This window comes from Delphinapterus leucas, chromosome 1, assembly GCF_059928025.1.
Source record: "Delphinapterus leucas isolate spDelLeu-1000000601 "Yukka" chromosome 1, BTC_Dleu_Yukka2, whole genome shotgun sequence".
Taxonomy (NCBI): Eukaryota; Metazoa; Chordata; class Mammalia; order Artiodactyla; family Monodontidae; genus Delphinapterus; species Delphinapterus leucas.
This window is the reverse complement of record NC_143129.1, coordinates 30,461,293-30,584,095: the sequence shown is the minus strand read 5'-3', so window position 1 is coordinate 30,584,095 and position 122,803 is coordinate 30,461,293. Positions and strand designations below refer to the sequence as shown.

Sequence of the window (122,803 nt, the reverse complement as noted above, 5' to 3'; positions counted from 1 at the left end):
TTTATTTTTCTATGTCTCCTCACCTAAATTAGAGGTTTCTTTAGGTCTGGGAACCTGGCTTGTTTCACCTTTGTAATCTGCTCTCTGCCTTCCCAGTGGATATTTGTTAATAATCTTTTTTTTTTCCTTTTGCAGTTGAGTTGTAGTAGTTCTTGTGTGTTTTGTATATAAGACTTTTTTCAGATATAGGATTGCAAATATTCCCTCCCATTCTGTATGTTGCCTTTTCATTCTGTTGATTGTTGAAAAGACTATTCTTTCCCACGGTGTCATCTTAGAACCTCGGCGATTATCATTTGACCATGTATGTGTCAGTTTATTTGGGGGCTCTTTATTCTGGTCCATAGGTCTATCTGCCTATTTCTATGCCAGTGCCATACTGTTTTGATTGCTGTGACTTTGTAATGTTTTGATGTCAGGAAGTGTGAAACCTCTATCTTCGTTCTTTGTTGTCCAGATTGTTTTGGCTCTTTGGGGCCTTTTGTGGTTCCCTATGTATTTGAAGAATGTCCTTCCATTTCTATTAAAATGACATTGGAATTCTGATAGATGTTGCAAATGAATCTGTGCATCACTTTGGGTAGTATGGAAATGTCAACAATATTGTCTTCCAGTGTATGAACAAGGAATGTCATTCCAATTAATGTGTTGCCTTTAATTCTTTGAGAAATCTTTGGTAGTTTTCAGTGTACAAGTCATTTACCTCCTTAGGGCCTTTTGCCCCTGCTATCCCTGGATCTTCCAGAGTCAGGGGTGAGAAGGATGGGCTCATGAGGAGAGTGAAATTTACCTCCCTCCCATTTGTACCTGCTCTCTGAATATGTCTAGTAGAGGAACGCTGGACCATGCTCTTCACCTCTGCTTACAAGTGGGCACCCTGCTGGGAATTCCTCTAAGACTTAGGTGTTGACATTACTGTTTGAGTGTCCCCAAGGCCTCACATAATGCCTAGCACATCTGCATGAGCACAGGAAATACCTACAAATGAATGAACAGATCAGGCCAGCAAACGACTCTGCAGCAAGGAACAGCCAGGGGAGAGGCAGTAACATCTTCCTCCTCTTTGGATCTCTAGAGGTGCACTGTACAGTGTGGCAACCACTAGCCAGATGTGCCTGTTTATAATTAATTTAATTCAATCTATAATTAACTCAAGCTATTATGATAAAATAAAGCATCCAAATTGCTCAGTCGCACTAGCCACATTTCAAATTTGTCAATACAGTTGGAATTTCAGGTTTGTAAACTTAGAGGTGAGAGCTATAATGGGCCCAAAGAAGTGAGAAGTTGAAAGGTGATTCCTTCAGGATCTTTCTCACATTTGAAGGTTTGAAACTGTGATCAATGTCTTGTTAGAGGGCTCTGACTCCACAGAGCACAGGGAAGGTCTGAGAACTTGCAGGAAAAATCAGGGTGATGCTGTGTGACCTACCACAACCTCTTAACCCGCTGCCTTTTCTTGCCCCTTCCCCCTTCCCTCTCTCCACTAGTAGCCACTAATTTGTTTGTTCTCAATACCTGTGAATCTTTTTTGTTATATTCATTCATTTGTTTTATTTTTTAGATTCTACATATGAGCAATAACATACAGTGTCTTTCTCTGTCTGACTTATTTCACTAAACACAATACCCTCCAGATCCATCCAAGTTGTTGCAAATGGCAAAATTTCATTCTTTTTCATGGCTGAGTAGTATTCCATTGCATGTATATACCACATCTTCTTTATCCATTCATCTGTTGATGAATACTTAGGTGGCTTCCATATCTTGACTACTGTGAAAAATGCTGTTATGAACGTTGGGGTGCATGTATCTTTTCAAATTAGTGTTTTCATTTTCTATGGATATATTCCCAGGAGTGGAATTTCTGGATCACATGATAGTTGTATTTTTAGGTGTTTTAGGAACCTCCATACTGTTTCCACAGTGGCTATACCAATTTACATTCCCACCAACAGAGTACAAGGGTTCCTTTTTCTCCACATCCTTGCCGACATTGGTTATTTGTGGTCTTTTTGATGATAGACATTCTGACCGGTGTGAGGTGATATCTCATTGTGGTTTTGATTTGCATTTCCCTGATTATTAGCAATGTTGAACATTTATCATGTGCCCGATGGCCATCTGTATGTCTTCTTTGGAAAAATGTCTATTCAGGTCTCCTGCCCATTTTTCAATCTTCTATGAGCTGTTCACATGTTTTGGATATTAACCTCTTATCAGTCATATCATTTGCAAATATTTTATCCCTTTCAGTAGGCTGTCTTTTTGTTTTGCTGATGGTTTCCTTTGCCATGCAAAACTTTTAAGTTTAATTAGGTCTTTTTTGTTTATTTTTGTTTTTGCTTCTTTTGCCTTATGAGACATATTCAAAAATATATTGTTATGATTTATGTCAAAGAGTGTTCTGCCTGTATTTTCTTCTAGGAGTTTTATGGTTTCTGGTCTTACATTTAGATCTTTAATTAGTTTTGAGTTTATTTTTGTGTATGGTGTTAGGGAATGTTCTAATTTCATTCTTTTACATGTAGCTGTCCACTTTCACCAGCACCACTTACTGAGGAGACTGTCTTTTCTCCATTGCCTATTCTTGTCTCCTTTGTCGTAAATTAATTGACTATAAGTGCATGAGTTTATTTCTGGGCTCTATTCTATTCCAGGATATATGCGTCAATCCTTAGAATCTACCTATATGATGAAAAAACAAAAACATAAACATACAATACTTTCTAAAGCAATTTGAGGGTTTTAAAACTTAAATTTAAAATTATTCTTAGTAACTAATATTACTCTTCTATTTCTGCACCAACAATACACTTAAGACATTCAGTTGTAACTCTGCCTGCTCATCTGTATTTCTCCCTAGACTGTAAGATATGGGAGGAGAGAGATAATGTTTGCTAGTTTGTTGTAACATTCCCAAGGTTAAATAACTATTTTTCACATTGTCTTGTTTAGAAAATACCTATAAAGATCTGAATCAATATACAACAATCTTTATTATATTTTCCATGTCACGTTACATCAGAACCCTGAGGCGGACAGCTGTGAGTCTATGTTGAGATCTCTTCTTTACCTTTTCCTTTTATTTCAATGAAATTATTTCCTGCTCTTCTGTGCAATCCCTATAACCACACATTACAGGGGCTGCAAGTTATTCTCCCTTAACTCCACAAATATTCAGGGAAGTCTCAGTAATCAGTGAGGATTTCCAATCATTTTATAAATGTTTCCTAAGAGCAAATTTCTGATTATTTAAGTCACAACTAAAAAACCCAGAAAGGAATCTAGAGACTTTCACTCATCCAAAAATTCTAATGGTTTTGTAAGTATCAATTCTCTATATTAGTTTTTTTTTTTGCTTAAAGTACTTAAAGAAGTTTTTGGCTTCTTTACAAGACTTGAATAAAATAGAATAGAGAACCAAAAGTGTTTCCAAGAACTTGACCATCAAAAATGGCAGCTGGGAATTGTTTCATCTCTGCAGGTTGTTTTGGAAGGTCCTAAGTGGAAAATATATACTGGCTTTCCATAGTATGAAATTGCAAATAACTCTTTAAATTATCATGTGTGCCTGAATAATGTGCCCTTTGAAGGCAAGGCTTAGTTAGGGAGATGAACTGGCTGTTACAAAAGAAACAGTATGAAGGATTAGTCACTACAAGACTTAATGATGGACTGGTTGATTTTGTCAATATGCAGTAGCCTGTGAGTGGGAAATTACTAGTTTGGGACTTTAAATTTTCAGCCCAAATGTGATTTAAAAAGGCTTTAATGCGTTTTTCAGATCACTCTTAAGTGTTTTTTAAATTTTTTTATAGTAGCAGAAGATAGCGGTCTCTAAAAACCAGACCCATCTAATACTTTTGGTTCCAGAATTAAGAGGTGAGTGAATTTAGAGCATAGCTAAGTCTTACATGAAATTTAGAGCATTAATTAGGAAAAAGTATCACCTTTAAATTTCAGCTGAATATATATGGAAGCATTTAGATTGATCTGAGCATTGAGACTGCATACTGGATAGTTTGGGCTTCATGGCTCTGAAATCAGCAGGCAATGCTGTGGGTTATTACCCTGGTTGGAGTGATTGATCCTGCTACGTAATGGTTATAAAGGGATGTGTATCTGGAATCCAGAAGATTTCCAAGGGATACTTCATTGTACTTCCTTGTCTAATTAATGAAGACCCCTGAATCTAATGTAGTTGGAGCTACCAAGAAATTTCCACCAAGTAAATAATCATAAATAACTAAAATGATTTGAAGACAAGAAAGAGATGGACTAGGTAGTGGAAAAATGAAATTAAAAGCACCAACATCTCATGACTAGTTTTAGGCATTTAGAAATAGTTAGGCACACTCTTCCCTTTCATTTTAAGTGGCATATAGTAGCCACTATTTCCTTTCTTCCTAAATATTACATGTAAGATGTGTTGGTGGACCTTTACCTTATAATTTTATCTCTGATGATCATAGAACAGTATATTTTCATTAGAAAAAAAAAAAACATAACCATCACCCAGAGATGGATATAGTGATTGATTCAACTGTGGATCTCTACCTTGAAAAGAGAGTTTCAGGACATCTTCATGTAAATGAGGAATGGGTTGTGTTATTATAGATCAGCACATGCTATTGTTGATTTTGCCATTGTTCAAAAGTTAAAATATAAGTCATTGGGTTGAACTGTGGGAAATAATGGAATTTTGGCAATGACATCAGTTCCAAAATCCTTCTGTGCTCTCCCTTCTGGTGGAAGGACTGTAAGCCTGGGAATTACATATCTCAATTCCCTTGCCTCCAGATTTCTGGATGGGATTTTAAGTTCTACCAATGAGATAAACTTGCATGACGTTCAGAAGGTAGAAAGGAAGTGGATGTCCTGTTAATCTTCCTGTACTAGTGGTGAGCAGAAGTGCATGTTTTTGTTTGTTTGTTTTACAGTCCAGGTCTTTTATTTTCTTTACACCAGCCATGCCATGAATTCACAGGGAATGGATTCCAACAGCTCAGGCTCCTTTCTGTTGGTTCTCACGAAGTGTGCCTCTCTGGGTGGAGCCCACTGGTGCTTCAGTAGAACCCCAAAATCTTCCTCTTTTGCTTCCTTCTTTTTCTGATCACTTTCTTTCACATGTTTCAGGAAGGTATCTCGGCGCTCAGAGTGCTTAATATGCTTTATCACACATTAATTCTCTTGGCAAGAATCTTGCCCTTAACTTGTTTGTTTTTCAACAATGGTAACAGCATTCCAGGTCAGGTAACATCGTAGACTCTTCCAGATTTGCTATGGTGACATCTGTGGGACATTGCTTTTTGAACAGTGCCTATTCCCTTGATGTCTACAATATCACCTTTCTTGTAGATTCTCAAGTATGTGGCCAAAGGAACAAATCCATGTTTTCTAAAGGCCTAGAGAACATATAACAGGTGCCTCTCCTCTTTCCCTTTGTTTTGGTCATTCTGGTGAATTACTGGAAGATGGCAGTTCCCGCCAAAAGACCAGAAGTATATGCTTTTCTAAAAGTGAGGTTCTGGGGTTTTTTCCCCAGCGACTTTAGGTCATTTTTCATTGCCTTGACTCTGCAAGCCAGGAATAGTAATGGTGACAGTGTCGTGAAGAAGCAGGGAGATGAGAAGCAGCATCTTACCGATTCTCTGGCTAAAAACTCATGAGTAAAACTGAAAGTTACAAATTCTCCCTTTGGCTTTTATTTCTTTAGTACCTAAACAATTTTATAAATGTCTGATTCCCTGTATTTGATACCTGTTGCTGAAAAACTGTTAATATGTCTTTTTTCTACAGTAAATACTGATTGATTCAGGTAGCCAATCTATCAGTAACTCAGCCAGTGTCTCCTTCACTACAGATTGATACAGTTTTGAAAGTAGGAATATTGGATGGTATTTCTAAAATCTATACCACTCTCATGAATATATTACTGAATTACATAGGAAAATACAACATATCTCTATCTGAATATTTAATGTTACCAATTATTTTTGTTCCATGGGAAAAAATTTAGTTTCTAGAAAATGTACATTAACATAATCTTTAAAATATCAAATGAGGATTTATTCTAGCTTACAATCTTTCTGTGAGCATTGATCTCAATGGAACAGTCAGCTTTGCATCTGCCAAGTTAAGTTTTTTAATTGGCCAATTCCTGATTAATTTGCATCAGACAAACAAAATAAATAAGAGGTTTCATTAGACATAGCAATATAAAATGAATAATCAAGTAAAACAATTGAATTAAAAATTTAAAAAATAGGTTTACAGGTAGGTAAGTAAATGCATAGCTACATGGATATATAGATCTTTGTATAGATTTATATACTAAATACCTTCTGAACATCTCCACGTGGCTCTCTGAGAAACTTCTCAAACTTAACATGCCTAAAACTGAACTTCTGATCTCTTTCTCTCACTTCAACCTAAAATCAGCTATGACTTTCCCCATACCTATCTTTTTAGTTGCTCAGGACAAAAAACTTGGTTTCGTCCTGAGGTAGGAGGTAGATGGGTCGCTGGGTTGAAAAGCTGGAGTTTGTCAAGTGGAGTGAATTGGAGCTTTGTTTGCCCTGACACAAAGGAGCTTTGTCCTTTTCAAGGACAAAGTTAGTGGCAGAAGCTGAGCTCTGCTGGAGTAAAGAGATAAGGTGACCACATCTATCACTCCTGAGGTCAAGGAGACCTCCCTCACTGCACATGCACAGAAAGACTCCTCAGTGGTCAAAAAGGGAGAGGGTGTTATGCCATAGTAGGTGCTATCAATCTCCCATAGGCCCTCGAGCTGGAATCCATCTTAGCTAAAAGATGTGCACCCGTGTCGGGCAGGGCACTGGGACAGGTCTTATGTGGGAAAAGAAGCGATGTAATTGGCCAGAGGAGAACAAAGACTGGGAAGAACCACCCTATATAAGTGATTTAAATCACCTCTCTGGCACTCTCCTCATTAGGTAGGATGCCCATACTCTTCTCTGGGTGTGTATTTCTGCTTTGCTTCTGCTCTAAATTAACTGCATCTTTGTTCTATTTGCACTCACTGCACTGCCAATAAACTCTGTGCCTGCTATACAGTGTTTCTTTGTGGAATTCTTTCTTCAAAGAGGACAAGGACCAAGGTCCTCTCACCTGCCAACGTTTATCCTTGATGATTTATTCAAATACACACCTCAATCCTCCAATAAATCCTCTCAGCTACCATCACTGATTGCCTGGAATATGCAAAAGCTTCCTTACAGATTTCACCTGATTTTGTCCTTGTCCTTATAAATCTGCCCTTTAAAAATTCCAGGGTGATCTGGTTAAATAGAATCAAATTATATCAGCTCCCTCCTCAAAAAGTCAGCTTCCCCCTGGCTCACAGTGAATGCAATAGCTGGTAATATAGCTTTATGGGGAATCTAACACCTATGCCTCCCTAACAATATCTTCCCAGTAGCCTCTGCGTATTGGGAATCCTTCAGACTGCCTTATTGTTCCTCAAACACTAGAGCATTTGCACTGGCTGCTTCCTCTGTTTAGACACTTTTCCCTGAACTATTTGTATGGTTAGTAACCTCATCTACTTTACATCTATTTGTTTTTTTTTGTGTGTCTGAGTTGGGTCTTCGTTGTTGCGCATGGGCTTTCTGTAGTTGTGGCGAGTGGGGGCTACTCCTCGTTGCAGTGCACAGGCTTCTCATTGTGGTGGCTTCTCTTGTTGCGGAGCACGGGCTCTAGGCACGCGGGCTTCAGTAGTTGTGACATGCAGGCTCAGTAGTTGTGGCTCATGGGCTCTAGACCACAGGCTCAGTAGTTGTGGTGCATGGGCTTAGTTGCTCCACGGCATGTGGAATCTTCCCGGACCAGGGCTTGAACCAGTGTCCCCTGCATTGGCAGGTGGATTCTTAAGCACTGCACCACCAGTGAAGCCCTACATTTTTTTTTTTAACATCTTTATTGGAGTGTAATTGCTTTACAATTGTGTGTTAGTTTCTGCTTTACAACAAAATGAATCAGTTATATATATATACATATGTTCCCATATCTCTTCCCTCTTGCGTCTCCCTCCCTCCCACCCTCCCTATTCCACCCCTCCAGGCGATCACAAAGAACAGAGCTGATCTCCTTGTGCTATGCAGCTGCTTCCCACTAGCTATCTACCTTACGTTTGGTAGTGTATACATGTCCATGCCTCTCTCTCGCTTTGTCACAGCTTACCCTTCCCCCTCCCCATATCCTCAAGTCCATTCTCTAGTAGGTCTGTGTCTTTATTCCTGTCTTACCCCAAGGTTCTTCAAGACAATTTTTTTTTCTTAAATTCCATATATATGTGTTAGCATACGGTATTTGTCTCTCTCTTTCTGACTTACTTCACTTTGTATGACAGACGCTAGGTCTATCCACCTCATTACAAATAGCTCAGTTTCGTTTCTTTTTATGGCTGAGTAATATTCCATTGTATATATGTGCCATATCTTTATCCGTTCATCCGATGATGGACACTTAGGTTGCTTCCATCTCCGGGCTATTGTAAATAGAGCTTCAATGAACACTGTGGTACATGACTCTTTTTGAATTACGGTATTCTCAGGATATATGCCCAGTAGTGGGATTGCTGGGTCGTATGGTAGTTCTATTTGTATTTTTTTAAGGAAGCTCCATACTGTTCTCCACAGTGGCTGTATCAATTTATTCCCACCAACAGTGCAAGAGGGTTCTCTTTTCTCCACACCCTCTCCAGCATTTATTGTTTCTAGATTTTTTGATGATGGCCATTCTGACTGGTGTGAGATGATATCTCATTGTACTTTTGATTTGCATTTCTCTAATGATTAGTGATGTTGAGCATTCTTTCATGTGTTTGTTGGCAGTCTGTATATCTTCTTTGGAGAAATGTCTATTTAGATCTTCTGCCCATTTTTGGATTGGGTTGTTTGTTTTTTTGTTACTAAGCTGCATGGGCTGCTTATAAATTTTGGAGACTAATCCTTTGTCAGTTGCTTCATTCGCAAATATTTTCTCCCATTCTGAGGGTTGTCTTTTGGTCTTGTTTATGGTTTCCTTTGCTGTGCAAAAGCTTTTAAGTTTCATTCTGTCCCATTTGTTTATTTTTGTTTTTATTTCCATTTCTTTAGGAGGTGGGTCAAAAAGGATCTTGCTGTGATTTATGTCATAGAGTGTCCTGCCTATATTTTCCTCTAAGAGTTTGATAGTTTCTGGCCTTACATTTAGGTCTTTAATCCATTTTGAGCTTATTTTTCTGTATGGTGTTAGGGAGTGATCTAATCTCATACTTTTACATGTACCTGTCCAGTTTTCCCAGCACCACTTATTGAAGAGGCTGTCATTTCTCCACTGTACATTCCTGCCTCCTTTATCAAAGATAAGGTGACCATATGTGCATCAGTTTATCTCTGGGATTTCTATCCTGTTCCATTGATCTATCTTTCTGTTTTTGTGCCAGTACCATACTGTCTTGATTACTGTAGCTTTGTAGTATAGTCTGAAGTCAGAGAGCCTGATTCCTCCAGCTCTGTTTTTCAGTATCAAGATTGCTTTGGCTATTCGGGATCTTTTGTGTTTCCACACAAATTATGAAATTTTTTGTTCCTCTTCTGTGAAAAATGCCAGTGGTAGTTTGATAGGGATTGCAATGACTCTGTAGATTGCTTTAGGTAGTAGAGTCATTTTCACAATGTTGATTCTTCCAATCCAAGAACATGGTATATCTCTCCATCTCTTTGTATCATCTTTAATTTCTTTCATCAGTGTCTTATAATTTTCTGCATAAAGGTCTTTTGTCTCCTTAGGTAGGTTTATTCCTAGATATTTTATTCTTTTTGTTGCAATGGTAAATGGGAGTGTTTTATTGATTTCAGTTTTTTCATCATTAGTGTATAGGAATGCCAGAGATTTCTGTGCATTAATTTTGTATCCTGTTACTTTACCAAATTCATTGATTAGCTCTAGTAGTTTTCTGGTAGCATCCTTAGGATTCTCTATGTATAGTATCATGTCATCTGCAAACAGTGACAGCTTTACTTCTTCTTTTCTGATTTGGATTCCTTTTATTTCCTTTTCTTCTCTGATTGCTGTGGCTAAAACTTCCAAAACTATGTTGAATAAGAGTGGTGAGAGTGGGCAACATTGCCTTGTTCCTGATCTTAGTGGAAATGCTTTCAGTTTTTCACCATTGAGGACAATGTTGGCTGTGGGTTTGTCATATATGGCCTTTATTATGTTGAGGAAAGTTCCCTACTTTCCACAGGGTTTTTATCATAAATCAGTGTTGAATTTTGTCGAAAGCTTTCTCTGCATCTAATGAGATGATCATATGGTTTTTCTCCTTCAATTTGTTAATATTGTGTATCACGTTGATTGATTTGTGTATATTGAAGAATCCTTGCATTCCTGGAATAAACCCCACTTGATCATGGTGTATGATCCATTTAATGTGCTGTTGGATTCTGTTTGCTAGTATTTTGTTGAGGATTTTTGCATCTATGTTCATCAGTGATATTGGCCTGTAGTTTTCTTTCTTTGTGACATCCTTGTCTGGTTTTGGTATCAGGGTGATGGTGGCCTCGTAGAATGAGTTTGGGAGTGTTTCTCCCTCTGCTATATTTTGGAAGAGCTTGAGAAGGATGGGTGTTAGCTGTTTTGTAAATCTTTGATAGAATTCACCTGTGAAGCCATCTGTCCTGGACTTTTGTTTTTTGGAAGATTTTTAATCACAGTTTCAATTTCATTACTTGTGATTGGTCTGTTCATATTTTCTATTTCTTCTGGGTTCAGTCTTGGAAGTTTACACCTTTCTAAGAATCTGTCCATTTCTTCCAAGTTGTCCATTTTTTGGGCATAGAGCTGCTTGTAGTAGTCTCTTAGGCTGCTTTGTATTTCTGCAGTGTCAGTTGTAACTTCTCCTTTTTCATTTCTAATTTTATTGATCTGAGTCCTCTCGCTCTTTTTCTTGGTGAGTCTGGCTAATGGTTTATCAACTTTGTTTATCTTCTCAAAAAACCAGCTTTTTGTTTTATTGATCTTTGATATTGTTTTCTTTGTTTCTGTTTCATTTATTTCTGCTCTGATCTTTATTATTTCTTTCCTTCTGCTAACTTTAGGTTTTGTTTGTTCTTCTTTCTCTAGTTCCTTTAGGTGTAAGGTTAGATTGTTTACTTGAGATTTTTCTTGTTACTTGAAGTAGGCTTGTATAGCTATAAACTTCTCTCTTAGAACTGCTTTTGCTGCATCCCATAGGTTTTCGATCATCGTGTTTTCATTGTCATTTGTCTCTAGGTTTTTTTTGACTTCCTCTTTGATTTCTTCAGTGATCTCTTGGTTATTTAGTAACGTATTGTTTAGCCTCCACTTGTTTGTGTTTTTCTCCCTGTAATTAATTTGTAATCTCATAGCGTTGTGGTCAGAAAAGATGCTTGATATGATTTCAATTTTCTCGAATTTACTGAGGCTTGATTTGTGACCCAGGATATGATCTATCCTGGAGAATGTTCTGTGCACACTTGAGAAGAAAGTGTAATCTGCTGTTTTTGGATGGAATGTCCTATAAATATCAATTGAGTCCTTCTGGTCTAATGTGTCATTTACAGCTTCTGTTTCCTTATTTATTTTCATTTTGAATGATCTGTCCATTGGTGTAAGTGAGGTGTTAAAACCCCCACTATTATTGTGTTACTGTCAATTTCCTATTTTACAACTGTTAGCAGTTGCTTTATGTGTTGAGGTGCTCCTATGTTGGTTGCATAAATATTTACAATTGTTATATCTCTTCTTGGATTGATCCCTTGATCATTATGTAGTGTCCTTCCTTGTCTCTTGTAACATTCTTTAAAGTCCATTTTATCTGATATGAGTATTGCTACTCCAGCTCTCTTTTGATTTTCATTTGCATGGAATATCTTTTTCCATCCCCTCTCTTTCAGGCTGTATGTGTCCCTAGGTCTGAAGTGGGTCTCTTGTAGACAGCATATATATGGGTCTTGTTTTTGTATCCATTCAGTAAGCCTGTGTCTTTTGGTTGCAGCATTTAACCCATTTATATTTAAGGTAATTATTGATATGTATGTTCCTATGACCATTTTCTTAATTGTTTTGGGTTTGTGTTTTTAGGTCCTTTTCTTCTCTTGTGTTTCCCACTTAGAGAAGTTCCTTTAGCATTTGTTGTAGACCTGGTTTGGTCGTGCTGAATTCTCTTAGCTTTTGCTTGTCTGTAAAGCTTTTGATTTCTCCATTGAATCTGAATGAGATCCTTTCCGGGTACAGTAATCTTGGTTGTAGGTTCTTCCCTTCCATCACTTTAAATATGTCATATCACTCCCTTCTGGCTTGTAGAGTTTCTGCTGAGAAATCAACTGTTAACCTTATGGGAGTTCCCTTGTATGTTGTCATTTTTCCCTTGCTGCTTTCAATAGTTTTTCTGTCTTTAATTTTTGCCAATTTGATTACTATGTGTCTCAGTGTGTTTCTGCTTAGGTTTATCCTGTATGGGACTTGTTGTGCTTCCTGGACTTGGGTGGCTATTTCCTTTCCCATCTTAGGGAAATTTTTGACTATAAACTCTTCAAATATTTTCTTGGGTCCTTACTCTCTCTCTTCTCCTTCCGGGATCCCTATAATGCGAATGTAGTTGCGTTTAATATTGTCGCAGAGGTCTCTTTTGCTTTCTTCATTTCTTTTCATTCTTTTTTCTTTATTCTCTTCCGCAGCAGTGAATTCCACCATTCTGTCTTCCAGGTCTCTTATCCGTTCTGCTGCCTCAATTATTCTGCTATTGATTCCTTCTAGTGTAGTTTTCATCTAAGTTATTGTCTTGTTCATGTCTGTTTGTTTGTTCTTTAATTCTTCTAGATCTTTGATAAACATTTCTTGCATCTTCTTAATCTTTGCCTCCATTCTTTTTCTGAGGTCCTGGATCATCTTCACTCTCAGTATTCTGAATTCTTTTTCTGGAAGGTTGCCTATCTCCACGTCCTTTAGTTGTTTTTCTGGGGTTTTTTTTGTTCCTTCATCTGGTATATAGCCCTGTGCCTTTTCATCTTGTCTATCTTTCTGTGAATGTGGTTTTTGTTCCACAGGCTGCAGGATTGTATTTCTTCTTGCTTCTGCTGTCTGCCCTCTGGTGGATGAGGCTATCTAAGAGGCTTGTGCAAGTTTCCTCTGCACTTCCTGGACTTGATTGACTCTTTCCTTTCCCGTGTTAGGGAAGTTTTCAACTCTGATCTCTTCAAATTTTTTCTCAGACCCTTCCTTTTTCTCTTCTTCTTCTGGGAACCCTATAATTTGAATGTTAGTGCATTTAATATTGTCCCAGAGGTCTCTGAGACTGTCCTCAGTTCTTTTCATTCTTTTTCCTTTATTCTGCTCTGAAGTAGTTACTGCCACTATTTTATCTTCCAGGTCACTTTTCCATTCTTCTGCCTCAGTTATTCTGCTATTGATTCCTATAGAGAATTTTTAATTTCATTTATTGTGTTGTTCATCATTGTTTTCTCTTTAGTTCTTCTAGGTTCTTGTTAAATGTTTCTTGTATTTTCTTCATTCTATTTCCACAATTTTGTATCATCTTTACTGTCATTACTCTGAATTCTTTTTCAGGTAGACTGCCTATTTACTCTTCATTCATTTGGTTAGGTGGGTTTTTACCTTGCTCCTTCATCTGCTGCATATTACTCTGTCTTCTCATTTTGTTTAACTTACTGTGTTTGAGGTCTCCTGTTCACAGGCTGCAGGTTCATATTTCCCGTTGTTTTTGGTGTCTGTCTCCAGTGGGTGAGGTTGGTTCAGTGGCTTCTGTAGGCTTCCTGGTGGAGGGGACTGATGCCTGTTTTCTGGTTGGTGAGGCTGGATCCTGTGTTTCTGGTGGGCAGGACACATTTGGTGGTGTATTTTGGGGGTGTCTGTGACCTTATTATTATTTTCAGCAGTCTCTCTGCTAATGGATGGGGTTGTTTTACTGTCTTGCTAGTTGTTTGTCATGGGGCTTCCAGCACTGGAACCTGCTGGCTGTTGGGTGGAGCTGGGTCTTAGCGTTGAGATGGAGGTCTCTGGGAGAGCTCTCGTCAATGGATATTACATGGAGCTGGGAGGTCTCTAGTGGTCCAGTGTCCTGAAGTCAGCTCTACCACCTCAGAAGGTCAGGCCTGACATCAGACTGGAGCACCCAGATGCTGTCAGCCACACGGCCATGTAAGTGGGGATTATCTTGCCTTTTGGGAAGTCTGAGTCTTCTGCCAGCATTCAGTTGCTGTTTTGTAGGAGCTGTTTTACATGTAGATGTATTTTTGATGTATTTGTGGGGAGGAAGGTGATTTCCACATCTTACTGTTTCACCATCTTGAAGGTCTGCTCGGAGTTGTTTTTTTTTTTTTCAATGACTGGGAATTATTTAGAGTGACACTGAATGGGACACATATAAAAACTGTAAAACCAATTTTAATAAAAAACATTTTGATTGCAAACAAAATATGTTTCTGTGTTAGTGGATCAATTGAGAGGATAAAGTGTGGAATGCAGAATTATGGAGAAAAGAGAGAGAGAAAATGTGGGAATGCAAGAAGGGGCAGATTTCTCTGCAAAGGAACAGAGAGAAAAAATTATTTGTCCAAAGAAGGAAAATACCATGCCATAGAATTTGGTGGAAAGAGCATTTTCCCCATTATAAAAATCTGCAACTTAATCCCACGTATAACAAATCTATAAGTTTATGTTCAGTTTCCAACTCTGTTTTTTCTTTAAAGGATAAAGATGAAAACTTAACTGCATATTTGATGTCAATAAACTTTTATTGGCTTGCAAACTTCTTTGTGACTTGTCACCTTGTTACCCAAGCTGAAATAGACAATGTATTTTCAAAGAAGAATACGAAATACACATACATATTATTAGAACTGAAAAAATTGTGAATAATTTTTGGACTGTATTTAGTAGATAATTCTAAGTTATACTCTCCATTATTGACTAAAACTACAATTAAACCTGAATTGGTCATGATTTTGAGTGAATCAAAATGACTAGCTATTAGTGTGAGGTCACAATGGGTTGTGTTTTGGGAAGGATATACATGTGTGAGTATAAAGAAGCAATCTCTGGGAATGGGTTATAATAATTAACCTGGAAACCTTGTTTGAAGGGTTCTGTTGGCTTGGTCTGTGGCCTAATGCCTTTCTGCTAAAGGTGTCCCTTGACAGAGTTAAAAATCATATCTGTGTTGATGTCTGTTTTTCTCATTAACGTTTGGCATCCTCTTGGGCACTTTTCAGTGGGCATCATGTGTGAGCAGCCTGCTTTGCCTGGTACTTGCTCTCATCAACTGCACAAATGCCTCGTGTTTTTTTCCTCTTGTGGTGTGTTCTACTTCATTCTACCCTGTGAACACCACAATCCTAAACATTTTCAATGTTGACATGCTTGTCCTCATGATGCAGCCTTACCTTCTGTCCTGAAGGAATAAGTTCAGGGAGGAAGGGGAGCACTTGTCCCACAGAGTTTTCTCCTGCTGTGGCCTGGCTCCTTGTAAACACTGTAACACATATCACAAAGAGCATTTGTTGTAGTATCATGAATCTTGCCAAGTAATGGGAAATATTCAATTGAAAGATAAATAAAAAAGATAAAGCATTTCTCAGTGATAAAAATTAATAAACTTTTTTATAATTACTATCAAAGTCATTTTGAAATATGCAATATAAAAAAAGATTGTTGTAAGTAATAATTCTCATAACTTTACATTTTTTCAAATTTCATCTTTATATGGCTCCATTTAACAAATATTTAAGGATGTGAATAATCAATCCTTAATAATCAAGCTTTCCTGCACAATGATTTTCAGTATCTAAGAATTGTCCAAATGTGGTAGGAGTGCTCCCATCATATCACACTACTGCTCAAAAGTTACCTATTGTGCCTTATTTATATTTGATTCAAATCTAAACGCAGCAGAAGATTGGTTCAAGATGGTGGAGTAGGACGTGCTCTCACTCCCTCTTGAGAGAGCACTGGACTCACAACTAACTGCTTGACAGGAAGACACTGGAATTGGCCAAAAAAAAACCTCACAGCCAAAGACAAAGGAGAAGCCACAATGAGATGGTAGGAGGGGCACAGTCACAATAAAATCAAATCCCATAACTGCTGGGTGGGCGACTCACAGACTGGAGAACACTTATACCACAGAAGTCCACCAACTGCAGTGAAGGTTCCGAGCCCCACGTCACACTTCCCAACCTGGGAGTCTGGCAAAGGGACAAAGAATTCCTAGAGAATCAGACTTTGAAGGCTAGCAGAATTTGATTGCAGGACTTCAACAGGACTGGGGGAAAGAGAGACTCCACTCTTGGAGGGTACACACAAAGTATTGTGCACATCAGGACCCAGGGGAAGGAGCAGTGACCCCATAGGAGACTGAACCAGACTTACCTGCTAGTGTTGGAGGGTCTCCTGGAGATGTGGGGGGTGACTGTGTCCCATCATGAGGACAAGGACACTAGCAGCAGAAGCTCTGGGAGGTACTCCTTGGTGTGAGCCGTCCCAGAGTCCACCATTAGCCCCACCAAAGAGTCTGGGTAGGCTCCACTGTTGGGTCACCACAGGCCAAACAACCAATAGGGAGGGAACCTAGCCACACCCATCAGCAGACAAGAGGATTAAAGTTCTACTGAGTTCTGCCCAACAGAGCAACAGCCAACTCTACCCACCACCAGTCCCTCCCATCAGGAAATTTGCACAAGCCTCTTAGAGAGCCTCGTCCGCCGGAGGGAAGAGGGCAGAAGCAAGAAGAGCTACAATCCTGCAGCCTGTGGAATAAAAACCACATTCACAGAAAAATAGAAAAAATGAAAAGGCAGAGGACTTTGTACCAGATGAAGGAACAAGATAAAACGCCAGAAAAACAACGAAATGAAGTGTAGATTGGTAACCTTCCTGAAAATGAATTCAGAAAAATGATAGTGAAGAGGATCCAGGACCTCAGAAAAAGAATGGAGGCAAAGATTGAGAAGATGCAAGAAATGTTTAAAAAATATCTAGAAGAATTAAAGAACAAACAAACAGAGATGAACAATACAATAACTGAAATGAAAACTACACTAGAACGAATCAATAGCAGAATAACAGAGGCAGAAGAACGGATAAGTGACCGGGAAGACAGAATGGTGGAACTCACTGCCACAGAATAGAATAAAGAAAAAAGAATGAAAAGAAATAAAGACAGCCAAAGAGACCTCTGGGACAACATTAAATGCAACAACATTCGCATTATAGGGGTCCCAGAAGGAGAATAGAGAGAGTTAAGGACCCGAGAAAATATCTGAAGAGATTAGAGTCAAAAACTTCCCTAACATGGGAAAGGAAATAGCCACCCAAGTCCAGGAAGCACAACAAGTCCCATACAGGATAAACCTAAGGAGAAACACGCCAAGACACAGAGTAATCAAATTGGCAAAAATTAACTACAAAGAAAAATTATTGAAAGCAGCAAGGGAAAAACGACAAATAACATACAAGGGAACTTCCATAAGGTTAACAGCTGAGATCTCAGCAGAAACCCTACAAGCCAGAAGGGAGTGGTATGACGTATTTAAAGTGATGAAAGGGAAGAACCTATAACCAGATTACTACACCTGGCAAGGATCTCATTCAGACTTGATGGAGAAATTAAAACCTTTACAGACCAGCAAAAGCTAAGAGAATTCAGCACCACCAAGCGAGCTCTATAACAAATGCTAAAGGAACTTATGTAAGTGGGAAACACAAGAGGAGAAAAGGACCTACAAAAACAAACCCAAAATTAAGAAAATGGTCATAGGAACATACATATTGATAATTACCTTAAATGTGAATGGATTAAATGTGCCAACCAAAAGACACAGGCTTGCTGAATGGATACAAAAACAAGACCCATATATGTGTTGTCTACAAGAGACCCACTTCAGACCTAAGGACACATACAGACTGAAAGAGAGGGGATGGAAAAAGATATTCCATGCAAATGGAAATCAAAAGAAAGCTGGAGTAACAATACTCATGTCAGATAAAATAGACTTTAAAATAAAGAATGTTACAAGAGACAAGGAAGGACACTACATAATGATCAAGGGATCAATCCAAGAAGAAGATATAACAATTATAAATATATATATGCACCCAACATAGGAGCACCTCAATACATAAGGCAACTGCTAACAGCTGTAAAATAGGAACTTGACAGTAACACAATAATAGTTGGGGACTTTAAGACCTCACTTACACCAATGGACAAATCATCCAAAATGAAAATAAATAAGGAAACAGAAGCTTTAAATGACACAATAGACCAAATAAATTTCATTGATATTTATAGGACATTCCATCCAAAAACAGCAGACTACACTTTCTTCTCAAGTGCACACAGAACATTCTCAAGGATAGATCACATCATGGGTCACAAATCAAGCCTCAGTAAATTAGAGAAAATTGAAATCATATGAAGTATCTTTTGTGACCACAATACTATGAGATTAGTAATCAATTACAGGGAAAAAAACATGAAAAACACAGACACATGGAGGCTAAACAATATGTTACTAAGTAACCAAGAGATCACTGAAGAAATCAAAGAAGAAATCAAAAAATTCCTAAAGACAAATGACAATGAAAACACATCGATCCAAAACTTATGGGATGCAGCAAAAGCAGTTCTAAGAGGGAGGTTTATAGCTATACAAGCCTACCTCAAGTAACAAGAAAAATCTCAAATAAACCATCTAACCTTACACGTAAAGGAACTAGAGAAAGAAGAACAAACAAAACCTAAAATTAGTTGAAGGAAACAAATCATAAAGATCACAGCAGAAATAAATGAAATAGAAATGAAGAAAACAATAGCAAATATCAATAAAACTAAAAGCTAGTGTTTTGAGAACATAAACAGAATTGATAAAACTTTAGCCAGCCTCATCAAGATAAATAGGGAGAGGACTCAAATCAATAATATTAGAAATGAAAAAGGAGAAGTTACAACAGACACCATAGAAATAAAAAGCATCCTAAGAGAGCACTACAAGCAACTCTATACCAATAAAATGGACAACCTGGAAGAAATGAAAAAAATCTTAGAAAGGTGTAACCTTCCAAGACTGAACCAGGAACAAATAGAAAACATGATCAGACCAATCACAAGTAATGAATTGAAACTGTGATTCAAAATTTTCCAACAAACAGAAGTCCAGCACCAGATAGCTACACAGGTGAATTCTGTCAAGCATTTAGAGAAGAGCTAACACCCATTCTTCTCAAACTCTTCCAAAAAATTGCAGAGGAAGAAACACTCCCAAAGTCATTCTATGAAGCCACAATCACCCTGATACTAAAACCAGACAAGCATACTACAAAAAAAGAAAATGACACACGAATATCACTGATGAATATACATGCAAAAATCCTCAACAAAATACTAGCAAACAGAATCCAACAACGCATTAAAAGGTTCACACACCATGATCAAGTGGGATTTAACCCAGGGATGCAAGCATTCTTCAATATACGCAAATCAATGAATGGGATACACCATATTAACAAATTGAAGAAGAAAAACCATATGATCATCTTAACAGATGCAGAAAAAGCTTTTGACAAAATTCAACACCCATTTATGATAAAAACTCTCCAGAGAGTGGGCATAGAGAGAACCTACCTCAACATCATAAAGGCCATAATAAAAACCCACATCAAACATCATTCTCAATGGTGAAAAACTGAAAGCATTTCCTCTAAGATCAGGAACAAGACAAGGATGTCCACTCTCACCACTATTATTCAACATAGTTTTGGAAGTCCTAGCCATAGCAATCAGAGAAGAAAAAGAAATTAAAGGAATACAAATTGGAAATGAAGAAGTAAAACCGTCACTGTTTGCAGCTGACATGATACTATACATAGAGAATCCTAAAGATGCCACCAGAAAACTACAAGAGCTAATCAATGAATTTGGTAAAGTTGCAGGATACAAAATTAATGCACAGAAATCTCTTGCATTCCTATACACTGATGAAAAATCTGAAATAGAAATTAAGGAAACACTCCCATTTACCACTGCAACAAAAAGAATAAAATACCTAGGAATATACCTACCTAGGGAGGCAAAAGACCTGTATGCAGAAAACTGTATGACACTGATGAAAGAAATTAAAGATGATACAACAGATGGAGAGATATACCATGTTGTTGGGTTGAAAGAATCAGTATTGTGAAAACGACTATACAACCCGAAGCAATCTACAGATTCAATGCAATCCCTATTAAATTACCAATGGCATTTTTTACAGAACTAGAACAAAAAATCTGAAAATTTGTATGGAGACACAAAAGACCGTGAATAGCAAAAGCAGTCTTGAGGGAAAAAAATGGAGCTGGAGGAATCAGACTCCCTGACTTCAGATTATACTACAAAGCTACAGTCATCAAGACAATATATGGTACTGGCACAAAAACGGAAATATTGATCAGTGGAACAAGATAGAAAGCCCAGAGATAAACCCATGCACCTATGGTCAACTAATCTATGACAAGGAGGCAAGGATATTCAATGGAGAAAAGAGAGTCTCTTCAATAAGTGGTGCTGGGAAAACTGGACAGCTACATGTAAAAGAATGAAATTAGCACACTCCCTAACAGCATACACTTTTTCTTTCAAGAGGTGGCATTTACTTCCTCTTCCTTTGTGTGTGGGCTGGATTTAGTGACTCACTTCATTTTTTTTTTAACATCTTTATTGGAGTAAAATTGCTTTACAATGGTGTGTTAGTTTCTGCTTTATAAGAAAGTGAATCAGTTATACATATACATGTGTTCCCATATCTCTTCCCTCTTGCGTCTCCCTCCCGTCCACCCTCCTTTTCCAACCCCTCTAGGTGGTCACAAAGCACCGAGCTGATCTCCCTGTGCTATGATGCTGCTTCCCACTCACTAGCTATCTATCTTACATTTGGTAGTATATATAAGTCCATGCCACTCTCTCACTTCATCCCAGCTTACCCTTCCCCCTCCCTATGTCCTCAAGTGCATTCTCTACGTCTGCGTCTGTATTTCTGTCCTGCCCCTAGGTTCTTCAGAACCATTTTTTTTTTAGATTCTATACATATGTGTTAGCATACGGTATTTGCTTTTTCCTTTCTAACTTACTTCACTCTGTATGACAGTACACCTCACTACAAATAAAGCAATTTCATTTGTTTTTATGGCTGAGTAATATTCCATTGTATATATGTGCCACATCTTCTTTATCCATTCATCTGTTGATGGACACTTAGGTTGCTTCCATGTCCTGGCTATTGTAAATAGAGCTGCATTGAATCCTGTGGTACATGACTCTTTTGAATTATGGTTTTCTCAGGTTTTTTTATGGTTTTTTTTTTGATTCCATATATATGTCTCAGCATACGGTATTTGTTTTGCTCTTTCTGACTTACTTCATTCCATATAGGCCCAGTAATGGGATTGCTGGGTCGTATGGTAGTTCTACTTTTAGTTTTTTAAGGAACCTCCATACTGTTCTCCATAGTGACTGTATCAATTTACATTCCCACCAACAGTGCCAGAAGGTTCCCTCTTCTCCACACCCTCTCCAGCGTTTATTCTTTGTAGACCTTTTGATGATGACCATTCGGACCAGTGTGAGGTGATACCTCATTGTAGTTTTTTGGGGTTTTTTTCTATTTATATATATATTTTTAACGTTTTTATTGGAGTATAATTGCTTTACAATGGTGTGTTAATTTCTGCTTTATAACAAAGTGAATCAGTTATACATATACATATATCCCCATATCTCTTCCCTCTTGCATCTCCCTCCCTCCCACCCTCCCTATCCCACCCTTCTACCTGGTCACAAAGCACCGAGCTGATCTCCCTGTGCTATGCGACTGCTTCCCACTAGCTAGCTATTTTACATTTGGTAGTGTATATATGTCCATTTATACACTACCACTCTCTCACTTTGTCCCAGCTTACGCTTCCCCCTCCCTGTGTCCTCAAGTCCATTCTCTAGTAGGTCTGCGTCTTTATTTCCATCTTGCCCCTAGGTTCTTCATGACCAATTTTTTTTTTTTTTTTAGATTCCATATATGTCTCAGCATACTGTATTTGTTTTGCTATTTCTGACTTACTTCACTCAGTATGACAGACTCTAGGTCCATCCACCTCACTACAATTAACTCAATTTCATTTCTTTTTATGGCTGAGTAATATTCCATTGTATATATGTGCCACATCTTCTTTAGCCATTCATCTGTCGATGGACACTTAGGTTGCTTCTGTGTCCTGGCTACTGTAAATAGAGCTGCAATGAACATTGTGGTACATGACTCTTTTTGAATTATGGTTTTCTCAGGGTATATGCCCAGTAGTGGGATTGCTGGGTCGTATGGTAGTTCTATTTTTAGTTTTTTAAGGAACCTCCATACTGTTCTCCATAGTGGCTGTATCAATTTACATTCCTACCAACAGTGTATGAGAGTTCACTTTTCTCCACACCGTCTCTAGCATTTATTTTTTGTAGATTTTTTGATGATGGCCATTCTGACCAGTGTAAGATGATATTGCACTGTAGTTTTGATTTGCATTTCTCTAATGATTAGTGACCTTGAGCATCCTTTCATGTGTTTGTTGGCAATCTGTATATCTTCTTTGGAGAAATGTCTATTTAGTTCTTCCACCCATTTTTGGATTGGTTTGTTTGTTTTTTTGATATTGAGCTGCATGAGCTGCTTTTATATTTTGGAGATTAATCCTATGTCAGTTGCTTTCTTTGCAAATATTTTCTCCCATTCTGAGGGTTGTCTTTTCGTATTGTTTATGGTTTCCTTTGCTCTGCAAAAGCTTCTAAGTTTCATTAGGTCCCATTTGTTTATTTTTGTTTTTATTTCCATTTCTCTATGGAAGAAGGAGGTGGGTCAAAAGGATCTTGCTGTGATTTATGTCATAGAGTGTTCTGCCTATGTTTTCCTCTAAGAGTTTTATAGTGTCTGGCCTTACATTTAGGTCTTTAATCCATTTTGAGTTTATTTTTGTGTATGGTGTTAGGGAGTGTTCCAATTTCATTCTTTTACATGTAACTGTCCAGTATTCCCAGCACCACTTATTGAAGAGGTTGTCTTTTCTCCATTGTATATTCTTCCCTCCTTTATCAAAGATAAGGTGACCATATGTGAGTGGGTTTATTTCTGGGTTTTCTATCCTGTTCCATTGATCTATATTTCGGTCTTTGTGCCAGTACCATACTGTCTTGATGACTGTTGCTTTGTAGTATAGTCTGAAGTCCCAGAGTCTGATTATTCCATCTCAGTTTTCCTTTCTCAAGATTGCTTTGGCTATTCAGGGTCTTTTGTGTTTCCATACAAATTGTGAAACTTTTTGTTCTAGTTCTGTGAAAAATGCCACTGGTAATTTGATAGGGATTGCATTGAATCTGTAGATTGCTTTGAGGAGTAGAGTCATTTTCACAATGTTGATTCTTCCAATCCAAGAACATGGTATATCTCTCCATCTATTTGTATCATTTTTAATTTCTTTCATTTGTGTCTTATAATTTTCTGCATACAGGTCTTTTGTCTCCTTAGGTAGGTTTATTCCTAGGTGTTTTATTCCTCTTGTTGCAATGGTAAATGGGAATGTTTCCTTAATTTCTATTTCAGATTTTTCATCATTAGTGTTTAGGAATGCAAGAGATTTCTGTGCATTAATTTTGTATCCTGCTACTTTACCAAATTCATTGATTAGCTCTAGTAGTTTTCTGGTAGCATCTTTAGGATTCTCTATGTATAGTATCATGTCATCTGCAAACAGTGACGGTTTTACTTCCTCTTTTCCCATTTGGATTCCTTTAATTTCTTTTTCTTCTCTGATTGCTGTGGCTAAAACTTCCAAAACTATGTTGAATAAGAGTGGTGAGAGTGGGCAACCTTGTCTTGTTCCTGATCTCAGTGGAAATGGTTTCAGTTTTTCACCATTGAGAAAGATGTTGGCTGTGGGTTTGTCATATACAGCCTTTATTATGTTGAGGTAAGTTCCCTCTATGCCTACTTTCTGGAGGGTTTTTGTCATAAATGGGTGTTAAATTTTGTCAAAAGTTTTCCTGCATCTATTGAGATGATCATATGGTTTTTCTCCTTCAATTTGTTAATGTGGTTTATCACATTGATTTGCATACATTGAAGAATCCTTGCATTCCTGGGATAAACCCCACTTGATCATGGTGTATGATGATTTTAATGTGCTGTTGGATTTTGTTTGCTAGTATTTTGCTGAGGATTTTTGCATCTATATTCATCAGTGATATTGCCCTGTAGTTTTCTTTTTTTGTGACATCTCTGTCTGGTTTTGGTATCGGGATGATGGTGGCCTCGTAGAATGAGTTTGGGAGTGTTTCTCCCTCTGCTATATTTTGAAAGAGTTTGAGAAGGATAGGGGTTAGCTCTTCTCTAAATGTTTGATAGAATTCACCTGTGAATCCATCTGGTCTTGGGCTTTTGTTTGTTGGAAGAATTTTAATCACAGTTTCAATTTCAGTGCTTGTGATTGGTCTGTTTATATTTTCTATTCCTTCCTGGTTCAGTCTCGAAAGGTTGTGCTTTTCTAAGAATGTGTCCATTTCTCCCAGGTTGTCCATTTTATTGGCATATTGTTGTTTGTAGTAATCTCTCATGATCCTTTCTATTCTGCAGTGTCAGTTGTTACTTCTTTTTTCATTTCTAATTCTATTGATTTGAGTCTGCTCCCTTTTTTTCTTGATGAGTCTGGCTAATGGTTTAACTATTTTGTTTATCTTCTCAAAGAACCAGCTTTTTCTTTTACTGATCTTTGTTATTGTTTCCTTCATTTCCTTTTTATTTCTAATCTGATCTTTATGATTTCTTCTGCTAACTTTGGGGTTTTTAAATTTTATTATTTATTTATTATTATTATTTTTGTGGTATGCGGGCCTCTCACTGTTGTGGCCTCTCCCATTGCAAAGCACAGGCTCTGGACGCGCAGGCTCAACAGCCATGGCTTATGGGCCCAGCCGCTCCGCAGCATGTGGGATCTTCCCCGACCGGTGCATGAACCTGTGTCCCCTGCATCGGCAGGTGACCTCTCAACCACTGCGCTACCAGGGAAGCCCTGGGGGGTTTTTTGTTCTTTTTTCTCTAATTGCTTTAGGCGTAAGGTTCAGTTGTTTATTTGAGATTTTTCTTGTTTTTTGAACTAGGATTGTATTGCTATAATCTTCCCTCTTAGAACTGCTTTTGCTGCATGCCATAGGTTTTTGGTCATTGTGTTTTCATTGTCATTTGTTTCTAGGTGTTTTTTGATTTCTTCGGTGATCTCTTGGTTATTTAGTAGTGTATTGTTTAGCTTCCATGTGTTTGTATTTTTTACAGATTTTTTTCCTGTAATTGATATCTAGTCTCATAGCATCGTGGTCGGAAAAGATACTTGATACGATTTCAATTTTCTTAAATTTATGAAGGCTTGATTTGTGACCCAAGATATGATCTATCCTGGAGAATGTTCCATGAGCAGTTGAGAAGAATGTGTATTCTGTTGTTTTTGGATGGAATGTCCTGTAAATATCAATTAAGTCCATCTTGTTTAATGTATCATTTAAAGCTTGTGTTTCCTTATTTATTTCCATTTTGGATGATCTGTCCATTGGTGAAAGTGGGTTGTTAAAGTCCCCTACTATTATTGTGTTACTGTCAATTTCCCCTTTTATGGCTGTTAGCATTTGCCTTATGTATTGAGGTGCTCCTATGTTGGGTGCATATTTACAATTGTTATATCTTCTTCTTGGATTGATCCCTTGTTCGCTATGTAGTGTCCTTCTTTGTCTCTTGTAATAGTATTTATTTTAAGTCTATTTTGTCTGATATGCCAATTGCTACTCCAGCTTTCTTTGATTCCCATTGCATGGAATACCTTTTTCCATCCCCTTCCTTTCAGTCTGTATGTGTCCCTAGGTCTGAAGTGGGTCTCTTGTATACAGCACATATGCAGGTCTGGTTTTTGTATCCATTCAGCCAGTCTGTCTTTTGGTTGGAGCATTTAATCCACATACATTTAGGGTAGTTATCGATATCTATGTTCCTATTACCATTTTCTTAATTGTTTTGGGTTTGTTATTATAGGTCTTTTCCTTCTCCTGTGTTTCCCACCTAGAGAAGTTCCTTTAGCATTTGTTGTAAAGTTGGTTTGGTGGTGCTGAATACTCTTAGCTTTTGCTTGTCTGTAAAGTTTTTAATTTCTCTGTCAAATCTGAATGAGATCCTTTCTGAGTAGAGTAATCTTCGTTGTAGGTTTCCCCCTTTCATCACTTTAACTATGTGTTGCCACTCTCTTTTGGCTTGCAGAGTTTCTGCTGAAAGATCAGCTGTTAACCTTATGGGGATTCCCTTATATGTTATTTGTTGCTCCTCCCTTGCTGCTTTTAGTATTTTTTCTTTGTATTTAATTTTTGATAGTTTGATTAATATGTGTCTTGGAGTGTTTCTTCTTGGATTTATCCTGTATGGGACTCTCTGTGCTTCCTGGACTTGATTGACTATTTCCTTTCCCATATTAGGGAAGTTTTCAACTATAATCTCTTCAAATATTTTCTCAGTCCCCCCTTTTTTTCTCTTCTTCTTCAGGGACCCCTAGAATTCAACTGTTTGTGTGTTTAATGTTGTCTCAGGTCTCTGAGACTGTCCTCAATTCTTTTTATCCTTTTTTCTTTATTCTGCTCTGCAGTAGTAATTTCCACCATTTTATCTTCCAGGTCACTTATCCATTCTTCTGCAATAGTTATTCTACTATTGATTCCTTCTAGAGAATTTTAAATTTCATTTATTGTGTTATTCATCATTGTTTTTTTGTTCTTTAGTTCTTCTAATTCCTTGTTAAACATTTCTTGTATTTTCTCCATTCTATTTCCAAGATTTTTGATCACCTTTCTATCATTACTCTGAATTCTTTTTCAGGTAGACTCACTATTTCCTCTTCATTTGTTTGGTCTGGTGGGTTTTTACCTTGCTCCTTCATCTGCTGCATATTTCTGTGTCTTCTCATTTTGCTTAACTTACTGCATTTGGGGTCTCCTTTTCACAGGCTGCAGGTTCATAGTTCCCATTGTTTTTGGTGTCTGCCCCCAGTGGGTAAGGTTGGTTCAGTGGGTTGTGTACGTTTCCTTGTGGAAGGGACTGGTGCCTATGTTCTGTTGGATGAGGCTGGATCTTGCCTTTCTGGTGGGCAGGACCATGTCTGGTAGTGTGTTTTGGGGTGTTTGTGAACTTAGGATGATTTTAGGTACCCTCTCTGCTAATGGGTGGGGTTGTGTTCCTGTCTTGCTAGTTGTTTGGCATAGGGTGTCTAGCACTGTACCTTGCTGGTCATTGAGTGGAGCTGGTTCTTAGTGTTGAGATGGAGATCTCTGGGAGAGCTTTTGCTGTTTGATATTACGTGGGGTTGGGAGGTCTTTGGTGCACACATGTCCTGAACTTGTCTCTCCCACCTCAGAGGCTCAGGCCTGACACCTGGCCGTAGCACCAAGATCCTGTCAGCCACACAGCTCAGAAGAAAAGGGGGGGGAGAAAAAGAAAGAAAGAAAGAAAGAAAACTAATAAAATAAAGTTATCAAAATAAAAAAATTATTAAAAATAAAAGAGTAATTAAAAAAGAAAGAATGAAGAGAGCAAGGAAACCAAAAAACAAATCCACCAATGATAACAAGTGCTAAAAACTATATTTAAAAAACACAACAAACAAACAAAAAAATGGACAGACAGAACCCTAGGACAAATGGTAAAAGCAAAGCTATACAGACAAAATCACACAAAGAAGCATACAGATACACACTCACAAAAAGAGAAAAAGGAAAAAAAATATTTTTTTAAAAAACGGAAGAGAGCAACCAAATCAATAAACAAATATACCAATGATAATAAACTCTAAATACTAAACTAAGAGAAACATAAAACCAGAAACAAGTTAGATGCAGAAAGCAAACCCCAAGTCTACAGTTGCTCCCAAAGTCCACCGCCTCAATTTTGGGATGATTCATTGTCTATTCAGGTATTCCACTGATGCAGGGTACATCAGGTTGATTGTGGAGATTTAATCCACTGCTCCTGAGGCTGCACAGAGAAGTTCCCCTTTCTCTTCTTTGTTCACACAGCTCCTGGGGTTCAGCTTTGGATTTGGCCCCGCCTCTGTGTGTAGGTAGCCTGAGCGCATCTGTTCCCACCCAGACAGGACAGGGTTAAAGGAGCAGCTGATTAGGGGGTTCTGGGTCACTCAGGCCGGGGGGAGGGAGGGGTATGGAATGCAGGGTGATCCTGCGGCGACAGAGGCCAGCATGACATTGCAACAGCCTGAGGCGCGCCGTGTGTTCTCCCGGGGAGGTTGTCCCTGGATCATGGAACCCTGGCAGTGGCGGGCTGCACAGGCTCCCAGGAGGGGAGGTGTGGATAGTGACCTGTGCTTGCACACAGGCTTCTTGGTGGCTGCAGCAGCAGCAGCCTTAGCATTTCATGCCCATCTCTGGTGTCTGTGCTGATAGCTGTGCCGCCACAGCTCACGACCATCTCTGGAGTTCATTTAGGTGGTGCTCTGAGTCCCCTCTCCTCGTGCACCCCAAAGCAATGCTCTCTTGCCTCTTAGGCAGTTCCAGACTTTTTCCTGGGCTCCCTCCCAGCTAGCTGTGTTGCACTAGCCCCCTGAAGGCTGTGTTCACGCAGCCAACCCCAGTCCTCTCCCTGGGATCTGAACTCCGAAGCCCGAGCCTCAGCTCCCATCCTCTACCCATCCCAGTGGGTGAGCAGACAAGCCTCTTGGGCTGGTGAGTGCTGGTCGGGAGCAATCCTCTGTGTGGGAATCTCTCTGCCTTGCCCTCTGCACCCCTTTTACTGTGCTCTCCTCTGTGGCTCTGAAGCTTCCCCCCTCCCACCCCCCATCTCCACCAGTGAAGGGGCTTCCTAGTGTGTGGAAACCTTTCCTCCTTCACAGCTCCCTCCCACTGGTGCAGGTCCCATCCCTATTCTTTTGTCTCTGTTTTTTCTTTTTTCTTTTGCCCTACCCAGGTACGTGGGGAGTTCTTGCCTTTTGGGAAGCCTGAGGTCTGCTGCCAGCATTCAGTAGGTGTTCTGTAGGAGTTGTTCCACGTGTAGATGTATTTCTGATGTGTTTGTGTGTGGGGAGGAAGGTGATCTCCACGTATTACTCTTCCGCCATCTTGAAGGTCTCTCTTCCCCCTTCATATCTAGCCATAACTGCCACACCGTGTCCTCAGGTGGGTCATGCCCACGTCTGCTTTCTGCCTGCTGGGCCCCAAAGTGCTGCAGCACAACCTGCACAGTGCAAGCTGGTTTTCTTCTTTTTTCAGCTTCATATGGATGCTTAGAACTACCTAGATGTTTCTTTGTCTCTTTCTGGTTTACTTCATCAAAGATGAACAAAGCCAGATATGAATTAATGTATAAGGACGGAGTTTAATCAGTAATATATTATCGCAATAGTGAAAAGGGTCCAGTGTGAACTGAACTCAGTAGAGTTGTCTGGATATTTTAAAGGGAGCGGGAGGGAATAGGGAGGGAGCTGAGCAGGGGCTCAGTAGAGTCAGGGAAGTGAAAAATTACAAAATGTGGTAAGCAGCTGGTCCATCTGTAACCAATCTGGGCTTGCTAATTGGTGCTTTCTGAATTTAGGCTCCTACCCTCCCACAGAGGCTGGTAGACAGAGGCCCTATCCTCAGGTGTTGGCTGGAACAAATGGTAAATTACTTTGGCAGCCTTGATTTTTCTCCTGCAGGCACTGTAAGGGAGTGTAGTGTCATCCTAGGGCTGCATCCTTGAGCTGTTATAAACTATGTTAGTGTTTGTTCAAGTCTTTATAGGCCAAGGTTGAGGCCTAGCTGTGAAGAGGGCTCAGAGGAGCTTGGCTAGTGTTTGCTCAAGGAGAAAATCTTTGTTACCTAGCAACCACTCACAGCTGATGCTCCAGGAATTCTCCCTTCTCAATCCCCTCCCCCCACTTCCTACCCTTCACCTCTGAGCCTCAGAGGGCTGGGTCTGTGACTTTGTGAAGGTGGTGGCTAGCAGCCTTGTCCACAAGTCAACCTATCTTCTCTAGTAGAAGAGGTGTCTTCCCTTCTTCTTTGTACTAACCTTTGGGCTGAAATGAACCTCTATGCTGGTCCCTGGAAAGAAGGAATTCCTTGGAAATCCTTCAGATGGAGGATTACTATAAGAAGAGCCTGAACCCTTCTACACTGTTGGTGGAATATAAATTGGTGCAGCCACTATGGAGAACAGCAGGGAGGTTCCTTAAAAAACTAAAAATAGAGTTGCCATATGATCCAACAATCCCACTCCTGGGCATATATCTGGACAGAACTATAATTTGAAAAGATACATGCACCACTATGTTCATAGCAGCATTATTTACAATAGCCAAGACATGGAAACAACCTAAACATCCATTGACAGATGAACGGACATGGTATATAGATACAATGGAATATTACTCAGCCATAAAAAAGAATGAAATAATGCCATTTGCAGCAACATGGATGGACCTAGAGATTATCATACTAAGTGAGGTAAGCCAGAAAGAGAAAGACAAATACCATGATATCACTTATATGAGGGATCTCAAATAGGACACAAATGAACTTATTTACGAACAGACTTCTGGTTGCCAAGGGGGAGGGCGGGTGAGGGAGGGATGGATAAGGAGTTTGGGATTAGTAGATGCAAACTGTTATATATAGAATGGATAAACAACAAGGTCCTACTACATAGCACAGGGAAATATATTCAGTATCCTGTAATAAACCATAATGGAAAGGAATATGAAAAAGAATATTTATATATGTATAACTGAATTACCTTGCTGTATACCAGAAACTGACACAACACTGTAAATCAACTATAGTTCAATAAAGTAAATTAAAAAAAAAAAAAGAGCCTGACGTTCTGGGACTGCTCAACACAAGAGCAAATCCTTCCAAGACTCCTGTCACCATAGATTGGTTTTGCCTGGTTTGGAAATTCACATAAATGGAATCATACAGATGTGCTCTTTCTTTGCCTGGCTTTCTTTGCTCAAGTTAATGTTTGTGAGATTCATTCGTATTATTGTGTGTTACAGTGGACCAAAAAACCTGCCCTGGTGGCAACAGGAACCTGCCCTGGTGGCAACAGGAACCTGGCCTCAGTGGCAGGACTGCAAATGATCAGGGGTGATCCCCACAGCTGCTCCTCAACCCCTTCTGCAAAGCCAGCTCCTGCTCCTTTTTTTTTTTTTAAACAACTGATGCCTGGTGTGGCATACTTTTTTTAAAAATTAATTAATTAATTAATTTTTGGCTGCGTTGGGTCCTCGTTGCTGTGTGTGGGCTTTCTCTAGTTGTGGCGAGCGGGGGCTACTCTTTGTTGTGGTGTGCGAGTTTGTCACTGAAGTTGCGAAGCACGGGTTCTAGGTGCATGGGCTTCAGTAGTTGTGGTACATAGGCTCAGTAGTTGTGGCTCACGGGCCCTAGAGTGCAGGCTCAGTAGTTGTGGTGCCCGGGCTTAGTTGCTCCGCGGCATGTGGGATCTTCCCGGACCAGGGCTCGAACCCGTGTCCTCTGCATTGGCAGGCGGCTTCTTAACCACTGCGCCACCAGGGAAGTCCCTCCTGCTCCTTTTTAAAAAGTATGATCATAAAAGTAATGTATACTTGCTGTTAAAAAACAAAAGTTTATACAGTATAAAAAGGTTAAAAAAGTGGAACGTATAAGTCCCTTTCCTGTTCTGTAATTCATACAAACCTACTTCTCAGTAATTATCACTATTACTATTAACAATAGCTAACAATCATTGACTAATATGTGTAAGGTATGTTTTTAAGCATTTTACAGTTCTTTTTTTTTTTAACGTAAGGTTTTCTTTTATCATTCACAAAATACCATATCCATAGATTTACTTTCTGTCATATAGCTGAATGTGTTGTGTTTGGAATTCCATCCTTACATTTATAAGTCAACTGGATTGCCCAGAAGTTTAGATGAATTTGTTTTGTTCTTAATATTTTCCACATTGAAGATGTAAGTAGGTCATCTGAAAGCATCAGGTTTGGTCTACGGCCATACCACCCTGAACGCGCCCGATCTCGTCTGAAAGCATCAGGTTTGATTACAACCACATAATGCATGTCTTTCTTAAGGTAGGTATTGGTGTTACACAAATGGTTCTTATTCAGAAGCAAAGATGACAGGTGGAAGGAAGGAAAGGAGGGAGAGTTCTGTAAATTGCTGAGACCTGGTGACAAAGAGGAAATAAGAGAAGCCGAGGATGGCAGCTAGCGAGGAGCTATCTTCTAAGCACACTGCGTAGGCCAGCCTGCCCCCAGCCCTCCAGTCATGCTGGTGAGGGTCTGTCTTTTCTGGGGCTCTAGCTGACCCCGAACTGCTCCCAAGGGGATGAAGTGTGACTCGGGTGCTAAAGAATTTGTTCACACATAGGTGTTCAAGCTCCAAAGCTACTGCCTAGCTGCCTAGCCTGGGTGAGTGCTGAACTCACTCAGCACTCATGTGGGAGTGAACGTCCTAAAGCTGGGACCTAGTGACCTCAAGCCACCTACCAGTTATCTGACAGCTCTGCATAGTCAAATTCTCACTTCATCAAGTGAAAGAGAGTGAAGTGCCAGATTCTAGGCCCATTTTTTCATTCTAAAATTAAGGGATGGTGGGAAGCACAGTATCTCATTATCACTTGTATCAGGGAACAGATAAACACAGGGAGTGATGCAGAACACACGGACAACAGGGGTTTGAGAGGAAGCAGGGGCCGCACTAGGAAGTGAGCCCAGCACTGCGCTACCACCTGCAGTGCCCAAAGCACCTCTGCATCCAGAGGAAAGGAAACTAGATAGCAGTTTGCTACATCCAGCCACAGAGGGGCCTCTAAAATGGCCGGTGAAAGAAGGGAACCGGTTTGGACACAGTGTTGAAAGAGCAATAGTAAAGCATGTGAACACAGCAGTGTATTCAATTTATCTCCTATGTGCACACCCCACCAACAGTTCACATTATTCTTTTAGGTTTTGTTACAGCTCTTTTTTAAAATTAAGATTTGTCATATATTCTTCCAACATTTTGTATGCATACTGCCAACTAAAAATTGTCACTCACCATCTGGTTCTACAAGAATGAGGTCACTAGCCTCAGTAGTCACTGATCTTCAACACACTCTGAAAGAATTTCAGGGCAGAGATCAGGAATGAGACACTCTGTGCTCTGGGAAAACCTGGCAGAACAGGCCTTCAGATAGTCAGATATTTTTAGAAGAAGATTTTATGAGCCCAATTTCTTGTATCTTCTCATACCTAGAAAAGCACTAAAATCATTAACAGAGACATCTGTTCCTAGTGACTAACAGCAACCTTCTGGTGACAAGCAGCAACCTTCTGCCAAAATGTGTGCTTGATTTGATCCCCCTTCACTAAAATCACACAGATACTGACCTCCCTCCTTCCTCTTGGGATCAGTTCCTCAGAGCCATCTGAGAGGCTGTGTCCCGGACTACAGTCCTTATTAGGCCCCAAACAAAATTTAACTCACAACTCTCAAGTTGTGCGTTTTTTTTTCAGTCAACAATATACACATGTTATTTTCATCTTTTTAAAAAAATTTATTTAATTGATTTAGTTTGTGGCTGTGTTAGGTCTTCGTTGCGGTGTGCAGGCTCCTCATTGCCGTGGCTTCTCTTGTTGCGGAGCCCAGGCTCTAAGCCCACCTGTGGGCTTCAGTAGTTGTGGCTCGCGGGCTCTAGAGCACAGGCTCAGTAGTCGTGGCGCACGGGCTTAGTTGCTCCGTGGCAATGTGGGATCTTACTGGACCAGGGCTCGAACCCGTGTCCCCTGCATTGGCAGGCGGATTCTTAACAACTGTGCCACCAGGGAAGCCCCATTTTCATCTTTAACAAAGGATTTATGCTCTCAGATTGTTAGGAAACTTGTTCTTTTCACTTACAATATATCTTGAACAATTTTCCATGCCACTATACATGGACCTACCTCATTCATTTTACATGCATAGTTTCTATTAAGTGGATAGGATATTGTGCTTTATTTAACACATCCTCTAATGAAGGACACTGCAGTTGTTTCAGTTTCTTCTTATTACAAACAATGATGCAATGAGCATGCCTGGACAAATATTTTTGCAAACGTGCATATGTGTAAGATTATTTTTTATTGACAGTCTACTGCACTAGAATGTAAATTTCATGAAGGTTTGTTTATTGCAGTATCCTCAGTATTTTATTCCTAGTGTCTCGCATGTAACAGGTGTTCAATAAATTCTTGAACACGTACCATTTTATAATCACCAGAGGGACAAAAATTCAAAGTCTGACAATTCCCAGTTTTGGCATAGATTAAACAACAGAGAATTCTCATATCCTGCTGAGAGTGTAAATCAGTACATTTGCTCTGGAGAGCAGTTTGATTACATCTCAAATGTGCATATTCTAGGACTATTTTGATTCCTAGATATGTATTAAAATATTCCCTTGCACATGTGCTCAAGGAGACATGTGCAAGAATGAAAAAACCAAACTGGGGCAAGTGGCCACCTAGGGGGTAGGGAAGGAAATGTGTTCAGGGATGGGTACCCAGAAGCCTCACTCCATGGAATAGTTTTCTTGAGTTGTGTGGTGTGTACATATTTGTTATTGGCTTTACCATTTTTGTATGATTAATATATTTCATGATTTAAAAAGCATCCATCTATTCATATTTTAATGAGCGTTATTAATATAACTTTACTTCAAAATCTGGCCCTGGCTTCTGGATCTGGTACATATGACACACACACACTGAATGTTTATTGGATGAATAAACTAACACCTGTCCTCTCAATCCTTCTATGTCTAAGCTCTACTAATTGAAATCAAAGTCAAGTTCCCTTGGAAGACTCCTTCTTCAGTGAACTGTACCTATGACTGCACACGCAGGGGTCCCTGGCATAGCTGGGCATCATCAACAGCATGTAACCTAGCACACGCTTCTCTTGTTTCTTCTGCCCTAGAGATAGTTCCTTCCTTCATTTGCCACGTGTACTGCAATTAAACTATCCCCCCAATTAGGGAATCACTGTATTCCCAGGATCTATTTCAGAGTTTGACAAACATAAGCTCTCTGGAAATGCTTGATGAATAGCATTAAATGAGATGACATATTTATACGTATCTGATACAAATGCACAAAATTCTTTTTAAGTTATATGTTGGGGCTTCCCTGGTGGCACAGTGGTTAAGAATCTGCCTGCCAATGCAGGGGACACAGGTTCGAGCCCTGGTTCGGGAAGATCCCACATGCTGTGGAGCAACTAAGCCCGTGTGCCCCAACTACTGAGCCTGCTCTCTAGAGCCAGTGAGCCACAACTACTGAAGCCCCTGCACCTAGAGCTCATGCAACAAAGAGAAGCCACTGCAATGAGAAGCCCGCGCACCTCAACGAAGTAGCCCCCCCTCACTTCAACTAGAGAAAGCATGCATGCAGCAATGAAGACCCAACGCTGCCATAGATAAATAAATAAATAAAATAAACTGTCTTAAAACCACTCCTATTATTAAAAAAAATTATGTTGAATTTTACAATTGTTTTAGATTTACAGAAAAGTTAAAGACAGTACAGAGCATTCTCTACACCCCTCACCAGTCTTCCCTACTGTTAACATTTAACTCTACTTTGGTACCTTTGTCAGAACTAAGAAACCAATATTGGTGCATTGTGGTTAGCTAAACACACTTTATTTGGATTTTACTAGGATTTCTTTCATGTCCTTTTTCTGTTCCAGGGTCCCATCGAGGATACCACATTACATTTAGTCATCATGTCCCTTTAGGCTCCTTTAGTTACTGACAGTTTCTCCTACCACCCTTGTTTTTTCATGACTTTGACATTTTGGGGAGTATTGGGGAGGTATCTTCTAGAATATTCAACATGGTTAGAATGAGGTTATGGGTTTGGGGGAGGAACCCGACAGAGATGAAGTATCTATCATCCTTATCACATCATATTAGGGATGTGTGCTATCAACATGATGTATTGATGATGTTAACCATGATCATTTGGCCAGGGTAATTTTTACCTGGTTTCTCTTTCCCACCCCTCCTCCCCCTTTCCACATTCTTCTCTTTAAAGTATGTCACTAAGCAAAGCCTATATTCAAAGGGGAGGGAGTTAAACTCTTCTCCTGGAGAAGGTCGTAATGACAAATTATTTGGAATGCCTCTGTACTGGGAGATGTGTCTCTTCTCCCCCATTTATTTATGTATTCACTTATTCATTTATTTATATTAAAACGTTTTTGACTATATAAATAACGACTGCTCAAGAAACTTTTGATTTCTTCTGTATTTCGAGGACGTCCTGAACCACCATTCACCTTTACCTCACAGCTCAATAGGCACGACAATTCTGGGAGTTTCTTTCTGGCGGAGGTTCACCATTAACTGTGTGTCGCATCACCAAGGGGGTCCCGGAGGTGACGGACACCGAGGCGGTGGAGGCGGGGCCCACGACAGAAGGCGGACCCCAGACTCCCTCCGTGTCCACCCTCCACCTGGCTCCGCAGACACCCCCTTGGACAACGTGCTTCGAAAATAAAAAGAAAAAGGGGGGTTTCGGCGCGGGAAGTGCTCTCAGCCGTCAGAAGGTTTTCGTGAGCTCTCTCTTTGCGTAGCTCCCTACAACCTTCGGGAGAGCGAAAAGATACGACGCCTGGGGCAGTCAGAGCTATGCAGGACCAACAACGGGGCGGAGGATGGGCCGTCGCCTGCTGCTGCCAGCCCCGCAAGCACACAGGCTTCGTGCGCCAGGGGAGCCAGCAGCAGCAGCGCGGGGCCCACCCCCGAGGAGAAGGGGGAGGCGTGCTGGCGCCGCCGGCAAAAGGCGGTGTGGGCGGGGCCTTGGCGCAGCGGCGCGCGCGGGCTTTCGGGAACGCGGCGCTCAGGCAGCGAAGACTGCAGCGGCCGTGGAGGAGACGGTTGCTGCGCCGGGTCCTGGGGTCGCTGCTTGAGGCGCAGGCGCCGTGGACTCAGCCCATCCTTGTCCTTGCATCGCCGTGGGCTCGTAATGGCGACCCAGCAGAGGCTTTTCCACCTGGTGGTGTTCGGCGCCTCTGGCTTTACCGGCCAGTTCGTGACCGAGGAGGTGGCCCGGGAGCAGATGTCCCCGGAGCGGAGCTCCCGCCTTCCCTGGGCTGTGGCGGGCCGTTCTCGGGAGAAGCTGCAGCGAGTCCTGGAGAGGGCTGCCATGAAACTGGGTAAAGGGGGCGACTGGGACGGGGCCCCGGGACCCCGGTCTCGGCCCCACTGCCGCGGCTCTCATCCCCAAGCCCCCTTCTCCCGGCTGAGGGGTTTCAGTCGCCTGAAATGAGAGGTTCTCTCCCTGGGTGCCCCTCGAGCTCCCCAACCCTGTTAGCGCCCAGGAGGAGGAGCACGGGGCTCCTGATAACGTCAGAGCTTCGTTCCGTTCCATAAACAAACAAGAGAGAGAGAGACACATCCCCGACCCCCCTTGAATTTCTCCCATAGTTAGGGAATCCCCACTGGCGAAATAGGAACTTTAGTTTTTCCTTTCTCTGCTCCGTCCCCTTCTAGAGCGGGGGGTAACCTGGTGGGCCTGGAAGTCTCTTGATGTTTGTTCGGGTACAAAAGTAGAGCACTGGTTTCTTCAGGATGGTTTGTGCTCTCCCTTTGCCTTGTGTTCTCCCTTTGCCTTGTGTTTTGGAGATGGGAGAGGAAGCTTAGGAGTTTTACGGAGAACGTTGCTGTGGCTTTACTTTTTAATTTAATTTTTACTTGTAAGCATTCTCCAGCAGTCGCACTCTTCATCCAGAAAGTTTTTTTGGTGTTTTTGTTTCGGCAGTTTACTTACTCTTTCGGCATTCATTCAGCCTGTTTTTATTGAGTGGTCTTTTTAATGTCAGGTGCTAGTGTAAATGCTGGAGATACAGATGTGGCGGAGAGAGACACACACGCACACGCAGAGACCCTACCCATGTTCCCCGTGGTGAGAACATCTAAGTTAGGAGTCAGTCGCCTTTAACTTTGGCTGTCAGTTTTCCACCCTACTGCCCTGTCATACAGACAGATAGCACCTATTAGAGTTTCGGGCATACTTTGTTCTTCACTTCACCTTCATCTCACATAATTCCACACAGAGCCCTGTTTTTGGAACCTGTTTTGTTTGTGGTTGGTACAGAAGATACCATGTAGGCTGGACTCTCCTACAGCTCTCCTGCTGCCACTCCCAAGTACAGAATCTTGACCAAAAAGCTTTTTGGTCTTTCTTTACTTTTCCAAGAAAAATACTTTCACGACTAAAATATATGCTTCCTTTTCTTCTTTTCTGTTCAACGAGACTGTACAGGTATAGCCTAGTTGCCTACCATTTGTAGTGCCCAGATCAGGTTATTGCAGGAAACACACCTTGAGCCATGAAACCTGCGTTACTCTATTGATTCAGTTTATTCCAGTTATTTCCTTATTATGAACTTGAGTGTTCTTTTACCTCAGTCCTCTTTTGTTTCATTATGTTGATGTTAACTCCCCTCCTCATAATTTTATCATATGTAGTTGTTTAATCGTTGATGAGAAACTGCTTTTATAGTATAATAGTATAATTCTTCCTGGAGAGGAGGTCAGGAAAATCGTCTTCTATCTGAAAACTTGTAAAATTGGCATTGTGCATAGAGTTGTCATTTACACATTCCTTATCTTAGGTTTTCTTTTAAAGGTTAGTAATGTGTTTTATTAACTCTTAGTTTTAACTCCATTTTCCTCATAGTCTTTTCCGTATTTTTAATTACCTGGTTAAAAACAGTTTTATCTTTTGTTTGAGAGGGAGAATTAGCTTTTAGTATATTTAGTAAATTTGCCATCAGTGGTTATTATGAAAAGAAGGGCTGGGTGATCTAATACTGTATCGGGATTTGCTTAAAACAATTTATTTCTTATTTTAGGAAGGCCGACACTGTCATCTGAAGTTGGAATAATAATTTGTGATATCACTAATCCAGCCTCACTTGATGAAATGGCTAAACAGGCAACAGTTGTCCTCAACTGTGTAGGACCAGTAAGTAATCTGCCCTTCTCTGAATCAGAACAAACAATCTATTCATTTCTAGCAGAATCTGGTATTTTATATTCCAGAGAAACATAAGGGCAGGGGACAGAAGAATTGATTCAGGGCCTTAACCCCATATGGGGAGTTTTTACTTCTCATGAGAAGCAAATGGATATGACCAAAGTCTCCTGAGAGAGAGAGTGACACTAGACTCCAGGAATGTGTGCTGGTTTATTTAGTGGTTACAGCTATAATTGCCAAACTTTTTTTTGTGCTGCATGTCCCTTAACTAAAAAAGGTTGAGCATGTACCCATAATTTACTTTTTATTTGTTTTTAAATTACATTCTGTATTACTGTACCAGTACATATGTTAGTGCATGTACAAAGAAAGATATTAAAAAAAGATTCATTCATTTATTCAATAAATGTTTATTGAGTGTTTATTATATGTACACTGAACTAGTCTACGGACATAATGGTGAATAAAACAGAAAACCCCTCATGGAGCTTACAGTCCAGTGGGGAGACAGAAAAATAATGTTATAATAGTAAGTGACAGGTGCTTTGAAGAAAAATAAAACAGGGAAGGGAGATAAAAAGATTGGCACACCAGTCTCTATTAGATGGATGGTCAGGGAAGGTCTCTGTGAGGAACTGAAATTTGCATAGGGACCTGAATGCAGTGAGGGAGTAAATCCTGTGAGTATTTGAGGAGAGGGTGTTCCAGGAAAGAGCAAATCCAAAGGTCCTGAGATGAGCATGTGCTTGGCCTGACTGAGGGATGTGAGAGAGGCCAGCGTGGTTGAGCGTGAGCAGGGCAGAGAGGTGGGGAGTTAGGTTGGAGAGGTACCTAGGAACTAGGGGGTTAGGTCTGCAAGGTCAAGATCAGGGTTTGGGTTTCCTTCTAAATATGAAAGAGCCATTGAATGGTTAAAAACAAGGGCATGATTTGATTTACGTATTTGAAGTTCTTTGGCTTCTGAGAGGAAAAATAGATGGTAGGGAACCAACAGTGGAATGGGCCAAGCAAGCCAATCACAGGGTAGGAGTGTTAGAGGTGGTGAGAAGTGGTTGAAAGCGGATATTTTGAAAGGAGAACCTCTAGCTGCTGCTATTGGACTGGATGTGAAAGAGACACTTGTGGTCTGTGTAACAGGGTGAATGTTGGTGACATTTATGGATCTGAGGAAGCTTTCTCAATTGTCAAAACATTTGAAAACTAAGCATCTAGAAAATTGTTGATAATTTCATCAAATGAAACCAGAAAGGTTTTTGATTGTCACCAAATGAAATGTATTTCTATTGTTTATTTCAATTTATTTCATTAACTAGTTTAGAATGTGGTCTGTGGTTCGTTGCTTGAATCACTGTCTTATATACATCCTCAGCCAGCTTGTCCCTCCCTCCGAAGTACTCTGGAGAAACCCCAGCCCTGGTTATTCCAGCTCGCTGCTTACTCTACCTGAACATGTATAACCCAGTCTGGCTGGAGAAAAATGCATCCCGATGCTGACTAGTCCCACTTTAAATATGTGGTTACAAACCTCACATGCAGCCTCAGTACCTCCAGCAATTCTAATCTATTTTCCTAGGCTGTTTTCTCTCCTACTCACTGAAGCAGCAGTTTTATAACTTCTTTTTTCTCATACTTTTAGCATCCCACCCCTTTCTTCCTTTTTCCTCACTCTTACCTCGTGATTTTCTTCCTTCCTTCCTTCCTTCTTTCCCTTCTCCCTCCCTTCCTTTCTTTCTTTCCTTTTTTCTTTTTTTTTTTTTACACTGTGAACATACAGGCTGTCAGAAGAGAATTTATACCACCAGATCTTCCTATCTGCATTGTATCCTGACTCTGCCTTATCTCCTTTTACAGGGAAAAACTACCCCTGCTTCTCATGGACACGGTATTCAAAGACTTTATATTTACAGGTTTACAGTTACACATATTCTTATTCTCATCAAATTTTGCCTCTTGATTGGATTATTTCTCTCAACATACAAGTATGGGATTATATCTCCCATTTAAACAAAAACTTCTCTAAATTCTGCATGCTCCTCTAACTACTCCCATTTTTCTGTGCCCCTTTTTAGCAAAACTTGAAAGAGTTTGCCTTGCTTACTGTCTCCACTCCCTCACCTCCTCCTGTATCTCGTCTTGTCAGGCTTTTATCCATACTCCTTAAATGAAACTACTCTGCCAGCATCCCCGTCCTGTCAAATCCAATCATCAGTTCTCTGTCCTCATCTTAATCAGACCTCTCAGCGTTTGTGACAGTCGATCACTTTTTCCTTTCTTCACTTGGGATCTGAATTCTTGCCCTCTCCTAGTTTTCTTTTTCTGTACCAGCTTTGTCTCAGTCTCCTTTGCTGGATCTTTTTATCCTCCTGTGAATGCCAGAGGTCTCAGAGCTTAAGCCTTAGAAACTCTTTTCTGTTTATATTCCCTGGACCATTTTTTAATATTATTATTATTGTGGTAAAATATACATAACATAAAATTTAGCATTTTAACCATTTTTAAGTATACACTTCAATGACATTAAGTACATTCACAATCTTATATAACTGTCACCTCTTTATTTCCAGAACGTTTTCACCATCCCAAACAGAAACTGTAACTGGGCCAGTACTTTTTAAACTTTGTGAAATCAGTTCAGTAGGTTAAGACTAGGCATTGAAAAGAAAAATCAGATAGACTGAAATAGAAAATAGGGTGAATTACACGTAATACAGGTACGTACTGGTTCATGAAGCTTTTGTGTCAGATATATTTGTGTGTGGAGCTACTATGTGAAATGAATTTCTTAGGGTGGGTTGTAGTCAGAAAGAATTGAAAGCCATGGCTTTCAATACCATCTGTTTCCTGATGATGCCTACATTAATTTATTTCCACTGAGGAACTACCCCTTAAACTCCAGACTGGTGGATCGAATTACCTTCTCAGTGTTTCCAGTTGGATGGTTTATAGGCATCTCTAGCTTTTTGACCCCAAAACATGTTCCTTCCTAAGCTCTACTTGGAAGGTTGTTTTCACTTTGTAATATGGTTTATACTCCCAGGGGTAGACTCCAGTTTACCAGTTTTGGTGTCATAATTTGTTTCTTTGAAGGTATTTTTTTTACCCATTTCTCTGTTTTGTGAGGGTCTCTTTAATGAGAGCTAAATGATAGCTGTAAAACTAGTCAGGCATATGTAAACAAGTATTATGTCAAAATATTCAGAAAATGACTGAATCAGTACTTTTAAGCATTATTCTTTATTGTCTTCTGTGCTGGGAAGTGGAGGGGGAAAAAACTGCTGTTGAGAGAAAGATGATGAATCTGATTTTGGATGTGTTGAAACTGAGGTGTCTGCTAGATATATTTTTGAATTAAGACAGGAAATGCGTACTATATAGTGGAATTGTTTTCTTAAGCAAGTGAGGAAGTCAGGGTGAAGAGGAAATAGAGGAGAGGAAGAGAAGCCAAAGTGAAATTCATTTTGCCCCATGTCCTGAGCTCTTGCGGGTCCTGAAGTTTATAACAGAAGCCACAGATGAGGCAGCCTCATCAGTGAGCAGCTCTGGAGATAGGAGTTGGACGTCATCAGTATACATGTCGTAGTACAAATCCAGAAAGTTGGTGAGATTTTCCAGGGAGCATGTCTAGGGAGGTGATTCTCCACCTCTAACGTACGTAAGAGTCACCAGTGAGGCTCATTTAAAATGCAGGTTACTGCAGTCTACCCCGGAAAACTTATTACTGGAGGGAGTTGGGGTGGGACTGAGTAACCAGCATGTTTAATGAGCGACCCAGCTGATTCTGACCCAGGTGAAGTACGGGACAACTTGAGGTATTCGGGGGTAAAATAACCAGGAGGCCAAGGAAATTGCTAAGTGAGTTTCAAATGGATATGTGTAAAAATTACCCAAGATGATCCATTGGGTACAGAAAGAAAATAGAGCTTTGACTTGTACTCATTTTAATTTCAACTCTATGTCCATTTTATGTATGTTTAAAGTGTATATTTTATTAGTATAGTAGTCCATATATGTCATTTGTAAATAAATTCATACAATTTAGTAGATGATGGATTTAGAATGTGAACTTGGGTCCTGCTGCCTTGGAAGCCCTTGTTTGTTCTGTTGTACTACGTTGCCTCAGAAGTTAAGTGCTTTCAGTAATTTTGCATGGTTGATGAATAGCAGAGGATGAACTAGAACTTAAACACACTTTTCTAGTCCTGTAATTCCAGTGTCATTTGCTGTTTTTAAGAAGGGGGAGGAGGATGTGGAGATGAGGCTGTGGAGTCAGGTAGAGAGGAGCGTAAGTGACCCACTTGAAAAGGGCAATCCCTGTAGTGCCCTGTCTTTTCTTTTAAGTGTCCGTTTACCTGTTTCTTGAAGGCTAGAAGAAGCAGACCATCTCCTTTCTCCATCTTTTGCTGTGAGGAATGAGAGGAGCAGAGGAGTTTATGCTTCCGCTTACCCTTCCCTCACAAAGGGAAAATTCGTCATGCTTCCTTTGAAATGGGACTGACTCTGATGTATTAACTGTTATATAAAAATTTTAAAATTTTAATTCCTTGAGTTTGAGCAACAAATAGTTTGGGAGATCCAAAATCATACAGGCTCAGAATAGCTACTTTGTACAATATTAAACTTATCCCCTCCAACCCTCTTTGTCCTTTCTTTATTTTGCTAATACTGCCATTAGTTGTTGGTCCCCATGTCCAGCTAATCAGGAAGTGCAGTCATTTCTGTCTTTTAAGTATATCTCACTCTTAGTATATCCTTCCGCTTCCTTAGTTTTGTCCTTCATTTCTTACCTGCCGTGAGTTTTGTTTTCCAATACCACAGGCAGAGTGATATGTCTGTGTTATAAACGTTCCACCGCTGTCCTGTTTAAAATACTCTAGGAGGGCTCAGCAATGCAGAAAAGGTAAAGTTCAGTCTTGATAACATGGCACTCAGGGTCGTTCCTGATCTGGCCCAAGTGTTTCTTTCCAGACTCAGCTCTTACCACTTCCCTCTCCACTACTCTGTGCTTCAGGTATCCTGAGCATCACCCTTTTTTACACTTTTACGTATCATTTTTCCATTATTTGGATTTTCTTTTTCCTGGCAAATCCTTACTGTTCTTCAGAATTCAACTCAGATGAGTCACTTCTTTTATAAAACTTTGGACTTTGTCTTCAGTTAGAGGTAATTCCATCATGCTTTTATTTACACTGTGAGAGTCAGTAAATTGCAGTTACATTATTTTCTCATTTTCTCATTAGGCTACTTTATTAATATTTGATTTCTTAATAGTGAAGACTGTACTTCCAACACTCAGTGGTATTCCTTCATTTAAGCTTGCTAAGTAAGAGTAAACTGTTGGTTTTCTTTATTCTCCCAGTACCGATTTTATGGAGAACCTGTAGTGAAAGCATGTGTTGAAAATGGAACTAGCTGTATTGACATCTGTGGAGAACCTCAGGTATGTAAAATGGAAAAGAAGGAGCAAAATTAACAATACAACTTTCTGTTAAAGTGAAAAATATTTAGTGTAATTTTGCAGACAGATTTTAGAAGGTGATGACTCTGTAGCATTTAGAGATGGTATTTCATTGAAAGCTTGAAGGAGAGCATGATGGTAAGGTCTTAGCTTCAGTTTTCTTGAATTTTTCTTCCCTACATCCTGATTTCTTCCATGGCCTTTGTGTATAGGATGTGTTGATTTTTATTGCTACTGCATGCTGTAAACAGAATTAATTAAAATAAAACTTGCTCAGAGTCATGCAACCATTAAGTAGAAAAACTAGGACTTGCATTGAGGTTTGCCTGAATTAACACTGCAGGAAGTGGAGTGTTAATAAGCACTGAGCCACACTAGCTCCTTTATAACTGTAACCTCATATGTCCCTATAGTCTCTGCTGAGTACCATCATCAGTGTGCTGGTATATACATACTTAGAGCTTATCAGTTGGTGATGTATATTGGAAAGTGTTAAGAAAGTGTAAATTACCAAGACTGATAAAAGAAGAGGTAGGAAATATGAATGTAAAAGAAACTATTCCTATCTTATTTAAAATATTCTAGAGCAGAGAAAATGGTGGAAAGCTGCTAAGTTATCTTATAAAGTACCATGAACGTGGCATCAAAACCTAGTAATGAGCCAGAATATATATAAGTCAAAAATACAAATTTAAATAACCCAATTTAAAGTGGGCAAAGGGAAGAAAAGAGGCAAATCACCTGTGCAGAATTCCACATAATTCACATAACTACTGTGCCCTTGAGGAGGGGGAGCTTCACTCCTCCCTCTTTATGTGTGGGCTGCACAGTCACTGCCTTCCAGCGAGTACAGCATGGAAGCGGCGGGGGGAGGGGGAGGGGGAGAAGAACTTTACAGTGGAGACACCAGACAGATGCCGCCTCAGCCAGGTGTTGAGGGTCAACATCACCAGTGAGAAATTATGTTGATAGTATGTACTCTTCTTTTTTTAAATGATTTACAATATTGTGTTAGTTTCAGATGTACAGCAAAGTGTTTCAGCTATATATATATATTTTTTCAGATCTTTTTCCATTATAGGGTATTACAAGATACTGAATATAGTTCCCTGTGCTATACAGTAAATCCTTGTTGTTTATCTATTTTATACATAGTGGTGTGTATCTTTTAATCCCATACTCCTAATTTATCCATCTCTCCCTCCCTCCCACTTTGGTAACCATAAGTTTATTTTCTGTGTCTGTGAGATAGTATGTACTCTTGATATGACATCAGGAAATGGCACTTTACCCCGTCTTCCTCCCCAAAACCTGTAACTCTAGTGTAGTCATGAGAAAATCATGCGACAGTTTCCAGTAGAGGGGCATTCTGCAAAGTACCTGACCACTACTGTAAAGGTCATCAAAACCCAGGAAAGTCTGAGAAACCATCACAGCCAGCGGAGCCTAAGGAGACATGACAACTAAATGTAGTATGGTATCCTGAATGGGATCCTGGACAGAAGAAGGACCTTAGATAAAAACTGAGGAAACCTGAACAAAATAGGGACTTTAGTTAGTAATAATGTATCAGTATTGGTTCATTAATTATAATAAATGTTAATGTAAAAGATGTAATGATAAGGTTAACTGAGTGTGGAGTACCTAGGAACTCTCTAGTACTCAATTTTTTTCTGTAAATCTAGAACTGTTTTTTAAAAAAAACAGGCAAAGAATTTGAACAGACATTATTCCGTTCTTGCGTTCCCTCCTTTCCTACCACTCTTTCTACTTACATATGTGCACAGATAAATGTCTGTAATGATGTTCATCTGGAAGATGTGATTCGGGGTAACTTTTTTTTGTTCTCTTTGTATTTTTCTATATTAACTTTTCATAATAGGTATTGCTTTTGCATTTAAAAGTCATTCTAAAAAATGAATTAAGTCAGATCTGCATATCTCTCACACCACCTGGAGCATAGTAGGTATGTTTGCTGAGTAAGTGCCAACTATTTGGCAGTTAATATTTTGCTGCAGAGCCATCTTGGTTAGTATTTTCACAGTTTAATTGCTTTGTTTTTAAAGGTAAATCATTTAATTTTGGTCTAGATGTTTCTCCGTAGCTCTGATTCAGATCTTTTGTCTTGAATCTTTAGTTTCTGGAACTAATGTATTGGAAGTATCATGAGAAAGCTGCAGAAAAAGGGGCTTATATCATTGGAAGCAGTGGCTTTGACTCCATTCCAGCAGATCTGGGAGTAATATATACCAGAAATAAAATGAATGGTAATTATTGATCAAGAAGCAATAATGGAATTTAAAATAGAGGTGTTTCATGTTTGTAATTGTGGTGAACTAAAATCTTCTTGAGAAAAGAAACAACTATTAATGGGTAGTATTAAAACACATACTTTGTTTTTAATATAGCTGTACTTGTTAGAAAATGATATTGACACTATTGTTTTTTGAGGTATGGATAGTACTATAAGTGTTCTAAAGGAAGGAATTCTCCATTAGAATTTAGTTGTGGTTATAGCTATAAAATTTCTGGAAAAAATTTTTGGCAGGCATTATAAATTCAAACTTGCTTTGTTTAGGAATTAATACATCTTAAAGTATAATTTATACACATACTATAATTGGAAAGTTTTAATTTTTTTTAACGACCAAAGCTAGAAAGTATTGAACAAGCTTTTTGACATCTTTTTTAGCTCATTTATAAAATGGAGACAATAAGAATGGAAAAAAATCACTGTTATAGTAAAACAGTGGAATGTTATACATACATAAAAAATGCCCTTTATAAAAATGACCTGAAGCAAATAAGTCCAGTTCTATATAAACCATTCTAGAGCTTAAAATTATGGAAAGTGTTCCAGTTTATATTAGAACGGTAACTCTGAAACCAAAGCTCAACAAAGGTAATACGCATGCCTGCCATTTATTGATTTTAGATTTTTAGAAATTGAGGAATAGAATACTTTCTTAACACAGTGAATGTCAGAAAGCAGTAGGCAACGTCATACTTAATGATGAAACGCTGGAACCATTCCCAATAAAGAGAAGGGCATGAATTGAACATCTTTAAAATATTTATTTAGTCTTCAACCCATATTTCCATTTATTAAAAAACTTACTAAAAATATCTCCATTTACTGAAAAAGTTTAGAGTATTTTTCATGGTGGTCCTACATGTTTCTTATTGAGGTTATTCTTAAATATTTAGTAGTTGTTATTTTGAATAGGTCCTTTTTTATTTTTAAGGAAGAAATATTACTTTAAGATTTATTTTAGAACTTTTTTTCAGACACTGAAACCTAGGAGTCAGCATTTAACAAATACCCCAGCTAATTGTTGATTCAGGTGGCTCACATTTCATTACATACTGCCTTAGGCGATACATGTTCTTTCTGTGCACAGGGTTAGATCAAAGAGCCATGTATCCAGGCCACTTTCTCTTAACAACTCTCAGAATCCTCTCCAGTGAGTTAGAGTTTAATGATCTATTCTTGGTTTTTGACAGTGTTAGATAAGTGATATTTATGTGGCTTTAGTTCTTTTCTGCTGTAACATCATTGTAGATGGTGTGGTTATTTGTTACCTTGCTCATTGTCAACTTTCTAAGGCCCCATGCTTTAATTTTCTCTTGGAATTAAAACTAGGAATACTGTCTCTTAACAAATTGGTATATTTTATCAGATTTTGAGAATTAGCTAGCCCGTCATGTTTTTCTTTTGTCTTACTGCTCTCGATAAGCTCAAAGATTAATTAAATACTTAACCACTATACGTATGTATTAGTCCTCATGGTTAATATAATTGATTTCTCCCCTTTTTTTCTGGCCTTGGTTTTCTACTTCGTTTTTACTCATTATATTTTTATTTCATTTAAATAGCCTTACTTTAAGTATTTAATAAGCCATCACAAAGGCCCATTTTGGTAGGGTTTCTGTATATTCATTGTAAGTCACTACTAATGAGTCTTCTTGAAAGCTTTCATATTGGAAAATAGAATAATTCCCATAGATGTAGTTTTTTTTTTTTGCTGTACGCAGGCCTCTTACTGTTGCGGCCTCTCCCGTTGTGGAGCACAGGCTCCGGACACGCAGGCTCAGCGGCCATCGCTCACGGGCCCAGCCGCTCCGCGGCACGTGGGATCTTTCCAGACCGGGGCACGAACCCGTGTCCCCTGCATCGGCAGGCGGACTCTCAACCACTGCGCCACCAGGGAAGCCCATAGATGTAGTTTTGAGAACTGATGGCCTTCCAGAATCAGTGAGCTAAATTGTTGCCTTATTGGAAGAGATTTTTTGCAATGTCAGTTTGAATACTAGAAAAGATTTTGTGAGTACCAGCAGTTAATTTATACTAAACTACTATTTTCCTGATAATTTATCTGGCTTTAGCTGCTCCTTAAATCTGTTTACAGTAACCTAATAATACTGTTATAGCACAGATTTTCCTGATTATATCAGCTGTAGGCCTAATAAAAATGTTCCCTAAATGAATAGGAATAGCTTATTATTACTTATCCTGGGTTAATAGATTTTTATTTGATTTTACTTTTACCATTTTCCTTCTCTTTTAGGTACATTGACTGCTGTGGAAAGTTTCCTGACTATACATTCAGGACCTGAGGTTAGTTTTTGTTTGTCACGTGTTTTCTTTGTTAATATTAAAAACATTTTGGAAATGATACTTGCCTGTTAAAAAGGTTTCAATTAATTAAATTGTATATACAGTTGTAATTTTTAGTGTATGAAAGTCACTGTTTAATTTTAAAAAGTAAAGATTGCTGTGAGTTATTTTGACTTAAAATAGAATTTGTTTAAAACTGCACAGTTCATTATTAGAATGAGTTACCATCATCCTAACACTAAAGATCTATCATTGTTGTGTGATGAATGTTGTCAGCCTAGAGAATTATCACCTTAGTGCAAATCAGTGCATTTTTATTATGTGCCTAACTTGGAGTTAGGTGCTCTTGTGGCCATACAAGAAATGTATAATGTAAATGTAATCTTACTGAATTTATGGTCTATTTGGGAGCATAAGATAGTTGCATTTCTGGGAAAGAACCATGTTTTGTGGTAGTAGTTTTACTGCCAGTAGTGTCTAACACAATTCTCTGTCTATACTTGAGGCTTCATAAGTATTTATTCTCTTTAAAAAATATTCAGTATTTCACATATTGTGTAATACAAGTATATATAGTAGTGCAAGATAGTGTGACACATAAATGAACAACATGCAAACCCTTAAAGGGAATAATTTAGACGAGCAGGAGACAAAAATTGTTATTAAAGAGGTCAGATGAAATACTATAGGATTCTGAGAATGGGGAGTTACATCTAGCCGGGAGGCCAGAGATCAAGGACTTTTTGGAGAAGTTGGGATATGGAATTTTAAAGGTTGGTGCTGAGGAGATGTGGATAAGGGAGAGAGGAAATAGTTTAATAAAGATGTAACTGTGGGATGGAGTGGAGCATGTTTAAGTAATGGTTTTATTTGTCTGGATTGTAGGTTCAGATGAATAAACATGAAGAACTATATAAAACTTGCTAAAATTTGTGGTTACAGATAATATCCACTAGAGTATCAGAATAAAGGGAAGTGACAGTGGGCCTGAGTAATTTGGGGATGCCTCATAGAAGCCTTATTAAGTTGAACCTTGAAAAGTGCATAGCATTTGGAAGGTGAGAGGCAGCAACCTAAACAAAGGCTCAGAAATGAGAAAGAAGGACATGCTTGGAGCTCTGGGGAACATGAGTTAGAAAGCCAACTCAACCTGGTTTAAACCAACAAAACAGAAAGGAATTTATTGATTCATGTAACCAAACATCTGCAGGTAAACAGTATGGCTGGATCTGGATGTTCAAATGGTATTATCGGAACTCATTTTTTTCTCTTCCTCTTCCTGTCTCTGCATTACTTCTGTGCTCCTCAGTGTAGGCTCTCACAGTCGGGGGGTGGGGGGGAAGGTACTGGCAGCCCCAGGTATGCATTGTCCATAAGGTTCATGATTTCCCAGGAACAGCTAGCAGAGTTTGAATATTCAAAGATGGGGAAGATTAGTCAAGTATTGGGTCATTTGGTCATTCTTGAGCCAAACAGTGTGACCTGGGGTAACGGAGTAATAAGGTTGCCCAGGCCTGGGTCATGGGCCTCTGGAGAGGGAATCATAGGGCCAAGCCCTTCTCAACAACACGTAACAAACTTCCAATAGGAAAGAGAGTGTTGTAAGCAGAACATAGGGTAGGGGAATTAAGAATTCCCTGCAGGAAATTAGTGTAGGACTGACAAAAAACAGATGTCCACTACAGGGAGATAGTGAGAAAACAGAGCTAGAAAAGATGCTTCTTTTGAAAGAGGAGCAGGAGATGATCTATAACAGGAGATGAGAGTTGTGTCTCCTTCATATGGTTGCTATGAGGATTAAATTAGTCAATGAATATAAATCAGAACAGTGGTTGGCACTTTACAATCACTCAATAAATGTTATTAAGTCCTATTATTATAAGGACTCAAAGTTGGGCCTTAATCAGGACGAGACATTTGAAAACATCGAAATCAATGCAGCTCCTTCTCATTCCCCTTAAAGCAAAATACAGAGCCTTAATTTCACAAGGATGGACAGAGGTAACTGCCTTGATTCTATGCATCCCTTGGCACAGGATTGTTCTCCTCCTACTCCTTGTCCTACTTTTCCCCTTAAGCTTTGTTACTTGACATAAAAAATTGAATCTTAGACTATGTATTAGACCATAAAGCAAGACTCAAAAGAATTTCAGAGAGTTGGAATCATATACTCAAGGACAGTGCTGTCCAGTAAATCTTCCCTCAGTGATGAAGGTGTTCCATATATGCTATATAATGGCTTCCATACCAGATAGTGCAGCTCCAGAGCAGGGTCAGCCCATGGCCTACTTTTATATGGCTGCAAGCTAAGAATAATTTTAACATATTTAAAGAGCTATAATAAAAAAACAATACGCAGCAGAGACCAGATGTGGCCTGCACAGCCTAAAATATTTAGTTTGACCTTTTACAGAAATAGTTTGCCAACCCCCGTTCTAGAGTATGTTTTAGACTATAATGAAATTATACTAGAAATCAGTGAAGAGATGATAAGAATTCAATGTCTTCACTTCTTATAGGTTGTTAGGATTTTCTGTATACTCTTAAGTCCGTTTTGGTAGTTTGTGTCTGCATTAGTTTCTTAGGACTCCTGTAATAAAGCACCACAAACTGGGTTGCTTAAACAAGGGAAACATTGTTCTCACAGTTCTGGAGGCTAGAAGTCCATGATTAAGATGTTGGCAGGGTTTCTTCTGAGGGCTGTGAGGGAGAATCTGTTCCACGTTTCTCTCCTAGCTTCTGGTGGTTTGCTTGCAATCTTTGGTGTTCCTTTGTTGTAGATGCATCACTCAGACCTCTCTTCCATCTTCATATGTGTGTGTGTCCAAATTTCTCCTTTTTATAAGGACACCAGTGGTTTGGGGTTGGGGGCCCACTTCCTCCAATATGTATGACCTCAACTTAACTAGTTACACCTACAACAACCCTGCTTACAAATAAGGTTACATTCTGAGGTACCGGGGGTTAGGCCTTCTACATATAAATTTGGGGTGGGTACAAAATTTAATCCGTAACAGTGTCTTTCTAGGAATTTGTCCATTTCATCTAGGTTGTTTACTTTGTTGGCATCCAGTTGTTCATAGTATTCCCTTATACTCTTTTTTATTTCTGAAAGGTTGGTAATGCCCCTTCTTTCATTCCTGATTTTAGTAATTTGAGTTCTCTCTCTCACTTTCTTTTTCTTTCTCTCTCTGTCAATCTAGCTAAAGGTTTTTCATTTTGGTTGATTTCTTCAAAGAACCACCTTTTGGTTTCGTTGATTTTCTCTATTGTTTTTCTATTCTCTGTTTCATTTATTTCCACTCTAGTCTTTATTGTTGCTGGATACAACAGTAATATAAAAATCAGTTGCATTTCTGTATACCAGTCACAGTTAGAAAATGAATTTTTTAAAATGAGACCATTTATAGTAGCATTAAAAAATCAAGTACTTAAGAATAAGGGATATAAAATGTACAAGATTTCTGTGAAGAAAACTATAAAATGTTATTGAGTGACCTTAAAGAAGACAAATAAATGGAAGAATCCACCATATTCATGGATTGGAAGGCTCAATTTTGTTAAAATGTCAGTTTTCCTTAAATTAATTTATAATCCCATATAATTCCAATCAAAATCGCAAACAGGTTTTTTTTTTGCTTGCTTGTTTTGTTTTAGTATGCAATTTGACAAACTAATTCTAAAATGTATATGGAAATGCAGAGGGCCAAGAATAACCAACACTTTCTTAAAGGAGGATAAGGTAGAAGGATGTTCTTGAATATCAAGACATTATCAAGTCAGAGTGTTACGCTGGCAGGGAGATATCGATAGGCCAGCAGATTAGGATAAAGAACTCCGAGTAGTTTGTGCATATATGAGCACTTGATTTATGGTAAAGGGTCTTTTTCGGGAGATGATGGGTGTGGGGAAACAATGAAATTGGACTCATACTTTGCACTGTGTACAAAAATCAAGTTTAGGGGGGTTATAGACCTAAATGAATAAGGCTAAACAGTAAGCTTTTAGAAGATGAATATTTCATGGCCTCAAGGTCAGGAATGGTTTCTTTTTTTCCAGAAATATATTTTATTTTGTTAATTTATTTTTATTGAGGTATAATTGACATATAACATTGTACTATTTAGGTGTACAACATAATAATTCAATATTTGTTTATATTACAAATGATCACCACTAGTTAGCATCCATTACCATACTTAAGTTTTTTTTCTTGTGATGAGAACTTGTATTTATTTTTTTTGAAGTAACTTTTCTTTATTTGGAATCTGATTATCAGCAGCTCTTTATATGTTTATTTTTTAAGCATATAAACAATTTTTTTAAATTTATTTATTTATTTATTTATCTTTGGCTGTGTTGGGTCTTTGTTGCTGCATGCGGGCTTTCTCTAGCTGTGTTGAGCAGGGGCTACTCTTCGTTGCAGTGCGTGGGCTTCTCATTGCGGTGGCTTCTTTTGTTGAGGAGCATGGGCTTCAGTAGTGTGGCACACAGGCTCAGTAGTTGTGGCTCACGGGCTCTAGGGCACAGGCTCAGTAGTTTTGGTGCACAGACTTAGTTGCTCCGCGGCATGTGGAATCTTCCCAGACCAGGGATTGAATCCGTGTCCCCTGCATTGGCAGGCAGATTCTTAACCACTGCACTACCAGGGAAGTCCTAAGAACTTTTAAAATCATCTTTCCTGGCAAATTTCTAATTTTCTATATAATATAAACTATAGTCACCATGTTGTACAGGGAACAAATGACTGCTTGCAAAAGACACGGAAGGCATTAAATATAAAAAAAAAAGTGGAATACATTTAAAATTTTAAATTGAGTATGTCTTTTTATATCACAAGACACCATTAAGAAAATGGAAGGTCAACAGCAGAGTAGGAGGTCCTTCTAACACATGATGAATCCTAACATCACAATTTTGAGCAAAAGAAGCCAAACTCAAGGAATATACATTATATGGTTCCATTTCTGTAAAATTTAGAAACGGGCAAAACTCACTGCACTGTTTAGAAATGAATGCTTAGGTGGTAAAACTCTTAAAGAAGCAAGGAGTTTTCTTGATTACCACAAAGGCAGGACAGAAGGAGGGCCTTCTGGGTTTACATAGATGTTAGCTTCATAATTACATTAAATTATACTTTTATGTCTTGTGCACTTTTCTTTCTATTTTTCAACAAAATAAAAGGTTTTTAAAATGGAATGTAATTTTTGCCTTTTTGATGGCTTATTTGTATGAGAAGATACTCTTAACGTTTTTAAAAAAACTATTTTCTCCTGATTTTTGGAAATCTTTGCAAGTAGGTCAGATTGGCTAGGTGCAGACTGAGGATAGTTTCACAAATCAAACTCTTAAGACTTTTAGCTCTGATTTAATTTTAACAAACAGAAGAAATTAATATGTACCAAAATAGAAATTAGGTTGGTGTCTCTTTACCTTTCAGTTTCATCAAAGCTGTTATATGAAAACCTGAATCTTCTGATGGTTTTAGTGTTTCTTTTTTTCTGCTTAAAGCAATCAGTGATAAATAGTTGAGTGAAAATGATGACATGAAACTTATTAAAAAGAGCATAAATAATGGTAGGAGGAAAGAAGAAAGGGCATATGTTTGTAAATATATAATATATAAATAGGGTATAAATAGTGAATGTGATCAAACTGATGAGTTTTACTGCTGCCTAGCCAGTCATAAAAATTTATCTCAAGATTATTAAATAAGGGATTATGCCTTGCTCAAATAGAGGTGAAATGTTCTTTGTATCAATTATAAATTACTTGGTTTTACATTTTAGCAATTATCCCTTAAGACATGTTTCTTCTAATATTTTAATTTTATTGGAGTATAGTTAATTTACAATATTGTGTCAGTTCTAAGACAAGTTGCTTTAACTCTTGAATTATTTTGTTAGGGGTTGTGCACTCATGATGGTACCTGGAAGTCAGCGGTTTATGGTTTTGGAGATCAGAGTAATTTGAAAAAACTACGAAATGAGTCCAATTTGAAGCCTGTCCCAATTGTTGGTCCAAAATTGAAAAGAAGGTATATTATCTCAAAATCTATTCTTCTGTTTATCTAACCATATTGTTGTTTATCTGACTGTTAATAACATATGCTACTAAGAAAAGCCTGGAGACTTTTATAGTGAGTTCAGGATTGTTTTCAAAGATAAATAAAATATAATTAATACGTTACCCTAAGTTTAAGTACTTCATATATAATAATACATTTGGATTCTGGGAAAATTCTGGAAAAAATCAGTTTTATGACTCTTCACTATCAATATCAAAATTAAACATCAATTAAATTTCATGCTGTAAAAATATGATCTTATGTGTATTAATCAACTTATTAATTAGTATTTATATGTGAGAACTCTAAACTCAGAGTTTGGCTGTTGAAATGAGTGTTCTTCTTATCATTATCTAGGGAAATTGATGGGGTATAAAACATGGTTAAACTATATGTGTTAAGTGCCCATGGTGTGAAGAATACTACATTGTTCCAACTTGTCACTTTTTTGGGTGCAGGTGTAGAGAACAAAGGACAAATACTGAAGTAAATTTTAATTAAGAGCAGATCTGCCATCTTTACTGTTATTATTAATTGCCTCAAGAAGAGTTAAGGTTTTTATTCAGAAATTTACCAGTTATAGTTGTGGTCACTGTAAATGGAGAAGATACAACATGCTTCTGTCTTGCAGGTGGCCAATTTCTTACTGCAGAGAACTCAACAGTTATTCCATTCCTTTCTTGGGAGCAGATGTGTCTGTTGTGAAGCGGACTCAGCGTTACTTGCACGAAAATTTAGAGCAATCACCTGTAAGCGTATATGATTTATTTTTTACTAAAGAGTATTCTGTGTTTGTTTCAGTTCCCCTATCATTTTAATGTAGGATTTTTATGTTTATAAAGCAAAAAAAGAAAGAGCTAAAATAGTGCATGTTTCAGTTTCTGGAAGCATAAAGAATTAGTAGTGTAGAACGTTTTGCATTTTATGGGGGTGGTAATAGCCTTCTCCCATAATTCAACTCTGACCTTCTGAATACCTTTTTAATGTAACACAATAGCAGCAAGTTCAATATAGGAAATCCTGGTATCGTAAATACCCAACAGTCCTGTTGCGAGCTTCAGCTGCTAGAATACTCTTTCTGTTGCTTATGGAGGTGTCTAGGTTCTTCTCTCTTATCTCCTTGCTACCTCTAGAGAACCATCCTACTCCATTTGGTGAGGGAAGTAATTATTCCCACTGCTGAGACTTGAAGAGGAAACTATGTCTAGTTTAAAAAAAAAAACAAAAAACGAGAGTATTTTCTTATAGAAGAGATTGTAAGTGGAGTCTACACTCTATAATGTATAATTGTTAAACTCAGGTATATTGTTATGGACTTTTTATATATAGATTATGTGGACTTTTGTGTTCAAGTAGGGGGAGCTAATTACCTTTTGCAACAATTTTTTTTTAACATCTTTATTGGAGTATAATTGCTTTACAATGGTGTGTTAGCTTCTACTGTATAACAAAGTGAATCAGCTATACATATACATATATCCCCATATCTCTTCCCTCTTGCTTTTCCCTCCCACCCTCCCTATCCCACCCTTCTAGGTGGACACAAAGCACCGAGCTGATCTCCCTGTGCTATGCGGCTTCTTCCTACTAGCTATCTGTTTTACATTTGGTAGTGTGTATAGCTCCATGCCACTCTCTCACTTTGTCCCAGTTTACCCTTCCCCCTCCTCGTGTCCTCATGTCCATTCTCTACGTCTGCGTCTTTATTCCTGTCCTGCCCCTAGGTTCTTCAGAACCCTTTTTTTTTGGATTCCATATATATGTGTTAGCATACAGTATTTGTTTTTCTCTTTCTGACTTACTTCATTCTGTTTGACAGACTCTAGGTCCATCCACCTCACTACAAATAAGTCAATTTCGTTTCTTTTTATGGTTGAGTAATATTCCATTGTATATATATGTGCCACATCTTCTTTATCCATTCGTCTGTTGATGGGCATTTAGGTTGATTCCATGTCCTGGCTATTGTAAATAGTGCTGCAATGAACATTGTGGTACATGACTACTTTTGAATTATGGTTTTCTCAGGGTATATGCCCAGTAGTGGGATTGTTGGGTCATATGGTAGTTCTATTTTTAGTTTTTTAAGGGACCTCCATACTATTCTCCATAGTGGCTGTATCAATTTACATTCCCACCAACAGTGCAAGAGGATTCCCTTTTCTCCACACCCTCTCCAGCATATATTGTTTGTAGTTTTTTTGTTTTGTTTTGTTTTGTTTTTTTGCAGTACGCGGGCCTCTCACTGTTGTGGCCTCTCCCGTTGCGGAGCACATGCTCCAGACTCCAGACGTGCAGGCTCAGCGGCCATGGCTCACGGGCCTAGCCGCTCTGTGGCATGCGGGATGTTCCCGGACCGGGGCACGAACCCATGTCCCCTGCATCGGCAGGCGGACTCTCAACCACTGCGCCACCAGGGAAGCCCATGTTTGTAGATTTTTTGGTGATGGCCATTCTGACCGGTGTGAGGTGATACCTCATTGTAGTTTTGATTTGCATTTCTCTAATGATTAGTGATGTTGAGCATCCTTTCATGTGTTTGCTGGCAATCTGTATATCTTCTTTGGAAAATGTCTATTTAGGCCTTCTGCCCATTTTAATAATTTCTTTTTAAAAATGTCCTCCCTGGGGGCTTCCCTGGTGGCACAGTGGTTGAGAGTCCGCCTGCTGATGCAGGGGACACGGGTTCGTGCCCCAGTCCGGGAAGATCCCACATGCCGCGGAGCGGCTGGGCCCGTGAGCCATGGCCGCTAAGCCTGCGCGTCCAGAGCCTGTGCTCCGCAACGAGAGAGGCCACAACAGTGAGAGGCCCGCGTACCTCGGAAAAAAAAAAAAAAAAAGTCTTCCCAGTGTCTGATTTCTGGACAAGCTTTTGGAACATAACACATTCATAAAATGGAAACTGCTTTTGTTCGATATTTATGACTATAGAGTAAGTTATTAGTAGCTAACATTCTTGTATTACTTGGTCTAAGAAAGTAGGGAGTAACATCCTGACTTTATATTCTTCATCTAGGTTCAGTATGCTGCTTATGTAACTGTGGGAGGTGTCACCTCTGTTATTAAGCTGATGTTTGCTGGACTTTTCTTTTTATTCTTTGTGAAGTTTGGCATTGGAAGGCAACTCCTCATAAAAGTAAGTAATATTTCTATGAAATTAGACCTTAGAAGTATTTTCCATGAATTTTTGAAAATATCACTAAAGGTTTTTTTTTTCCTTTAGTTCCCATGGCTCTTCTCCTTTGGTTATTTTTCAAAACAAGGTCCAACACAAAAACAGGTAACCCTTTCCTTTGTATCCAGGTCTCTAAAATAATATTTTTCTTTGTTTCATTTTTACTTTTCCTCAGTGTAGTGAAAATAACAGCTAAGACCTGATGAAGCACTTACTGTGTTTCAGATACTCTTTTATATTCTTTACATAAATTAGATTACTCAGTCTTTTTGAACACTCCTTGAGGTGTTATCTCCATTTTACAAATGAGGAAAATGAGTCACAGAGAGGCTAAGAAACTTGCCAAAGTCCTATAGTGAGTAAATGGCCAAGTTAGGATGAGAACCCAGCTATCTGGCTCCAGAAATTATATTCTCTTTACTTCATAGAGATTTCAAATATTTTTACTCTTCAATTTTTCTCCTTCATTATCTCCTCCTTTTTTACGTCCTCTCTCCCCCTCCTCCAAGCTTCCCTTCCCTTTCCTCTTTCACACACCCTGGATCCCCATGGTAGATAAGTTGAATTACCATCTGTCCGGTATCCTCAATATAACTGCTTCAGGCACTTCAGATTTCATGTGTAAAATCTAAATTTATTTCCACTGAACCCTCTTCTTCCTTCTGTATTTCCCATCTCAGTCGGTGGCACTGTCATCTGCCCAGTCCTGAACGTAGGCATCATTCTAGATTTTTCTCCAAATCCATCATAACTACCTTAGTTCAGGCTCTTATCCCTCTTCTCTTCTCTCTCTCTCTCTCTTCCTTCTAATTGTTGTAAAATACACATGACAAAATTCCCCATCTTAACCATTTTTAAGTGTTCAGTGGTATCAAGTACTTTCATATTATTATACAGCCATCACCACCATCCATTTCCAGAATTGTTTTCATCTTGCAAAACTGAAACTCTATACCCATTAAAAAATAACTCTCCTTTCCCCTTTTTCCCCAGTTCCTAGCAAACACAATTCTACTTTGTGTCTATGAGTTTGACCACACTAGAACATCATGAGTGGAATCATGCAGAATTTGTCCTTCTGTGATCAGCTTATTTTACATAGGATAATGTCCTCAGAGTTCATCCGTGTGGTAGCATGTGTCAGAATTTCCTTTCTTTTGAGGCCAAATAATATTCCATTGTATACAGGGTTGTTTCTCAGTATCTTCAGAGGATTGGTTCCAGGATGCCCCACAGGTACCAAAATCCATGATGCTCAAGTCCCTTATATAAAATAGCATAGTATTTGCATATAACTTATAGACATTGTCCTGTATACTTTAAATCATCTATAGATTACTTTATAATACCTATGTAAATACTACGTAGATAATTGTAAATGGTATGTTAATAGTTGGTGGCATGAGGCAAATTCAAGTTTTGCTCTTTGGAAATTTCTGGAAGTTTTTTCCCAAATAATTTGGATTTGACATTGGATGAGTGTGGACACAGAAATCATGAATATGGAGGGCTGATTGTATATACCATATTTTGCTTATCCATTCATCTGTCCATAGACACTTGGGTTACTTCTATTTTTGTCTATTTTGAATAATGCCTTTATGAAATTGGGTGTGCAGATATCTCTTCAAGACCCTTCTTTCAGTTCTTTTGGGTATATTCCCAGAAATTCAATTGTTGGATCCTGTGGTAATTCTAGTTTTAAATTTTTTAGGAACCAACAAACTATTTTCCACTGTGGCTGCACCATTTTACATTCCCACCAACTGTGCACAAAGGTTCTAATTTCTCCACATCCTTACCAACACTTGCTATTTCCTTTTTTTTTTTTTATAGTAGCCATCCTAATAGTTGTGAGGTGATCTCTCATTATGGTTTTGATTTGCAGTTCCCTAAATGATTAGTGATGTTGAACTTCTTTCCATGTGCTGCTTATTGGCTTATTTGTATATCTTCTTTAGAGAAATGTCTATTCTTGTCGTTTGCCCATTTTTGTACTGTATTGTTGAGTTCGAGGAGCTCTGTGTATATTCTGTATATTAATCCCTTATCAGATATGTGATTTGCAAATATTTTCTCCCAGTCTGTGGGGTTGTCTTTTCACTGTTAATAGTGCAGGCCCTTATCTTTCAGCTGAACTGTTCATAGCCTTCCTATGATTTCTTTCTAATTCATCTTCCCACTGCTGTATAAGAAATCTATGATGCAAATCTGACTCTGTTCCCAAGGATGGTTCGACATATGCAAATCAATCAGTGTGATACACCACATTAACAAAAGAGAAGACAGAAATCATAGGATCATCTCAATAGACGCAGAAAAAGCATTTGATAAAATTCAACATCCATTCATGATACAAACTCTCACCGAAGTGGGTATAGAGGAAACATATCTCAACATAATAAAAGCCATTTACCCCAAATGCATAGCCAACATAAAACTGAACAGTGAAAAGCTGAAAGCCTTCCCACCAAATTCAGGAACAAGACAGATGATGCCCACTCTCATCACTTCTGTTCAACATTGTATTGGAAGTCCTAGCCACTGCAGTCAGACAAGAAAAAGAAATAAAAGATATCCAAATTGGAAGGGAAGAGGTAAAATTGCAGATGACATGATACCCTATATAGGGAACCCTAAAGACTCCACACAAAAACTATTGGAACTAATAAATGAATTCAGCAAGGTAACAGGATACAAGATTAATATACAGAAATCTGTTGCAGTCCTTTACACTAACAATGAAATATCAGAAAGAAAAAGTAAAATAAAATCCCATTTAAAATCTCATCAAAAAAAAAAACTAGGAATAAACTTAACCAAAGTGGTGAAAGACCTATATGATAAAAACTGTAAAACATTGATAAAGGAAATTGAAGATGATTCAAAGAAATGGAAAGATAGCCCATGCTCTTGGACTAGAAGAATTAATATTGTTAAAATGGCCATACTATCCAAAGAAATCTACAGATTTAATGTCATCCCTATCAAATTACCCATGACATTTTTAACAGAACTGGAACAAATAATCCTAAAATTAATATGGAACCACAGAACTGCCAAAGCAATCCTGAGGAAAAAGAACAAAGCTGGAGGCATAACCCTTCTAGACTTCAGACAATACTACAAAGCTATCATAATCAAAACAGCATGGTATTGGCACAAAAACAGACAGGTCAATGGAACAGAATAGAGAGCCCAGAAATAAAACCACACACCTATAGGCAATTAATCTTTGACAAAAGAGGCAAGAATATACAATGGAGAAAAGACAGTCTCTTCAGCAGGTGGTGTTGGGAAAGCTGGACAACTTCATGTGTCAATGAAATTAGAACACTCCCTCACACCATATACAAAAATAAATTCAAAATGGTTTAAAGACCTAAATATAAGACACGATACCATAAAACTTCTACAGGAGAACCTGGGCAAAGCATTCTTGGACATAAATCTTGGCAATATTTTCTTAGATCTGTATTCCAAGGCAAAAGAAATAAAAGCAAAAGTAAACAAATGGGACCTAATTAAATTTAAAACCTTTTGCACTGCAAAACAAACCATCAGCAAAATGAAAAGACAACCTACGGACTGGGAGAAAACATTTGCAAACAATGCAGCCAAACAGGGGTTAATGCCCAAAATATACAAACAGTTCATACAACTCAATATTAAAAAAAAATCCAATTAAAAAATGGTCAGAGGGCTTCCCTGGTGGCGCAGTGGTTGAGGGTCCACCTGCCGATGCAGGGGATGCAGGTTCGTGCCCCGGTCCAGGAGGATCCCACATGCCATGGAGCGGCTGCACCCGTGAGCCATGGCCGCTGAGCCTGCGCGTCCGGAGCCTGTGCTCCGCAGCGAGAGAGGCCACAACAGTGAGAGGCCCGTGTACCGCAAAAAAAAAAAAAAAAAAAAAAAAATGGTCAGAAGATCTAAATAGACATTTCTCCAATGAAGACATACATGTGGCCAAGAAGCACATGAAAAGATGCTCAACATCACTAATTATTAGAGAAATGACAAAACCACAATGAGCTATCACCTCACACCAGTCAGAATGGCTATCATCATAAAGTCTACAAATAATAAATGCTGGAGAGGGTGTGGAGGAAAGAGAAGCCTTCTACACTGTTGGTGGGAATGTAAATTGGTACAGCCACTATGGAAAACAGTATGGAGATTCCTTAAAAAACTAAAAATAGAGCTACCATATGATCCAGCAATCCCACTCCTGGGCATATATCCAGAAAAGAGGAAAACTCTAATTCAGAAAGGTAAATCCACCCCAATGTACACAGCAGCACTGTTTACAATAGCCAAGACATGGAAACAACCCAAGTGCCCGTCAACAGACAATTGGTTTGAGGAGATGTGGTGTATATTACTCAGACATAAAAAAAGAATGAAATATTGCCGTTTGCATCAATGTGGATGGACCTAGAGAATACCGTACTAAGTGAAGTAAGAGAAAGACAAATATTATATGATATCACTTATATGTGGAGTCTAAAAATTGATACAAATGAATCTATATACAAAACAGAAACATTCTCAGAGATAGAAAACAAATTTATGGTTACCAAAGGGGAAAGGGTGAATAAATTAGGAGAAGGAGATTAACAGCTACAAACTACTATACATAAAATAGATAAGCAACATGGATTTACTATATAACACAAGGAACTATGTTCAATATCTTGTAATAACCTATAATGGAAAATAATGTGAAAAAATGTATATACACACGTATAACTAAATCACTTTGCTGTACACCTGAAACTAACAATACTGTAAATCAACTATACTTCAATAAACAATAAAATCTGACCCTGTTATCACCTTCTTTAAAATACTTCCCTGGCTTATTGCTTTGGCAATGACTCTTACAGCTGGGACTTTATATATCAGAATCACCCAGGGAGATTTTTTTCAAATACATGTTTTGACCCTGGCATCTGGACATTCTGATTCAGTAGGTGTGGAGTGGGGCCTCGAAGGATAGGTCAGTGGTTCTCAGCTTTGGGAGAGAGCCCAAAACAGATGACCAGAAATGCGGGTTTGATTGGTGTGGAATGTGGCCTGGGCACTGGGCTTTTTGAAAACTCCCCAGTAATGTTAATGCACTGCCAAGGTTGTGAATCACTGATGTGGAGGTAGGAAGGTTCTGGGTGATGTTTGGGTTATTTTGGTTCACACTCCTAGAGCACCAGTGACTGAAGTCCATCTCTGCAGATGTGAGGCCCTTCATGAGCTAGCCCTGGATAGCAGATAGGCTTTTTTTTTTTTTTTTAATGCCAACTCTGATTAATTGGTAGTAGCATCCTAGAGACTGTTGAAAATTGTCTCATACTGAATGTGTCATGCCTGAGAGGGTTACAATCAGATAGCATGTGTGCCTCAGGCAGGGCAGGAGACAAGTACAGCCTGTGTGTCTGACTTTGTTCACACCCTGTTCCTCTTCAGTTGTATGTTCTAGCCATGTTAGACTGCGATCCACCATGCTACCGCATCCCTTCTCGACTTTTTCCCCCGAAAGGGGTTCTTGAGTTAAAAATTAGAAACCACTGGTGTAGGAGCAGTGTAAGTGTGAAAAGAAGGAAGAGCTTACAATGGTCCTGATTCCAGTGCTGAAACTTATTAATCATTATATGGGTTCTTAACACTGTTTAGATTTATCACGGCCAGAAGAATTGGTTACTCACTGTAACTAATTCACAAGAGCCTGAGGTATATAAACCAGAATGCAATTAATTAACTTAACCAGAAATATATCTATTAGGTAGGTAAGATAATTTCAGAACAAGGCATTGTCCTGCTTACTTATTCTCTCCATTTAAGCAAATTACAGAAGACAATTCACTTTTTTTTTTTTGGTGGAATCAATCTTCACAAGAGATGGACTACAGTGCAGGTAGCCTGGAAGAGTTATCCTCTCCCTTAGACATGTTTGGACAGAAAAAAAATCAATAACTTCTCTCCCTATTTGTTTCCTCTTTTCCTTTCTTCTCTACTTGCCAACACTAATTCTGGGAGATTTAGTGTATAGTGAACAATCAATCAGGCCTTGAAAGGCCTGGATGCCATCCTATTATTTTACTTTTTTCATCCTATTATTTTAAGATAATCTCTGCTCAGATCTCATGAACTCACTTACAATTTATAATGTAATGCTCAGGCATTTATAAGGCTACATGTTGTAGAATGAAGTGAGGGAAATGGGAAGGAAAAGTGGTCATGCCTGAGAAAGCTGCCAAATATCTTTGCACCAAGGAAGTCCACTTGGTTTCTTTTGTGAAACGTATCCAACTTGGCTTCCTCCTGTTTTTATTTGGAATTCATCTTCTTTGGTATTATTGGCCTTTGACAGCATATGACCTTGGGCATACATTAGTAGATGAATCTATTGCTACTTTTAAATAATAGTTACCTAATTTTGATAAATGTACTGAAAAGCTCCTATCTTTTTCTTTATTTTTTATTCAATTTATTTAATCTAAAAAAGATATCCAGTTCATTGATTTCTTCCACCCCTACCCCCTGCCTCTGACAACCACCAATCTGTTCTCTGTATATATGACCTTAATATATATATGCGCGTGCGCGCACACACACATACATATATACACACTGCATTTTCTTTATCCATTAGTGGACATTTAGGTTGTTTCCACGTCTTGGCTATTGTAAATAATGCCGTAGTGAACATGGGGATGCATATATGTTTTTCAAATTAGTGTTTTTGTTTTCTTCAAATAAATATCTGGGAGTGGACTTGCTGGATCATATGCTAGTTCTGTTTTTAATTTTTTGAGGAACCTCCATACTCTCTTCTATAGTGGCATTCAATTTACATACCCACCAACAATTCACAAGGGTTCCTTTTTCTCCATATCAACACTTATTTGTCTTTTTTGATAATAGCTGTTCTGACAGGTGTGAGGTGATATTATGGTTTTGATTTGCATTTCCCTGATGATTAGTGATATTGAGCATATTTTCATGTGTCTGTTGGCCATCTGTATATATTTTTTTGGAAAAATGTCTATTCCGTTCCACTGCCCATTTTTAATCAGGTTGTTTGGGGTTTTGTTGATGTTGAGATGTATACATTCTTTGTATATTTTAGTTATTAACCCCTTATTAGATATATTGTTTGCAAATATCTTCTTCCATTCAGTAGGCAGTCTTTTTGTTTTGTTGATAGTTTCCTTCACGGTGCAAAATTCAATTTAATGTAGTCCCACTTGTTTATTTTTGCTTTTGTTTCCCTTGACTGAGGAGACATATCCAGTAAAATATTGCTAAGACCAATGTCAAAGAGCATACTACTTATATTTTCTTCTAGATATTTTTGTGGTTTCAGGTTTTACACTTACGTTTTTAATCTACTTTGAGTTTATTTTTCTATATGGTGTGAGACAGTAGTCCAGTTTGATTTTTTGCATATAGCTGTCCAGTTTTCCCAACACAATTTATTAAAGAGGTTGTCTTTCCTGTTGTATATTCTTGCCTCCTTTGTCGTAGATTAAACATGTAAGTGTGGGATTATCTCTGAGCTCTCTATTCTGTTCCACTGATCTATGTGTCTGTTTTTTTCTGCCAGTACCATACTGGGTTTTTTGCGTTGTTTTTTGTTTTTTTGGCCATGCCATGTGGCTTGCGGGATCTTAGTTCCATGACCAGGAATCAAACCTGTGCCCCCTGCAGTGGAAGCATGGAGTCCTAGCTGCTGGACCACCAGGGAATTCCCAGTACCATACTGTTTTGATTACTGTACCTTTGTAGTATAGTTTGAAATTAGGGAAGATGACACTTCCAGCTTTGTTGTTCTTTCTCAGGATTATTTTGACTATTTGAGGTCTTTTGACTTCACAATTAAGAATTATTTGGTCTCGGTCTGTGAAAAATGCCATTGGTATTTTGATAGGTATTGCATTCATTCTCTAGATTCCCTTGGGTAGTATTGTCATTTTAACAATATTAATTCTTACAATCCACAAGCATGGTGTATCTTTCTATGTGTCGTCTTCAGTTTCTTTCATCAGCGTCTTATAATTTTTCAGGTATTTTACCTCATTGGTTAGATTTTTACTGGGTATTATTCCTTTTGATGCGATTGTAAATGAGATTGTTTTCTTAATCTCTTAATAATTGTTTGTTGTTAGTGTATAGAAATACAACAGATTTCTGTATATTAACTTTGTATCATATCCTGCAACTTTACTAAATTCATTTATTAGTTTTAATAGTTTTTTGGTGGCATCTTTAGGATCTGTGGTATGTAGTATTGTGACCTCTGCAAACAGCGACAGTTTTACTTCTTTCTTTCCAATTTAGATTCCTTGTATTTCTTTTTTCTTGTCTGATTGTTGTGGCTAGGACTTCCAATACTATGTTGAATAAAAGTGGCAAGAGTGGGCACTCTTGTCTTCTTCCTGATGTTAGAGGAAATGCCTTCAGATTTTCACCATTGAGGATGATGTTAGCTGTGGGCTTGTCATATATGGCCTTTATTATGTTGAAGTATGTTCCCTGTATACCCAGTATGTTCCCTGTATACCCTGTATCACAATGATTGATTTACAGTTATTGAATTAACCTTACATCCCAGGATAAATCCCACTTGATCATGGTATATGATTCTTTTAATGTATTGTTGAATTCAGTTTGCTAACATTTTGTTGAGGATTTTTGCATCTATGTTCATCAATATATTGGCTTGTAATTTTCTTTTTTTGTGATATCTTTGTCTGGTTTTGGTATCGGTGATGCATGTTCATAGAATGACTTTGGAAGCATTTCTTCCTCTGCATTTTTTTGGGATAGTTTGAGAAGGTTAGGCATTAACTCTTCTTTAAATGTTTGGTAGAATTCACCTGTGAAGCCTTCTGGTACTGGACTTTTGTTTATTGGGAGTTGAGGGTTTTTTAAATTACTGATTCAGTTTCATTCCTGGTAACCAGTCTGTTTATATTTTCTATTTTTTCTTGATTCCACCTTGGGAGATTGTACATTTCTAGGAATTCGTCCATTTTATTCACATGCAGTTGTTTCAGAAATCTTTTATGATCCCTTGTGTTTCTGTGATATCAATTGTAACTTCTCCTTTTTCAGTTCTGATTTTATTTATTTGAGCTCTCTTTCTTTCTTGATGAGTCTGGCTAAAAGTTTATCAATTTTGTTTATCTATCCAAAGAATCAGCTTTTAGTTTCATTGATCATTTCTGTTGTTGTTGTAGCCTCTATTTCATTTATTTCTGCCCTGATCTTTATGATTCCTTTCCTTCTACTAACTTTGAGTCTTGTTTGTTCTTATTTTTCTAGTTCCTTTAGGTGTAAAGTTAGGTTATTTACTTGAATTTTGTTTGTTTGTTTCCTGAGGTTGGCTTGTAATGCTGTAAGCTTCCCCCTTAGAACTGCTTTTCCTGTGTCCTGTAGATTTTGGATTGTTGTGTTTCCATTTTCATGCGTCTCCAGGTATTTTTTTGATATCCTCTTTCTTCATTAAGCCATTTGTTGTTTAGTAGCATGTTGTTTATCCTTCACATGTTTGATTTTTGCAGTTTTTCCTTATAGTTGATTTCTGGTTTCATAGTGTTGTGGTTGGAAAAGATGCTTGATATGATTTCAGTTTTCTTAAATTTACCAAGCCTTATTCTGTGGCCTAGCATGTGGTCTATACTGGAGAATGTCCGTGTGTACTTGGAAAGAATGTGTATTCTGCTGCTTTTGGATGGATTGCTTTGTATATATCTATTAAGTTCATCTAGTGTAATATGTCATTTAAGGCCAGAGTTTCCTTATTGATTTTCTGTTTGTGTGATCTGTTCATTGATGTTAGTGAGGTGTTAAAGTCTCCTACTATGATTATGTTACTGTCAGTTTCTCCTTGTATGTTTGTTAAGATTTGCTTTATGTATTTAGGTACTCCTATGTTGGATTGTTGTTATAGCCTCCTGTTGGATTGGTCCCTTTCTACTTAGTAATATCCATCTTTATCTCTTGTTATAGTCTTGGTTTTAAAGTCTATTTTCTCTGATATAAGTATTGCTACTCTGGCTTTCTTTTCATTTTTTTTCACATGGAATACCGTTTTCCATTCCCTCACTTTCAGTCTATGTGTGTCTTTATATCTGAAGTGAGTCTCTTGTAAGTAGCATATATATGGGTCTTGTTTATGTATCCATTCAGTCACTCTATGTCTTTTGAGTAGAGCATTTAGTCCATTTACATTTACTGTAATTATTGATAGGTATGTACTTACTACCATTTTGTTAATTGTTTTCTGGTTGTTTTTGTAGTTTTTTGATTTTTTCTTCTTTCTCTCTCTTCCCATGTAATTTGATGACTATCTTTAGTGTTATGTTTGGATCTCTTTCTTTTTTGTGTGTGTGTATCTATTATAGATTTTTGGTTTGGGGTTACCATGAGGTTTATATATAGCAACCTGTATATATTTGTGATTATTATAAGTTACTGATCTCTTTAAGTTCGAACACATTTCTAACAACCCTGCATTTTTACTCCCCCCTACCCCATGTTAATGTTTTTTGGTTTTTCGTTTGTTTGTTTGTTTTTTGCGGTACACGGGCCTCTCACTGCTGTGGTCTCTCCCGTTGCGGAGCACAGGCTCCGGACGCACAGGTTCAGCGGCCATGGCTCACGGGCCCAGCCGCTCTGCGGCATGTGGGATCTTCCCGGACCGGGGCACGAACCCGTGTCCCCTGCATCGGCAGGCGGACTCTCAACCACTGCGCCACCAGGGAAGCCCCATGTTAATGTTTTTGAAATCATATTTTACATCTTTTTATTTTGTGTATCCCTTAACTACTTACTGTAAAAATAGGTGATTTTACTACTTTTGTCCTTTAGCTTTTCTGCTAGCTTTACAAGTAGTTGGTCTACTACCTTTACTATATATTTGCCTTTACCGATGAGATTTTTCCTTTCATAATTTTTATATTTCTAGTTGTAGTCTTTGCTTTTCCACTTAGAAAGGTCCCTTTAATGTTTCTTGTAAAGCCTGTTTAGTGGTGCTGAACTCTTTTAGCTTTTTGCTTGTCTGTAAAACTTCCCTTTAAATCTGAATGATAGCCTTGCTGGGTAGAGTATTCTTGGTTGTAGGGTTTTTCCTTTCATTACTTTAAAATATGTCATGCCACTCCCTTCTTCCTGGCAAAGTTTATGCTGAAAAGTCAGCTGATAGCCTTACGGGAGTTACCTTGTACATAACTGCTTGCTTTTCTCTTTCTGCTTTTAAGAGTCTCTCTTCATCTTTAATTTTTACCATCTTAATCACAGTATGTCTTGGTGTAGATATCTTTGGGTTCATATTGTTTGGAACCCTCTGTGTTTTCTGGGCTTGGATGTCTGTTTCCTAAGTTAGAGAGGTTTTCAGCTATTTTTTCTTCAGATAAGTTCCCCCCTTTCTCTCTCTTCTCCTTCTGGTACCCTGTAATGCAAATATTAGTAAATTAGTACATTAGTACCTAGAGGTATCTTTAACTGTTCTCATTTTTAAACATTGTCTTTTCTGTTCAGCTTGGATGATTTCCACTACTCTCAGTTTACTGATCTGTATCTTTAATCTACTGTTGATTTCTTCTCATGTATTTTTTATTTCAGTTATTACATTCTTCAGCTATGTTTGGTTCTTCTTTATATTTTCAAACTCTTTGTTATACTCCTCACTGTGTTCATCCGTTCTTCACCCAAGCATCTTTGAGTACCTTTATGATCATTATCTTGAACTCTTTATCAAGTAGATTGCTTATCTCCACTTATCTTAGTTCTTCTGGTGTTTTATTTTGTTCTTTTTTGGAACACATTCCTCTGTTGGCTCCTTTTGCCTATGTCTCTGTTTTTTATTTCTGTGTATAATATTAGGTAAGTCAGTTACATTTTGCAATCCTGGAGAATGGCCTCCTGTAGGAGACTTTGAGTGGGGCCTAGCAGCATACTCCCCACTGGTCACCGGAGCTATATGCTCTAGCAGTGCCCCCTATGTGGGCTGTATGGGCCTTTCTGACTACTGTGGGCACACTAGTAGGCAGAGCTGGCCCCCAGATGGCTGCCAGGCCCTGCCTCATGCCGAGGCTACTGCCCTTCTGGTGGGCATGGCCTGGACCTGGAGAGGCTGTCTGCAGGGCCCTGGGGGTCCTGGGCTGGTACCAGCCTGATAGTAGGTGTGGCCAAGTCATGGCATGCTGTGCCAGGTATCCAGGGGGCTCAGGCTGGTGCCACCACCCTGGGGTGAGCAGTACTGGGGTCCCAACATAGCTGGCTGCAGGACCCAGGGAGTCCCAGGGCTGGTATTGGTCTCCTACTGGGCAGGGAAGCACCTGATGCTAATGAGATAGAGGGAGGACCCCAAAATGGTGCTTGCCAGCACCAGTGTCCTCATGGCAGAACAGGTGCCCCCAAATGGCTCCCATTAGCATCTCTGTCCCCAGAGGGAGTCCCAGTTCCCTTCTGCCTCCCTGGAAGGCTCTCCAAGATCAGCAAGTGGGTTGACCTGGGCTCCTTTCATATTACTACCTCTGCATTGGATTTCAGAGCATGTGAGATTTTGTGAGAGTCCTTTAAGAGTGTAATCTCTGTTTCCTATGGCCCTCCAGCTCTCTGTATGCAAGCCCTGCTAGCCTTCAAAGCCAGATGTTCTGGGGGCTTGTTTTCCTGGTACAGGACCCCCGGGCTGGGGAGAGCCCAGTGTGAGGCTCAGACCCCTCGCTCCCTGGGGAGGATGCCTGTAATTGTGATTATCCTTCCATTTGGGAGTTGCCTACCTGGGAGTTTGGGTCTTGCCTACACTGCATCTCTGCTTCTCCTACCCATCTTGTTGTGGTTTCTTCTTTATATCTTTAGTTGTTGAAAATATTTTCTGCTAGTCTTCAGGTTGTTCTCATTGATAGTTGTTCTGTATATAGTTATAATTTTGGTGTGTTCAGGGACTTCCTAAACTCCACCATCTTGGTCATTCCTCTGTTTCTAGTTTTTTGATGGTAGCCATTCTGACAGGTGTGAGGTGATATCTCATTGTGGTTTGATGTGCATTTCCCTCATGATTAGTGATGTAGAGCATCTTTTCATGCACCTATTGGCCATCTGTATGTCTTCTTTGGAAAAATGTCTTCCGATCTTCTGCGCATTTTTCAGTTCAAGTGTTTGGTTTTTGCTAGTGAGTTGTATTAGTTCTTTATATTTTGGGGGTAATAGCCACTTATCAGATATGTGATTTGTAATATTTTCTCCCATTTAGTAGGTTGCCTTTTCATTTTGTTCATGGTTGCCTTTGCTGCACAGAAGCATTTTACTTTGATATAATCTTACTTGTTTATTTTTGCTTTTGTTTCTGTTTCTGGTGTCAAGTTCAGAAAAAGCATCTTTAATACCTGTGTCAAGGAACTTACTGCCTATGTTTTCTTCTAAGAGATGTATGGTTTCAGGTCTTATATTCGTCTCTAATCCATTTTGAGTTAATTTTTGTGTATGGTGTAAGAAGCAGTCCAGTTACATTTTTTTCAACGCCATCTGTTGAAGAGACTGTCCTTTCCCCATTGAATATTTTTGGCTCCTTTGTCATAAATTAATTGACCACATATGTGTGGGTTTATGTCTGGGTTCTCTGTGCTGTTCTGTTGATCTATGTGCCTGTTTTTATGCCAATACCATACTGTTTTAATTACTATAGCATTGTAATATTGTTTGAAATCAGGGAGCATGGTACCTCCAGCTTCATTCTTCTTGCAAAGATTTCTTTGGCTATTTGGAGTCTTTTCTGGTTTTATATAGACTTTAGGATTTATTGTTCTAGTTCTGTGAAATATGCCATTTGTATTTTGATAGGGATTGCATTGAATCTGTAGATTGCTTTGTGTAGTGTGCACATTATAATGATATTCTCTCAATCCATGATTATGGACTGTCTCCATTTATTTGGGTCTTCAATTTCTTTTGTTAATGTCTTGTAGTTTTCAGCATGTAGGTCTTTCACCTCCTTGGTTATATTTATTCCTGGATGTTTTATTCTTTTTGATGCATTTGTAAACGGGATTGCTTTCTTAATATTTCTTTCTGATAGTTCATTAATGTATAGAAATGAAACAGATTTTGGGGTGTTGATTTTGTATCCCATGACTTTACTGAATTCATTTTAGTTCTGATTTTTTGATGGAATCTTTAGGGTTTTCTATACATAACATCATGTCATCTGCAAATAGTGACGGTATTACTTCTTCCTTTCCAATTTGGATACCTTTTTTTTTTTGCGGTACATGGCCCTCTCACTGCTGTGGCCTCTCCCATGGCGGAGCACAGGCTCCGGATGCACAGGCCCAGTGGCCACGGCTCACGGGCCCAGCTGCTCCGCGGCATGTGGGATCTTCCCGGACCAGGGTACGAACCCGTATCCCCTGCATTGACAGGCAGACTCTCAACCACTGCGCCACCAGGGAAGCCCTGGATACCTTTTATTTCATTTTCTTGCCAAACTGCTCTGGACAGAACTTCCAATACCATGCTGAATACTATCGACAAGAGTGGGCACTCGTGTCTTGTTCCTGACCATAGAAGAAAAGCTTTCAGCTTTCCACCATTGAGTATGATGTTAGCAATTGGTTGTCATACATGGCCTTTATTATGTTGAAGTATATCCCCTCTATATACCCACTTTGCTGAGACTTTTTATCATAAATGGATGTTGAATTTTGTCAAATGCTTTTTCTGCATTTGAGATGATCATATGATTTTTATCCTTTATTTTGTTAACGTGGTATATCACATTGACTGATTCATGGATGTTGAACCATCCTTGCATCCCTAAACTAAATCCCACTTGATCATGGTATATGGTCCTTTTAATATATTGTTGAATTCAGTTTGCTAATATTTTGTTGAGGATTTTTGCACTTATGTTCATCAGTGACATTGGCTGTCATTTTCTTTTCTTGTGGCATCCTTGTCTGATTTTGCCTTTAAATAATGGTTTCTCCTTTCTGGTACTCACCTTACTTTTCTATGTAATAAACTTCGCTATTAAAATGTGTGTGTGTATGTGTGCGCGTGCGTGTGCGCACGCGCGCGTGCACTCACCTCTTCCTTAGTAAACTTAATAATGCTCTCTGCTAAATTAGTCCTGCACTTCTGATTCATGTCTCATATTGTTATTAGATCTCTTATGTGTATGTGTGTGTATATATATGTATATATTTCCACACACACTAAACTGTAAGCTCCAGGAATGCTTTTTCTTTTTCTTTTCTTTTCTTTTAATTTTATTAATACTTTATTTATGTCTCAGGACCTAACATAGTGTCTGACCCTTGGTTGATACTTAATAAAAATTTGTTAACCATGGCTTTGTTATTTTATTTCTAAATTTAGTGATTGTGCAGATGCTTGGATAGATCTTCTATAATTTAATTTTTGAATCAAATTTTTACACTTCAAAGTGGAGCAATTTTATATCTATACCCTAGGCCCATACTGCCGTTACTTGTTGACTCTTTTTGTCTTGTCACCTCAAACAGATAGCTAAAGCCCGAGTACCATATTCTATCCTAAAATAAAAACTACCTCCAGCTTTTCCTCTGAAACTGCCTATTCTGGTGGTGCTGTTCTTCTTTCAGCCACAACCTAAGACTCATCTTTGTACCAGCTTTATTCCTCACTACCTCACTCCTCTCAACATCACTCCAGTCAGCAGAACTTGTCAAAGAATTATATTTTGCTCCATGCTTAAGTAAAGGATGACGGGATATTCTGGCAGATAGAATATTGATTTTTTTATTTATTGAAAATGTCTTATATGAAGTATATTAGTAGGTTTTATTGTGTTCAAGGAGGAAATGACATATTTATTTAATAAACCCTTTGCTTTCTTTTCCTCAGATTGATGCCTCATCGTTTACGTTGACATTTTTTGGTCAAGGGTACAGCCAAGGCTTTGGTCCTGATAAGAACAAACCAAATATCAGAATTTGTACTCAGGTGAAAGGACCAGGTATTTCACATGTGACTTAAGAGTGCTTGGGAGTTTTACATTGTCTTAAGCTATAAAGTGGTATGCTATTACAGCAGTTTCTTTTCAAAGTTTATTTGTTTTAGAGATAAATTTGCACAAACTATTTAAGTAATAATGATAAATAATTCTGTCAAAAGAAGGATTGGAATTATTGGTATCATTCAATTTTATTGTTGTGTCCCTCTCTCTGTTTTTTTTTTTCTTTCAGTATGATTCAGTAATTCTGAGTGGAATTTTTAATATTAAGAAGACAAGGGGCTGATTGATATTTATCTGTTCTATTCTTATAGTCAAGGGTCACTTTAAAGCAGTGTAGTTATAACATAATCAAAGCTGTGATCCAAGCTTTTTTGGAGTCTGGATCACCCTGACATTGTTTGTAAAGTGTGTGCACATGTGCATTTTTCTGGGCAAGGTAAAAGTTTTGATAGATTGTTAAAAAGAACTATCACTCCAAAACATTCAGTAACTTATGCTGTATATTTTAGAGAACTGTACAGAGACAATCCCACTTGTGAACTACAGTATAAGTTTAATTACCATCATTCCTAATAGATCACAGAGGGTCTGTTGTGCAGTTTTAATCAAGCCCAATAGCAAAGATATCTTTGCATCTTGCCTTTTTTTCAAATTTCCACCTGGGTTTTTAAGAAAAGCTATGTTCTTATTTAACATGAATATAAACACTAATGTTCTCCTTGTTTATAGACTTCTTTTAAAGTTACTTCTTAAAGTTAGACTTCTTTGAGAGTTACTCAGTTGTTCTTTAAGAAATGGAGTCTTTTTTCAAAAGTGAAGTTTGATGTATTTGATTGATAAAGATCAGTGTAGTGTATGAATAGAGAAACAAGAAACCTAGGATTATTGGTAAGAGTGTGGACTTGAGCCGGCTGCCTGCATGTGATTCTGGCCCAACCACTACCTAACTTTGTGAATTTGAATGAGTCTCTTAACCTCTCTATGCCTCAGTTTCCTCATCTGTAAAATCAGCGTAAAATAGTACTAGCCTAGATTGTTAGGAGAATTAAATGAGTTTAATGGATTTAAAGCTCTTAATACAGTTCCTAACACTTAATAAGTACTATATAAATGTTGTTATTTTTGTTATTACATGAACAGAGTATTTATTGAGGAAATTCTGTACACTGATACTTAGATATAAAATCTACCATTTGATTTTTGGGTGTTGTTGAATGCATATTTTATGAATACTTTCTTTTTCTTTCATCACCTGTTATCTGCAGAAGCTGGCTATGTGGCTACCCCCATAGCCATGGTCCAGGCAGCCATAACTCTACTAACTGATGCCTCTGACCTTCCTAAGGCGTAAGTCTGGTTTTCTTCAAATTTGAAGATATCTTTTTCATTTATGTTATATTTTAGCTTATCTTGGTTCAGTTTTCAGGCATTGGGTTTGTACATAAGCATTTACAGTACCTTTGATCCAAAGATAGAGGTAAACTTAATATTGTGAGAAGGACGGTTCCTTATTGGCCTCTAGGAACAGTGCAGAAGTAAATGAGAGGAGACAGAAAAGTTTGAGAGCCATGCTTCAGTTCCTCCTGAAAATAACTCAGATCCAAAGTCAGCTACTCAAAAAAAGGTCCCTGTAGTTAAATGTTACTGGCAGGAGCCCCTAATCCATGCTGAATGATACCCAGCTGGCAGTGGAAACCCTGACCCCAAGCATGAGTTGATTCATGGCATCCTGGCTAGATAAGTACCAAGTGAACTATCTTTCTGGAGCATATAGCTGTTACCCTAAAAGTAGGCCAACTTTACAAATGAGCATAGGCCTGCAGGCTTAGAAACAAATAAATTTAGGTCTGACCTGAAACAGTAGTAAGTAATAAACATAAAAATTATATAAAGTGAAACCTAATTAAATTTTCTTCAAATATTTGTATATTCTTTGAAAATATTTAGCATTTTCTAAATGTTACCCATTACATTTAAAGAAACTTCTTTTTCATCCAAATTGTCTTGTTTATGCTTTAGTAATAATTGATTACCTAAATTTATTTTGCCCATGTGCGTATTTAATCCTCCTGAGTCTAAGGGCTGACTTTATAAACAGCAGCTGTTACTTGGGTTAATCACCCTCAGTGTGCCCCTTCCAACACACACACCAGTATCATGGAAACAGTCTCATTAGTCACTGAACCAACCTAGATGGGTTTGCTGGGTACTAGTTTACTCCTGAATAATAGCTACTTGCTCATTTGGCTGATTTTAGGAATGGAACCAAAACCAGTCCATTATGGAATCAAGAATCAGGTTTTTATAAGCTCTGCATTGATTCGATAGCTAGTCCTCCAGTAAATCACACTAGCAGAGGAAAGGGCTGGAGCTGGGCTTTGTGCACTGTTTCATCTTGTTATTGTCTTACAGGGGTGGGGTCTTCACTCCTGGAGCAGCTTTCTCCAGAACAAAGTTGATTGACAGACTCAACCAACGTGGCATTGAATTTAGTGTCATTAGCAGCTCTGAAGTCTAAACATTTGAATAATTAACTGAAGTCATAAAATGCATGAATTAACAGCTTTTTAATTTGATATTGGAAATTCTTCTATAAGCCTGTCTGACTATATGTGGAAAAGATTGTCAAATCTAAAATATGTATACAGTAAAAGCAGGGAATTGTACTAGCTTACGCTAAATTTCAAATCTTAGCTGATTTTTGTGATTTTATTGCTTGTGAGAAAAAATTAATATTTGACTTTTTCATGGAAGAATTCAAGGTCAGTTTTTTAAGTGAGCTGGAAGATCAGAGGGTGGGATGGGTGGCTTTCTCTGTGGCTGACACGCCCAGGCTGGTGGTCATGTAAGACGGCAGCTGCTCTTTTCCTTGCCATGATATTGAATGTGATCTCACTTCCCCATGAATTTCTCTGCATAGTGTAGGCCTTTGCCAAATGAAACTGCAGTTTTTGCTATATTAGCCTACTTTTTCACCCATCCACACTGACTGAATTTGGACTCTTACCTAAGTTTAATAATAAAGGATTGTCAATTGAACAGTGGTTCTGTGTTTGGACGTGCCTGTGTATTTGAGTAGTGGTAGAAATGTGCTTCCTAAGTGGTCTGTGTACTGCTAATAATTGGGCTTATCATTCATTTTCCCTGGTTCTGTACCTGTGTGCCTTAGGTTTAAGGATATAGCTGGTAAGTTTCTATTGATTTTCACTGCCTAAGCAAAATTTTTCTCTAATTTACTTTTTATATTTTAACCAGGTTTCCACTGAAGCCCCAAAATAAGGCAAAGGACTTTTCCTTTTGTAATTAGCATATAATAAGCACACATCAGTGTTCTGTTAGGTTCATTATGTAAAGAGGACAGCCATTGCCTTCATGGAGTTTCTACTCTGCAGTGAGAGGCATGACATTGATAGGAATCCTACTCATGTTGGGAGGTCCAACTGTGCTGCCTGTACAGAAGAAAGAGGGTCTGTTTAACTTGAAGAGGGAGATCCTTGGTGATAGTACTGTCCATCCTAACTTTGCTTCCTCTGCCCAGGGCTGGTCGAATCGGGTCTCAGCTGTGCACTAATTTGTGGGACCTTAGAAGAGGTTTTATCATCTCTAAAATCAGGAAGATGGACAAGAGCGAGAGATCTCATGACTAGCTGCATATCCGAACCACAAACAATATAGGTTCCCCAGCGGACCCCAGGAATTTGCATTCGGGAGGTGTGACGGTTGGGCCCTAGGAATCCGTGGCTTAGATCTGCACTGGGGAGCTACTGGGTGAGACTCCATGTGCATCTTTCCACTTTTGCAACGAGTGCTGTGTTGTGCTCTAGTGTTGATGCTGATATGTGACCACCTGTGTGACCCTGTCCTCCAGCTTGAGGTATAAGTGTCTCGTCCTGATATTCTTTCTACCCTCCAAGGCTCCACCTGCTCACTTGCAGAAAGTATATTTACTTGCCTCAAGCAAATTGTCCAAGAACTTTAAGTCTCAGTCCAAGAGGTAGAAGTCGTTCCTGCTTCCCATGGCCTCACTGCTATCCTGCCTCAAGGACAAAGGCTTTCCTGGGTTCTGTGATGCTTTGCTGACCCTTGTCCCTGCCATCACCAACATGGAGCTCCACACTTGGGCTCCAAGGTTACAGGTTATATTTTAGTTCATGTGCATACACTCAGCCAGGACCTGAGCTACAGGCAAAACCCAAGCCCCTCCCATAAGCCCTTGGGTCCTGGTAGTAAGCTGAAGTCACCAGCCCAGATGCCTCTGCCTTCCCAGGGAGACTCCTCTTGGAGCCCTTGATAGCCTTTCCTGCCAGTAGAGTTTCAGTGCCCCTAACTTTATATTTTAGGGAGCAAGTATTGGAGTTGTCACCTCTGTTGCCTCCTTCCTGTTCTTATGCAAATCAGTCAAACTGCTCCTTGGGACAGTCCTGCATATTAAGGCCCCAGGCCTTTGGTTAGGAGGAATGCAGTCCCAGAATCAGCCCACTGCTTACAGTGGCCTGGACAAGCCTCGTTTGTTTAACCTTTAAAGCCTCAAAATGGGGAAAGTAATAGGGCCAAATTCATAGAATTATGGTGAAAATTAAATGAGCTCACAGATGTTTAGCACTTAGATTAGTGCCTGGCACACAGTAAGCCCTGGATAAGTCTCTGTTATTGCTGCTATTGTTAGTCTGTCTAAGGCCGCAAAAGTTTTCTTTACAAGCCTTTCCCCAGAGCATTCAGTGCCCGTGGGTCCTTAACTAAGACTCATCAATCAGTTCTTTGTGGAATCAAGATCTCTTCGAGATTGACTAATTCCCGGCAGATGTCATAGTAAATCTTAATCTCTGCCACCCCAGGCCCTTGCACTGAACGGGTCCCACAGTACAGGCACTTAACGATGCTTAATGAATTGAACCTATTTCAAATAAACCTACGAAGACAGAAAATAAGTGGAGGTAGAATATCAAATTTGTTCAGAACAAGGATACAAAATGAGGGGCATGAAATAACCATTCTCTAGGTGAGACAGCAAGAAACTTATCAAAAGCTTTTATTTGAAGTTTGGAGCTGTTGATCATGAAAATATTAACGGCAGTTGCTTATCAATTCCTCTGTGTGCCAAGCACATTCTAAGTTCTTTATATTCTTTTATATTTGTTAACCATCTGTGGTAAGTACTGTTACCGTTCCCCTGTAACAGGTAAGGAAAGAGACTTAGAGAGGGGAAGTCATTTGCCCCAAACCACACAATTGATTAGTGATGGATTCAGCCCCAGGCAGTCAATCCCAGAGCTCAGAGTGCTGACCATTCACCTTTCATATTTCCCACCTCACCTTCACCCTGGTTATGGATTCATTTTTACATGGTTTTAAATCAAATTGAAGAAGAGTTTTGCTTAAAAGTGGTATAATAGGTTGAGTGAGTGGGAAATGGGTTGACTAGGTTGAGTCCACAATTGAGTTCTGAGAGCCAAGTTAAATAAGCTTATTAGCTGCACAAATAATCTTTCCAACTCAAAGCTCAAATGTTTTCAGTTGGTGTATCCTCACTATTCCATATGCAATAAACATTCTCTCTTCTTTTTCACTATAAGAGCAACATCATTTTTCAGTTTCCACAAGCTGGATTCAAGTAGGTCCCCAAAGTCCTTTAACATTTGTGACTGCTGGTGTACAAATGGCCGAAGCATTTGATCGTCTTCCTAAAAATAGAAAAGAACAATATTGTTGTCAAACCCAAGTTCGTGTGCCCTACGCACAGTGAGGCCAAACTGAAATGGTGGAGTTTGGAGCAGAGAAACTTGTATTAGTCAAGGAGGCACCAACCCTAAAGATGGGAGACCTAGACTCGTCTCAAATCCATCTTGCTGGCTGGCCAGCGGCGTAGGGTTTTTAAAAAAAAAAAAAAAAGTAAAGGGGAGGGGGTCTTTATGATTTCAGCTTTCCTGTAAGACTTCAATTGCAGACTTCCCAGCACTGTCTTGGGACTCGTTTTGTCTGTCATTGGTGAATGTGATTGATCTGTGTGTTCCTACAAAGCAAACTAGTAAATCATGGTCTTGTGATCCCTTAACTCCTTTCTAGGAGAAAGCAAAAGCAATGGTTGAGGCATTTTGTTATTTACTTCGTGATGGTTCAGGAGTTTCAGTTCTTAATTGACCTTCCCAGTGTCACCAATTTTAAGTCCACTTGGGGCCAGCCAGTCGAAGCCACAGGACATTATCTCCACAGTTTGGGGTCATAAGTCAAGGCATTACTTTAAGCTAACAATCATGGAAAAGATTATGTTGGGCTTGCTTTTCCGTTGTTTCTGCATTCCCTCACTCACCTAGTTAGTAACAGCTTGAATCTGCTCTTTGGAACTCAGGGAAGGTCTAGGAGACCAAAGACTTTCTATAAACAACAAACGGGGGACACAGAGGGGATTTTGTACTCAGGAGGGCCCCGCAGCATCCTGCTCGGTTTCAATATTAGTGGACTCACTTCATTACAGTAAAAGTACTGTGTGTGTACATGAGTGGGGTGTCCAGCGAGTTCTCCCTTTGGGCCAGAAAGCTGCATTTGAAAGCTGCTACCAGAGGCGACAAGTCACCTAGGAGCATGTCCTGTTTCAGGAAGGCTGCCTAAATGACCCTTTACTTACTGCCAACAGGGAAAATTGGTGAGATAATCCAAATATTTGAGATTGGTATGGTATATATTCTTTTAATACTGTAGAAGTTCTGAGGTTTGCACAGGACCGTGTTGGGTGGGGATTCTCCCACTGAGAGTTGGCTGATGTGTCCCCTGCCCCATAGGAGCAGGTATCCCTGAGCAGGGATTGCAGGGCCCACTGTGGGCCAGAGCACCAGTGAGCAACGGTGGAGGAGGTGACGGTGCTCACAGACATGCGAGCAGGCAGGGGGCTGATAGTGTGTCGTGGCATCTCGTTTTAGTTTTCTGTTTCCCTGATTATTAGTGAAATGCCCGCACAGATACTTCGGCCATTTTTTCCAGTGTATTTTCCTACAAAGAGAAAGAGTTGTCTTTCTCTTATTTTAAAAGTATGTAGGGACTTCCCTGATGGCGCAGTGGTTAAGAATCCACCTGCCGATGCAGGGGATACGTGTTCGAGCCCTGGTGCAGGAAGATACCACCTGCCGATGCAGGGGATACGTGTTCGAGCCCTGGTGCAGGAAGATACCACATGCCGTGGAGCAACTAAGCCCATGCACCACAACTACTGAGCCTGCACCCTAGAGCCGGTGCTCCGCAGCAAGAGAAGCCACTGCAATGAGAAGCCTGCGCACCTCAACAAAGAGTAGCCCCCACTTGTGGCAACTAGAGAGAGCCCGCTTGCAGCAACGAAGACCCAGTGCAGCCAAAAATAAATAAATTTATTTTTTAAAAAAAGTATGTAGTTGTTTATATATTCTGGATACTAATCTTTGATGACAAATAATACACATAGATTCTCCCAGGTTGTGGCTTATAACTTTATTTTTAGTGTGTTTATCACACTGGTTTTTCCTTCTTTTTTATTGTGAGGTGTACAGACAAAAGGGTACCCAAAATGTATGCATAGGTACAGTTAAAGTGAACATACCTGCTCAAGAAAACACACTGCGTCTCGAGCGCCTCCTGGTCACACCCATTTCTCTACCCCCAGAATTAACCCTAACCTAAATTGTGTGATAATCATTTTCTCGCCGCCTAGAATGCAGCCCTAAACAGTATATTTTGCCTGTCTTTTGGGCATTTGTGCCATAAGTTACTTATCTTCTGTGGGTGTACATTAAGATGTTTCCATCTGGGGGCTATTATGGAAGATGGTGTTAAAATACAGCCAGTGCACGAGTGCTTGGGTTCCTACAGAATTTTTCAGCTGGTCCATCATCTGAACTACAGAACAGAAAATGACTTGAGTGACTATTTTCCCAGTTCTTTCAAGAATGGTGTATAAAAAAAAAAAAAAGAATGGTGTATAACTAGTACCATTCTAGATAGGTAGGAGAGAAATTAATTCATTACATACATAGGATGCCTAGAAAGGTGGTTCTCAAACTTGAGTTTAAGGCAGAATCATCTGGAGGACTTGTTAAAGCACAGATTACTAGGCCTCACACCCAGAGATTCTGGTTCAGCAGGTCTGGGAGGGGACCCTGGAATTTTGCATTTCTAACAAGATCCCAGATCATGCTGAAGCTGCTGGTGAGAAGACCACACTGTGAGAACCTCTGCCTCAGGGCATTAAGGTGCAGAGAAGTGCAGAACCAGTTTACTCTGTGGAGAAGAGGAGTTGAGTTGCAGGCTTACAGGGTAGATGCATCTCTGCCTTTTATTAGATAAATGGCAAACAGTTTTTTAAGTGGTTGTACCGATTTATACTCCTTCCAACGTGGCATGAAAGTTTCTGTTGCTTCATAGCTTTACCAAAACTTCATATTTTCAGACGGAAATTTTTGTCAGTATGGTTACTTTATACTAGCATATCACTGGTTTCAATTAGTGTTTCCCAAATTATTTAAGAAGTTAAGCACGTTCTCATATTTATTGGCCATTTTTTTTGCGGTACACGGGCCTCTCACTGTTGTGGCCTCTCCTGTTGCGGAGCACAGGCTCCGGACGTGCAGGCCCAGCGGCCATGGCGCTCAGGCCCAGCTGCTCCACGGCATGTGGGATCCTCCCGGACCGGGGCATGAACCCATGTCCCCTGCATCGGCAGGCGGACTCTCAACCACTGCACCACCAGGGAAGCCCTATTGGCCTTTTTGATTTCCTCTTGTGAAGTTCCTGTTCGGGTCTTCTGACCATTTTTTCCTACTGGGTCAAAATCTATCTCTGTTTTTCTTTTTGGTTTGTAGTACTTTATTTTGAATATTAGCTCATTATATATTAAATGTGTTGCAAATGACTTTTCCTATCCCTTTCGACTTTGTTTTGGTTTCTGGACCAAACTTCACAATTTTAATATAGGTGAGTCTATCAATCTTTTTCTTTAAATCTAGGTATTTTTCTTGTCATGTTTAAATCCTTTTCCACCGTGAGGTCATGAAGACGTCTCCTAAAGTACCTTCTGTAAGCGTTAGGGGTTTACCTTTCACGTATAGGTCTTTAATTCTCACCTAAAATTGACTTCTAGGTATAGTTCTAGATAAGGCTCCAATTTCATTTATCTTCATATGTATTCTGAATGCTCTGAGCACTGTTTATTGAAAAATCCATCCTTGCCACACTCATCTTTGGTTGCACCTCGGTCATATATCAAGTCTCTAATTCTGAGTGAATCTATTTCTTGGCCTTCTTTTCCTTTGGTTATCTTACCTACATTTGGGCAATACCTTACCGTCTATTACAACAGCATTAAAATAAGCCTTGATATAGAGTAGGGCAAGTTCTCTACCTTGTTTTTGAGCCTTAGATTGTCTCGGCTAATCTTTGCTTTTGCGATTCCATCTATATTATAGGATCATCCTGTCAGATTCCATTACATTTTTTTGGGATTATATTGAATCTCAGGAGACTTGACAGTCTCCTGAGATTTACAGTAGCAAACCTTCCAAACCATGGAGCCATGGCATGTTTCTCCATTTATTTAGATCATCTTTAACATCTCTCAAACAAGCTTTAAAATTTTCTCCATAGAAGTCCATACTTTATGTTAGCTATAGGCCTAAGTACTTCTTACATTTGATGCGATTATAAATGCTATCTTTTCGGGGCTTCCCTGGCGGCGCAGTGGTTGAGAGTCCACCTGCCAATCCAGGGGACACGGGTTCGTGCCCCGGTCCGGGAAGATCCCACATGCCGTGGAGCGGCTGGGCCCGTGAGCCATGGCCGCTGAGCCTGCGCGTCCGGAGCCTGTGCTCCTCAACAGGAGAGTCCACAACAGTGAGAGGCCCGCATACTGCAAAAAAAAAAAAAAAAAAAGCTATCTTTTATTTTAAAAATTTTGTTCTATTGCTATTATATTCAAACATAATTAATTTTTAAATCCAGCAACCTTGTAATTTATTTATAAGTTCTTTTGGATTTTCTATTTACATAAACATGTCATCTGCAAATAATACTAGAGGCATCATGGTGTAGTGGGAAATAGTATAGACCATGGAACAGCCCTGGGTTTGGAGCTTGGCCGTGACACTGACTAGTTGTGTGTCCTTACGTAAGTTACTTAACCTCTCTTGTGCCTTAGATCCATCGACTGTATAATAAAGCTAATGATAGTACCTACCCATCAGGTTGTTGCGAGAATTGAGTCGGTAAATGTAAAAGCACTTAGTATTACATAAATATATACTATTATTATTATTACCCTTTTTTCCTTTCCAATCCTTATACCTTTTATTTCTGGGCTTGCTGCACTGGCTAGAACCTAAAGTACAATGTCAAACAGAAGTGAAGATAGCTGGCATCGGTGATTTACCGTTAAGATTATGCTTACTGTGTGTTCGTTTAAGATTGCCTTTATCAGATTAAGTAATGTCCATTTTATTCCTAGTTTGCTAAAAGTTTTTATCGTGGTAGGATGCTGAATTTTATCACATGCTTTTTTTGTATATATTGAAGTAATCATGATTTTTCTCCTATAATATCTTAATGTGATGAATTATATTTATTTGGTTTTATAATGATAAAGCGAACTTGCATTTCTGAGATACTCTGTACATCCTTAAGTGCAGGAATATCAGTGCTGCAGTGGCCACGGCTGCCTTGAACCAGCCAGATGTATACTAAAGTGAAAAATGGGAGCAGAGATGGGTGGAGCCCCGAAAGCAGCAGACTCACAGTGTTCTAGGCCTCAACCTGCTCTTCGGCTGAAACACACCCATGTCCCCACGCTCAGGAAATGCAGTTATATCAAACAGCTGCATTTAATGGAAAGAAATTCCTTTTGCTCCCAGGATTCTGGCTACTTACAGGAGGTTTATGATGTCTCAATTTGAGAAACTGCCCTCTTGCCACATTCATGCTTTGGTGGAACACCTTAAGAGCTTTGGCAAATGCTCTGTCATAGCTGGCTTGCTGGGTGCACATCTGATTAACCTCTCTGGCTGCTGGCAGTTGTGCTGTCATCCCAGTTAGCTTCAGGGTATTGGAAGGCTTATGTGCTGAGGTTGAAAGATAACATTTATTTATTCATCTATTTATTTATCCAGATATTTATATATTTAATTACCTTGGTGCATTTTACTACATCAGCATTTATCAGGCACCAGTTTGGACCCATTCAAAGAAATCTTACAAGGAAAAAGGAAAAAAAGTTCCCCCCCTTTTTAAAAACTGAAACAAGATATTAACTCATTTAAAATCTCATCTCTTAGAAAGAAAATACACATCACAAATGTAGGAGTTTAGAGAAAAGCTAAACACCAAGACTTGAGCGGCCTCTTACCTTGTTGACTAGAACCAGTTTTCTCAAGAGATTCTTTAAGAAACACATTTTCCTCTCTGAGCACTCTGTTAATGTTTCTGAGCAGTTCTGTCTCCTGTTCTAACTTGAGCAGCTTCAGATAAAGTTCTGGTATCTGGTTTGATGTAGTCTACAAAAAACAGGTCAGTTTAGCCTTTTGCTGGATTATTTGCATACGCTTGGAGAGTGCCAGTTGTTCCTACCATGTGAAAACTACGTGGGGTGGAGGGGTGTGGTGACCAAGGTTTAAGACCCTCAGGGTTCACAGGAATAAATCAAGAAAAAGGTTTTTTAATGGGAAGGAACACTGATGATCCCCAAGCAACTGTCATCGGAGATATTTTTAGTCATCTGTGACATCTATTTTTAATGTCACTTAAGTATACACACCTGGCCCTTATCCATCACAGCGGATATTTTCTTGGTGTCCACCATGATGTGGCCTTCACCTGTGACCATGAGGCCTGGCTGAGAGCAGCTTAGTTCGGCACAGCCTTCTGTAGTGTGGAGGAGACACCATCAAGGAAAGAAATGTCTCAGTTGTCCAGCCCCCCTGTTGTGTGAGGAGATTTAAACCATATGATCACCTGTGGACTAAAAGCCAGAGGCCCAAGGGACGATAGCTCTCGGCCACAGCTGTCAAGACCCTGATCACCTCCCTCCATCTCCCTCCTCTGCAGCCCTAGGTATACAGACATGATATCTGACTGAGGAATGCACCATGCAAAAGAGGAAGTAAACATGGTACCTTGAAGGCCCCATAAATCAACAATGAGAGCATTTGTCTGTAAATAATTCAGAAACTCCTGAGATGCATTTAAGGCTGTAAATTGGACAGTCTCTTCAATTTGGGGATTCAGAATTTTCCATACAGGCTTGGTATATAAAGTGTTTGGAAGATCATAAATTCTGTACCTGAGACAAGAACAGAAAACATAACTTAAAACCATAAGGGATACATTTGTAAAGAAAAGTATTTGTAAAGAAAATTATAGCCTGCTTTGGTTAGTTGATAAAAGGTGACCTATAATTGATTCTCGTGATTGCCACCTCCAACATCTCAGCTATTCAAATGTGGGTATCATCATTACATAGATAATATTAAATGTCTAACAAAAAGAGAAAAGGATTTTGATAAATACTTTCCACTTAGATAATCTAAAGTTGTTAATTTTCCACATGAGGTTGCAGTTTGTTTTTGTCCTTCAAAGCCTACCTTTTTTATTGCTTTATCTTTTAATATCCTTTTAGCTTAATTAGTTTAAGCTTTTAGTTTAAGCATATCTGGTGCCTCTGCCATATTGTAATACAGTCCTTTTGTTTCCAACTAAATAAAATAAACCCAATCGTCCTACTTAGATAACACAGTTTTACGGGATAGTCTTTCTGATAATTAAAATTTCTGACTCTGCTTCAGTTACTTAGGAGGATCAGTATGCGCTAATCACATACCACTGACCTGGAGGGGCACGCGGCTTATCTGTCTGTTAAACAGTTGGAGGAAATAGTCACTTGGGCGTTGAACAAGCCAAAAAACGTAAGAAAATGACATGATAGCTCATTCTTAAAACTTGAGGAAAGACTCCCTCCCACCAGGGCCCACAAAGTGGGCAGTTCGTGTTCAGCAGCTCTGCGGGGCAGGCTGGTACCCCATCTGAACACCCCGCTCTGCATCTTCCTTTAGCCACTTGGTGCCAAGGCACTGCACAATGCGAATCTGGAAATCCATTCTCTTGCCCAGCAGCTCCAGTGGGTCAATAACCACATCCTCCTCACCACGTGCTCTACAAACAGAAGAGGTAAACATTGTCACAGGTTAGTCTGGGTCCAAGCAAGTTAGGGCTGTGATGTCAATGGGAATTACATAGACTCCTAAGAGATGGCCAGATTCTCTGAAGGAAGGATGGGTAATATTCCAGCTGTAGAATTCATTCATTCAAGAGACATATAACAAGAGCCCACTCCACGCTCTAGTACTTCAAGGTAAGATATGGACCGTCTCAAGGAGGAGACAGGAATATAACAGCTTCTTGCAGTAAATGTACCCAGATGTGGGTGCCAAACTAGCATTGAAGATTTAGGTAGGTTCCCAGTGGGATAGAGGGGCTGCCACCCAGAGAAAGCCAGCTGGCTGCCCAGATGCAGCCTCTCCGGGTGTCATCTACCGCAGTGAACTCCTCATGGTCTAGGGTCAACCCCAGGCCCTCAGGCTCAGAACCCAATAGGGACAGCTTTCCAATAGGGGACCTCTCTCACATCAATGAGCTCACAAAGATTGAAACCTGTAAACTAGAATGCTACTTTATTAATTCAGAGTGGGAAATATAACCATCAGGCAGCCTAGAAGCCCGAGGTAGCAAAATGACCAAGAAGTTTTTTTAGAGTCCCAGTAAAGACAGTGAGTCAGCGGTCATCTTGGTCTTTCAGTCACAGCACTTTGCAGTTTTCTTGCTCCCTTCTTCAGCCTGTTTCCTCTTCAGAAAGAGAAAAAGATTGCATCGGGTACCAATGAGGACCCTGGCACCGAGACCAGACCTCCTGCCAGCCTCTTTGCTTAGAATTGCTAAGAGACTTTAGCTTTTGTAAAAGCTCCCTTAACTGCCTTTGGCCCAAAGAGAGAAAACAGATGAGACGCCCTAAGGGGACAGTAAAGGTAATGGAGTGCGGTTAGAACAAAGGTTGGATAACAGCTCAGAATGAGGCCACATAAGGAAACAAAGACACCACAGTTCCTTCCTTGAGAAAAGGAACAAAGAAATTACCAGAGTCTGTGCAGGGAGATAGGCTGAGCTACAAAATGAGCTTTTCTGCTTCTGCCTCTTGGGCCTCATCAGCAGGGATGAGGACTTAGCACTGGAAAGAGCAAGTGGGTGTGGCCGGCACCAGACCTCACGGGCGCTCTGGGGGGTGGGGGTGGGGCGGGGGCTGTGAGTAGAAGGTCCTACAGCACCCTTGGCTTCTCTACCAATGAGGTCTTTTGGTTCATGTCCACGTTTCCTTCTACTACACTCCTGCCTCTTTGCAGGATATCCTCCTCACTCCTTTGGTCCCTTAGGGCAGTGCTGAGCTGCTCAAAGGCTGCTGGACATGGGATTTTAAGTATTCCAGGTCAGCTGCTTTGGCTGCCATGGCAAAATCAGATTTGATAAAGCCAAATTATGAATGAACGAGTTCATTCATTTGCCTCACGAATGACCTCTTCAGGGTACCAAGCTGACCACCCCCTCCAGGAGAACTCAGGCGTGCTATGAGTTTTCTGTGTGGCCGACCCAGAACTAGACAAGGTGGCGGAGGAGATACCCACTGTCCTGTCGGGGAGCAGGGGCCCATGTGGATATGCAACACTGCCTCTTCTAGCCCGTCACAGTTCAGAAACTCCACTTGCTCTTCAAACTTCATGCAGTAGGCAAGTGACTGGAGCCAGATGTGAGCTGAGCCCAAGTGGATGACCTCAGCAGGATCCCAGAAAGGGTCATCTTCCTGAGCTACGTGGCTATCTTCTCCATCCAGAAAACGCTGGTAAAGTTCCTCCATTAGGAATTTCCTATTGATAAACTTGGCTTTTGACCAAATCCACACCTGGAAACACAAAGGTAGGTCGCCAATATTTGATTCCATCTGCTGCTCTAACGATTCATTTCTAAGGTTTTTCCCAGCATGCTGTCTCTGATGGGCTGGATTTTGTGTACCCAAGACCAATAACCCTCTCATCAAACTTAGCTTTGGTGAGGCCCTTCAAAAGCGCTACATTCATTCCTGACCTATTTACTTCAGCATTGCTGGATCCCAGGAAATGACTTAGAGGAAATGATGGAGTTAGAAAACAGACCCTCCCAGGAGAAATGAAGGCTTGTTGTACACAGAAGAATGACCCTCAAAGATGTCCATGTCCAAGTCGCTGGAACCTGTGAATATGTTACCTTATGGCAAAGAGGAATTAAGTTTGCTTATCAGCTGACCTTAAAATAGGGAGATTAGCTTGTATTATCCAGATAGGCCTTGGTGTAATCACATAGCCCTTAAATGTGGAAGAGGGAGGTAGAAGAGGGGGTCAGAGAAAGAGAGATGGTGATGGAAGCAGGGCCAGAGGGATGCTATGTGGATGACTTTGAAGATGGCCATGAGCCAAGGAATGTTGGTGGCTCTAGAAGCTTGAAAAGCAAGGAAACATACTCTCCCCTCAAGCTTCCAGAAAGCAAAACATCCCTCCTGACACCTTGCTTTTAGCCCAGTGAGATCTGTGTTGGACTTTTAACCTACTGAACTATAAGATAATAAACTTGTGTGCTCACACCCAATGAGCAGAAAATCTAGGACAAGAGCCTGGTACTGTCTGTCCCTTCAGTAAGTGAGGGTTACCAGGAGGAGTGACCAACATGGAGGAGTAGGAAGTCCCTGAGCTCACCTCCTCCCATGAGCACACCAAAATTAGAACTTTTTTTTTTATATAAATGTATTTATTTATTTATGGCTGTGTTGGGTCTTTGTTTCTGTGCGAGGGCTTTCTCTAGTTGCGGTGAGCGGGGCCACTCTTCATCGCGGTGCACAGGCCTCTCGTTGCGGAGCATAGGCTCTAGACGCACAGGCTCAGTAGTTGTGGCTCATGGGCCCAGTTGCTCCGTGGCATGTGGGATCTTCCCAGACCAGGGCTTGAACCCGTGTCCCCTGCACTGGCAGGCAGATTCTCAACCACTGCACCACCAGGGAAGCCCAAAATTAGAACTATTTATAGGGCAACTATCGATGAGGAAGACCTGAAGTCGAGTAGAAAAGATCTTCTACAACTAAAGCTATAAAGAGGGAACCACCACAACGAGATGGGTAGGAGGGGTGGAGACACAGTGTAATCAAGACCTATAACTCCAGGTGAGCAACTCACAAACAGGAAGATAATTACAATTGCAGGGGTTCTCGCCAAGGAGCGAGGGGTCTCAGCCCCACATCAAGCACCCTAGCCTGGGAGTCCTGCACTGGGAAGACAAACCTCCAGAACGTTTGGCTTTGAAGGTCAGCTGGGCTTACTTTCAGGAGAGCTAAAGGGCTGTGGGAAACGTAGACTTCACTCTTAAAGGATGCACCCAAAATCTCACACATTTAGAGACCCAGGGCAGAAACACTAATTTGAAAGGAGCCTGGATCAGACCCACCTGCTGATCTTGGAGAGCCTCCTGGAGAGGCAGGAGGCAACTGGAGGTCCCCGGGGGACATAGGTGCTGGGGCAGCCATCTGGGGGGCCTGTTCTACCAAGAGGACACTGGTGCTGACAAGCACATTTTGGAGTCCTCCCTCTAGTGTGCTAGTGCTGGGACCTGGCCCCGCCCACCAGCCAGTCAGCACCAGTCCTAGGATACCTCAGGCCAAGCAGGTAGTGGAAGGGGGCACAGCCCCATCCATCAGCAGGCTGCTGCCTAAGGACCCCCTGAGCCCCCAGCTGCTAGGGGACCCAGCCCCATCCACCAGAGGGCCCAGGACCCAGCCCTGCCCACCAGCGGGTTGATACCAACTCCAGGAATCACTAGGCCCCCACCCTGCCCACCAGTGGGCCAAAACCAGCTCCAGGACCCCCAGGACCATACAGCCAGAGACCCCAGGACACAGCCTCACTCACCAGCAGGTCAACAACTGTGGGACCTGCAGGACTCTGCAGCCATCAGGCCAGCACTAGCCCTAGGACCCCCCTGAGCCCCAACCCCACCCACCAGCAAGCCAACAGCAGTTCTGAGAAACTTGGGCATCTCTAGATCTGCCTCAGGATCCAGCCCCACTCACCAGTGGGCCGACACCAGAGTTGGGACACCCCAGGCCCCACCGCCAGCCATGTCAGGAGACAGCACCACCCACCAGCAGGCAAGCAGGCAAGAGTAGATCTGAGATCCCTGGCCTTGCAAACAGCCACCCCAGGGCCCAGCTCCACCCACCAGTGGGCCAGGACTAGCCCCAGAACCCCTGGGGCTCCACAGCTAGCCACCTCATAACACAGCCCCAACCATAAGTGGCTGGCAACCTCTACAAAAGGCAGGACCTGGCAACCAACCAGACTGGGGGCCAGCCATGCCTACCAGACCACCCACAGTAGTCATCCCACTACAACAGAAGGGCCCACACAGCCAGTATAGGTGGCATCCCTATAGCATATAGCTCTGGTGATCAGAGGGGAGGGCACTGCTGGGACACATAGGACATCTCCTACAAAAGGCCACTTCTCCAAGGTTGGGAGATGTAACCATATATTTCTACCAAATATATAGAAATAAAAAAGCAAATTAGTCAAGATAAGGCAACAAAGAAATATGTTCCAAATGAGGGAACAAAGATAAAAAAGAAGAACAAAATGAAATGGAGATAAGCAACCTACCCAATAAAGAGTTCTAAGTAATGATCATAAAGATGCTCAAAGAAATCGGGAGAAGAACGGAGTAACACAATGAGAATTTTAACAAAGATTTAGAAAATATAAAAAAGAACCAAACAGAGCTGAAGAATACAATAACTGAAATGAAAAAAATACACTAGAAGGAATCAACAGTAGATTAGATGATACAGAGGAACAGATCAGCAAACTGGAAGAGAGAGTAGTGGAAATCACCAAAGCTGAACATAAAAAGGAAAAAGAATTTTTTAAAGGAGGACAGTTTAAGAGACCTCTGGGACAACAACAACCATATTAACATTTGCATTATAGGGGTCCCGGAAGGAGGAGAAGAGAGAGAGAAAAGGTCAGAGAACTTATTTGAAGAAATAATAGCTGAAAACTTCTCTAACCTGGGAGAGGAAATAGACATTCAAGTCCAGGAAGCAAAGAGAGTCCGAAACAAGATGATCCCAAAGATATCTACAGCAAGACACATGGTAATTAAAATGGCAAAAATTAAAGATAAAGAGAGACTCTTAAAAGCAGAAAGAGAATAGCAACAAGTTACATACCAGAGAACTCCCATATGGCTATTAGCTAACTTTTCAGCAGAAACTTTGCTAGCCAGAAGGGAGTGGCATGATATATTTTAAACGATGAAAGGAAAAAACCCTGCAACCAAGAATACTTGTACCCAGCAAGGCTATAATTCAGATTTAAAGGAGAGATAGGGTTTCATAGACAAGCAAAAATTAAAAGAGTTCAGCACCACTAAACAAGCTTTACATTCATGATAAAAACTCTCATCAGGTAGGTTTAAAGGGGACACATCTCAACATAATAAATGCCATTTATGACAAATCCACAGCTAACATTGTACTCATTGGTGAAAAGCTGAAAGCCTTTCCTCTAAAATCAGGAAAAAGACAAGGATGTCCACTGTTACCACCTCTAATTAACACAGTATTGGAAGTCCTAGCCACAGCCACCAGACAAGAAAAAGCAATAAAAGGCATCCAAATTGGAAGGGAAGATGTAAAACTGTCACTATTTGCAGATGACATAATTTGATATATAGAAAACCATAAAGTCTACACCAAAAGATTATTAGAGCTATTAAGTGAATTCAGTAAATTTGCAGGATACAAGATTAATATACAGAAATCTTTTGCTTTTCTATATACTAATAATGAACTATCAGAAAGAGAATTCAAGAAAACAATCCCATTTACAATTGCAAAAAAGAGAATAAACTAGGAATATACTTAACCAAGGAGGTGAAAATCTATACTCTGAAACTATAAAACATTGATGAAGGAAATTGAAGATGATTTAAAGAAATGGAAAGATATCCCATGTTCATGGATTGGAAAAATTAATACTGTTAAAAAGTCCATACCTACCCAAAGCAATCTACAGATTTAATGCAAGCTGTATCAAAATTGCCATGACAGTTCTCAGAACTAGAGCAAACAATTCTAAAATTTATATGGAACCACAAAAGATCCCCAAATGCCAAAGCTGTCTTGAGAAGAAAGAATGAAGATAGAGGCATCATGCTCCCTGACTTCAGACTACACTACAAAGCTGCAGTAATCAAAACAACATGGTACTGGCACAAAACAGACATATAGATCAGTGGAACAGAACAGAGAGCCCAGATATAAAACCATGCACCTATGTTCAATTAATCTATGACAAAGGAGACAAGGATATACAATGGAGAAAAGACAGTTTCTTTAATAAGTGGTGCTGGGAAAACTGGATAGCTACATGTAAAAGAATGAAATTAGAACATTTTCTCACACCATATACAAATGTAAACTCAAAATGGATTAAATCCCTAAATGTAAGCCCTGAAACCATAAACCTCCTAGGATAAAACATAGGCAAAACACTCTTTGACATAAATTGTAGCATTATTTTTTTGGCTCTGTCTGCTAAGCAAAAGAAACAAAATAAAAAATAAACCAATGGGGGACGTCCCTGGTGGTCCAGTGGTTAAAACTCCCCACTTCCACTGCAGGGGGTGCAGGTTCGATCCCTGGTCAGGGAACTAGGCGCACTGTGTGGCATGGCCAAAAAAAACCCAGTGGGACCTAATTAAACTTAGAAGTTTTGCACAGCAAAGGAAACCATCAACAAAATGAAAACACAACCTACTGAATGGGAGAAAATATTTGCAAATGATATGACTGATAAGGGGTTAACATCTAAAATATATTAACAGCTTATACAACTCAATATCCAAAAAGCAAACAACCTCATTAAAGAATGGGCAGAAGAGTGCTCACTTTGGCAGCACATATACTAAAGCTGTAACGATACAGAGAAGATTAGCATGGCCCCTGCGCAAGGATGACATGCAAATTCATGAAGTGTTCCATATTCTAGAGTAAAAAAAAAATGCACAGAAGACCTAAATAGATATTTTTTCAAAGAAGATATACAGATGGCCAAAAGGAACATGAAAAGATGCTCAACATCACTAATCATCAGGGAAATGCAAATCAAAACCAGAGTGAGAGATTTTCTCCCACCTGTCAGAATGGCTCTCATCAAAAAAATCTACAAATAACAAATATTGGCCAGGATGTGAAGAAAAGGTAGCCCTAGCCCACTGTTGGTGGGAATGTTAATTTACACAGCCACTATGGAAAACTGTATGGAGGTTCCTTTAAAAACTAAAAATAGAGCTACCATATGATCCAGCAATCCCACTCCTGGGCATATATCCAGAAAAGAAACTCTAATTCAAAAATATACATGCGCCCCAATGTTCATAGCAGCTCTGTTTACAACAGCCAAGATGTGGAAACAACCCAAAGTTCCCATCAACAGACGATTGGTTAAAGAAGATGTGATATATATATATATATATATATATACACACACACACACACACACACACACACACACACACACACACACACACACAATGGAATATTACTCAGCCATATAAAAGGATGAAATTCTGCCATTTGCAACAATGTGGATGGACCTAGGGGTATCATGCTTATTGAAATAAGCCTGACAGAGAAAAACAAATATTGTATGCTATCACTCATATGTGGGTTCTAAAAAAATAAAACGAATGAATTTAACAAAACAGAAACAGACTCACAGATATAGAGAACAAACTAGTGGCTGCCAGTGGGGAGAAGGAAGGAGGAGGGACAAAATACGGTAGGGGATTAAGAGTTACAAACTACTATGTATAAGATAAATAAGCTACAAGAATATATTGTACAGCACAGGGAATATAGCCAATATTTTATAATAACTTTAAATGGAGTATAATCTATAAATATATTGAATCACTATGTTTTCCACCTGAAATTAGTATGATATTGTAAATCAACTGTACTTCAATTTTAAAAAAATAACTAAAAAGAAACAGTCATAGATACAGAAAGCAAACAGGTTGTTGCTAGAGTGTAAGGGGGTCAGGGGAAGAAATAGTTGAGGGAGATGGAGAGGTACATACTCCCAGGCGCAAAGTAAGTGAGTCTTCAGTATGAAATGGACAGTATGGGGAAGGTAGTCAATAATTATGAAACTATCTTTGTATCTTGATTGATGGTAACTAGACTGACGATCATTTTGAAATGCATAGAAATATCAAATCACTATGTTGGGTACCAGGAAGTAACACAGGGTTTTAGGTCAGTTATACTTTTAAAACAAACAATCTTATAGAAAAAGAGTTCAGTCTTGTAGCTACAGAGGCAGGGGTGGTGGGAAGAGGAACTGGATGAAGGCAGTCTAAAGGTACCAACTTATAGTTATCAATAAGTACTAGGGATGCGTACAACATGATAAATGTAATGAACACTGCTGCGCGTCGTACAGGAAAGCTGTTACAGAGAGTAAACCCTAAGAGTGCTCATCACATGGGAAACAATTTTTTTCCTATTTCTTTAATGTTGTGTCTATATGAGATGACGGATGTTCACTAAACTTATTGTGGTCATCATTTCCTGATGTATGTAAGTCAAATCATTATGCTCTACACCTTAAATTTACACGGTGCTGTACCTCAAGTATCTCCTAATAAGACTAGAAGGAAAAAAGAAAAACGTGGTTACCGGGTAAGAGTAGCAATTCCTTCTGTGAGCAACTTGGAAAACACAAAAAAACTAACAGGTAAGTCATTCTCTCTCTGAGTGTTATGTATCTTGATAAAAAAAGGACATCCTCCAGACATAAAAAAGACTCCATTCTTTTTCTGTTTGCCCCAAGCAATGGCGAAGAACACAGTACTCCATCCCCAGAGGCGTGGTGAAGGCTACAGGAGACCTTGGCTGTGGCGCACGCAGCGCTGGAGCCGAGCACAACAGGAATTCTAGTCACGTGGGTTTTTAGAGACCTTTAGGCTAGGGAACTAAGAAAATGCGAATCCAGGTAATGAAAGCAGTCCACCGCCTCGTTACTGTGCCCTGCGGCGGATAAACTGACGTCACCCGGGCAGGTCAGCGAGGCCCCTGCGCCGACCCCCGCAGCCGGCCTGTGGGCCTGGCGCAGAGCGATCGCTGGGCTCTCGCAGCTCTTGGGCTGGTAGGTGCAGCCGCAGCACTGGCGGATAGAAAGCCCTCCCAGCCCCCAGCGGCCCTGGCTGCTCCCGGGTGGCTCTGACAGTCGCTGCCCTAACCCTGCGGCGGCGGCGGCGGAGCACCCACGGGTGCACGTGGTGCAGGGGTGAACATTCACACGATCGACCACCAGAAAAGCGCCACTCGTGTCCATACCTAGAACCCACTGCTGCTCTTCACCGGTCTTGTCTTTTAGCCTTCAAAATCACACACACACGAACGATCCAAGAAACTACCAGAGGTTACTACCAGCGTTTCACAGAGCTTTTGAGGAAGGCAGGACTTCATTTGAGGAATGTAACTAGTACTTTTAAAAGGTGAAAACGGACAGACTTGAAGATGACAGATCAGTAAGATTAATCTCTGCATGAGAAAAAAGAAAACTAGAAAAGAAATCACCATAAAATTAATTAGTGCATAATCCCTTAAAAGAGAACGCAGTGCAGTTTATGCAGAAGCATTCCCATCAAACAGTTATCTGTGGCCGTGACCGGGATGCCAGGTTGGAGCAAAAGAACAGCATCTCTGAATGCGCGCGGGCCCTCAGCTCTCCCACATGGCACACTGAGTAAAGTGTGAAAACATCATCTTGCATTCTCTTTCTGGTAATGGCAGGCTGTTACTCAGGTAACCCCTCTGCTAACAATAAAAAAGGCTGAATGAAATATTTTTTCAAATCACCTTTAAACCGTAATAAAAATAAACAATAATAAAAAGGAATAACATTGGGGGGGAAAGTTCAAAAAAAACCTAAAAATCTCCTTAAAGCAAAGTCTGACAAGATGGTAAGAAACTGTCAGAACAAATTCTGGGGTAACGCCTGGCCCCAGAGGAGCATATGGAATATTGGATCACCAAAGCTTCTTTGCCCTGATGGCATTCGCAGATTAAACAAAAGTCACACACACATTGAAGGTTCAGCTCCAAAGGCCTCATGGGACTTGGCATAGAAGTCAAGGCTGACTTTCCAGGATGTGGGGTCTTACTGAGACCCCTGAGAGCTACACTGGGAATGTGAGGTGAGCCAGCATCAAACATGCTGCTATGGATTGAATGTTGGTATGCCCCCCAAATTCATATGTTGAATCCTAACCCCCAATGTGATGGTATTAGGAAGTGTGGCCTTGGGCAGTGATTAGGTCATGAGGGTGGAGCCCACATGGTGGGATTAGTGCCCTTATAAAAGAGACCCCCAGAGAGCTCCCTTAGCCCTTCCACCATGTGAAGACACAGCAAGAGGACAACCATCCACGAACTAGGAGGTGGGCTCTCACCAGACACTTGGACCTGCCCTTGCCATGATCTCGGACTTCCCGTGTCCAGAACTGTGAGAAATAACTGTTTGTTGTTTAGCGCACTGGTCTTTGGTATATTGCTGTAGCAGCCTGGGTGGACAAGACATGTTTCTGCCTTCTTCCAACTCTAGGGGATGGAGGGGAGGCCACCTCGGTGCTGGTCAGAGAAAAAGAAGAAAAGGACAGGAACACATCTCAGGGGTTGTGGCTCAGGAACGGCCTTGCTCGGGTGTGCCTTCCGGGCGCCCACAGTTCGAGCAGTGGTCTTGGTGTCCCCAGCACCTGGCAGACACAAAGCCCCTTGGCCTGGCTGATGAGCACTCAAGCGTTTACCATGTGAACAGATACATTCATAACCTTTTCTCTGTTTGTCATATTTCACAATTTTAAAAAGTTTTTAAAGATTGGTCTTGACCCAGAAAATTTTGGCAACTTTAGGGCAACGAGCAGAAAAGTTAAACCCAGAGAAGCACCAGTTAGTTGTTCGGCAGAGCAGATCATCCAATGACGGAAAAGTCCCCAGCCACAGCCAGCCCCTCCTCCAGAGGCATGTTTGCTACAAGACTCACAGCTAAGGAGGCATGTGTACACCAAGGATTGGGAGGGAGCAGCCCACCCAAAGGTCACCTGAGAATTAGGGGCACATCCTCTGAAGATGCAGTAGGGAGTGAACATTTGGCTGGAGGGCTGCTCTGAAGGCATAAAGGACACCAACTCTAGGCCCACTCTTTTCTGTTAGGCAGAGGGAAAGGAAAGGGGTCTGAAGTGCCTAAGAAGGGCCTTCCTGACAGTGAGCAATGCCACAAATGGGAATGGACCAGCCAGTGGAGTTTACGGCCTCTTCTGGCGTCTTAGTGAAAGTGCGGATTTTCTCATTGCTCAGAACGGCAGCTCTCTCTCTCTCTCTCTCTCTCTCTCTCTCTCTCTCTCTCTCTCTCTCTCTCGGGCGCTCGCACGAACACCACTATCCGTTGGACACACTCTCAGGCTCCCTTCTGGTTCTAAAGCGCTGGAGTCATGATAAAAATAAGCAGAAAGCATGGGTGGGAAAGCCCGTGCGTGGGAAAGATCCCAGGTCTTGGTGCTGTCGGGGAGAGACGCCGAGGAGGGGATCACGGAGAGGGTCCCCGCTCCCCAGAGGCTGTCCCCCAGAGTCCCACTCACACTTGGAACCTGTCTGGCCCCTTCGCTGGGTCTCCACAAGCTGTAGCAAGTAACACTAACCTGCATCCCTAGGAAAGCTCCTCAGAAACTCTTTGTGGAGTCTCACACCTGCCCCCAAGGAGCAGCCTCACCTGACGAGTCCTCTGATTGGTCACCTTCACCATGACCTCTTTTTGTAGGTCACAGCCCCTGGAATCTGACGACGCTAAGTTCTTCACTTTCAGCTCCATGTTAAGTCCCTGATAAGAAAAAGACTTCTCATTAAATAATCCTACTTTCATCAGCCTATACCATCTTTGAAATTTATTTTTCATTCTCTCCACACTCAGGCTTTCTAAAAGAAGATGGTCCACCTCTTGCTCCTTGGAATTTCCATCAAGAGAAAAGCCAAAGCACCAGAATTTCTCAACAGTATTCTGGAACTAACAAGTGTAGGCCTCACCAAAGTGACTGAATCTCATGCAAGTTTCCCGATGATTGAGATCCTGTGTCACCAGACAGCGAATGCCAGCCCAGGCCTTCTCTGTGGCAGAGAAGCCACCAGCGTGCCTGCACCCAGAGAGGGCCTCTGGAGGACAGTCTGGGGTGGGGTGGCCATGGCAAGCTAATGTTGGTCTGGGGTCCTGGTGGTCCCAGAGCCGTGGGGGCCAGAGGTGGAAGGAACGGACTCGAGGCTGGGACTGGGGAGGCCCGGGTGTTGGCTGAGGCCCTGTCACTAGTTCACTGTGGGGTCTTGGGCAAAGCACCCGCCCTCTCCAGGCCCACGTGTCAGGCGTGTCTACACCATGAAGCCAGTGCAGGGCGATGGGAGTGAGGGGTGCATTGAACCTGTTCTCTGAGGTCCTTTCTGGAGCTGGGATTTTACCGTTTTCTAGCCTTACCTTCTTCAGCTCTTCACTCATTTGATTTGCTTCTGCAACCAGCGGCATCAGTTTGATGTAGTCCTGGAGCACAGCCAGGACACCGGGGTCTGCCTTGCCATCCCCACTGTTCACAGCACCTAGGAAAGATCGGAGAGGAAGGGAGAGTCACTCGCTGGTTCTAGGATACTTTTCAGCCATGAATAAATTTACACACTCCTTGGTTCCTTCATTCAGTCGTTCATTCAACTGTTCACCAAATGTTTACATTTTAAAATTACAAGCATGTAAAAGAAGAGATACACGTACATGCATGACTGAATCACTTTGCTGTAGACCTGAAACTATCGCAACATTGTTAATCAACTACGCTCCAATAGAAAATAAAAAGTTAAAAAAAATTACAAGCGGGCTTCCCTGGTGGCGCAGTGGTTGAGAGTCCGCCTGCCGATGCAGGGGACACGGGTTCGTGCCCCGGTCCAGGAAGATCCCACACGCCGCGGAGCGGCTGGGCCCGTGAGCCACGGCCGCTGAGCCTGCGCGTCCGGAGCCCGTGCTCCGCAACGGGAGAGGCCACAGCAGTGAGAGGCCCGCGTACCACAAAAAAAAAAAAAAAATTACAAGCGTGTAATAAAACAAACAAACAAACAAAAACCAAGAAAGAAAACTAAGTGAGGAGGAGAGGACACTGCCTGGCTTTACTTAAGCAATTGCTCAACTTAACCCAAGAATCTCGGCAGCATTGTGACAGGAGGCCTTCTGCCTCCAGTTTCCCATCTTGGTCTCAGGGTCCTTGACCCAAGGTGGCTCCACACTCTCCAGGGAGGTGGCTGGGGCAGGAAGAATACAGTTGGCTAAAGGAAGGTCTGGGGATTTCTCGAGAACCGCAGCTGGCACAGAAGCAACCTGTTCTTACTTCTGCTTGGGGTGGCTTGGAGGAGGGGATCACGGAGATGAAGGGTGAGCCAATCCCCCTGCCAGACCTCGGTTGGTGCTGCCTTGTGCCAGGAGCTCTCAACTATGTAGGGATTCCCTGCCCTGAGGTCTGACTCCCCAGAACTGCCCAGCAGCCGCCTTGCTGAGGACCTACAGTCTTTGCTGGCACTGAGCACCTTCAGCCCAGCGTCTGGGGCTTATTCGACCTCATTGTGCTGCCAGCCCTGGGCTGGGAGGGCAGGTGTGCCGTTAATTTATTTTGCTAAAATTCTGAAGAAAAATCTTTGGTATACGAAAAAGGGAGGAACTATTTTGCACATATGTAGGCACACCCCACGGCTCTCCAAGCATGGGTTTATAAGGCAAGTTCAGGCAGGGCGCGCGGGCTGGAGAGAAGGTACCGGCACACGTGAGATGCTCCTCGTTTGGGAAGCCCAGCACAGCCAGAGACCTCAGTGGAGCCCAAGCTCACATGGCTTCCAGGGGCCCTGGTACCATGGCCTCCCCTGAGGGGAGTGAGCCGGGGTCTGGAGATGGGAGGGGAGGTAAGGTGGTCAAGAGCCTCCATCTGAGGCGAGGGAAGAGACGGACAAAGGAAGATGCCAGAGCTCCTGAATGCTCCTACGGATGAGGAATCCCAGGTTGTTGGGCAGTGGAGGCTGGGCTGAGAGGATAAGGGGAGGCTTTGACTCAGAAACCTAAGGCTGTATTTTATTCTAGGCTAGGATCTGGTTTTTGTTCATCACTGTCTCTCCAGGCTCCCAGTCAGCATCTTTAGCTGTTGGGCCGTAGCTTCTATAGGCCCAGAAGGCCCCTGGGTGGGGCTGGGAGGTGAGTGGGGAGGACAGACCCCAGCCTACCCTGCCCTGGGGGGAACCCGATGTCCAGGCATGGGCCTCCTGGGGCAGGCTGTTCTCAGACAGATCAGAGCAGGACGTGCCCACATTTGGGCCCTAGGTCATGCACGTGTGCATGACTAAGCTTCTGTGTGGGAGCTGATCTGGTTAATCTCATTCATCATTCATTCAACAAACACTTGCTGAAGGCCCATTGCTAGGCCGTCATCAGACTCTGGGGATTCAGAAGTGAACCCGCTCTCGTCAGCTCTGTAAGGACAGGGCATTTCTTTGCTCACTGCTGGATCCCCAGGGCTTAGAACCACATCTGGCACATAGTAGGAGCTCAGTAAATACTTGTTGAGTGAAGGAATATATAAGTGAATGGGTAAACAAGAGGAAAAAAAATCCCAGCTAGAGCTTATATTCTCAGGTGGACAAATGAATAATAATCAAACTAATAAATAAAATAATTTTAAAATGTGATGAATGCTAGGACAGAAATAGAGTTAAATAAGAAAGAATAAACAAACGAAGCCAAGAAAGGGGAAGATCTATCTGAGGAGGTAATTTTTGAGCTGAGAGATGAAAGATGAAAATGAGCCAAAGATGGAAAGAAAAACAAGCAATAAGAGCAAAGGCCCTGAGGCAGAAAGGGCTTGATGTGTTGGAGGAGCAGAAAGGAGACCAGTGAGGTTCAAACTGGGGTGAGGAGAGAGTGGTGTGAGATGGGGTTGGAGAGAGAGCATGAGGTAGATCATAAAGGGCCTTCAAGAACGTGGTAGGGAGTTTGGGTTTTATTCTAAGAACACTGAGAAGTTGGTGAATATTTTGCAGCCCGAGTGTATCATGATCTGATAAGTTCCGAGACGACTACACTGTTCAGGTAAGAGAAGATGACTGCTTGCACTGAAATGGTGGTACAGGAGGATGGAGAAAAGGCAGACTGGATGAAGACGTGAGGGAAAGGAGGAGGCCTAGATTTTTGCCTTGAGCAGTTGTTTGCCAAGATGATAAGTCCTGGGAATGAGAACAGGCTTGGAGTGAGTGGGGAGTCAAGGCTCTGTTTTGGACACTTTCATGTTGAGATGCCTGTGAGTCATGCAAACAGAGATATCAAGAAGGCAGCTGGATCGGGGTGTCAAGAGATAGCAAGGGACGGCAAGAAGACAGAGGAGCTGAGGGTTGTCAGCACAGATGGCACTTAGAGCCACTGAGAATGATGAAAGCAGAGTGGGGAAAGCATCCATCTAGAGAAGAGTCCCAGGGTCCAAGCTCTGGGGCTCTCCGAATTTCAAGATGAGTAAGATGAGGAGAAGCCGGGAAAGGGAATGTGGAAGAAGTGGCCTAGAAGAAAACCAGGAGAACATACGGTTCCAAGAGTCAAATATTTCAAAAAGGAGAGAGGGCTCAACCACGTAAGATGTTGCTGAGACCTCAGTAAGATGTGTGCAGACAAGTGCCTGCTAGACCTGGAACGCAGAGGGATCAGGGTCAGGCACGAGTGGGACAGAAGCCAGACTGGAGATGAGAAAATGGAAACAACTTCCTAGTTTTCTATAAAAGGGAACAAAAAGAAATATGGCAGTAGCTCGAGGGAGATGTGGGTCTAAGTGTTTGTTTTTATGGTGGAAGACAGTGGAGCGTGTTTGCATGTGATAGAATGACCCATGGAGAGCATTCAGTGATGCAGGAGGGTGAGAGGAGGGGGCTCTTCAGAGACAAATGCTTGAGAAGGTGAGAGGGATGGAATCCAGAGGACAGATGGAGAAAATGGGCAAACATACTATGTTCGCCCACCAAGAGAAAGATAAAAATAAACCCTGTGGTATTGAACTGGAATTGGAGGTATTACTAACTTATGGTTTTACAGAATAGGTGAAGCTATGTGTGTGGGAACCATGTATCTATACAGCAGTTTGCACACATAGTCCCAGATCTTGATTTATAAATGTCCCTCTCCACCAAAAGGAATCAGGATCCTTGGAGAAATGACTGACACCATAGCTGGGACTGAGAGCCCACGAGACAAACCTGGAACATTTTTTGATGCCAGAAAGTAGGCTAGTGTTTAAAGAATGAGGAGGAATGTCAGGAAGACACAGAATCCAGCTTGAAGGGGCTCCCACTGGCCAAATCCAGGACAGTTTGCACATCAAAATAAATTATGAAAGCAACGGCTTATAACTTATGGAGTAAAACAGGACTCTATGAGTTCACAGTGACATAAATAAATGAATAAACAAATAAATAGGAAGGAACACATTTCTTGTAGTAACATTGTTTCAAATAAAGGTAGAAGAAATGGTGGAGCTAGAAATTCACCATTTGACAAAAATCATACTAATCACCCAATGATCAAAGGATGATAAAATTAGTGGCTGAAAGTGTGATGAGGTATAGGATACCTACATATCAAAGTCTCTCCCCGTAAAATATTTATTAATTAAAAAGATAGGATTAGTCATTTTACCGTGGAGAAACCTGGCAGACACCCCCCTAACCAAGTGATCACAAAAAATGGGCAACCTGACACCATGTGCCTTCTGATGTGAGGCACAGAGGCTACAACGTCACTTTGCTGGCATTCCTGCCAAAAATGTATCACCCCAGTCCCATCAGGAGGAAACATCATAAAAACCCAAACAAAGGAACATTATACAAAATGATTGGCCTTTAGGAAGTATACAATGTGGTGTTTAAGGATAAAGGAGCATCATGTCTGCAACTTACTCTGAAATGGTTCAGGAAAAAAATTATATATATATATGTGTACATATACATATACACACACATATACATATATAATAAAGCAAATGCAGTAAAATATTTAAACAGGAAATCTGAGCAGAGTGTGTTTGAGAGTTCGGTGCACTACTCTTGAAACTTTTCCGTACCTTTCAAGAAATGTCAGAGTTAAGAATAACCCACAAAATGCTTGCCCACCTTGGCAAGGGGCTCCAGAGAACTGGGGCTAAAGGCGTCTGAGCTCAAGGACAGGCTGGCTGACTCTTGGCCAAGATGCTTTGGGAAGTGTGCCCATGAGAGAGCCACATGGTGACCACAGAAGAAAAGGTTTCAGGGGCAAAAGGGAGAGCTGTCAAGACGTCATACAAAGCATGGAGATAGGGCCAAAGGATGACTTCCCTTTCCTAGCAGAGCCCGTGTAAGGAGCTTCCGGTCCCCCAGGGGGCTGCAAAGGGGGCAGGGGGTACCCTCAATACTGACTACTGATTAGGGCCAGACTCTGAGCCGTTAGATGTTAATTTACAGAAGACTAAATTTAGAAGACTGGCACACTGAAATGAATTTTTGTCCAGGAGAAGATTATCTCCCTGAAGGCATGAATTAGCTGTGCCGGACCCAGCAAGCGCATTTCAGCATCCTCCTATGCCAGCGTCGTAGCCACTCTCTCCTCCTCGAAACAAATCTTTGACGTGTGCTCACTCTGCATGAAAATCATACCTTTACTTTCCTAAACATTGTATTTTGACACAATTAAAAGATTATTTCCTTAAGGAAGGCAGGAGAGCACACAGTGGAAGTGGCTGCTTTCACACCCGCCCATGGAAAATGCCAGCAGTCAGGCCCAGGCTGCTCACCGAGCGTGTCCACACTCACTCCCTCCGAAGCCGCTCTCTCCAGCTGGAAAAAGTCATAATCAAGTCTGCTCAAGTCCTCACTGCCTCGCTCTGAAGGAAACCCGATGTAGAGGTAGGCGCTGTTGGATCCCAAAATAATTCGGTCCTAGGGAGGAGAGAGTGGGCTCGGAGGGAAGAGGCCAGAGGAGGTGAGCCAGCTCCTCTGTGTAAATCCTGAGACCCTGTTTATCCCCCAAACAGGAAAGAGACCCATAAACGAGGAGGGAAGAGGGGGCCTCTTGCTTTTTCGTGCTTTCACTGACTCCTTCCTTTATTCCACACTCTCCACCAGGCGCTGAGAGTCGGTGGGGACCGGGCAGACCCATCCCTCCCCTCCGGGACTTGATGAACTAACGATGTAATCACAGCGATGTAATCACAGCCCAGCCCATGCGGGATGCTGGGAGGAAAAGGGCGGGCCTTCCGCAGAGTGTATGGGGCCTAATTTACACTGGGGATTAGAGAAGACCTCCTGGAAGGTGCACTATTTAAGGTGACACGTCAAGTGTGTTAAGTTTCGGCGAGGCTGAGAAGGCCGCTGCCCACCGGAGCCTGGCACGTTTTGAGCATCCAAGGGGTCGTGTGACCGAGGGAAGCCCAGGCAGAGCAGTGAGGCCAGAGAGGCAGGAGATGGGCCGGCTCCCTCGGGTGTCCTAAAAGGGAGGTCATCAAAGGATTTCCGAGAAAGGGGTGGCCTGCTCCAGTGTGCTTGTCTAAAAGGCTCTCTGTGGCTACAGGTGGGAAAGGGACTGGAGAGGGGCCTAGAGCCCCTGTGCTGCTGGGACTCGGGCCGGGGTGGTGGCAGGAGACGGGGAGAGCCCGATGTTGGCAAGGGGCTGGCAGTCCCTCTCCACGGCAGGTTTTAAAAATCTAAAAAGTCATACGGGGGTTAGAGCTGGAAGGATTTTGGCGATCACCTAGTTCACCCCTCTCTGCTTTATGGGCGAGGCCCAAGGAGGTGAAGTGACTTCCCCAGGACACACTGGGAGTTAATCTCAGGTCTCCTGAGCCCACAGCTGTGACCTTGTCATCACTGTGACACGTAGCAGAGGGACACGAGGGCGTTAGCTCCCAGCCCTGCCCACCTCCCTCCAGCTCCCTCGGACAAACTTAGAAGCCCTGTGGCTCCGCAGGAGAGTTTACCAAATGCTGCAGCTTCGTCTTGGTCGTGATGGGCACCCCGTTAACGATGACCTTGCATTTGCCGTGTGGAGTCACCGTCACTTTACCATCCGAATTTGTGAAGGAAGCGTGTTTATCTGAAATTCTAAAAGGATAAGACTGTGTCTAAGAGACCAAATAAATTACGATTTTAGTGAACAGTTTAGATCGTTCTTTGTCATTTGCACAATCAGGTAAGCCCTACAGCTGCCAAGGAAGCCCTGTGGGGCTCCTGTGTGCTGGCTCAGTGGGTGGAGATGGAGAGGTGGGTGTGAGGGACTCTGCCCTCCAGCGGGGACACAACAAAGCAATCATTTCTTAGTGGAACCCTGCTCCTCCCCCACCCCAGTACTAGATCCCTCAGGGGTTGCACAGGCCTGTAGGATTGAGAGGAGGGGAAATGGAAAGATAGGTGTTTAGGAAGAGACACTTGGAAGGTGACTTAATAATGTGGCCACATATTGCTGAGAAGTTTAGGTCTGGTTCTTGGTCTTTATCTATACAAATCCAGACTTGAGATGCTATAGGATTTGGAGTCAGTATAAGAGGTGTCAGATTGGCTGCCCAACAGACGTCATCTCTGTGCCCTGAATGACCGGCTTCCTGGCTGTTCTAGAATGTTCCTGGACTCCTTGGCTGTCATGGAATGTTCGGGAAGTCGAGACACACAACAACCACCCGGAGCCCTTGTTTGCCTGGGGCTCAGGGGTCCTGTGGGAAGGTTTGACCCTCAGCTCATCTGGAGTTCAGCCTTTCCAGACCTGCGTGTTAGACTAGGGTCGCTGCAGGAAGTGGTCTGGAAAGGGAGATGAGGGGGTCCCCAGGAACAATCAGGGCAAAGGGCCTGGAGGCCAGTGGTCAGGGTGAGTTAGTGCCCACAGGTCCCCCGCCTCCCCTCTCCACCCCCCTCCCAGCCGCCAACACACACACAAACACACACATACACACATCCCAGGTGGGCTCAGGAGGGCTGAGGTATGTCGGGGGGACTGGTCAGTAAGGTCCCTCTTTGTAGGGGCTGATTGAGTCTATTGACTGGAAATCTGTGGGCAGTAAGGACACAGTGGTCCTGGAAGAGGGAAAGAAACCCTGGAGCAGCAGCCTCCCCAGGAGAGAGGCCACGGAGGTAGGGCCCCACTGCGAGTTTACGAACCCGCCTTGGGGTTCCACAGGGGCTCCTACAAGGATCCTGAGGGGTCCTCAGGGAGGGGATCAGTTCAAAGCCTGGGCTTTGCCTTTGCCGGTTGGTGAGGGCTCTGAGCACAGTGATCTAAGGATGCTTTGCTCTTGGTGGTGGGACCACAAAAGGCATAGGCCACCCATAGAGGGCCTGTCCTCCTAACTCTTCACTTCCTGCCCCATCTACTCACGTCCAAGCTCAGAGCCAAGGAAACAAAGTGAATGCAGCACAAGGGATTTCGGTGACAGAAGAAAACCCTCTGAAGGTGATCTTCCGTAAGCATTAGAGTCGGTCCCGAGGAAGGTCTGGTCATATCTTGTCCTTGGTTGTCCGGCAGGGTTTGTGACCTGGCCTGAGGACGACTGGATGAATTCTGAGAGTCTCCTCTGGATGCAGTGGTCGCAATTCTCTAATGCTGGACAGAGGTGCTGGGTCACGTCAACTTACCCCAAACCTTGAAGAGTGATGGCATTTGAAGCTGCCTGACCAGCATCACACGAACCTGAAAAGAATTACGGTAAGTTGTTTTCAAATTTTTTCAGAATTTGACATTAGTAAGTTAACATGTTTGATGTTTGGCAAGTGCCATATCCTCTCCAATTAGATCATGTAAAGGGATTTTTTCACTGCGATTTTCAGTCATGATGGTACATGGACATCACCCTGCCTTGGGGATAACTGTTCTACTTTCTACCTTTTTTGTGATGTTCCTAACTTTCTGTTTGTTTGTTTAGGAAAATATTTTTTATTTAAGAATGTGTCATTTATGTTAACATTTAATGGATTTATTATTGTTATTTTAAATGAATTTTTATTAATTTTTATTGGAGTGTAGTTGATTTACAGTGTTGTGTTAGTTTCAGGTGTACAGCAAAACAAACCAGTTATACATATAAGTATATCCACTCTTTTTTAGATTCTTTTCCCATATAGGTCGTTACAGAGTATTGCGTAGAGTTCCCTGTGCTATACAGCAGGTTCTTATTAGTTATCTATTTTATATATAGTAGTGAGTATATGTCAACCCCAATGTCTCAATTTCCTAACTTTTTTAAAGTTCTACCTTCTTCATGGGAATTCTGGAGGAAGAAACTGTTGCATCTGGGCCTTAGGAGACCCACTGAAGCCTGGGCACAGGGAAGGCCCTGGTCTGTGAAGCTCTGTTTCTGTCCAGTGACTGAGCCCAAGGACAGTGTTGGGAGCATCACACCAGCCTCCTGGGGCTGCCCCCTCATTCAGCCCCCACTGCCGTCCTGCATGAGCCTCTCCTGTCCTGAGTGTGCACAGGGCTAGGGTGGGAAAGCCAGATGGGACTAAATACTGGTGCCATTTTCCAGTGGATGAATGGATCAACAAAATGTGGTACACACATACAATAGAATATTGTTCAGCCTTAAAAAGGGAGGAAATCCTGACACAGGCTTCAACATGGATGAGCCTGGAAGACATTATGCTAAGTGAAGTAAGCCAGACACAAAAGAACAGATACTGTAAGATTGCACTTATACAAAGTGCCTGGAATAGTCAAATTCATAGAGACAGGAAGTAGAATGGTGGTTGCCAGGGGCTGGGGGAGGGGCTAATGAGGAATTATTGCATAAAGGGGACAGAGTTTCAGTTTGGGAAGACAGAATCAATCTGGAGATGAGTGCAGGTGAGGGCTGCACAACAACGCAAAGGCCCTTAATGCCAATGAACTTTACGCTCAAAGACGGTTAACATGGGGAATCTTCTGTTATGTGTATTTTTTTTTTTTTTGTGGTACGCGGGCCTCTCACTGTTGTGGCCTCTCCCACTGCGGAGCACAGGCTCCGGATGTGCAGGCCCAGCGGCCATGGCTCATGGGCCCAGCCACTCTGTGACATGTGGGATCTTCCCGGACCGAGGCACGAACCCGTGTCCCCAGCATCGGCATCGGCAGGAGGACTCTCAACCACTGCGCCACAAGGGAAGCCCTGTTATGTGCATTTTACCACAAAAAAAAATCAAAAAGAAAAAAAGGGCAGGAAGCATGAGCAGGACCAGGGCAGGTCTAGAGGAGTGAGTACCAGCTTCAATGAAGTGCTTGAGAACCCCCGTGAGCTGCGGGTCTTCATTGACGTTGAGAAGGTGCGGGAAGGTCTTCACCATCTGCTGCTCCTGGAGGAGAAACAGAGAGAGGGCTTCCTCGCCAGACAGGGCAGCACAGCACAGACGGCAATGTTCCTTCCTATCCACTGCTCCTCGGAGCTGTTTGTCTGTGCATCCCGTCAACTCACCCCATAAAGCAAACCCAGAGGAGGAAAGTGTGGCCAGGGGCTTCGCTGACAGAGCGGGTGCGATCCTGGCAGGTCAGCGGTCGGGGGCCTGCATTCATCCCGTCAGGACTGTTGCAAAGCACAGCCGGTTTCCGACTCTGTTCACCATTCCCAGCTGCTCTCGCATGGTTCCCTGCACTTTGGTTTCTACCCCTGCCATTTCTTCAGGCCCCCGGCATCCCCAGCTGTCAGGAGGCCCCATTCTGGTGCTCCGCCTGGGTAATTCTTCCCGGGTTCCACTAAACCATCTGCCCTATATCTCATTCCCCCAAGTCCTTTGGCGAGCTCATCACCCATCAGGTGTTGATAGCAAAATGGGGCCTATTGCATCGCCCTCTCTTGGTTACCAAAATGCGCTTCATTTTTTAATACAGGTGTTGATTGGTATTGCGGTTATAGAGGTCTGATAGTCAAGCAGAACTGGAATAAGCTATGCAGGCACAAGGAAAGCTTTTAAATCCTGAAGTTCTCATAAAGAGTAAAGAAGATGAGAGTCCTTCTGGTTCTAACTGTCCATACAGAACAGAGTCCTAGGTTCTTCACTCTGGATCCTACTTGACCCCTGCAGCCAAGGGTCACAAACCCAGGTACCCCTTACACAGGCTTGTTACTTTCTTGGCCCTTCTGGCTGCTGGGTGCAGCCATATTACATCCACACCTCTAGAGTTCTTGGACCCTAACTTAACCTGACCCCCTGCTGCCACAGACCTCCACCCGACTCCACTCCTTCCGCCTGCAGCTCACATCTATTCTGGCGCCATGAGCCCTTTGGAATCTGGACTGGACCCCTCCCACCACTTCTAAAGTCCTCCAGGGCTGGCCCATGACTTTGGAGTTTGTCCAGAGCCTCGTGGCTTTGGGGAGGAAGGTCATGTACCAGGGCATCTCCCTGGCCCAGGTACAAAGTTCACACCCCAGCCCATTTATGATCTGGAATTGGCGGTGAATGCCAGATACGTGGTTCAGGGTCACAACTCATAGAGCCCAGAAGACAATCATATTCCTCAGGTCCTCCCCCAATTCTAATTATCCACAGCCTTAAATTCTATCCTCAGCCTCATGGCCTCTTTGCTTCCTTCCCTTTCATGCCCTGTCATTCTCTCCCCAACTCTGCCAATAATTTAATTAAGTCATACATCACATATAACATGTCACATTCACATATTATACATAATACACCTCACCCCGATTATCCACCTGGCATCAACCCAGGCATGGGCGCTTGTCTGGGTAAGGGGCAAGGCCACCCACCCCCCCGCCAGGTTGCCACCCTCGGCAGGTGGAGGTGGTGAGCTCACCTGGGCAATGGCCACGTAGTACTGCTGCCATTCGCTCCGGGCCTGCTCCAGCTGGTGCACCCAGCTCAGCTGATCAGTGGGAGACCTGAGCCAACAGGCTGGCAGCTCTGGAAGGAGGGAGATACTTTAAGCAATTTAAGGCCAGTTTAAGGTCTGCAGTGTCAAAGGTGAGGCACAGAATGTCTCAGTCAAAACATGGCACTCTCAGTAGGAGTGGGAAATAGAACTGCACTGACTGCACTTGGCAAGTTCTATAAAGACTAGGATATTCACTGCAGCTCTATTCACAATAGTCAAGACGTGGAAGCAACCTAAGTGTCCATCCACAGATGAATGGATAAAGAAGATGTGGTACATATATACAACGGAAGGTTAGCCAAAAAAAAAGAATGAAATCATGCCATTTGCAGCAACATGGATGGACCTAGAGATTATCATACTAAGTGAAGTAATCAGAGAAAGAGAAATACCATACAATATCACTTATATGTGGAATCTAAGAAAATAGCACAAATGAGCTTATTTACAAAACAGAAACAGACTCACAGACATAGAAAACCAACTTATGGTTACCAAAGGGGATAGCTGGGAGGTGGGAGGGGGATAAACTAGGAGTCTGGGGTGAACATATACACACTACTATATATAAAATAGATAAACAACAGGGACCTACTGCACAGCACAGGGAACTATACTCAATGTCTTGTAATAACCTATATGGGAAAAGAATCTGAAAAATAATATATATACGTATGTGTAGGTGTATAATTGAATCACTTTGCTGTGTATCTGAAACTAACACAGGGCTGCCCTGGTGGCACAGTGGTTAAGAATCCACCTGCCAATGCAGGGGACACGGGTTCGAGCCCTAGTCCGGGAAGATCTCACATGCTGCGGAGCAACTAAGCCCGTGCACCACAGCTACTGAGCCTGCGCTCTAGAGCCTGCGAGTCACAACTACTGAGCCCACGCACCTAGAGCCTGTGCTCCGCAACAAGAGAAGCCACCGCAATGAGAAGCCCGCGCACCGCAACAAAGAGTAGCCCCCGCTCGCAGCAACTAGAGAAAGCCTGCGCGCAGCAACGAAGACCCAACGCGGCCAAAAACAAATAAATAAATATATTTTAAAAAAGAAACTAACACAACATGGTAAATGAACTGTACTTCAATAATTAGAAGAAAAAAAAAGACTAGGATCACCTCTTAATTCATAGGAAACTAGAGCAGGGAGGTCCTTTGTAGGAGGAGCAGTGAAGCTCAGCAATCTGTTTTTTTAATCATGTGGGCATGTGAGAGCATTTCAGGGCATTCCTGTGAAGTCAGGGGATTCAGGAAGAATCAAAAATTTATCTTACCTTGTTTTTCATGCGTTCCGTGTCTGTGCTTATGAATAATGGGAAATAGATGCTATATTTAGGTGAACATCCGCATGTCCAGATTTTAGAGGTACGGAGATTTGTGACAGAGCAGAGTCATGCCTGGACCAGATGTGGGCACAGCCTCTAATTTAGGAAGTGCGTGGTTGAGTCTGAAGCCTTAGTGAGTCAGGACTTGGGAACCCAGAGATATGCCAGATGGGGCCAACCTGTCCTCGAACAGAACACCCATGGGGGCAGCCAGGTGTGTGTGCATGCGGGAGCGGGTTGTGGTTGGGAAGTGTTGCCACCGCCAGACAGAGAGCCCGTGTGGCACGAGGGAGCCCGGCCGGGCGAGGGGAACGGCTACCAAGGGCCGGACGATGACAGTGGGGGCACACTCCACTAAGAGCACTGAGCGCAGGGCTTTCAGACCTTCTGGTCTGGCTGTTTTGATGCTGAACGTTTTTATCAATTCTACTTCAACAGTTTTATATTTTGCCCTTTCCATCCATACCATTCTAAATTGTTCATGGGCATAAAATTACACACACCTCATGCTGCCATGCTGAAATCTCAGGCCTTCACTCAAAGCAGTGGTCCTCAATAATTGCACGGTGGGCCACCTTAAGGTGGGCACTTTAAGAACCACTGCTGCCCCCGGGATGGATTAATTGGTCCAGATGGCGCACAGTCACCAGGTGACTCTAACGTGCAGCCAGGGCTGAGCAGAGTCTTAGAAGAGGGTGCTGGGGCTAGTGCTTCTTAGCTCCAAACATCACTTAACGGCATGAGGCCATCAGCCGAATAAACGCCCTTAGGGCCACCGTTCAAATCTGGTAAGGAAAAAGTAGTCCCGGTGGAAAGAATAACCTCAAAATAAAAATGGCAATTAAAAAAAAATGAGACTAAAATGACCATTTAAAAAGGACAAGGCCAGGGCTTCCCTGGTGGCGCAGTGGTTGAGAGTCCGCCTGCCGATGCAGGGGACGCGGGTTCGTGCCCCGGTCCGGGGAGATCCCACGTGCCGCGGAGCAGCTGGGCCCATGAGTCATGGCCACTGAGCCTGCGCATCCAGAGCCTGTGCTCCACAACGGGAGAGGCCACAGCAGTGAGAGGCCCGCGTACCGCAAAAAAAAAAAAAAAAAAAAAGGACAAGGCCATTATTTCTCATGACTGCTGTGAATCTACATTCAGGCCAAAATGTCCTGGACAAAGGCCCAGGGTTGCCGCAACCTGCCCTAGGGCTCCCCTAAGACTCTACCCAGGGGTTGGCCCCCAGGCCTGGGCCTGGCCACGGCCCCTCCCTTCCTCCCTCCCGCTCCCAGCCTCCTGGCTGCTGGCTTGGACCTGCGCTGACTCCTGACTCGGTTTACCTGCCATTCTGGAGTTTCCACACCCAAGCAGCAGTTTGTTGTTCTCTGCCCTGGACTCTCTCATCAGGGTCGAGGTGTTGACCACGGCTTTGTTCCGGATCTTCTTAGCCCTGTGCAAAGGTGGACACACAACCAGGCCCTGGACCTTTTGCAGTTGGAGCAGTACCACCAGATCACTGGCTGGAAACCGGGCTCTGGTCTCAGAAGGTCAAAGTGGGAGCCTTTCATGCCCAAGTGATTCGAAACTCCACCATGTAAGGTTCCAGTAAACCATGAAGACCAGAAGGGACTCAGAGATATCCAGGGTTCAAATAAATAGGAGCAGCTCAACCGAGGCCTGGAGCCTGCCCGCCACGTGTTCTGGGCCTGAACACACTCCCCCAGCTGGGCTGACTTGGTTAATGCAAAACTCTCTTCAGTCACTGCTGCTGCTGCTGCTATAGCACCACAAACCCTGGAGGCTCCCCGTGACCCTCTGCCATGTGCTCCGGGCCAGCAGTGGGCTTAGAGATTACCTAGTTCACTCCCAGCAAGTGCTGCATGGGGCGCACTTATGCTAAAATGTGACTTGCTCTTTATCCGAAATTCAAATTTAACTGGGCGGCTTATATTTTATTTGCTAAATCTGGCAACCTTACTCCTTTCACTGAGGAAGAGGGTTTCCAAGGCAAGCCCACAGTCGCACAGGCCGCGGCAGATCTGGGCCTGGAGCCCAGGGCCCCTGGGAACCATTTTCTCCTTCCTCTGCATCACACAGTGTCTCACGTAAAAAGTGCTAGCAACAGATTTACATCTGATAAGCAGAGAGAAAATGACCATTCTAAATATTACTAAAGAGAAAATTCAAGATCTGAGTGGTACAGACGCTGGAAGAAAACGTCTACTGGAGTCAGACGATATCGAGACCACGCAGCGCAGAACGAGAATGCAAGTGTTCGTGACTAAAATGCAAGGGCCCCTCCCTGAGAAGACGCCAAAGGAAGACCAGAAGGACAGGCGATTACTTGGGGACATCACAGCAACTACCACTTTTGAGCTTCAGCCCCATGCCAAGCAGAACTTAGCCAGAAACGGTTCATGAACAATCTCAGGTGGTCTTCACCCCACCCAGAGAGTGAGGTATCACCTCCGTCAGCAGGTGAGGTCACCGAGGGCCAGCGAGGGTCAGGTCCCGTGGCAGGCAGGGCCAGATTCTGACACACAGGCCCGTACCCATTTGAATAGGAACCAAGTCCATTTCACATGCCAGCTGCAGCTGCCTGGAACACAGGCTGAGAATTCCAAGCTCCTGAAAGGACCTGATGGGAACACTGCAGAGGTGGATTCTCAAATCTGCCACATGAATACGATGCAGGGGTGGTGGCGGCACGCGGTTTCTACCCCTGGTTGGAGGCTTCCTCTCCCCAGACCCTCACCTGCCTAGACAGGTCAGGAGGAGTAGGCTCCTACGTGCCTTGAAAGGCAGGAACTCGGCTCTTCCACAGCGTCCTGCAGGGGCTAATCGAGTGGGCTTGTCTCCCCGGCCAGTCCGAAGGGAGGGAACCAGCAGTGACAGCCCCGCTCTACCCGCACAGGGAGGAGACGCCTGTGACCTGCTGCGTGGGACCTGGAGAAATGAGAAGCAGCTCAGGGAAAGCTGCAGAGCCGGGGGCTGGTTCCCAACTTTAGGAGTGCCTCTGACGTGCTCATCTTTATTATTAGCACAAAAATTCTCTGCCTGTCACTATGCTCTACGTGTGTCCCAGACGACAGAAGGGGAATCTGTGAATGGTCATGCTATGTGGCAGGAAAATGCAGGGGGACAGATAAGTGACCACATCAGGATTGGGATCAGTGCTTCCTCCCATGGGTTTGAGCCCACGGCTCCTCCCCCATCCAGGGCTAGAGTGACAGAATGACAGGCTCAGGAGGGTCCTGAGCCCCCAGTTTGACCTCCTTTTATTTGTTTTGTTTTCTCTCACTCTTCTCTCACAAATCCTTTTGTTCTTCCTTCTTCTGGACCCCTTCCCAAGACGCCAACCCACCCAGTATAAGGGTACTAGAAGAATTTGCCAGATTTAGAACCTAGAACCACTGTGGATAATAAGTATTCATAAACGTACCTTTCAGCATATCTTAATGTTGATAAAGTTTCCTCGTAGCAGATGTCAGCCGGACTTATGGCTGCTATCTGTAAAAAATAACCTTCTCAGATTTTTGTTTTCATATAAGGTTTTAGAGCTATTGTTGTCGATATTACACAACTAACAGTCAAGGAACATCTTGTAATTTGTGGTACTGTTCAAACTTTACAACTCAGACAGAAAACTCAGGCTTAGAGAAGAATAATGTGTCAAGGTCACTCAGATAATAACTGGCAGAGCTGGGACCTGGACCAGCCCTGACTTGACACCTGTGCAGCTAACCTCTGTACTACGTGTCCCTCAGCACTGAGTCCCCAGCAGATTTCCTCGGGGATTTAAATGACCTTTGAACACTGGCACTGCAGAGATCAATCAATAAATCATTACTGAGTAGCCACTTGTATGGTTTCAAGTCTGGTTATTGACTTTGGCTTAATTGTTCTAGAATTCAAATGAGAAAACAAACTTTTTGATGAGCTGGAGGTGGGCAGGGTCACTGAGGGTGAACAGGGGGGAGTGTGATTGCCCAGGCGGCAGCTTGTAACTTATGGTCCTGGAGGTCAAGATTCAGAGCATAAGGGCCTGGTGACTAATCCTTTATCTTTGTCCAGCTTTTCAGCTTTTAAAGCTTGTTCATTATATCATCTCATTTAATCACCACAGCAGTATTTCCAAGGCGAGATTGTTATCTTCACTTTAGGAAGGAGGAAAAGGAGGTCTCATGGTAAGTATGCTGAAACTGGGATTGGAGCCATGGAGCCTCAAGAGCTTGGATGTTTAACGTTCAGAGGAGTCTTATGGGCCTTCTTTTAGTCCAGGCTCTTGGGGGATGGCCCAGGGAGGCCCACAGGTACTGACAACCAGAAAAACGTTAACCAAAATGTTTGAAAAGAGTTAGGCAAGAATAAATGATAAAGACAGATCCAGCAGCAGGCGTTTCTCTCCTAATCAGGACAACAGACTGGAGGCCAGTATGAGGCTGGAAGCAGAGCTTGCCCAGTTCTGTTCCTTCCCTAATCTGAAGCTTGAGAGCGGAGCGCCCTGACTTAACACACTGCACACGGTACCACTTGGCAAACTTTCAATAATAGAGTCTGGAGTCTTTTGCTGAGATGACACGATTTGGCTACTCTCCAGGTTAAGCACCTGCCCTGTGTCTAAAACAGTCAAAAATTGATTCCAGTCTTGCCATGGAATGACTGCTGATTTATAATAACGTGACATTGTTAGTGTTAGTTTTAAAACTGTATTAGTTTCTTCCTGATAATAAAAGTAATATATAGTTCTGTAGAGAACCAGAAAAGAGTAAATTAAAAAATCAAAATTAGCACTATAGAAACTTTATTTGAACATCGCCATGGAAAGAGCTCCAGGAGTCATGAGATCATAGATCAGAACGTGCTATATCAATGCAGAGTGCTGTGTTTAGTGGTCCACAGAGAATAACTTTAATAATAATAATAACAACAGCAATAATGACAGCTACATGAGTCTAAACAGTCTAAAATGTGGTAAGAAAATCACTTTACCAAAGTAGTTCTGCTGTTCCCACCCAGAGCTGACTGGAGCAGTTTGGTCAGAACAGAGTCTCTGTAGGGAATGTGCAAGACTTTCTTCCCCATGGCTGCATCAGCCAGAGCACTGAATCAAAAGAAAATATAAAACAACAAAATTTTTTACATGTATCAAGAAGAAATCTGCTTCCCTGTGGATAAGTCAGAAACACTCCTCAAATCCCCTTGTCGACCCCATATACCAGAGACATGACTCTAAGGAATATCCAATAGTTGAGACACCTTCTGTACAAAGATGCTGAAGTTAAGACAGCAGCACAGGCTGCTGGTTCTATCCCCAAGGTCAGCACTGGGGAAACCATAACACAGAGGGAAGCCCAGATCTGAGGCACTAACACACTAAACCTTTGGAGGAAAACCCAGAGCCTGCAGGCTATTGTAAATTTATGTATAGGGAAGGGTTGTGATCTGAGGAAGAGGGTGGCTAGCAGGGTGAAGATAGGAATGGGGAGTGGGTTTAAGTCCTTTTCTTGCCTTTCTCTCATACTGCCTTAGGAAGATCCCATAGCATTAGGACCCCATAGGACTACAGCATCAGAGTAACAGTGAATAAGAGAAGTAACAGTGAATAAGAAAAATAACAGCTCAGTTCCTGCCCTGCTCAGGGCACTATAGAGAAAGTAGTGTTGTCACTGAAGAGAGTGGGGAAGAGGAGGGAGGAAATCCCATCTCTGTGAAATTATAATCACAAACAGAGAAAAGAAATCTAAAAAATTAATCCATCAGATTTAGAAAAGAAACAAAATGAACATCTAGAAAGGAAGAGATACAATAATTGAAATTTAAAACACTATGGATAGGTTCAACAGCAAATTAGACATTGCCATAATGGGAATTAGTGAACCAGATAGTTCAGAGGAAATCCAGATTGCAGCCTGGAGACATAGAGATGGAAAACAAGAAAGAAAGGTTAGGAGACATTAAAGACAGGGTGAGAAGATTCAAATCGTTTAATCGAAGTTTCAGGAGAGAAAAGAGAAAAAAAATGGGTAGAAGCAATATGTGAGAGATAATGGCTGAGAATTTTCTAGTATTGATGAAAATCACTATCACAGAGCTATGGAGGCTAAGGAATTCCAAGGAGGATAAATAAAGACAAACTGACACTCAAATGCAACATAGTGAAATTGGGGAACATCAAAAAAGAAGAGCTTAAAAGCAGGTAGGGAAAAAGATTATCTTCAAGGGAATAGCGATTAGACCAAGAATAGAAACCAGGAGAATGGTATCCTTAATGAGCTGAAAGAAAATACTGGCCATCCAGAATTATATACTCAGCAAAATTATCTTTCAAAAATAAGGTAAAATAAAGAAATTTCAACCAAACAAAAATTGAGTTTGCCATCAGCAGATGATCACTAAAAGAAATTCTAAAGAACATAGTTCAACCAGAAGGAAATTGATCTTACAGAGCAGCTCTGATGTTTAAGAAGGAATGAATAAAAATAATAAAAAACTAGTAGATGTGAATGAACACTAACTGTGTAAGATAGTAATGATAATGTCTTTCGGGGTTAAAGAAGAATAGAATTAACATATATATCAAAAATAGCATATGTAGGATGGAGATACTCATATTATCCAGGAATAGGATAAAGTGTTTATTATATTTAGATGTTGACAAACAGATTGAAGAGCCAAGGAACAGTAAGCATATATTGAATTTTGACATATAACAGAAGTAGCATAGAAGATCATTGGGGAAAGGAGAGACTACTTAGCAAATGATCTGAAAAAATTGGTAATCGATAAGGAAAAAATAACAAAAAGGATGCCCACCTTACACTACTACACACCAACTCCAAATGGATAGGAACTTAAGTATAAATTTTCTTAAACAAGACAAAGAAAATGCAAAAATGCAAAACATAAACAATAACTTCTGCTCATCAATAGACACCTTTAAAAAAGTGAAAAGTCAAGCTACTAACTGGGAGAAGATATTTACAATACATATACCTGAGAAAAGAGTAATAAAAATAGTAAAAAATGTCTGCAGATCGATCAAAAAGACAATAACTCAATAGAATAATCGGAAAAACATAAGACCAGGTATTTTGAGAGGAAACATATTGCTAATAAGCAAATCAAATGATGCTCCAGCTTGTAGGTAACCAATGCTATCAAGACCATAGTAAAATATGTTTATACCCACTTAATTGGTAAATATCAAGAAATTTGACAATACCAAGCCTTAGAAAAGATGTGGATCAATGGGATATGTTATACATTGCTCCTGGGAATATAAATTGGTCCAACCACTTTGGAGAACAATTTGTCACCATCTCGAAAAATAAGGTATTCACACACCTTATATATAAAACCCCAAAATTTCAATTCTTTGTCTATACCAAAAACACTTTGAAATATTGATACCCAATGATTTATACAAGAATGTTCATAGCAGTACTGTTTGTAATAGCAAAAAACAAACAAAAACTTGGAAACAACCAAAATGCCAATTAACATGAGAATGAAGGAATAAAGTGTGGCATATTCCCACAATGGAATACTACACAATAATGAAAAAGAAGTAACAACCGCTACTGTAACAACATGGATGAATCTCATAGACAGAACATTTAGTAAAAGAACAGAAAATAAATTAACCAGAGCCACACATAACATGGATAGATATTGTTAATAATGTTGAATCTAAAAGCAAACTCTACTCCTGGGTATGTACTTAAGAGGAATGAGTAATTATTTTCCCCTAAGTACCTGTACAAGAACGTTGATAGCAACTTTATTCATAATAGTCAAAACCTGGAAACAAACTAAATGCCCATACAAGAGGAGAATGGATAAATAGTGGTATATTCCTATAATGGAATACTGCATAGCAATGAAAAACAATTAATGATTGCTAAGTGAAACAGCATGGATTAGTCTCATAGACACAATCCTCAGTGAATGAAGCCAGATGTAAAAGACAATGGCCTGGGATCCCCTGGTGGCTCAGTGGTTAAGAATCCGCCTACCAATGCAGAGGACACAGGTTCGAGCCCTGGTCCAGGAAGATCCCACATGCCGCAGAGCAACTAAGCCCGTGTGCCACAACTACTGAGCCTGCGCTCTAGAGCCTGCCAACCACAACTACTGAGCCCGTGTGCCACAACCACTGAAGACTGCGTGCCTAGAGCCTGTGCTCCACAACAAGAGAAACCATTGCAATGAGAAGCCCACGCACCGCAACAAAGAGTAGCCCCTGCTTGCCAAAACTAGAGAGAGCCCGCCACGTGCAGCAATGAAGACCCAACGCAGCCAAAAATAAATTAAATAAACAAACAAACAAATAAATAAAAGACAATGACCTGATATACATGATCTCATTTTTATGAAAATCAATACAGTTAGGCAAAACTAATCTTTGATAACAAAGGTCAATTCCTTTTGTTAGGATTAAAAATTAGGAGGAGGTATGAGGGAGTTTTCTGAGTTTGGGAAATGTACTCTATCTCAATCTAGATGGTAATTACATAGATATATACATATATAAAAATCCATTGAGCTGAACCTTTAAGATTTCCGCACTTTACTATATGTAATTTATACCTAAGTAACCTTAACAATGCAAGATCCAGAAAGCAATATAATATTTTACCCTTTTATAAAATTCAAAAATCAGTGCTACTAATAAAAAATAATGTGCACAAGCGATAAAACAAGAAATGATAAAATAAAGAAAGAGGGAAGGAAGTAGGGAGGGAGGGAGATTAAACATAAAATTCAATATGGTGGTTACCTCCAAGGGGAGAATAGGAGAGGAATACCACCTGTTTCTTGGGTTGGGTGGTGGTTTTATTAGTGTTTGTTATTGCATTTAAAAGCAATTAATTAGTGTAAAATAAAATCTACAGGAGGGCCAGGAATGAACCAATGATGATAGTGGGTCATGAACCAAGGGTCATGATTAATCTAAATTTTGATATTTGAGTTTATTTTTATGGCACAAATAAGTACCTATCCACTGATTATTTACCTGATCACATTTCCTAAATTGGTTAAACTTAAGTTAACTCGTGATCCTTCCCTCAATCTGTCACCTTCAGATCCTGAAGATTTCTGCCTTTCACTTCCAGCTAAATCCACCAAATTAATACTGGATTGTTTGCTGAGGTCTCTGTCTAGAAAAACCTGTAGGAAAGCAACACAGGTCATGCTATTAGAGTGGCAGCAGACTACACAAGAAGACAATCTATTTTACATTCTAGAATATTTTTTCTAATTGTATTTCACACTCAAAAAAGATGTAATAAAATTTGCAAGTTAAAATGCCATCCTCTTTATAATGACATTTTACAATAACATTACTAGGTTCAAATGTCTCAGTTGCCCCTTCCCAATTCTGCAAAGCTACTTTCAATGATATATTAGATATTAGTATTTCTGTGATCAATAAGTATTTTAAATCTACTGTGAAATCTGCAAAATAAGTGACTGTTCAGGATGGTGTAGTCATGTAATGGAAAGAATGCCACAGGTTCCCTTTCTGTCATGTAACTGTGAACAAATGATTTAACTTTTCAGAGTTTCAGCTTCCTCAGTTGTAAAATAAGGATGATAGCATGTTTTGGGGATGTTATGAGGGTAAAAGATAATAGATGTAATGGTTCTAACCATGCCTGGCATACATAAATAGGTGTTAATGTTGTTACTGACACCAATAAACAGAGTAAAATCATTCTTTTCCAGTTAATTTTGTCTCTTGCCTCTAAAATATCAAGTTTAAAAAATAGCAGGGAAAACCATATTTAAAGTTTATGAATTTCAGTAACATGGTAAAATTAAGTGAATAATATTTAAAAGTTTACAAGGTTCTTTAAAATGCAGAATGCTATTTAAACTTCTCAACATTCCTATGAGGATAACTATTCATCTCATTTTTACAGAACAAGAAACTGAGACTTAGGAAAGGTAAGTTACTTCCCAAAGTTTCAGAGCTGGTAAACAG

General features: G+C 41.0%; 2 protein-coding genes and 1 non-coding gene across 3 annotated transcripts; 2 read left to right on the top strand and 1 right to left on the bottom strand.

The window, feature by feature from the left end:
• The first annotated feature begins 36,963 nt into the window (after positions 1-36,963).
• On the top strand, positions 36,964-77,477 carry SCCPDH (saccharopine dehydrogenase (putative)). The gene is made up of 12 exons (XM_022579393.3): positions 36,964-37,300; positions 39,002-39,114; positions 44,483-44,563; positions 46,719-46,848; positions 49,150-49,199; positions 55,106-55,236; positions 55,898-56,015; positions 58,283-58,402; positions 58,490-58,546; positions 74,327-74,438; positions 75,704-75,785; positions 76,851-77,477. Exons 1-12 carry the CDS (start codon positions 37,111-37,113, stop codon positions 76,954-76,956), a joined length of 1,290 nt encoding a protein of 429 aa, XP_022435101.1. The 5' UTR covers positions 36,964-37,110; the 3' UTR covers positions 76,957-77,477.
• A 1,273-nt stretch (positions 77,478-78,750) lies between these two features.
• On the bottom strand, positions 78,751-122,195 carry LOC111177405 (kinesin-like protein KIF28). The gene is made up of 17 exons (XM_089907655.1): positions 121,832-122,195; positions 117,805-117,916; positions 116,255-116,322; positions 114,153-114,262; positions 111,422-111,528; positions 109,875-109,965; positions 108,274-108,328; positions 106,629-106,752; positions 105,447-105,591; positions 100,094-100,212; positions 89,114-89,388; positions 87,459-87,593; positions 86,558-86,724; positions 86,200-86,306; positions 85,792-85,939; positions 85,317-85,507; positions 78,751-80,119 (listed from the first exon to the last, which is right to left on the bottom strand). Exons 1-17 carry the CDS (start codon positions 122,008-122,010, stop codon positions 79,967-79,969), a joined length of 2,286 nt encoding a protein of 761 aa, XP_089763781.1. The 5' UTR covers positions 122,011-122,195; the 3' UTR covers positions 78,751-79,966.
• LOC115802823 (U6 spliceosomal RNA) lies at positions 94,448-94,554 on the top strand. The gene has a single exon (XR_004023366.1). It is a non-coding gene; the product is annotated as a U6 spliceosomal RNA (small nuclear RNA).
• Positions 122,196-122,803: the final 608 nt, after the last annotated feature.

Bases quoted from the DNA above. Each gene is read 5' to 3' on its own strand.
- SCCPDH (XM_022579393.3), top strand. From the start codon at position 37,111: ATGGCGACCCAGCAGAGGCTTTTCCACCTGGTGGTGTTCGGCGCCTCT. The intron at 37,301-39,001 runs GTAAAGGGGGCG...TTCTTATTTTAG, and splicing joins GAGGGCTGCCATGAAACTGG to GAAGGCCGACACTGTCATCT. The intron at 74,439-75,703 runs GTATTTCACATG...TGTTATCTGCAG, and splicing joins TACTCAGGTGAAAGGACCAG to AAGCTGGCTATGTGGCTACC.
- LOC111177405 (XM_089907655.1), bottom strand. From the start codon at position 122,010: ATGACCTGTGTTGCTTTCCTACAGGTTTTTCTAGACAGAGACCTCAGC. The intron at 105,592-106,628 runs GTAAACTCTCCT...TCTCCTCCCTAG, and splicing joins AGACGAAGCTGCAGCATTTG to GACCGAATTATTTTGGGATC. The intron at 100,213-105,446 runs GTGAGCAGCCTG...GATCTTTCCTAG, and splicing joins AGTGAGTGTGGACACGCTCG to GTGCTGTGAACAGTGGGGAT.